General features: G+C 42.9%; 1 protein-coding gene across 1 annotated transcript; it reads right to left on the bottom strand.

Moving 5' to 3' along the window:
• Positions 1-27461: 27461 nt before the first annotated feature.
• On the bottom strand, positions 27462-122359 carry SMS (spermine synthase). The gene is made up of 11 exons (XM_081947986.1): positions 121969-122359; positions 108550-108670; positions 101808-101898; positions 98405-98469; positions 95229-95404; positions 93957-94111; positions 93067-93156; positions 55536-55650; positions 53210-53289; positions 36409-36524; positions 27462-33630 (listed from the first exon to the last, which is right to left on the bottom strand). Exons 1-11 carry the CDS (start codon positions 122015-122017, stop codon positions 33591-33593), a joined length of 1098 nt encoding a protein of 365 aa, XP_081804112.1. The 5' UTR covers positions 122018-122359; the 3' UTR covers positions 27462-33590.
• Between the last annotated feature and the right edge of the window lie 21820 nt (positions 122360-144179).

The following is a 144179-nucleotide window of genomic DNA, read 5'->3' as shown; positions in this document are numbered from 1 at the left end:
TACACACACTCATGGTAATAATGAGCAGACACTCACTCTCCTCGCCTTTCCTGCTTCCCTCCAAAGAATGACCCAGAAGGAGGGGGGGGAATTTACGCAGGCAATCACGGATCTCTGGATCTCTTCACTTATCACTCCCTGGGGCATTGGGGACACACACTCACATTCATACTGCAATCAGACCTTCATGCTTGCTCATGCCAACCAATCATTATAAGTATTAAAGGGAGCTTTTTTTTTTTTTACAAGCCACCAAAGCTTCATTTTTTTTTATTAGAGGATCTCACCCTCCCTTCAGGTTTGGAAATGATAACACATATGCATACACACACATACCATTAAACAACCTTGCAACTTACTGTTTCTTTGTATGAAAGGGAATCAAAGTACACTCATACCAACTTTTACCATCAACGTACTCACATTTGCACTGCAATCAGACTGCTTGTGTAAATTAATTTCACATACAAAAATCCCATTTCATTCTTTCTTCATGCAAAGCAGTTATTACAATTATTTCAGGGAGCTGTACATAAGCCAATGAGCTCCATTTTCTATTATTAAAGGATCTCAACTTCCCTCCAGATCTGGAAATGATCACACACACACACACACACACACATACATGCACAAATACCATGGAACAACACTTTCAGGCCTGGGGGAGGTCCTGTCCCTTTAAATCTTCAATTTTCTTTCCTTGGGGAACATGTGGCTCATTCTCCAAGCATGGGAAAACTCAGAGAGCAGCTTAAATCCTAACTACCCTCCCCTTCCCCATAGCTTCAAGCCCAAACTGAGAAGCTTACTTATTTTGCCAGCTGGTCAAACATATCACAATCAATTCAATGCCATTCAATTTTACGCGTTATTAGTATAGATGCACACCTAAGAATTTTAACAGACATTACATCAAATTAAGTCCAATTACCTAGGTCTTCCCATTCAGACAGGATTTACTTTTTTATTACCTGCTAAATTTCTTACTTTTGCTTGAAGTTATGCCTGTTGTTCTATCTCCTTAAGCACTAGATTGTTAATATCTGTCTCTGCCCTGGGGTGTTCCATGTCTAATTTGGATCTCGCTGGCTAATTTTTAAAGATCCAAACTCTTCTATCTTGATCTCCCAGCGAGCGCGGGCATATTTTTAAAGATCCAACTGAATGGAGACTTTCATTAACACATCATTTGCATCTGGGTGGGGCTCTTGATTCATCTGCTGGTGGCCAGAAATCAGCAATTTGTTGACAAAATCTAAATCAAAACTGCCTTCTGGAGGCCAGGTTTTTACTTTAGGACCAATAGAGTAGGTTGGCCAGATAGATGTGCAAAGGGTTTTTACTCAGGTTGAAGGCAAACCTCTAGTAGGAATTTCCTTCATCTCATACATGCACACACAAGGCAACACTCTCCTCCTCCCCCCCCAAAAGGAAAAAAAAATCTATATTCACCTGAAGAGTACAATCTTCCAGGGCTGAAAGACATGAGAACAAGGTTCCCTCCCCCACAGAAAAGGCATTGTTGGGGGATTAGAGCAAGGGAGGGGGGGTAAATATCTTGCAGGCAGAGTTTGAAAAATAAAACCATCAGTTAAAGTGGCAACATTATGGGGATATCACAGATGAGAAATGGGGTCTGGATTCACATGCTTCAGGAAAGAAATGAACAGGTAAAATCATTTAAACACACAATAAATGCAAGGATGAAACTCTTCCTGCAAATGAACTTAAAACATTTCCTGGGTTGTTACTCCAAGGTATAGGGAAGGAAGGAAGGACCAAACAGACACAAAGGAAAGACTCCCCCCACCTTCAGTTAGTTTTCTGGGCCCAACAAACTGATCGAAAGCAATTTCTGCCAGTTTACTCTTTTCTTTCATTGAACAATTTAAAATTCTTGTCTTTTGGATTGGAGAAATCTTAGTTACAATTACCTTGAGGGTGCACAAAGACTTAGACACACATTTACACAAGGACAAGGAGGAAATAAGAGGGGGGGGAGAGAACTCTCAGGTTTACACATCCTAGTCATTCCCAACACAAATCTGTTAAATTAGGGAAGGCACAAATCTTAACAAACCACATGGTTGCATAGAAGACAGAGAAAGAGACAAACAGACAAGAGAAAAAAAGAAGAAACCTCAATATTTTCCCTTTTCTTTTAAGTACCTTTATGTAGCCAAATTAGTTTTCCTGTATCATCTTTCAGCAAAGCCCATTTGCCACACAGTTTCCTAGCTCTCCATGCCAACCAGGATAGGCATGTGCCTGGCGTCCCAGGCTTCAAGGAAATCCCCAAGGGAAATTCCTGTCACCCACGAGCTGACGTTTCCCATGACTCTTTACATGTAGGGATCACTTTGGCCTAGCCGGGTGACCCGCCGTAAATTTTCGGAAGAAAAAAAATTCCAGGAGGGACTTCGATTGCCTCAACGAAGTATTCGGCCCCTTTCCTCATAGGGAATTCTGCTAAGGTTTTCCGGATCCAAAAAGGTGATCTGTGGAGGACCTCTGCCCCTCTACAGTTAGTATAAGCCCCTCTTTACGCACAATGAGCCTTTGCTTTTTTGCTTTCACAGGACAAAAGCAACAACAACAACAAAATTTTCATTTACTTTTCCATCCATTTTCACACATACTCTCCTTTCCCTAACAGAAGGTCCTGTGCTCTGGCCTGACCCTAATACTTTCCAGGCTCTCTCGGTAAAACACACAGAGGAACCAGGATCCAGCTGTGATTGGGAGAAAGCATCACTCACACAAATGCAGGCATACACACATTTCCACACTTTGCCATGCTTTAAAATTAAATTTTAGAGAATTAAAATTTAGAGGTACTTCTTTGCAGGCAGCCTTTGACCTCAAACTCAAAACCCCTTTAAAACCTAGGTCCAAATGGCTAAGGCCAAGATAAAGTCCACCCACAGACTCAATGGGGTCTGTGCCGGCATGGGAGGCTTACCTGGGCCATATCCATTGGTTAGGCTAGCTTGGAGTCCCATCTGTGGGTCGCCAATTGATGAAAGAAATATCCTTCTGGGTTCGGCTCCAAGTGGGGAAAATGACACTGGAGACATGGAGGCTGCTTGGAAAGATGGTTTATTGGTGGACAGGACCACATGGCTTGAGTCCTGAACAGAAAAGGTGATCACATGCTTCCATGTTGGTGGAGAAGAAGAGAAGGAAGGTCTGAGATGCTGAGACCCTGATTTTATGCCCTATCTGGCATTTGAACTTGAGCTTGTCTTCTGATTGGTTGTCAGACTTCCATGGGGCCATGCAAGAGCAACTCTCTAGGTTTTGAATCCAGGTTTGGTTAAGTTCTCAGATGGCATATGGCAAGTTGGGTAAAGGGCCAATATTATCATGCCTTAATCCCATCCCCCTGGAGCTGAAGGGGAGACCTCGTTATTATGTAAAGTGGACTAGCTTGGCCTTCTTAATAGCCCATTGACAAAGTGGGGATGGGCAGGAAGCTACAGGGAGCTATTCTCTCTTTATAATATGTTTCTTCCTTTTCACATCCAGAGAAATATTCTGCCTTTTCAATATTTCCTAGGATATTTTATTTTTCTGGGAGAGGTCTGGGTGATAACTTTCCACGAAATGAATAAATATTAGAATGTGCAGGAACGAATAAATTGACAATTAAAATCAAGAAGTCTTCAAATACTTTTTCATGTGGGATTTATTTTATCAATGGCTAACAGAAACAGAAGTTAGAAATCTAAAAGTATGAAACAAAACACTAATTATGTAAGAAAAGCAAATCTTATTAGTAATTGATCATTATTAATGTGTAGATAACTGCTGGACATTACACACACACACACACACACACACACACACAAACTATGACAGCACCAAGAAAACACCAAAAGAATAACAGTTTTCCCCCAAAAGACTGCAGATGAAACCAGGGTTTTCCTCCTGACCCTAAGGACAGGAAAGACAAAGCCACTGGAATAAAAACCATCAAGGCATTGTGGGAAGTTATAAAGGACAGTACCAGAAAGCTCACAGAACCATAAACCACCAGACAAAAACACCAGCTGAAAGGTAAATTTTAAGTATACCCATTAAGACAAAGGCTAAAAAATAGCTTGCCTGGAACTCCCCTTTTCCTGTTTCCCGACAGAACTAACCCTCAGGATAGGAAAGATAAAAGACCTGGGACAAAGATTAACCCAGGAAAACAAGAAAACAAAAGCAGGGCAATCAGAAACCATCAAAACCCATCAAGCTGCAAAAGCTCACAAAGCAGCACACAACTCAACATATGAAAACAGCCACGGAGTCACATAAAGCGCTATTGCTGCAAGAAGCAACGATCTCACAATTACATCAACAGCCAGGTATCACACAGAAACAGACAAAATCTCTCAAACCTGTCTTGGACCAACCTGGCCTGCAGCCAGTTTGAGGCACATAAATTTTATGTGCCTCAAAGTGGCTGCTTTTCTATGGGCAGGCCAGGTTGGTGTAAGGCAACTTTGTGAGATTTTGTGTTTATTTCTGTAGTGAATTCACTACAGAAACACAAAATCTCGCAAACCATGCATGAACCTGCACAAACCATGCATGAACTTAAAAGCAACATATTGCATCACAAATAAAAAATTTCCAAAAAGCAATAACATTTCTTGTAATAAACATTTTCTGAAAACAATAAATAAAAAACCATTCTCTAAAAACCATTAAAAAAACATATTCTACAAACAATAAATAAAAAATCATTCTCTAAAAAACATTTAAAAAAACATATTTTACAAACAATAATAAAATATCCTTTTAAAAAAACATTAAAAGCATAAACAACCCCCCCCCCCCCAGTCACATACCAGCAGGCAAAATCAGCAGCTCCTCGATGCGATAAATGCAGGCAGCAGGCAGGCAACCAGGCAGCAGGACACAGGGACAATCCAGTCATCTAGGCCCACCTGGCATGGAGCCAAGGTGGCTTAGCCAGTCAGGCGAGGCTGGGGACTGGGTGGGGGAGCAGCAAGAAAGGCCTCAGCCAAGCGCTATCCCCGGACTTGCCTAGAGCCCAGAGCCACAGGCCGCTCCAGCTACCTTTTCCTACCACTGACCACACAGCCCTGCACTCTAAGCGAGCCCAAGGATCACACGAAGGCCACAATGATCCCTGGACTTGCCTAGAGCACAAAGCCACAGGCCATTCCAGTCCCCCCTGTGCTTAGTTGCGGCCATGCAGCCCTGTGCTCTAAGTGAGCTCGAGGATCATGTGAAGGCTGCAATAATCCCCAGTCTTGCCCAGAGCCTCAGGCCACTCCATCTACCTTCCTGCTACTGCCCCCCGCGCTTAGTTGCAGCCATGAGGCCATGCAGCCATGTGCTTTAAGCGAGCCCGAGGATCGCACGAAGGCCACAATGATCCCCAGACTTGCCCAGAGTGCAGGCCACTCCAGCTACCTTCCTGCCGCTGCCCCCCGCACTTAGTTGCAGCCATGAGGCCATGCACCCCCCCTGTGCTTAGTTGCGTCCACACAGGCCTGTGCTCAAAGCAAGCCCGAGGATCGTGCAAAGGCTGCAATGATCCCCAGTCTTGCGAAAGCCGCAGGCCGCTCCAGCTACCTTCCTGCCACTGCCCCCCCACACTTAGTTGCAGCTTTGAGGCCATGCAGCCATGTGCTCTAAGCGAGGTCGAGGATTTCCTGAAGGCTGCAATGATCCCCGGACTTGCCCAGAGCCACAGGACATTCCAGCTACCTTTCCGCTGCCACTGCTGTCCCCCCTGCAATTAGTCATTGCCACGTGGCCCTGCGCTCTAAGCGAGCCCGAGGATTGTGCGAAGGCTGCAATGATCCCCAGTTTTGCCCAGAGCCGCAGGCCGCTCTATCTACCTTCCTGCTGCTGATCCCCCGCACTTAGTTGCAGCCATGAGGCCATGCGCTCTAAGCGAGCCCGAGGATCGCACGAAGGCCACAATGATTCCCACACATGCCCAGAGCTGCAGGCCACTCCATCTACCTTCCTGCCGCTGCCCCCCACACTTAGTTGCAGCCACGAGGCCATGCAGCCATGTGCTGTAAACGAGCCCGAGGATCGCACGAAGACCACAATGACCCCCAGACTTGCCTAGAGCACAGAGCCGCAGGCTGTTCCAGCCTCCCATGCTTAGTTGCGGCCACACAGCCCTGCCCTCTAAGCAAGCTCGAGGATCGTGCAAACGCCGCAATGATCCCCAGACTTGCACAGAGATACAGGCCACTCCAGCCCCCCTTGTGCTTAGTTGCGACCTTGTGCTCTAAGCAAGCTTGAGGATCACATAAAGGCTGCAATGATCCCCAGAGTAGCCCAGAGCCACAGGACATTCCAGCTACCTTTCTGCTGCCACTGCCGCCCGCCCCCCTGTGCTTAGTCATGGCCACACGGCCCTGCGTTCTAAGCGAGCCCGAAGATTGTGCAAAGGCCGCAATGATCCCCAGACTTGCACAGAGATGCAGGCCGCTTCAGCCCCCCATGCGCTTAGTCAAGGCCACACGGCCCTGCACTGTAAGCGAGACTGAGGATCAAAGTTCTCAATGATCCCCAGACTTGCACAGAGATGCAGGCCACTCCAGTTACCTTCCCGCCACCCCTGCCACCCTCCCCCCGTGATTAGTCGTGGCCACATGGCCCTGCACTCTAAGCGAACCCGAGGATCGTGCAAAGGCCACAATGATCCCCAGTCTTGCCATTGCTGCAGGCCACTCCAGCTACCTTCCTGCTGCCGCCACCCACACTTAGTTGCAGCCATGAGGCCCTGCCGCCATGTGCTCTAAGCGAGCCCGAGGATCGCACGAAGGCCACAATGATCCCCAGACTTGCCTAGAGCACAGAGCCACAGGCCGTTCCAGCCCCCCCATGCTTAGTTGCAGCAACATGGCCCTGCACTCTAAGTGAGCCCAAGGATCATGCAAAGGCCGCAATGATCCCCAGACTTGCACAGAGATACAGGCCGCTCCAGCCACTCCTGTGCTTAGTTGTGGCCACGCGGCCTTGTGCTCTAAGCGAGTTCGAGGATCACGTGAAGGCTGCAATGATCCCCGGAGTAGCCCAGAGCCACAGGACATTCCATCTACCTTTCCGCTGCTGCCCCCCTGCACTTAGTCATAGCCAAGCAGCCCTGCGCTCTAAGCGAGCCCAAGGATCACGCAAAGGCCGCAATGATTCCCGGACTTGCCTAGAGCGCTGAGCGCTGAGCCACAGGGCACTCCTTCCCGCCACCCACCCCCCGCATGAAGTAGCAGCTTACTTACCTGAGGGAGGCAGCAATAATAGCAGGGAAGGCGAGGATCCAATTAGCTAGCGAGTGATGATGCAAGAGTCAAACAGGAAAAGAGGTAAGTGGGCTGTCTGCACCACGGTATATATAAGGCTCTCAGAGGCGGGGCGATCGGCGAGCCAGCGAATCAGTGAGCGGCGGGCAAGTAGGCAGGTGGGGCAAGCATGGTATGGACAAATGGGGCGAGCGAATGGCGACCGGAGGGTCAGGGTGAGCAAGCAGGGGGGCATGCCAAGGGAGAGAGTATTCCAGTACGGGGTCTCTGGAAGAACAAGTATGGGAAGGCGAGCTAAATTTCACCAACCGGTACGTCCGTACGTCACATGCTTCAAGGTTGGGTGAAGAAGAAAGAGAGGGAAGGGCTGAAAGTTCCTGCCTTTATATTCTCTGTTGCCCCCCCCTCTCTGTTTCCTGTTCCTGTGTAAGAAATGTATTCTGATTGGTTGTCAGACTCCCATGGGGCCAAGTTTGAGTTTCCACATGCCATGTGGTGAGTTTCTGTGGAAGGCTAATACTATCATGCCTTAATCCCATCACCCTGGAGCTGAAGGGGGAAACTCATTGTTATGTAGAATAGACTGGCTGGAGCATTTTAATGGCCCATTAAGAAATTGTGGGCTATTAAGAGTGAGTCTGTTTCCTGCCTAAAAACATGTTTCTCCATTTGTGATCCAGGGAAATGTAATATTCTGCCTTTTCAATATTTCCCAGGATATTTCATTTTTCTAGGAGAGGGGTGGGTTTTAACTTCCTACAGTATAAAGCTTACTTAATCCTTTGTTTTTGGCCTTTTGACCAGGAACCCTTTTCTGTGGAATATCCAATAAAAAGCAATCAGAAAACATGAACCTCGTGTCTGGCATCCATCACTGACAATCCAACAATAGGATTACCCCCCTCCCCCCTTTCTTCTCACTTGGAACTGAACCCAGACAGACGTTTCTTCCAACAGTTCTATTGCAAACATTGTGCAAGAATAAAGCTGCAATAAAGTCCTTTTATGAAGACAGGAGAGACAAAATGTATTAAATAATTATGTTGCACCTGGTTGAAGATTGATATGCTACAAATGTAGACTTTGCACTTTCAAAAGTTAAAGCTGGGAACAATTCATTCAGAAGAGATTCAAAGAAACTTGATTAAAACTTTAAAATGACAAACCAAAACAAGAAAGTCATTTTATTTTATTAATTGTCATGCTTAAAATATAGATTGGATTCAAAGCAATACCTAATTTTATTTGTCTGCTTTAGCAACTTATAATTGTATATCTGAGATCATTTGGAGTTATTCCTATGCTGTATTGTTGTTGATTCCTTGTATCAGCTTCTGTATTGTAGGGCAAAGTATGGTTTATTCTTAATTGGCTTGAGTGCTTCAGAGGAAATACATGGATTTAAATTTAAAAAAACAACCAAGTACACAAATCTTTTCTATTCCAAAGCTGAAGCTTGGCATTGAAATATGGTTGCAGAATTCAACATGAATTCAGAATAAAAACCTGCTTATGCCAAAATCCAGTGCTACCATCCTCTGGTCCTAGAGCTTTTAGCAACATATTGTTGATAAGAAAAAAAATAGGCAAAGGAAGAGGAGGTTCATTATAAAACATTTATTGCTGTCAAGCAAAATGCTTTATTGTGTCTCCTCTGCTAAATGAACTTGGATTTCATATCAGTTTTATTCTATTTGCAGAAATTACTATCATTTTGCCTTTCTGCTCTTTTTCTTTCTTGTTTTTACTGAAAATTTACTTTTTTACATTTATTGTAAATCTGCCAGCAGCTCATGATAAAATTGCTTCCTTCACCCCTCCATCTTCTGAAAATTCAAGTGCTGGAGCTAAAAAGTATAAAAGTGAAATATGACCCTTCTCTGAGGGTAAGGCACAGCCATTGTCTACTGTTATTTGTTTGGACCAATAATCTGCCGCACTGCACATTATGGTATATATTGTGTTTCCTAATCTTTTTACCTGTAGTTATTGCTCAAAATTGATCTCTTCTGCTTGCCACTGCCGCCACTGCCAGTTGCCCAGCGCACCCTCCCCTGTGAATGCTTCTGCATGCTGCCACAAACTGCTGCCAGTTGCCAGGTGCACGCCCCACCCATGATTGTTTCTGCATGCCATCGCTGTGAGTTATGGTTTGGATTGCCAGTTGTCTGGTGCACCCACAACAGCCCCCATGATGGCATGATGGCCCAACAGCTTGCTGCAGATTGTTCACTGCAGCTACTCCCATTGCCTGGTGGCTTCTTGTCCCGTGCAGCCAAAGGCCTGAGTCAAATGGTGTCTGGGTGAATGGGCAGGGATGAAGGGTGAGAGGCAGAGGGCTAGGGGCCCATTGGTCATGGATAATGGTTGTGGGAGGACCAGTGGAGGAGGAAAGCTGTCTGTAAATCAGCTGAGGTGGGTGGCTGGGGGCAAAGGGAGGTGGTGGCTCACTGGCTAAGACGCTGAGCTTGTTGATCAGAAAGGTCAGCAGTTCGGCAGGTCAAATCCCTCATGCCACGTAACCGAATGAGCTCCTGTTACTTGTTACTTATACACACACACACACACACACACACACACACACACACACACAGGTCTTGGCGTATTTGGGTCTTTTCCTGTGTAAGATTGAGAGTATCTTGGTGACATTTCGACAAGATCCCACTCGCCATCTTCAGGCTGGTGCCTTCGGCTTCGTGCTTGTGTGAGCAAAGCATGATCGGAGCTGCCGTCTTTCTATAAATATGTTATGAAACAGCCGACTAATCTGCATACATCAACTCCATCAACTAATAAAGATGTAACAACACAGCCAACAAACCCGCTTACAGCAACAAAGTCAGCACTCCACACACACAGACCAATATTTATAGAAAGACAGCAGCTCCGATCACGCTTTGCTCGCAGAAGCACAAAGCCAAAGGCACCAGCCTGAATACGCCAAGACCTGCATACCTGTACCCATGAAAATCTACAAAAACATATATATGTTTTCGTAGATTTTCACGGGTGTAGGTATGCTGGTCTTGTTGTTGGAAAACACACACACACACACACACACACACACACACACGCAGTATATATATATTCAATTTTAGACAGCACATTTTTTCCCAAACCAACTTGTATAATTCAGAAACAAAATATACCACTATGTATAACTGGAATATTCAAAGTACTTGTATTAAACTTTTTAGTAACACTGCAACATACTAAAAAAACCTAAATTTGTTTTTCATGTAACAAATACTATCTGTAATATTCTATCAATTAGTTATCCATATGAACCTTGGGAGTAAGTTCTCTATTGTGGTTGACTACCCTGAATTATTAGTGAAGATATTTATTTCAGTTATTCAGATCCAAGCTGGTCAAGGATAAATGGCTTATAGAATTAAACAGTAAACCAATTAGTTCTCAAAATGGTTGTACTTTAAATAAAAGACAAAAATATATTGCTCTATGTAATATTACAGAATGGATTATTTTGCATAAAATACAAAAAAATGTTTATTTCTGTTTGCTGAAAAGCTCTTTTGTTTGGCACACAGCTTGATAGTGTAACCTCCAGAATGTCAACTAGGAGGACATAGTAATCTGTGATTATCTGTTAATGGAAAAATCTGAATTTACTGAAGTGCTTCAGTCAACTGAATGATCATTAGAGCTTCTTCAGCTCTGACTGGATGGTGGGGAATGTAAGAATTTATATTCCTTGTAGACAGCTGGTCATTTGCATTCTTTTAGCAGATGTTAAGATCACCTGGAGGTTATCTGTGTCATCAGGGGTCACCTGAGTGGTGCAAATTGGTGTGGAGCCTTCTTGGAACTGTTGAAAGGACCACAAATTGGAGGTAGATGATGTCATATCCCTCCCCTTCTGCTGAGAGAGGGCTGTTCAGTTTTGATATAAATGGACTCTTTAACCCCTTTCTTTTTCTTAAAAAAGAATTTTATTGGTTTTTAAACATTTATAGGGAAAGGTAAAAAAGGTACTTAAAATTTTTTGGCAGCTCCCGTGCTAGTGGTAGAAATCCCCCCAAATCTCACAATTTTTACAATGTTAAAAACAACGTATAAAAGATAAGCATAAACAGAATCTTGTTTTCCATTATATCAACCATGTGTTCAATCATCTCTTTCTTTGTCACTTTCTAGTATATTACAACAATTACCATAGTATTTCAAATACATTTATTTTTGTGACCTGAGCCTTTTCGATATTGCTCCCTCCTCCCTGTTCCCAGATGGAGCCACACATCCCCCTCCTTCATATCTTGCACATTACTACCTTTTTCACCACCTCCCCTATTTTCGTCCTCTAGGAGAGAACTATGTTTTTTAATGAAGGCTTCTGCCTCCTCCACTGTATTAATTCTTATTCTATTTCCCTCCCAAAAAATCAACATTCCCTCTGGCAATAACCATCTAAACCAAACTCCTTTATTGTATAATTTCTTTGATAAGGAGGAATACTTCCTCCTTTTTTCCCTTATTTTTTTCGGAATTTGCTTAAGAATGGTAATTTCTTTATCTTTATATTTTAATGGTCCCTCCCTTTGGGCCCCTAGGACATCATCCCTTGTGGTCCTCATCCCTTGTGGTCCTCCTAAGAAACTTAACATGTACCTCTCTTGGAACATTGTGTGTTCTAGCATATGCTGAATTAATCCTGTAAACCAGATCCATATCCCACCACAACTGTTCTTTATTTCTCTTAAAATATTCTGCTAAAATTGTACTCATAATATCCTTAAGATCTTCATTTTCTGTCTCTGGTAGGTTCTGGAATCTGAGAAAAAAGGACATTCTTTCAAGTTCATTCATTCTTTTTTAACATTTGGGATGTGTGTTTTTTAATGTTGTATGCCGCCCTGAGTCCTTTTGGAGAAGGGCGGCATATAAATCCAAATAAACCAAACCAAACCAAACCAAGTTCTATTTTTGCCATAAAATTTTCCAATTCTAAATTTCCCTTCCGGACTGCCTTAACCTCCTTCCCCAATCCAGCTGCCCCCTCCTCCAACACCCCAATTCTTTGTTTTCTGTTATATGATGTTGTACACCTCTGAGTTCATCTTTGAGATCTGTCACCTCTTTTTTCAACTCATTTTGACCCCTCATAATTTCCTGAAACATTTGGTTAACAGATAGTTCTTTTGAGCTCTCTCCAGTCCCTTCTTGTTGTAACAATGAAGTAATTTTCGTCTGCTGCATACTTGGACTGGAGGTGGCAGAAGCAGGAGCCGAGAATGACTTGCCCGTTGGTGGTTTTTTGGGCCCCATTTATCTGCGTTCAGGGATGATAAGTCTTTTACAAAGAGAATGGCGTCAGTGGAGCGCACAGCTGTGCCGGTCCAAGGTGGCAGGCAAACCCAAAAGTGAAAAGTTAGTTCTCCTTCACAGTTCCAAGGCACAGAGGTACACCAGAAAGAGGAAAAGTCAAATAATCAAAATTAATCAGGAAGACCACATAACAGAAGAGGTCCAGAGCACTTTCAGAGGGGGTATTAAAACAATACCAGATTTTTTTTTCAAAGGTAGTTTCAAAAGGCAGGCTTCATTTATAAGTACAAAAATGAAGACGGAGGGGTACCATTTTGGCTCCTCCTTTTGCAGGGAGAAGAACAAGGAGTTCCATAAAGTTTTTTCCTTTTAAGAAAACAGCTCAGCAGTCACCTCTTGCAGCTGTGATATCAATTTTTCTCACATAGTTAGTACAAGTGGCAACTCAGCTTTTATTCTCTCTCCATTCCAATATAGAGAGAGATAGTTCAAATGCCGCTTCGTCCGAGGGGGGGAGGTAAAGAGAAAGAAACACCCCCCTCTAATCTTCCAGTTTCAAATGGATTGAACAAAAACTTACAATAGTCTGCTGCTTATCTGTTAACGATGATTAAGGAGATTAGGGCAGATCTCTCCCCATCGGCACTTCAGCCACTCTTCTTTCGCTTAACTCTTTCCTCCCGGAGCCCATTTGGCGAAAGGGCAGACAGCCAGCAGCTGTTTCATGCCCCCCCTCCGCTCCCCGGCTCCTGGGGTGAGGCTGGAAACACCCCTGCCAGCTGCCGAGTCTGGGGGATTCCAGCAAGCCGCCCTGCGGCAGAAGACCCCTCTAGGGCCCCCTGTGCTCCTGAAAGGAGCCCACCAGGGAGACGAGCAGCGGACAACACATCAGTCACCTACAGGAACCGGAAGTGATCTCCCCTCTTTAACCCCTTTCAAACCAGCAATTCTCTTTGTCTAAATATGGACTTTGTTGTCTTCAAAAGAGTGGCCTGTGTCTTTTAAATGCAGATGGACTGCTGAATCTGATGGGTTTGTTCTGATGGGTTTGTTCTCTTATGTTGTGCCATGTGTTTATCAAGTGGTTGTTTTGTTTCCCCCAACCACTTCATCCACTAACAGAATGCAAATGACTAGCTGTCTGCAAGGAGTATAAATCTTTCCATTCCCCACTATCCAGTCAGAGCTGAAGAAGCTTCTTGGATGAGAAGTGAAACATCTTCAAGAAAAAACAGAAAGTCCAGTTGCCTCTTGAAAAAAAAGCACCTTTGGGATATTGCTATTGAACTATTTTCTTCCTTAAAGATTTATTCTCATAGTATCAATAAATTAGAAATGCTAATTTCAATTTAATGTGAAAAACCTTTAAAAATTGGTTTCACTTCTAGGCAATCCAAATCAGAGTACAATGCCTAATTCATCTTAAATCTAATTTACTCTGATGTTATTTACTTCTTTATTTAACAAAAAGAAAAGGATATTGCAGTCTTCTGCTAAATGGAACTTGGCATCTTTTCTTTCCACAACACATTTCAAAGGAGAAATCAGATACTGATTTTGAGCCAACTTTCAAAATACAGATTATCAAATTGAAATAGAGGAACAGCCTTCGACAGTAGGATCCGACTAGAGAATTTTCTTGTGCCACTGACACAAGAATGGTGATTGCTATATGAAGCCTTTTGTCCGACCTGAAAATATAGACTCATAGGAAACTTTGAGTGCTATGCTGAATGCCATGTATGTGCTATATTTTTTGACTGATAGTTCCTTATTCATTTTTAAAAACATTTAAATAAATCTCTGATTTTTTCCAGTGGTGCCTGCCTATTGAAAGATATGTTTCCCTTTAAATTTGGATTTAAAAGAGACCCAGGGCGGAAATTGGCAGCTATTTGGCAGACAGAGGAAAAAAGAAAGGGCAGAGACTAAAACGGAAAGCTTTAGAAGACTTTTATTCCCAAATTTGGACTTGGAAATTTCAAGTTCAAGAAAAAGAAAAAAGCTAGGTAAATGGGTGGAGAGGAAAGAGTATAAGAGAAGTGAAGTTTCTGAGAAACTAAGAGAAAATGGTTGAAAGGAGGAAAGAAAGAAAAGATTTACTAGTAGAATAGAATTAAATTTGGTAAATATAGCCAATGGTATATATTCAATATGATGTGAGGGAAATAGATTAATATTATTACTTGTGGATAACTAATTAAATGAAATGTTTATTATATAAGATTAAATTTGGGGATATATGTTATTAATAGTAAAACAGAACAATAGATGGAAATATGTTAAATTTGATTAATTTGGAGAGGCAAATAATAATATTGTTTATATATTAAGAAGAAATTAAAATTAAGTGGGAAAATATGGAACGAAAATAAGATGACTGAAATGTAAAATAAAAATATGATGTAAAATGAACTATGCATAATAGAAGATGTAAAGGGAAGAAACCCGGACAACACTTTGTTTATAAAAAAAGTTAAAACATGTAACAATTTTTTTTAAAAAACCCTTTGTTTAAAAAAAGAAAGATATGTTTCCAATGACTGACATGGTTGAGATTAAGCAGGATTCTTTTTTCTCCACCAGAGACAACAAACTTTTTCAGGAAAGAATGCTAACTACCAAAAATCAGGATGTTTTTTAAGCTTTGTTTTTCGTATGACATTTTGTGTGAGGCTATTTCTAGACTAAAAGGTTGCATTAAAGCAGTGGTTCCCAAACTTTTTCAGTCCACCGCCCCCTTGGTGCTACAAACTGATCCTCAGTGCCCCCCATCCAGTGGTGGAATTCAATTTTTTTACTACCAGTTCTGTGGGTGTGGCTTGGTGGGTGTGGCTTGGTGGGCGTGGCTGGGGGGGTCATGTGACTGGGTGGTTTGCACGACGGAAGGAAGATAGTAACAGTAAAATTCAAAACTGCAACAATTGCAGATTTATTCAAAATCCAATTTAAAAACCTTTTTAGTTAATGTTAATTCAACAAAATTGTTGAACATGATCCAGTGATACCAGGTTTTCAAAGTCTGATAGTCATTTATCAAGAACCTTAGTAACTAGTAACTTAGTAAACTCAGTCAAATTTAGTAACTACTTCACTGTTCAGTAAATTCTTAATGTGATGGATGGGCTTGATGAAGTGATACCAGTTTCCCAATGTCTGGTTTTAAGTCACTTAGCAGGGGTCTTAAATCACCACGTTCAGTAATCTGGAGTCGATTTCTTTGCTTCGAGAGAAGTTGGATGACCACACTGAAGCCAAGTTCCACCAAATATGATATTGGAAATGCAACAAGGAGCTTCTTAACCACTGTCCATAGTGCAGGATAGCAATCAGAAATTTATTTCTGTAACCAAAACTCTTGGTACGATTTCTTAAACTTTGGCTTCAGCTCAATGTCATTTTGCAGCTCTATGAGTTGTTCCTCCACTACCCCATCTTCCTCAGTATCTGAAAATGGATTTATCACCCAATCTGGAATTTCCATCAAAAGAAGATCCTGATATCACTCAGACATCTAAGTCTTAGAATATCAGAGAAACAACTTTAGCTGGATAGTCACATCCCTGCAATAACATCATTGTAATTTTCAGTTTCATTAATTTCCACAATATCAACACAAGCTTTGCTACTAACCCCTTCCAAACCACCTGCATAGTCTTTAAGATTTGGTGGTCTAAATATCAAAAATGGTTGACTCACATCACACATATAAGCAAAACTGAAGTATAATCTATTTTTCCTTTTTAAAAAAAAAAATCTCAATTTTAAGATTTGTATTACTGTTTTCGTCCAGTCCCTATCCAAAAATGACAAGAAACTCTGGTGTCATTTTTTTAAGCAACCATGTACAGATAATTGCTCATACTTGCCTTAATATTATTGGCCAAGTTTCTTATTGGCTATGCTAACCAAGAGGTGCTCTGGTCATTGTTAACCCTGCTGCAAAATTTATGTGTGCACATATCCACACATACAAAGGTATATAATATAATCTTATCTCCTTCAGATTGCTAATTATTTTGCACGACACAAACATTCTGCCTTTAAATGCTTCCGTGGTTTCAATGGCTAAACTTCTGCTCACCAAACCAACTATTCAAAACCAATAATTCCACAAGTGGAGAGGATGGGTTTCAAAAACTAAACACATATCCTAAAAGAATATCCACCTGTGACCAGCATTGAGTGGAGCTTTTATAAACTTAGAATAAATGAGCTGGAAGGGACCTCAGAGGACTTCTGTTTCAGCCCCCTGCTCAAGCAGGAGAACCTATACCAGAGGTCTTCAAACTTGGCAACTTTAAGACTTGTGGACTTCAACTTCTACATTTAGGCAAGAAAAACAAAATGCACAGGTACAGTATAGGTGGTATCTTGCTCAACAGTAGTAATTGTGAAAGGGATCTTGGGAGTCCTAGTGGACAACCATTTAAATATGAGCTAGCAGTGTGCAGCAGCTGCCAAAAAAGCTAACACAGTTCTTGGCTGCATCAACAGAGGGATAGAATCAAGATCACGTGAAGTGTTAATACCACTTTATAATGCTTTGGTAAGGCCACACTTGGAATACTGCATTCAGTTTTGGTCACCATGATGTAGAAAAGATGTGGAGACTCTAGAAAGAGTGCAGAGAAGAGCAACAAAGATGATTAGGGGACTGGAGACTAAAACATATGAAGAACGGTTGCAGGAACTGGGTATGTCTAGTTTAATAGAAAGAAGGACTAGGGGAGACATGATAGCAGTGTTCCAATATCTCAGGGGTTGCCACAAAGAAGAGGGAATCAAACTATTTTCCAAGGCACCTGAGGGTAGAACAAGAAGCAATGGGTGGAAACTAATCAAGGAGAGAAGCAACTTAGAACTGAGGAGAAACTTCCTGACAGTTAGAACAATTAATCAGTGGAACAGCTTGTCTCCAGAAGTTGTGAATGCCCCAACACTGGAAGTCTTTAAGAAGATGTTGGATAGCCATTTGTCTGAAATGGTATAGGGTTTCCTGCCTAGGCAGGGGGTTGGACTAGAAGACCTCCAAGGTCCCTTCCAACTCTGCTATTGTATTGTATTGTATTGTATAACTCCCAGAATTCTCCAGACAGCTATGGAGTTCAACTCCCAGCTATGCTGGCTATAGAATTGTGGGAGTTGAAGTCCACAAGTCTTAAAGTTGCCAAGTTTGGGGACTCCTGACCTATACTATAGTAGTATATACATATAGTATACTATACCTATATCAAAGAAAGCTCCTGTGAGTTTAACAACACCCGTATTTCCAAGGCTAGAAATGGAAGATTGCAATGCGAGCTCCCTCCTGCTGGTAATCCAAATCTCCCTAACCAAAATCCACACCACCAAATGGGAGCGACCGCACTTCTGCTCATCACCCCCTCCACCCAGTTACTTTTTCCCAGCAGTGTGTCCATGCAAAGGAAAAGGATGACCGTTTTTTATACCAGTGGCAAAGAGCTCTCTCACAAGCTCAACTAGAATTCAGTTGGTGGGGGTTTTCCTCCCCTAACAACACTGTGCATGATCTCCCCACCCACCGACCGTTTTTTTAAAAAAAACTTTTCACAAGCCAAGCCGGTCGGTTAAGACACTGATGGTGTTGGGGGACGGGCGATTGAAGCAGCGCACACCCCTCTCCTTGAAGGCAGGCAGTGATTGGAGGGGAGGGTGGTGACGTTGCTTAGAGGGAAACCCGAAGCTATTTCCAGGTTTGTTTGGGTAATTTCGTCCTTCTGCCCGCACCGATGGGCTTTAAACAGTACATCTTCTGCTCGGCAAGTTTCTCCTTTCCATCTGAGAATTAGCTAAGGGGAAGCTACCAATCTAGGGGCGACGCCCTCTGCAGCCAACACAATACATGATCTTTTTTTCCTCACCCTCTTAGTGCTCCCCTGCAGCCCCCCTTGCCTCTTAGCGCCCCCCTAAGTCATCCCACTGCCCCCCAGGGGGCAGTACTGCCCACTTTGGGAACCACTGCATTAAACAAAGAAAAGATCCTTGCTAGTAATATATGTTTTTTTTTCAGATTAGTCATTGCATTTTATTCTCCTCCTTTACAAAAATTATAACCATTGCATTAAATCAAAACAATCTATATTTTCAGGGATTATGATATCACTATCTCTTAGGACTACTGTCTTCAAGGCAGGTTGATCAGATTAAATGTCCCAATTCTTATACATTTAATCTACTCAGTCTTCCACTATTACTGTATCACAAGGTTCTTCACAAGCACATACTGGTCCACAATCACAACAATGGTAACAACAACAACATTCAGTCATACAATTACAATCACAGAACCAACACGTCTTGTAGGGTGCAAAGTTCCACAGCTTCTTTTGGGATCTTCAGATGGAATAACAGAAGCCACCACTCAGGCAGGAAAAATCAAAAAGTTGGTACTCCTACGAGAAAAATCATAAACAAAACCCATTCATACCACAATGAGTTTATTCTCAGTGGATCTTCTCCAGGAACCACTTTCCACTCTTTAGGTTTGTCAACTGATCCTTTTACACATGTGTGGTGGATCCACCCTTTGTCATTTGTTCAGACTACTGTTTCAGTGGTCAACAGGAGTTGGTAGGACCTGCCCTGGCCTTGATTAAGTTTATCCTCATGTCAGTTTTTAATCAGGACCTAATCATCAGGCTGGAACTTATGGACAGCAAATTTGTGAGGTAGAGATTGAGATAGAAGTAATCTTTTGATTCTGAGGGAAAATAAAGAAGGGGATAGGCCAAGTATACAGTTCTTTACAAACATATATTTAGTTCATATTGTGGAATTTCCAAGTGTGGTAATACAAACATTATTTCATAAGATAAAATATCAATTTTTGGCAGACTGAATTCTGAGCAAGGCCAAGAATAAACATTCAGTCCATGGCATAGATGAATTTGCATTCCACGGAAGATGACAGCACTTTTGCAGTAAAATGAGTCCCTTCGTTGGTGTTTATAACTTCTACTCTTCCATATATCTAGGTATTATCTGTTCCAATATAGGTTTTGGTGACTACTGCTGCAGTGGCTCTCATGGCTGGATAAGCCTCAACCCATCCGGTCAAGTGATCCACTGCACCAATAAATATTTAAGTTTCCCCAGTTGAGGTAGCTTAATAAATCAATTTGAATGCATTGGAATGGTCTCACACTAAATGCTGCTCTCCCTTTTCTGTATGTGTAGGACTTGTTTATTAAATCTTTTTTCATACTATACAATGGTCACATGTTTGTTTTAGTTACTATATACAATCCTCTAATGGCAGAAAGTGAAGAGGTATTAAAGAGCCTTGATGCGGGGGAAGGAGAGTGCAAAAGTTGGCTTGAAACTCAACATTAAGAAAACTAAGATCATGGCATCTGGCCCTCTCAATTCCTGGCAAATAGATGGGGAGGAAATGGAGGTAGTGACAGATTTCATTTTCCTGGACTCCAAGATCACCGCAGATGGGGACTGCAGCCAAAAAATTAAGAGGCGCTTGCTCCTGGGGAGGAAAGCTATGGCAAACCTAGACAGCATACTAAAAAGCAGAGACATCACCTTGCCAACAAAAGTGCATATAGTCAAGGCTATGGTTTTCCCAGTTGCAATGTATGACTGTGAAAATTGGACCATAAGAAAACCTGAGCGCCAAAAAATTGAGGCCTTTGAACTATGGTGCTGGAGAAGACTCCTGCGAGTCCCTTGGATTGCAAGGCGATGAAACAGTTCTGTTCTAGAAAAGATCAACCCTGGCTGCTCTTTAGAAGGCCAGATCCTGAAGATGAAATTCAAATACTTGGCCACCTAATGAGCAGGAAGGACTCACTGGAGAAGAGCCTAATGCTGGGAACGATTGAGGGCAAAAGAAGAAGAGGACAACAGAGAATAAAGGGGCTGGATTGGAGTCACCGAAGCAGTAGGCATGAACTTAAATGGACTTCAAAGGATGGTAGAGGACAAGAAGGCCTGAAGAAACGTTGTCCATGGGGTTGCGATGGGTTGGACACGACTTTGCAACTAACAACAAAAACAAATACAATCCACAGCATCTGAAAACTTCAAAAAACAAATCTTATTATACTTTAGTACCCCAATGACTGTCCTGATGTAATACTTCCAAAATCAACATTTGCCTTCCATCAGGCAATACAGTATACAATAATATAAGCAAAAGCCAATAAAAAAGCTTAAATCCTAATAAATGATTTCTAGCACTGTCAAATATTGGTTTAATCTGTAACAATTATATAGTAGCATAAGCAATTCATAATAAGAGCAAAGCCAATATTGATTCATATACTCCTTCAGTATAATAGCTAAGTTCATGTATGGTGCTAAACCATCATATAACTTGCCAGAGTTTGTTGCAGAAAAATCAAATACAGAAAGCACACACAGATAATTGATTCAGTTGGATTCATTAACTTCTTTATATACATAATAACAGATGAATAGATATACAATACCAATAGTAGATTCTTTCAATGTGCTAGAAGTTATAAGCAGAACACTAGCAGGAGAAAACAGTTAGTTTTGGAGTTCAGAGCAGAGAGAGTAGTTTTAGTTTCGATTCTCAGCAGACTCAGATCTGTTTAAGCTCCCATTGGCTGACTAAGTTGCTATGCCTATTCATTGGCTGACCTTGTTACCATGTCTCTCCTAGTCATGAATATTCTAACACTCCTCCTTTCATGACTGGAAGAGACATAAATCCAATTAATTTAATATTCTTCCCATGATGCACTCCTTCCAATGGCTTGGTCATTATGTCTGCCAAATTGTCCTCTGAAGGACAGTGAAGCAAGCTAATCAATTTACATTTTATGGCTTCCCTGACATTACAATATTTAATGTCTACATGCTTGCTTCTATTCTATTCTATTTACTCTGTCACCTGTTGCCATTTTAATGCAGGAGGCATTATCATCATACACCGTTACAGCTTCATTTACCTTTACATTTAAATCCTGTAACAGCTGTACATATCTGGTTACCTCTGAACAGAGTTCAGCCAAAGCAATAAATTCTATCTCCACAATAGAAATGGCGACAGTTGTTTGCTTCCTGGACTTTAACCAATAAAGCCCCTCCAAATAATACCACAATCTCAGAATTGGACTTTCTGGCTTTTACATCATTTGCATAATCACTACCAACATAGCATTTCAATTTTAATTCTTCAGAGACCTGCATTTGAAGACCCAAATTCACAGTTCCCTTCAAATACCTCAGAATCCTTTGTATTCCCATCCAATGCAATTGCGTTAGTGCAGCAGTAAAGCGACTTAAGATGCTTACTGCACAATCTATGTCTGATCTGGACCACTGTGACAGACAGGCTCCCTATTGCTGTATATATCTGTTGATCACAGGCTTCACTTTCATCCTTAGCCAAACTGTTATGAAAACCTGAACTCTGAGATCACTTCCGGTTTCCGAAGGCGACGGACGTTGGTCCGCTGTTTGCTTCTCCGGTAGGCTCCTTTTAGGAGCACAGGTGGTCTTGGAGGGACCATCTGCCGTAGGGCGGCTTGCTGGAACCCTCCGGATAGGCGGCAGCCATGGGAGGGTCTCCAGTTTTGCCTTAGGAGCCGGGGAGCATAGGGGGTGCATAACAGCACCTTCGGTGAATGGATTCCAGAAGGAAAGAGTTAACTACATACAGCAGCTGAAGTGCTGGAGGTGAGAAATTCGCTCCAATCTCCTTAATTGCTTTTAACTGACGAGTAGCGGCTTTTTACAAGTTGTGGATTCAATCTGTTTGAAGTAGGAAGATTGGAGGGGGGTTGCTTTTTTTCTTCTACCCCTCTCAGGCGAAGCAGCATTTAGACTGTCTCTCAATCTCGGAATGGAGATAGAGAGCAAAAAATTGAATTAGCCACTTGAACTAACTATGTGAAAAGATTTATATCATAACTGCAAGAGCTGATTGCTGAGTTGTTTTGAAAGTTTTATGGAAGTTTTTAATGTTCTGTTCCTGATCCCGAGGAGGAGCCAAGATGGCCTGCTTCCTTCTTCTTCTTCTTCACACTTATAAATGAAGTCTGCCTTTTGAAACTACCTTTGAAGAAAGTCTGGCTTTATATTATACCCCCTGAAGGACTCTTGGAGCCTCTCCTATTACGTGGTCTTTCTGGATGTGGACTATTTGATTTCCTTTTTTTTTTTTTGAGCGACTTCTTGGCTTGGAACTGTGACAGAGGGTTAATTTTCTTTTGGATTTGCCTGTCTTCTCGGACTCGCTCGGCTGCACGCTTCACAGACGCCATTTCTTTTGCAAAAGATTTTTACTCTTTCTGAACTTAGACAATGGGGCCCAGAAACCCACCTACAGGCAAAGCAGCCTTGGCACCAACTTCTACTGCATCCAGTCCAATGATTCAACAGACAAAAATTTCATCATTTTTACAAGAAAAGACTGGAGAGTTCAAAAGATTTATCCATTACTCAAATGTTTCAAGCTATTATGCAGGGACAAAATGAGTTGAAAAAGGAGGTAGCAGATTTTAGAGATGAGCTTAAAAGTGTGCAGCAACAAATAACAGAAAATAAATGGAGAATTGGTGTGCTAGAGGAGGGCACGGCTGGGCTGGGGGAGGAGGTTAAGGCAGTCCAGAAGGGGAATATAGAATTGGAAAATTTTATGGCAAAGATAGAACTTGAAAGAATGTTCTTCTTTCTCAGATTCCAGAACCTACTGGAGACAGAAGTTGAAGATCTTAAGGATATTATGAGTACAATTTTAGCAGAATATATTAAAAGAGATAAAGAACAGTTGTGGTGGGATATGGATCTGGTTTACAGGATTAATTCAACATATGTTAGAACACACAATGTTCCAAGGGAAGTACATGTTAAATTTCTTAGGAAGACCACAAGGGATGAGATTCTAGGGGCTCAGAGGGGGGGGAACCCCTAAAATATAAAGATAAAGAAATTGCCATTCTTAAGCAAATTCCGAAAAAAAATAAGAGATAAGAGGAGGAAGTATTCCTCCTTATCAAAGAAATTATATAATAAGGGAATTTGGTTTAGATGGTTATTGCCAGAAGGAATGCTGATCTTCTGGGAGGGAAACAGAATTAGAATTAACACAGTCGTGGAGGCAGAGGCCTTCATTAAAAAACATAGTGCCCTCGTAGAGGACGGAAATATAAGAAGTAGTGAAAAAGGCGACAAAACACAAGACATGAAGGAGGGAGGGGCTGCGGCTCCGCGTGGGGACAGGGGGGAGGGAACAATAATGGAAAGACTCAGGTCACAAAAATAAATATATCTGGAATATCATTTTAATTGTTGATATATTAGAAAGTGGCAAAAGAGATGATTGAATACATGGTTGATACAATGTATAATAAGATGCTGTTTCTGCTTATCTTTTGTTTTTTTCTGTAAAAAGTTGTGAGAATTGGAGAGATTCCTACCTCTAGCACGATGGAGCTGCCAAAATTTTTTTTGTATATCCACCTACCCTTTCCCCCAAAATTTTTTAAAAACCAATAAAATTCTTTCAGAAAAAAACCTGTACTCCTAGGTGTTAGAGCAGTATCACAATCTTTCATGTTATATCTCTTCTTTGACTGAGAACCACCTTTCTCAGTCTTTTGTATCTCTACACCAAGATAATTTGTATTTCTCCCAAATCCTTTAGTTCAAATTTTTTTCTAACTTATTAGCAAATTATTTTATCTGTGATACATCCTTTGCAATGAAGCAAAGAACATCCACAAATGACTGCTTCAGCCCATAAATGACCTTGTTCAATTTATACACTGTGTTAGCCTTTTTACTTTCATACCCTGGTGCTTGAACCATGTAAATTTCTTCCTCTAACTCAGCATTGAGGAATTCAGTGGTTGTGTCAAAATGCCCAATTTTGTTTATATCTTTATCCAGCTGCTGGGGGAGGGGAAATGACATCCTCCCCAGGCCTCCATCCATTTCTATCTCTCTCTCTATCACACACACACACAGCTGGATAAAGCTATGTAAAAATCCAGCCCAGCTTCACTGACTACTGGTTTGAAAAGGCACTGTGGCTCTACCTGCAATCAAACTACACTTGGGGAGGGAGAGCACGAGTGAGCACTGGGGAGACCACAGGAGGAGGCAGGAAGTTAGGCAAAGGGCTATCATGTAGCATACACACTTTTCCCCACCCCTGGTCTTTCGGAAGGCTCCAATTGGCTCCCCTCCAGCTTCTCTGCCTCTCCTCTCATCCCAGCCTGCCAGCAGGTGAGTGGGTGGGCTTTATTGTGTTCCAGGCATTTCCCATCCGGACAGCACGCTGCATTTGCAATGGGGGAGGTGTTTGGGGAAGGCAGCGGGGGAATGGGGGTGGTGGCAGAAGATCTGTTTTCAAGCCATTGGGAGAGATGTCCAATCCAACTTCTGTGTGTGTGCACGCTCAGCATCACTGACTGCAGGCTGCATCAAACTACACAAGGGAGGGAGCGAGGGAGAGAATGTGAGTGAGCCAGGGCCCTTCCCTCCAGCCTTTGCCCAAAGCCCCGCACCATACCAGGAGGATGAAGTTTGAATTCTTCCCCCTCTGATCCACGCGTACCTTTTCCAGCTGCTTCAGAGAGGGCTTCAACACTGCTCTTACCTCAGGTCCTCTGAAGAAGCCCTGCCCTCACTTCCTTCTCTTTGAGAAGCACCTTGCAAATGGGGGCAGGGCAGGGGAGCGTACTGGTACAGGGGTGTGGCCACACCCCCGTGGAACGGGTATGCAAAAGTACGGCAAATTTCTGGCACCGGTATGGCCATAGTGGTGCGTATGGGACGGAACCCACCTCTGATATGGAGTATCATTAATGGAGGAACTCCACAGCCTATTAATTAAATAATTAGCAGTCAACATGGCTTCACCCCAATATGACCTGAATCCTCCAACAGTGAGTCCTTCATGGTTTGTAAGACTCCATTCCGTCTCTCAGCATCACCATTCTCAGCTTCTGTGTATGGAGTTGTGCGTCTGTTTTATACCTGTCCCAAACATTGTTGAAAACTTGCTGACATGAATTCTGATCCTGTCAGTTTGCAGCTGACATATTTGTTGCTTATATCTCCTTTCCACAAAGCTTATCCATTGCTTAAATTTCTGTAGCACCTCTATTTTACTCTTCAGTAAATAGAAGAACCCAAACATGCTGTAATCATCTACAATAATCAGCGCATACTTTGCTCCTCCCAAACTGGCTTGCATTGGTCCAACCAAATCTGCATGTGTGAGTTCTAGAGCTCTTGTCTGCCTTCTACTACTTTTGCTTACTGGGAATGCCTTGGACTTTCATGATTTGCATACTGCACAGTCCAAATATGCCTTACATCCCCTTAAATTTAACCCTTCTGCAAACTGTTGCATTTTTTACAAAACTGTGAAGCTGGCATGGCCAAGCTTCCTGTGCAAGAGATGAACACATGAAGCATGAGGTGCCTCATTCCCAAATGTTTGGGTATATTGAAACTTTTGTCCCTGCAACACATAAAGATTACCCTCTTTTATGCCCTGTGCACATACATTCCCATTTCTCTTTATGAGACACCTCCCATTTGCAAATGTAGTCTCAAATTCTTGCTTGTCTAAACTAGAGACACTTAGCTCCATTTCAGGCACACATCATATATCATTAAACCTCATTTCCAGATATGGAATTTGCACACTCCCTCTTCCAATGATTTTAGCCTTCTGGCCATTTGCCAAGGCTACTGCATCTCCAGCAGCTGGATCCTCTCTGTAAAACAATTTAGAATTATTAACAATTGTTTGACTTGCACCACTATCTATCAACCATTTGTCTCTGCTATTGCAATAGCTGACTTTTGCCACAGCAGTCTGCCCACCTGTAGCCTTTCTTCCTTGTAAACAGCCTTTTCTTTGCAAACAGTCCTTCTTTAAATGTGTAGTTTCACCAATAGAAACAACTCCATTGTTCCTGTTGTTTCTGCTTAGAAAGTCTTTGCTGGGCTGTAATCTGATCTCTACTACTGCTTTTTTCTTCTCTGGAGACAGCCAGTCTGTGGAATTTTCTGCTGTTCTTATCTCTGCTCCTTGGACCCCCACCTCAGGAATTTCTCCAGGTGGCTTTTTCTATAATGGCGTTTCTGCTCCTTAGCAATCAAACAAGCCTTTAATGCCTTCAAATAAAACTCCTGCTCTGGTTTGCATTCAAACACTAAAGAAAAAATGTCCATGCTTCATTAAGACTGTTTAACACCAACAGCACTTTCTGAGCTTCAGGGAGCTGCAATCCACACTGTTCCAACTCCACAATTAAAATTTGCATTTTTTAAAAATGCTGTTCCAGATTCCCCTGGTTGCAAACAGGCTCTGTATAACTGTCTTGATAATTGCACAATATTGCCTGCTGACACACTCACCTGTACACTTCTCAACTTCAGCCAGACCTCTTTTGCAGTCTTTAAACCAGCTACTTTGATAAACTGTTCATCTTCTAAACTCAAGATGATATAAGCCATTGCTTTATCATGCTGCTTCTGCTCAGCAGCTGCAAAAGCTTCCTGAGGTGGATCAATAAGAATATCCCACAGCCTTCAGGAAATATTCCATCTTTGCAACCCAAATAATATAATTCTTCTATCCCAAATGAGGCAGAGAGTTTCCTTAAATGCAAGAGCAGCCATCCTGCAATCTTTCTCTGCCTAGTTTCTCTTTTAACACAGGCAGTCTTCACAGCTTAATTACAGTTCAGTCTTTCTGTGTGCTCTGGGTCCATAACCTGTCAGTGTTTATTGCAGAAAAATCAAGTCCAGAAAGCATACACGGATAACTGATTCAGCTGGATTCATTAACTTTTTGATATACATAACAGATGAATAGGTGTACAATACCGATAGTAGATTCTTTCAATGTGCTAGAAGTTACAAGCAGAACACAAGCAGGAGAGAACAGTTAGTTCAGAGCAGACACAGCAGATTCAGTTTCAATTCTCAGCACAGTCTCAGTACTGTTTAAGCTCCCATTGGCTGACTTAGTTGCTATGCCTATTCATTGACTGACCTTGTTACCATGTCTCTCCCAGTCATGAATATTCTAATAATTTGACTTTGAATTATTTAATCAACCATTGTGGCTTGTAAACTATGTATGATTTACTGCAGTATTCAATTGATTTTTACATTGGCATTTTTTTTCACATGTCAAATTTATCTATACATATTTCAGAAAAAAACTGAGAAAAGGAATATAATTTCTACACATTTAAATAATATGGGAGTGCTTTTATTAATGGTATACATCGCATGCATGTGTTCTGAGAAATACAATATACTCCTTTTCAGCATCTATGGAATTTTAGCACGTGCACTATAATGAGAATATATATAGCAGAGTTTGGTGATGAACCATGAGTATTAGCAAAATAAAATAGTTTCATATATTGAAGCAGATCCCAATTCACAACAATAAAGAGATCCACAATGTTCATATGATCATAACATAGAAAGGCATCTACTGGAGAAGCAGAAGTTAGAGTACATGGATTGGATTCATAATTTATCTCAGGATATATTTATAACATAAATAATAAAGAAATAAAATAATTTAAGGGCTGCGATCCGCTAAATAAATAAATAAATAAATAAATACCTTAAGGGCCAAATGTGGCTATATGGCAATGTACCACAACATTTGTATCAGTAGTGAGTTTCAATTTATTTTATACCGGTTTGCTTGTGCACGGTCACACGACGCTTCTGCATCCAGGCGGGTGGGTGGAGCCTCCCGCCACCGCCGGTTCACCCAATCCAGGGCAAACCGGCAGAAACTCACCTCTGATTTGTAAGTGCAATTAAATGCCAGGTTTGGGCTGAGAGTATTAGATTTTTTTTTAGATATCAATGTTAAAATGAATGTAATTTCTTATAATTATACATATTGCGGCTGCATGTCAGACATGTAACACTTATTATTGGACAACAGATAGTTAATATGTGTTTATATACCTTTGCCTTAAAAGCAAAAAAATCAAATGGAAAAGGTACCATTTCCTTTTTTCAGCATCACTCAAAATACTGAACAACAAAGTAATGAAATTTGGAGACAAATAGCCAGTACCAATATCATCTTATAGTACAGAAGGAAAATATTTTAGGATTTCTTGTAAAATATTTTCTATATAGCAAATTATTAAACAAATAGAAAAGATTATTTGGTAAACAACTACGTATTATGGGTGGCCTCCAGACTAGTTAAGACTTGCACAAAACATTATTTGAACTATGAATATATTATTTCTCCCAACATATCTAGTACATTCTACTCCGATATAAGAAGAATTAAAAATTAGGGCAAGAAGGGAATACTTTAGAATGTGAACTCATGTTGATTTCAGTTTTGAAATAAAATCGTGAAACATTATGTGTGAGTAAAACTGCTGGAAACATTCCACAACCTATGTACATATGAATGAATCAAAATTGTTTCCTCTCTTTTTAGGAAAGTGGAAAAAATTAGTTCAATGTATTTTTAAAAGGTAGCTCTAGGTTCATTATAAGCCTTGAATGACTTCTGCCTACAGTAGTCCTGGCAAGATAGGTGGCAAATACATTTAACAAATAAATGAATAAATTTCAAATCAAGACATGAGGGTATTTCAAAAAATGCCATAATTAAACATATTTAAACATATGTATCTTACAATTCAATGCAAACCTAAAATTTTTTGTTTGCTTGCTACAGATCTCCCAACTGACAAGGCCCATCTCCACGGTGACCCAGACTGGCCAAAGTGAGGGACTTCTACAACCCACGAAATTGCTTTGTTGGGGAATGTGACTGATGACACACCTTGGGGGAGGGGGGAACAGAGTCAGAGCCGGGGTGTGAATTAAGTGAGGCCAGAATTGGCTTCACTTGAAGCTCCTAATATATAACTGGATTTCTTTTGAAGATTTGCTCAAGGCTCATTATTTAATTCGGGCATCGGTGGAAACCCTGACACCAGCTACATTTTATCACCAATTTAAAAAAGAAACAAAGAATGCCAACTGATCTTCAGAAAAATGATTTTGTGTAAACCCATGTTTTAAAGCCACTATTAAATGTTGATTCATGCTTTCCATTCATGTTTGCCTACAAACCTCTAGTAGATTTACATAAAAGTATAGCTTTTCATTCATCAAAATGATTAATTGAAAGTTTGCTCATTATCACAGTTTATTAAGTGGCTTCATTCAACAAATACTGGTAATTCAGGAATTGTAATGCAACTTGCTTTATATGTCTAGTTTGTTAGTATATGAGAACTTCAAGGTGGTAAATTCCAGTGTTTACAAAATTCAGTGCCTATTAGGATTATAATAGACTATCCTCTCTTAACTACATCAGGAAATTATCTCTGAGTTTCTCCATGTAGTGTATTGGCCTTTCATTAGAAATGGAGGGAAGAGTGTCTTCACACTTATTTTGGGAGCCAGTCTACAAACAGTCTTCTTTAATTAACAAGAAAATAATTTTATTGAATGATTTTTAAGATTGAAAAAAAAGAATGGTACATTTTAATTCTTTTTTGCTTTCTTATTGCATCAACATTACAAGAAGAACTATATCTCAACTGCTTATAGCAACAAATGAGCAAACAAAAAATCAGTACATACAGAGTCTTGGTTGGATTTAAGAGTTGCTTTCCTGAAAGACCAGCTGGAGCAAGTCCTTACAGAGAGTTTCTAGCATATTGTCTATTTGTAATGTTTAATGCTTTCTTATTGCATCAACATAATAAGAACTATATCTCAACTATTATCAGGATCTGCTTAAAGCAACAAATGAGCAAACAAAAAATCAGTACATACAGATTTTACAAAAATATAATTTCACACCATGTGCAGAAGCATACCAGGAGACATCGATCCAATAATCTAATAGGCTTCCACATGCATATTCAAATAGCATATGTGCTAATAGATGGCTTAAGATCAATAAGATTTATACCATCCATACGGCTGGGCTCAACTGGCATAAAATATAAATACAAGATTCCTAAATATCTCAAATCAACATGGTACACCAGAAATGTTTTAGGTCCAGACCACACTGAATAATATGGGATGTGCTCCTGTCCTGTCATTCTGTTGGAAGGGGGGAGGTGAAAGGCGGCTTGCTGGCATTTTCGCATACTTTTGCTGTACTGCTTGGGAATTAGGGAGGGTCATTATCTTTGGAGAAGGAGCAGACTCTCTCCCAGCAGGTTCCAGCCTGGTTTCAAGGCTGCAATGCCCTGAGGGTGAACTGTTATCTGCCTAGTATCTCAGCTGGTATCACTTTGGCTACAGGTGGACTGGTTAAGAGGGTTGGGCTTGGGTAAACCAAAGAATTGCGTTGTGCTTTGCGTGGGACTTTTCAGATTCTACCTTGCTTTCTTGCAATCACTTTCTCTAAGTAAAAGTTCTTTCAATTCAACTTAAGAGTCTTGCTTTCCTGAAAGACCAGCTGGGGCAGGTCCTTATATAGAGAGTTTCTAGCATATTGTCTATTTTTAATGTATATTTCTCCCTCTAGGAATATTAGTATCAAAGCTAAAAGAGCATGTAAGCACTAAAAACTCTTACATATATTTCAACTGTTCATATTTAATTTGGAAAAATAGTCCATCCCATAGTTTTAAGTTGTACTCTACTTACAATAAATACACAGATGGATTTTGATTGACATTTCACTACATACTAGTTAATTCAGTAACTATATTCATTTATTTATTCAATCATATTTATGTGGTCACCCATCTCACAAGTGACTCTGGGTGGTGTACAATAATGGTGTACCAATAATGGTACAACACTATACCATTATTAACTAGCTCGTAAATCTCTTTGCAGGTGGAAAGATAACAATTTATATCTATGTTGAAAAACAGATGATGAGAAAAGAAACTAAATACCATGTTTCCCCAAAAATAAGACAGGTCTTATTTTCTTTTGACCGCCAAAATATGGCTTGGGCCTTATTATGGGGGGAGGGCTTATTGTTTTGGAGTTGCCGGATGGCTGCTCTCTTGCGAGCGGGCTCCCGAAGAGCTGGGCACAGCTTCAGGAGTGAACGGGTGTGTTGCACTGTCGCAGCAGCGCAACAAAGCAGCCATGAGGTGACTACGCTCATGAGCAGCCGCCTGGCAAACCCCCTTTCCAGCCAGGCCCAGTGCCATTCACTGACCTTGGGGTATCCTGAAGGCACCAAGCTGCGTGAGTGCCTGTTCCCCACCCCCACCCCTGGCTCCTATGGCTTGGCGCCTTCAGAATACCCCTAGGTCAGTAAATGTCACTTTGCACGGCTGGAGAGGGGGGTTTCATGAGCGGCTGTTCCACTCCACACTCGTGTGCCTCCCAGCCTCACCATGCTTTGGCCCAGCTCTCCCTGCAGGGCCAGGGCACTGCCGCTGTCATCCCAGCATGACTTCTTCTGCGGATTCCAAACCCCGGAGATCGGCTGCCGAGTCTTCCAGCAGTGGCTGCTCTATGGTTTCGGCAGCGGCAGTAGCGTTAGGTGGCGGTGATCACCGCCACCTAGAACAGCTGATCAGCAGTGTTCTGGGAGGCTGATCCAACCGCCAATCCGCTACTCGGCAGCTAAGGCTTCAGTGTTCCCCAGCAGTGGCAGCAGCTCAGCTCAATTGACCAGTGGTGGGCGCAACTGAGCAGAACCCTGACAAGCCACATACTGGGACGGCAATAACATGCTGAAACTGACCAGGCTGTTTGCTACAATGACGCTAGCCAGATGAATACTGGATGGATGTTGGGGCAGAGGCAGATTTTTTTTTCTTGTTTTCCTCCTCTAAAGCTAATGTGCTGTTGTGGCCTGCCAGTGGCCAGCGGAGCTAGAAGCAGATTCGGACAGTGAGGAGGTTGGGGAGGAACATGGGCCAGTCCTGGAGTCTGTGGTAGACTCTGACGAGTGCTCATTGTTGGAGGCAGAGATGGGGCCAGGGCCATCTGAGAGTTATCAGCTGCCTTCGGAATCAGACATCAGTGAGACAGACAAACAGCTAGAGCCTGTTCCCAGTGTGCGCACGCACAGAGTTACCAGGGAACAGCTAAGGAACAAGGGTCGACTTGGGAGTAAAGCCACATGTGGACGGTGAATGGCTCCTCCCATAGGAAATAAGAGGAATGAAAAGGGAGGAGTGTTTGCAGGAGACAATTAGTTCATTCCGCATTCTTGCCAAGTATTACAGCGTCTGAAAGATATGGGACTGGCCACTCTTCAAGCCTGATAAAGATCAGTAATTATGAACTATCTTGAAATATTGTGGGAGGGGACTTTGCTAGAGAGAAATTCACTGTAAATTAAATAAAAAGGGTTTATCAGGACGAGGACTTGCTTTGTGCTGCTGGGGAAGCCTAGGTCATAACACGTGCGTCTTATGGTCCGACATGTCATAGCGCAAAAAATATGGTAGATTTTAACACTACCATGCTGTTAAATTATGATAGTACTTTTGTGTCACTTTTTTATGGTGAAATTTTATTCACCATGAAAAAGTTGTAAAAATTCCAGTGAGTTAGAAGGTATTATTAAAAAAATAACATCTACTCTTAATTTCTTTCAGGAAAGCACAGTGATCATTTGACAACAAATGCACAAGTCACACCATGATTATTGTACAGATGAATGTTGAAGAAAAAAAATCTACAGTAAATTCACACTAAATCACACTAAATTCTAATATTGACTTTTAAAACCGGTGTTCAAAGTTCTAAAATAAACATAATAAAATGATCACATTCTAAAGGTTCAGTGCATTCAGCAGCTATAATTTTGCTGCTAATTCAGCTAAGTTAACTTTAAGAAATAACATACTAGTTCATCAAAATATACATTGTGCATTTGCTTTTAAATTAAAGTAATTTAATGGTTTTAAAACCATTTGAAGAATTATCAATTGACAGTGTGATTAAGTTTCAAAATAATCTACAGCATATAATTTAAAGTCAAGACGCTAAGACAAAGCATGTGGCAAGCCTACACATTTCATGCAGCATGTGTAGAGGAGTCTTTCAGCTTCAAATATCAGTCTTCTTCCAAATAGTATAAAATACCCATCTAAAAAATAGTCAAGGAATCCAATATTTTGTTTTCTCATAAGTTTAGTTTCCCAACATGTATAAGAAAATATCATTTCAAAATAAATCTTAATTACTTCCAAAATAAAACAAGAAACTCATTTTAGCATGCTTCATCCTTTACATCTCATTTTTTTAAAAAAATAAATGATTATACTGCTTCCATTAAAAAGTTGTAACAGAATGTTAGTGTGTGCAAATCAGGGGTGGATTCAGCGGGTTCAGGCAAACTGGTTGTTAAATTTTTGCACAGCTTGGAGAACTGGCAAACCATGCCACTCGCTGGCCTCTCTCCCTCCCCCTCCCTCCTTATCATGCCTTGCCTTACTTGGGCGATGCTTAGAGTCATGCCGGGGCATAGCTGCTGCTGCTGCTCTCTGGTTCCCTCGCCGGCCTTGACCATGTGGCCTAACTGATCTCTACCTGGTAAGTCTCCCTTCACTTCTTGCCCAGCTACCTCCCATGCAGGGCCCCACCCATTTGCCTGCCTTTCCCATTTGCCTGCATTCCCCGTTGCCTTCCCCGTGGCCCCACCCACTTGTCTGCCTTCCCTATGGCCCTGCCACTTGCCTGCCATCCCCATTGCCTTCCCCTCTTGCCTGCCTTCCCCAAGACCCCACCCACTTTCCTTCCCCATTGCCGTGCAGCTTGCCTGCCTTCCCCATGGCCCCGCCTGCTTGTCTGCCTTCCCCGTGGCCCCACCTGCTTGCCTTCCCTGTGGCCCCGCCTGCTTACCTTCCCTGTGGCCCCACCCACTTGCCTGCCTTCCCCTTGGCCCTGCCTGCTTGCCTGCCACTGCCATGGCCGCTTCCTCATTTCCTGCCCGATGGCAAACAATGGATGCTGCAGACAGGGCAATTTCCTACGTACCATTCCAAGCTCCTTCCCCCCCACCCCTTTAGGCTGACAAAATAAAAACCCATCTAACGTGCACATGCTGGCAAAAAGTGGCTAGGGGGGGAAAGGGGGGGGCTGATGGAAATGTCCCGTTTTCCACCTCCATTGGACTGTCTGCGCCACGTTGAATCGGGATGGGGAGATGGGGGGGGGAAGCAAAAAGCCCACTCAATCTGTACATTCCAGCATGATGGCGAATCTCTGTTTCAGCTCATCGGTTGGGGCATTGGGATCTTGAGGGGTAGATTGTGCCCCCTTAAGTCCATCTGCTGCTCCTCCAAGCCCGGCTCTGACTGCAGAGGGAACTAGCGGGCTCGTTAAGGCATGCAATATGCTGCGGGAAGCTACTGGGTTCAGGTGACAGCAAGGAACCCAGGAGCTTAGCAGCAACATACTGCATGCTTTTCACTCCAAGCAGGCCAGGCTGGAAAATGCATGGCTAGGGCAGAACAGTCCTCCTTAACAAGCTCCAAAAGGGGTAGATTGTGCCCCCTTAAGTCCATCTGCTGCTCCTCCAAGCCCGGATCTGGCTGCAGAGGCAACCAGCAGGCTTGTTAAGGCATGCAATATGCTGCCGCTACACTCCTGGGTTCCAGGCACGAGCACTGAAAGAAAGGGAGTATGATTGTGAGGGTTTTGGGGGGGTTGCACGCATGGGAGAATCGGTGCCTGGAGCAAGAAGGGAGCGCAGGATGACTGAGCAAGGAATCCAGGTTTGGAGGAGCAGCAACAGTTTGGAGCTTGCTAAGGAGGATCGCTCTGCCTCAGCCATTCCTTTACCTGCCCAGGCTGCTTGGAGTGAAAAGCATGCAATATGCTGCCAAGTTCACCGCATGAGCGCTAGAAGAAAATTGGCCGGTGGTCAGTTGCAACCAGAGCTGGGCTTGGAGAAACAGCAGACGACTTCAGGGCACTTAATCTACCCCTCAAGCTCCCAATGCCCGAATCAACAAGCTTGAAGAGAGATTTGCCGGTGTGCTGGTGTGTACGGACTGAGTAGGCTTTTTGCTTCCCCCCCACCTCCCCATTCCATCAAGCGCGGCGCAGACAGCCCAGTGGAAGCGGAAAACAAGGATGTTTCCATCAGCCCTTCTCTTTTTTTCTCCTAGTCTCCTTTTGCCAGCATGTACTTGGCAGGGAGCCGTGATCTTTAGATGGGATTTTATTTTGTCAGCCAGAGGGAGGGGCTCGGAATGGTATATAGAAAATCACCCTGTCTCTGCAGCATCGGCCTGCCTGTGCCACACCACCTTGCCGTGAGTGATGTCGAGTTGGTCATGCCCACTCAGTTATGACCCACCCCCCAGCTAAGCCCACCCAACCTGTTACTAGGACTAACCGGTTTTTAAATTACTTGAATCCCACCACTGGTACAAATATTTGTATATTTGCAGGATTATGAATTCTTGCCCAAGAATTTCTTATATTAAGACAGTACACTGTTAAGTAATAATATACTTTAGGCTTAATGTGTCATTCCGTTTAAGCCAGCTATGATTTAGCACTAGTGGTGGGTTTCCCTTCCAACCGGTACGGTTGGAATGGGCCCGGCAGCATCCTCATGGATGCGCACAGCGCACGCATGTATCTTAGCGCCTCTGCGATGCTCCAGCTGCTCCACGGAGCATCGTGCAGGCACTGTATGCACCATGCATGTGCGCGGAAGCGCATAAGCCTTAAAACACAGGTAAGGGGCACGGGCGGGCGGGTGGGCCCTTCAGAGCACCGTACCGGAACAGTATCCGGTGCTTCAGACTGGCTCCAGTATGCTCATATCGGGGCGTACCGCCTGCAACCCAACACTGTTTGGCACTAACTGAAATAGGATTGTTAATAAACATGGTTTCTTATTGAAGGATACAGCTCCATGTATGAGGGGACACATACAACTTCTTTTGAGAATTCAACAGGACAATATAATCTGCCAAGCTGTTCTTCATAGAGAGATAAGGCTTCCGTGAGGTTGACACAATTTCCCTGCAAAAGAGCAGGACAGAAAAAACAGTGTGTCAAACAATCTAGTGGAAGGGCAGAGGCAATTATATAAAAAGAAACATTTCATGAATTGGTTCTTTATTATTAGAAGACTTTATATTGTGAGTGTGCATAACTATAAATATATATTATAATGATTATTGCAACAAGGTGAAGCATAAAAAGGAAAAAATAAGACATCATTTTTAGAATAGAGACAAGACAATGTATCAAATGCAACAAAGGCAATTAAATATTGCCAAAGGATAATCTTATACAGCATACAGCAATTAGAATAATGGAATATGAAGGTTCCAAGAGCAGATAATTAAGGATATATTTTCTTATTTTACTGCTATTAAAAAGTCTTTTAATTAAAAAATATTTCACATTTTTGTTAATATTTAAACAGTGGAAACTATCAAAAATATTACAGAATAATAGCAAAATATTATTTAAACAAGATCAAAATGTTACATTAAGTTTGGATAGTAATCTAAAATTAACCACCATTAGCAATGGTTATTTGGTTCTGCTGTCTTTTCCAAAGTATATAATTTTCCCCACATCAAATTAAGTAGAATAGTACATAAATAACGTGCATATAATTTAAAAATCACAAATAGAAAAAAGGCACTAGATAATTTATCGGACAACATGCTGAAGTTGTTTAATGGCATGACCAAATCTATACAATGTGAGTAATCTAAAGTCTTGTTTAATAGACCATCATTCTTGTTAACAAATTCTAATCATCTTCAAAAATAAGCAAACCAGAAGAGACAGCGGGCAAAACAAATTAGATGAATGAAAAATGTAATTATTTAAGATAGTCAATATACAACACGGCATTTAGCAAAGTTCATAAATTTCTTTTCTCTAACAGTATTTATATCAAGAACAAGTAATATTCCACTACATTTGATCTGTATAAATTCATGCTTTAGGATGATTTGTTTGTAATTTATGCTCTTATATATTCATCAAAACATCTGTAAAATTATGTATACTGTGCTTTAAGGGAAAATGAATGTGAGATGGAAGAAAGATTCAACCCTGAAAAGCTTCTTACAGTTGGCAGCTAAAGTGGGGTGCATGCAAGATCTGTCCTGAAAGTCTACACAAAGCATGCTGTGTGCAATGCCTGAAAGAGATTTAAATGCTTCTGTTAACACACTTATACATTTCTCTACCTTACATTGGTGAATGTTTTCTAAATAAAAGTATCATGTCATTTCAAATCTTTCCACTAATGAAACAAAATCTCTAATACAATCAAGTATGTGGATATGATAGGGTGCTTTGTTAATTCAGGTCAATATTACAATGTAAAACTATTGGTGTTGCAAATCAACAAGAATATAGGACTTCAAAATGGGCAATGTGGCTCACATATGGACAATTAACATCTGGAACTGATTGCAGCTGTAATTTAAAAGGAAAATGAGTGCATTTCACTAACATAATTTAGACGGGAGGAATTTTTTTAAGGAAAACCTTCTGAAGCATTTATTTACCTCTAAATCTTTTGTAAGGCTCACTAAATATTGGCCACACCTTCTCCTGTAACAATACTATATTTCTAGCTGGTCTTATGTGGCTTTTTAAAGATGAGGAGGTTGAATAGTCCACGTCTCTTTAAACATTGATGCTCCTCCTTTAGAATTTAATGCACAAAGGTATTAGGATGGAAAATACCTCTGTAAAAATCATGTACCCCGGCTGAATTCCTTATCTTGCCATTCTAGATAGGGATAATAATGAGATTTTTATTCTCAATAACCCCAGAAAACGCTAAGTTAGGAAGTCTAAATTTCAACTATCTAATTGTAATGACATTAAGAACTTGAGTACACCTCATGAAGCAAACCTTGAATAGTAACTTCCAGAACTTTTAATTATCTACTTGAATTCCTATATATACAAGAGTAGATTTTCATGTCATACTTTGGCATATGAATCTCAGCAGCCATTATGGAACTATAGGGCTTGATGAACAAAACAGTTAAGTCAGGTTCTCTCCAATATTTTTTTTCTAGGAAAACAAAAATGTCCAAAAATCTTGTAATTTTTACTATAGCAATTGTTCTGAAAGGTGGCCTTCTCTTTCTTTCTTTCTTTCTTTCTTTCTTTCTTTCTTTCTTTCTTTCTTTCCTTTCTTTCCTTTCTTTCTTTTTTCGCTCTCTATCTCTTTCTTTCTTTCCTTCCCTCGCTTTAATGTATAAAATAAAATGAAAACAACTTATAACAAATTATAAAATTGAAGTACAATATTTTTCAGAGTATAAGATGCACCAAGGTTTTGAAGAGGCAATTTTTTTAAAAAAGTAGGTAGGTAGATAGAGGGATAGACAGGGAGAGAAAGAGAGAGAAATACAGTAGGTAGGTAGGAAGAGAGAGAGTAGTTAGGTAGGTAAAGGGATAGTGAGACACAGAGAGAAATAGAGATAGATAGATAGATAGATAGATAGATAGATAGATAGATAGATAGATAGTGTGTAGGTAGGTAGGTAGGTGGATAGAGAGAGAGAAATAGAAAGAAAGAGAGAGAGAGAGAGAGAGAGAAATACAGTAGATGGGTAGGGAGAGAGAGTAGTTAGGTAGGTAGGTAGATAAAGGGAGAGGGAGGGAGAGAGAGGGAGGGAGAGGGAGAGAGAAATACAGTAGGTAGTTAGGGAGAGAGAGAGTAATTAGGTAGGTAAGTAAAGGGACAGTGAGATAGAGAGAGAGATAGAGAGTGTGTCAAGGGGGGGTTTCCACCCTGAATTAAGGAGGCGAGGATATTGGCATTCCTTATAGCATACTTCCGAACAAGCAGAAATAAAACCCGAAGCATATTCTAATAAAAACACTTTAATACAAAATAAAATAAAAATACAAAACTTTGCTAATTCAATTAACTACATTTTGACAGAGTTATGTGCCTGCGTCCTTCTTGGCAGGCGAACAGAAGATCAGAAAAGAAAGTAAAGAATGTGTGACGTATTATGTCTGACATGCGCATTAATCATTGTCAGATAAGAAATAGTTCAGTCTGCTGTATAACTCAGAATATAAGCACAAGTTGGCAAACCAATTAACGCAGTGACAGAGTGTGTAGGTAGGCAGGTAGAGGGATAGAGAGAGAAAAATAGAGAGAAATACAGTAGATAGGTAGGGAGAGAGAGAGTAGTTAGGTAGGTAGATAGATAAAGGGATAGAGAGAGAGAGAAATAGAGAGAGAGAAATATAGTAGGTAGGTAGGTGTTTCTGCTGGCACAGCACTTGAACAATGTAATTCTCATCATTAAAAAGCTTTCCAAAAGGAAAAAAAAGTTTTTGCACTCTGCAAACCTCCCCCAAATGACCCGTTTTTCATGAAAGCGGGCCCATTTCGCCCCCCCCCCAAAAGGCATGAATAGCCTGTGGGGGGGCTTGCAGAGTGCTCCGGGGGGGGCAAAAACGAGCAAAAAACAGCCTGTTTTTCATTTAAAAAATGCATGCATAGCCTTATGGAGGCTTATAGAGTGCTGCTGGGGCGGGGGGGGGGGGCAAAAAGGCCCGTTTTTTGCTCATTTCTGCCCTCCCCAGCCCTCAGGAGCTCTCTGAAAGCCTCCATAAGGGTATGCACGGCCATTTTGGTGAAGGGGCGGGGCTTCGGGAGGCAAACAAATGCTGTATTCGGTGTATAAGATGCACCCAGATTTTCAGCCTCTTTTTTGAGGAAAAAAGGTGCGTCTTATACTCTGGAAAATACGGTAAACCACTTTAATTTAAGTTCAGGCACCAGAAACCAGGAGACTGAATTCCAGGCCTCCCTTATTGTTAGGGATGTAACCCTAGGCTTGGCTTGCCAATGTATATAAGCTATGATTTACTTTACTGTTACTTTAAATGATTAGGAGATGTAATTGGCTTGTTACCTCAGGCAGCCATAAGAGGGAGCCAGAATGGTTGTCAGCTCTCTCTGTTTGTTAGAAGCTGGTCGGTGTATAGTGAGGTATTGTAGTTTGTTACTGTTAGCTATTTTGTGTGCTAAGGATGATTCTGCCTTGGTCTCCGATTGATTTCATGCATGGTATTTGGAACGCTGACAACTATTTTGATAACTGAATTACTGAACCGTGTATGACTTGGACTGTTAACTGGACTCTGAATACTCTGAGCTTAATTACTTAACACTGGTTATGGGCCCAGGATGTACCAGACATAGCTAAAAAGAGAGTTGGTGTTGATACGCAATAGAGTATACAGATAGCTGTTTAGTTTGTAAGTGTTTACTATTATGGAGAAGATGGCACATGCACCATCAGCAAATTTATCACTGATAACCCGGTTGGATGGAACAAACTACCGGTATGTTTCCTGGTCAATGAAGTGCAGCTTACTTCTGCATACTGAAGGATTGTGGGATGCTGTACAGAATCCACCGGACGTGACTTCTTGGGATCCAAATAACGAGGATGATGCCAAGAAGATAGCAGAGTTTCAACGATGCAACGAATGAGCATTGTGTATAATTGGTCTTAATGTTGACTGACCAACATATTCATGGGGAGAATTCTGCAGCAAGATGTTGGGAGAATTTGAAGAAGATACCGTGTTTCCCCGAAAATACAACCTGTCCCGAAACTAAACCCATGCCACATTTTTTGCGTGGGCAAAAATATAAGCCCACCCCCAAAAATAACCCCCCCCTCCGGCCAGGCAGAGCACCGCTCACTGACCTAGCGTTATTCCGAAAGCGCCAAGTCGCAGGAGCCGGGGGGGGGGAGCACTCACGTTGCTTGCTGCCTTCGGGATACCGCTAGGTTGGGGAGTGGCGTTCTGCCTGGCCGAAGGGGAGAGTTGCCGGGCGGCTGCTCCCTTGTGAACTGGCTCCCGAAGAGCCAGGCACAGTCTCAGGGGCGAAGCAGCCATGAGGTAATCATGCCCAAGAGCAGCCGCCCGGCAAATCCCCTCTCCAGCCGGGAAGAGCGCCATTCACTGACCTAGGGGGTAATCCCTAAAGTGCCAAGCCATGTGGCGCTCTGCCCGCTCCCCAGCTCCTGCGGCTTTGCACATTCGGGATACCCCCTAGGTCAGTGCATGGAGCTCTGCCCGGCTGGAGAAGGGGGTTGCGCGAGCGCCTGTTCCGCTCGCAGCTTCACCAAGCCCTTGCCAGGCTCTCCCAGGCCACCGCCGCTGGCTGCTGCTGCCCGCCGCCGCCGCCGCCCCGCTCCGCGCAACTTCAAAACTCGGGGCCGAGTCTTTCAGCATCGGCCGCTCTAGGAGTGCTCTCTATGGTGGGCTGGCTGCTGGACAGGGAGTCTTCCAGCAGCCGGCCCACCATAGAGAGCACTCCTAGAGCGGCCGATGCTGAAAGACTCGGCCCCGAGTTTTGAAGTTGCGCGGAGCGGAGCGGGGCGGCGGCGGCGGGCAGCAGCAGCCAGCGGCGGTGGCCTGGGAGAGCCTGGCAAGGGCTTGGTGAAGCTGCGAGCGGAACAGGCGCTCGCGCAACCCCCTTCTCCAGCCGGGCAGAGCTCCATGCACTGACCTAGGGGGTATCCCGAATGTGCAAAGCCGCAGGAGCTGGGGAGCGGGCAGAGCGCCACATGGCTTGGCACCTTAGGGATTACCTCCTAGGTCAGTGAATGGCGCTCTTCCCGGCTGGAGAGGGGATTTGCAGGGCGGCAGCTCGTGAGCATGGTTACCTCATGGCTGCTTTGCCCCTGAGGCTGTGCCCGGCACTTCGGGAGCCAGTTCACAAGGGAGCAGCCACCCGGCAGCCCCAAAACAATAAGCCCTCCCTGATAATAAACCCAAGGGCATATTTCGTGGGGCAAAAGAAAATAAGCCCCTGGCGTATTTTCGGGGAAACACGGTATATGTATGTGACACTGTAGGTGTACATATACATCTTACCCGAAAACTGTTTAGGGCACGTCTTCTGAAGGGTGGAGATATGTTAGCTCATTTAAACTTTATAAAATGAGTTTTCCAAGAGCTACATGAAAAAGACCTTATTTTCTCAGAGTTACATCAAATTTACATCATTCTGTCATCACTGGATGAGAGTTATGATGATTTTGTATCGTCCCTCGAGGTCCTAATCCGAAATGAACTAACATTGACTGACGTAACTGCATGCCTGTTGGAAGAGTCCAGAAGAAGGTTGGAAAGAGAGCAACTGAGAGAGAAACCACCACAACATGAAGAGTCACCTTCAACTGCCTATACTGTTAGAAGATGTTTTTCTTGTGGGGCTAAGGGACATATAGCTAAATTCTGTAATCATGCTAAACAACAGAATACTAGAAAGACTAAGAAAACTGCCAATGTCAACTTAAGTATGTCTACTTTAACTATCTCTAGAAATGCACCAATAAGCCATGATTCATGGGTTGTTGATAGTGGAGCATCACAGTGCATTACTAGAAATAAGAATTGTTTTATAAAAATGTCTGCCAGCAAGCAACATGTATCTTTGGCAAATGGATGGAGGGTGAATGCATCTAGTGAAGGCATGGTAAGGTGTTCATTTGTAAATGAGCATTTATCCATGTTGTATATACCTAAACTGAAATTTAATTTGTTATCAGTAAGAACTCTAGTTAAGATTGGCTATGTAGTAACCTTTAGGGGAGATAAATGTATCATAGAAAAGGAAGGTAATAGGATTACTGCAAAATTAACAAATGGTTTATATATTATAACTGATGACCATACTGCCAATTCAGTGTATGACAATGTGAAGCCACATGATGAATGCATACATCTGCTACATAGGCGTATGGGGCATATTAATTTCAAGACGCTGCAACAAACTGTAAAGTTGTCAGAGGGAGTAAAATTAAAACCTTGCAGTAAGCATTTAAATTGTAATGTATGTAGTAAGGAAAAGAGCAGGGTTACTCCAGCAAACAGATATAATGGGTTTAAAATGAAGGAACCTTTAGAAGTTATTTTTGCTGATCTAATTGGACCTATAAAACCCAGTTTGGGAGGTGCCTGATATGTTTTGAGTATCATGGATCATTACTCAAGATATGGTTTCTGCTATTTAATGAAAGATAAGACGGAAACATTTCAACAATTTTTTTATTGGCTGAGATTTGCGGAAAGAAAGATAAAAGCCAAGGTTATTACTAAAGTTACTAATAATGGGATGGAGTTTACAAATTATAAGTTCCAAACTATGTTAAAAACAGCTGGTATTGAGCATAAACATTCTGCTCCTTATAGACCTCAATATAATTCATTTGTAGAATGAAGAGGGCAAACATTACAAGCCATGACTAGAACCATGTTAGCCGATTCAGGATTGCCTGAAACATTATGGGGTGAAGCCATGATGTGTGCTAATCATTTACTGAACAACGTTGTAAATGCTTCTACTGGAGAGGTACCATTTACTCGTTGGCATAGTAAGAAACCTGATTTGAGCTACTTGCATACATTTGGAGTTCCTGCATGGGTTCATATTCCAGCACAGATTAGGTTAAAGGGACAAACTCGTGCAAGGTAGTTAATATTTGTTGGTTATGAATCAAACCATAAATCTTATAGGTTCTGGGAACGTGGGACAATTAAGATCTATCACAGTGCAAATGTGAAGTTTTTAGAACATGTTGGTTGGGATAAAGTGGAAATAAACAACGATGTAATAATTGAAACCCGAGTAGATCAAAATAATGTATCAGGAATACCAGAAACGAGTGATGAAGGGAAGGAGTCTACTCAGGAGGAGGAAGTGATAAAGCAGGACGACGTTCAGGATAGTCCACCTATCAGCCCTGAGTTACCCAGAAGGTCAACCCGTGTAACGCGGCCACCTGATAGGTATCAGGCATCTGTTGCATGTAAGGTGGAAAAGGTACCTGCTGAATACAATGAACTGACTACGTATCCAACTGAGGATAAAAAAGTAGGGCAAGCCGCAATGAACAGTGAGTTTAGGTCATTGCAGGATCTGGGAGTGCTTGACAAGACTGATTTACCTTCAAATAAATATGCAAGGGGATGCAAACGGGTATATAAGCGTAAAACTGGAGTGAATGGGAATTATGTAAACCATTATGGATGGAAATTATGCAAACCCCGATGAGTTAGGAGTTTTGGCGATGTTGATATAAAAGGTTCTATGTATGATAAGGGATGCATTATGCAATTGTATCTTGAACCTACATTATGTACTGTATTGTGTGTTATAAATCATTATTGTGATGATTATAGACTGAGAATGTGAAGTTGTGTGTAAATACATTGATAACCCAAGAGGAGAGAATGTTAGGGATGTAACCCTAGGCTTGGCTTGCCAATGTATATAAGCTATGATTACTTTACTGTTACTTTAAATGATTAGGAGATGTAATTGGTTTGTTACCTCAAGCAGCCATAAGAGGGAGCCAGAATGGTTGTTAGCTCTTTCTGTTTGTTAGAAGCTGGTCGGTGTATAGTGAGGTATTATAGTTTGTTGCTGTTAGCTATTTTGTGTGCTAGACTGACTATTTTGATAACTGAATTACTGAACCGTGTATGACTTGGACTGTTAACCGGACTCTGAATACTTCTATATTTCTACATAGTAAACTACTATATTTTTATACTATTCAGTGTCCCTGTATGCTGGTTTGTGTGTGTTATTCCATACCACTCTCATTACGCTTCTCTGCATACTCGCTCTCCTAATGGGGAGCTTAATTACTTGACACTTATGCATAAAAAATGGCTAAGTAACTTTGCACCAGACGCTTCTTCTCAGCCCAATCCACCTCATAGGGGTAACTGTTGTGGGAAAGCAGGAAGCAAGGGTTCTAGGTATGTTCATTCCCTTGATTTTATCTAATATAACAAGGTGGGATAATGACATAAATATGTGGTATAAAACATTAAACTATACTTTTATAATTATAGTCCTATGCATTTTCAGATTTTTTTTTAAAAAATGGATATTTTGGCAACACTGAAAATTAAAAACTTTGAGAACCACAGAGCATATTTAATTCGTAATAATGCTAATATAAATAATAGCCTGACAAGGTTGTGTATTTTTATTACATCAAGTGTATTTGTGATCTAATAAATATTTAAGATTTTAAAGACTATCATTCTATGAAAAAGCTAATACTGCCACAGTCTTATCAGATTACACCACTCACAACTTAATTTAAATGTACCATATAGTTCCAGTCACTGAATTTGTTAGTTGACATTTTTAGTAATAAAACTCCATCTAGTGGTCACATTCAATAATGGAGTGAAATGGTATTCAGGCACCAGTAAATAAGCTATCAAATTTTATACACTAAGCCAGAGTTGTGGTATGTTATTATAGTTAAGCACAATAAAAAAAAAAAATAAGCCACAGCACAATATAAGCCACAGCACATCAGAACAATGCAATGCTTAATTTTAAATTTTTAGTTAAACTCAGCACAACCATAATTTAATCAGTATATAATTAATTTTAAAAATGACTCAATTACATTTTAGCAATAATTATGAATTTTTATGTCTCCTAGTGCTGTTACTTATCCTAGTGCTTTTTAAACTAAAAGATATTATTTTCAATGATTAATAAAAATGGAGAACTTTTTGCATTATTTGAGACCAATGGTAGTTCTGCACACCATAGTTTTTTTTAAAAAAAAATCTAATAAATGCCATCAGTTAAAGAAGTGCACTAGGCAACAGAAGACCAGAGTCTCAATAAGTGACATTAGGTCAGTCACTCCCTCTTAGCCCAGGGTTGTTTAGTGGGGAAAAAAGGAGGAACTCTTAAGCTGCTGAAATAAAGGCAGAATATAAATCAAATAGATTATATATATAATAAAACTTTTCTTCTTAACTGGGGTTCTTGACACTTATGAGTAACTTAAAATTATAGTAAAACTAGTCATGAACAATTTGTCTCCACATTTCAGAGGCATGAGAGAGTGTAACTTGAAACATAATTAATCAAAAGTTTTGGAAAGATTGGGCAAAGATTGATTGGGTCAAAGGATATGTCAAGCTGGGACTTGAATGGCAGCAATGAGAGGAGGAGGGTAGATGACGCAAATAGTTGGAAAAATCAATGATTTGGAATTTGGTTGACAAAATGTAGCTGGCTCAAAACAGTTTAGCAAAATTTCTGGAATGCAAATGATTTTCTCCTAGGTTGGAGGTAGTTTGGTATAGTGGTTAAGACATAAGGCTAAAAATTGGAAGATGTGAGTTCTAGTTCTGCCTTAGTCATGAAGCCAACTGGCTGACATTGGGCCAGTCACTCTTTCTCAGTTCCTCGGAAAAAAGTAACAGCAAGCCACTTCTGAAATTTTGCCAAGAAAACTGCAAGGACCTCTCTAGGTAGTCACCAGGAGTCAACACTGTCTCAAACAAACAAACAAATCATGCAGGATATATATCTCATACATTTAAAGTAGGATACCTCTGTCTAACTTTACTTTAACCAAAGAAAAAAAAATTATCCCTGTGGAAGAAATGCAATTAAGTAATTCTGGCAAATATTCCATTAAAAGTGGGGCTCCCAGGATTTTTCCATTTCAAGAGAAAGGGCGTTGGTACTTACCTGAGACGCCTCTTCTCCTAGGGTGGAGGCAGCATCCAGACTGGGTTAACCTTCATCCAATCATATTGAGGACTGGGTCTTGTAACAAATTTCAAACTCCGCCCCTTGTTGCTAGGTAGACCCAGCTTTTGACGAAGAAATGTAATAGACCCAGTGCGTTATCGCCTTTAAATAGCACATACCTGTACCCTTTCCACCATGACTTGCCGACTCCATAGGGCACACCCATTCCTTGACAGAACCAACACGACATTCTTTTTTTTTTTTTAATTCAACATGTAACAACCAGAACAACATGGAATAACCAGAAAGAAACCATGACACGTATTAAAAAGTAAGGAACCACACATTCCTACCAGGGAGGGGCTGGATGCTGCCTCCACCCTAGGAGAAGAGGCGTCTCAGGTAAGTACCAATGCCCTTTCTCCCTAGTGGTGGAGGCAGCATCCAGACTGGGACGTACCAAAGCCTAGGTGTCCCAGGGTGGGTCTAGGACTGTGATAAGGAAGCATCAGCCCCGACCACCGATTGCAGCACCCTGCGACCAAATGCCGCCTCCGCTGATGCAAACGAATCCATTTTGTAATGTTTAATAAATGCATTGGGTGTAGCCCAAGTGGCTGCTCTGCAGATTTCCTGCAGGGACGCCTGAGCCGCCCATGCAGCTGATGTTGAAGCGCTTCTGGTAGAATGCGCTGTGACCCTGGCAGGCGCTGGAAGAGATTGAGACTGGTCGGCCGTTGAGATGCAGGCCTTTAACCACCTGCCTATGGTAGGGGCCGAGACCTTGTTGCCCAGCGAAGTGGGCTGAAATGAGACAAACAGAGCATCGGATTTCCGAGTTGCAGCTGTACGTTGTAAGTAGATCTCGAGGGCCCTCCTGACGTCCAAAGTGTGCCACTTGTGCTCCAGAGGGTGGGTCGGATGGGGACAGAAGTTGGGGAGAACAACCTCCTGAGTCCTATGGAAGCAGGAGCACACCTTTGGGACGAAGGAGGGGTCCAGGCGCAAGACCACCCGGTCTGTATGGAAAACGCACAGTTCTTTCCTGGACGAAAGAGCCTGCAACTCCGAAATGCGACGAGCTGAAGTTATGGCCACCAGAAAGGATACCTTTAGAGATAGAAACCTGAGTGACACCTCCTGCAGGGGTTCAAAGGGATCCTTGGTCAAGGCTTCAAGGACCTTGGTCAAATCCCAGGAAGGGTATCTATGGACTGCAGGGGGCTTAAGATTGGATGCCCCCCTGAGAAAACTACGTACCATGGGCAGCTGAGCCAGGGAAGGGGACCCCTTGCAAGCGAAAACTGATGAAATGGCTGCCACTTGTCTTCGGATGGTGTTTGGTGCCAGCCCCTTATCCAACCCTTCCTGTAGGAACTCTAATAGCTGTGGTATCGTGACCTTGATTGGGTCCAAGGCCTTACCCGCACACCAAGAACAGAAAATTCTCCAGGTAGCATTGTATATTCTATCTGTGGACGGGCGCCTGGCGGCCTGAATAGTTGCAATAACCTTGGGAGAGAAACTGTCACTCCTCAGGATGCCCCGCTCAAACGCCAGGCGGTCAACTGGAACCACTGCGGGTCTGGATGTTCCAGTGACCCCTGACGGAGCGATATCCTGTCCCAAGGTATTCTCCAGGGCCTGTCCACTGAAAGAGTTCGCAGATCGGCGAACCAAGTCCTGCGAGGCCAGTATGGAGCTACCAACACCACCTCGGCCTTCTCCCTCAGGACCTTCTGAATGACCCTGGGCAAAAGGGGTAGAGGCGGGAAGGCATATAGGAGGCCCGTAGGCCATGAGCACCTCAGGGCATCCACCCCCTCTGACCGATACGCCGTGTACCGGGAGAAAAACCTGGGAAGGTGGCTGTTCTGTGGGGTGGCAAAGAGGTCTATCACAGGCACGCCAAACCTGTCCACAATGTCCTGGAAAATTGAGGGGTGGAGTTGCCACTCGGCATTGTCCAGAGTCTCGCGACTGAGCCAGTCTGCCTGTACATTGTCCACCCCAGAGATGTGTTCCGCGGTGAGGGACAACAAGTGTTTTTCCGCCCAGAGGCCCAGTCTCATGGCTTCGTCCATGAGGGCTCGAGATTTGGTGCCCCCCTGACGGTTTATGTGAGCCTTTGCTGATACGTTGTCCGTGAGCACCAACACATGTTTTCCCGTCACCCCTGGGAGGAACTGACGGAGTGCCAGATGGACCGCCCTCAACTCTAGCCAGTTGATATTGTGTGTTCTGGCTTCCTGGTCCCACTGGCCCTGCGCTACCTGCGTTTGGAAGGTCGCACCCCAGCCGAAGAGGCTGGCATCCGTGGTAACAGTTAGGAAGTCCTGATCCTTGAAAAGAAGACCTTTTGAAAGTGCTGGAGACGTCCACCAACCGAGTGAACGCTTGACCTCCGCCGGGACCAGGACCTTGGCCAGGGAGCAGCTCACGAGTTTCCTCTGAAACGGCAAGAGGAACCATTGTAGGCGTCGTGAGTGTAACCGAGCCCACGGGACAATTCCAATGGCTGACACCATGGTACCCAGCAATTTAGATAGAGAAGCCAAGGAGCACCTGTGTGCTATGGCCGCCTGGCCTGCTAAGGCTCTAATATTGTCCTGCCTCTCACGAGACAAGTACACCTGGCATACCTCTGTATCAATCAACGCTCCCAAGTGCACCAACCTGGTGGACGGATGTAGATTACTCTTGGGTACATTGATGGAAAAACCGTGTTCCTGAAGTGCCTGCATAGTGGACGCAAGGTCCCTTCGTGCCTGACGTGGGGATGAAGACTGGATAAGTATATCATCCAGGTAGGCCTGGAGGCGAATAGGAACTTCCCTGAGAGCCGCAATCAAGGCAGCCAGGATCTTTGTAAAGACCCGAGGAGCTGAGGATAGACCAAAGGGGAGGGCAGTGTATTGAAAATGATGACCTGAATACTCAAAACGAAGGAACTGCCTATGCTGTGGTAAAATAGGGACATGGAGGTAGGCCTCCGTTAAGTCAATGGAACACAACCAGTCTCCCTGTCTGATGGAGTTCAGAATAGTATGTAAGGAATGCATTTTAAAACGCTTGTAACAAATAAACCGGTTTAATCTTTTAAGATCCAAAATAGCTCTCCAGCCCCCCGAGGCCTTTGGAATGACAAAGAGGATGGAATAAAACCCCAGCCCGCGTTCATCGGTTGGAACCGGTTGTATGGCCGAAATGTCAAGTAGATGTTGGATGGCCTCCAACATGAGACGCCTGCGAGCTGGGTTGGAGGAAACTGGGCAGGCCCTGTAGGAACTAGGGGGGTTGGAGATAAACTCAAGGGCAAGCCCTTGCCTAACTGTGGTTCTGACCCATTCGTCAGAGGTAGTAGCCTCCCAAACGTGGGCAAACCTGGCTAACCTACCTCCGATGGGGCAACTGGATGCGGGGGGTCTAGGTTCTACGATAGTAGCGACCCCCCCCTCCTCGAAAGGGCCGCCTGGCAGATTTTCCCCGTTGGAAACGGTCAGGTTGAGACCTCTGCCTGGGGGCATAGCCTCCCCTATACCCTTGGGTCCCATAGTCCGCCCCCCGAAAGAAGGAACCATATTCCTGGTTCCGAAATGACGAACCGGGTTCCTGGCTCCGAAAGGAGGAGCGCCTGTTATAAGGTGACTGGCGGTTGAAGCCCTTCTTTGGGGCAGAGGGAAGGACCTTCCTTTTTTCTTTATTTTCGATCAGGAAGGGCTCCAAGGCGTCCCCGAAAAGAGACCCCCCCTTGAAGGGGGCAGAAGCCAGCTTCCACTTGTGGCGAGCATCGGCCTGCCACTGACGAAGCCACAGCAATCTCCTGGAAGCCACAGATGAGGCCATGGCCCTGGCCACGAACCTGGCGGAGGTTAGGGTAGCATCAGACGCAAATTGAATTGCAGCCACCAGCTTGGCAACGTCCTGGTGGGCCCTGACATCAGAGACAGAGATGTGCTGCTGCAGTTCTTGGAGCCACAGTAGACAAGGGCGGATAAAGAAGGAAGCTGTAGTGGCAGCTTTTACCGCCCAGGCAGCCGCCTGATGACCCCTTTGTAGGGTCAGGTCTGCTTTCTTCTCCTCTGGTTTGAGGACGTCTTCCGGAGCCCCTGGCATGTGTGCCGGTGTGTATAGGACGATCACCGGAGCGTCAATAGGAGGAACCGCAAGGAACTGGGCTAGCTCGTTGGCAACATTAAAGAATTTCCTATCAGTGGCCAATGGGTTAGGCCCTGAGGTAGGGGTAGCCCACTGTTTCTGGATTGTGTCCACGAAAACTTTAGGCATTGGAATGGTGTCAGTCGGGGGCGCTTGTTCTGCATACAAGGACTCTGCAGACACGGTCGTAAGTCGAGGCACGGTCACTGTGGGTTGAGGACCTATCTTGGAGGCCGCCTTGGTCTTGTAGAGTAGAGAAGGGAACAAGGCAGGAGGGAAAAGGCCAGAGAAGGATTTCTGATCAGATTCCCTGCCCTCATCTTCAGATAACTCTGCCTCCCGTAGTTCACCATCCTCAGACTCTGAGGATTGGTTCATGTCCTCCAAATCAGACGCCACAGCCTCAGTAGAGAGAGGAGCCTGGGCTGGAACAGGTGGAATAGTGGAGGAGGTAGGCATTTGCCTGAGCGCAAAGTTCTGTTGCTGCTGGAAGCTGGCCGAGATGCCTTGAGAAATAGCAGAGGCAATAATCTCTTGAAAGTTTGGCAAGAGCATGGGAGCATAGCCTCCTTGTGGCTGGTTTAAAGGATTGGAGGTGGAGGGTAAAGAATCCATCCTCTGTACCATTGGTGGTAATTCAACCCCACTGCCAGCCATGGGAGTTAGTGGTGTTTGAGCTGATCCCCAAATATTAGAAATGTCTATGGGGAATATAGGGTTAACAGGGTTGTCCCTATACAGTCTGTCCCCAGGGGAGAGCAGGAGAGATAATTGACCCTGATTCTGGATTGGCTTGTCAAAGGCCTTGGGAGAAGAATTCTTTTTATGGGCTTTCTTTTCTTTTTGTTTCTCATTGCTGGCTGGCTTTTTTGATTTTTTAACATTGTCTGCCTTAACAGACTTCTTTTTGTTGCCAGTGCTGGAACCCTTGTCTCCAACAGTGACTGGCTGAGGAGGAGAATTTGGTTTAGAAGCTGTCTCTCCTGTCAGTGAAGCCTGAGGTTCAGCTGCAGCTTCTGCTGTCAAATTGAGCGGTTGCGAACTGACGGTAGCCATTTTGAAGTCACTGACAGCTGTTCAAAAATGGCGCTTCGCGCTCTTTTTAAACTGCCACTATCCCCCTTGTCTTCTGCCTGGTAACAGGCTTACAAGCAGCTTTCTCTGGCTCTTTAAGCACCGTTTAAGCTGTTCTTTAATCTCTTTAGTCCCCCGGGTCGCTCCGCGGTTGATTTAAAGGCTTCAAAGTCAATTAGGAAGCTAAAAATAGCCGCAGTTCACCGCTCAACTGTTAAAGGAGCAGCGGAGCGTTTCCCGGCTTTTACAAGGGCTGGCTTTAAAGTTACAGTCTCAGTTTGACGTGCAGCCTTTGAGGTGAAAGGGAAGGGCTTCCACAAACCTTGCAGGTTCCACGGTGTTACAGGGGAGCCAGGATCTTGTCAGCAATTCAGTCCCCTTTGACAGCTGTCAGCCTACACGCCCTGACAGGGCTTAGAGGCTCTGACCATACAGCCCGGTCGCAAGGACCTTTAGCCCGGTCGTTCTGCTCAGCCAAGCAGGTGCTAGTAGGCCAATTTTCACCAATTTAGATTCTGACAGGTGTAGATGTTGATTTTAACACGGATCAAAGCGATAACGCAGCTGTCCTCTTGATTAGACTGAGTCAAAAGCTGGGTCTACCTAGCAACAAGGGGCAGAGTTTGAAATTTGTTACAAGACCCAGTCCTCAATATGATTGGATGAAGGTTAACCCAGTCTGGATGCTGCCTCCACCACTAGGGAGAATGAACAATCTTAGCTTCTGATGGAACTCACCCTCAAAAAAAAAATCCCTATTCCTGATTCACTCCTTTCTGAAGCATACAACTTAATGCTAGGCTTTGGTATTACCCTTCACTCCAAATACTCTCTAACATGCCTATCTACAAAGCCATCTAAACAAGGTTCTTTATAAAATTCCCTAAAGTTGCATTATCTACAACAATTCCACCTGTCATACCTGGGTGAAATATTTTCCATCAGGTTTCAAGACTCTCATTGAAAGGTCCAGAATCATTCGTAGAAACTCCCATGTAGAATCTAAATTTAAACGTACTAATTATTTAATTAGAAATTAAATAATTCATAAATGTTAAGTGATGAGTACAACTACAATTTGCAACATCAGTGGATTCATGTTTGATTTTTAGGATACTCAGTAAATATAAAGGCATGGAACTTCCTTTAAACATTTTAATAAATATAGAACAATTATTTTAAAAAGTTTCCAGCATTGCAGAAAAATCTATCAATAATTTGTAGGTGTGAGGGCCAATAATGCTTTTTTCTCCATACCCCTAATATGCATACTTATATAACTATATTTCACATATACACTTACCTGTTCTATCTCTCTAGTTGAGTAAGTTACTCAACTACAAAAAAGATTTTCAGAAGATATGATTGACAATAAATCTTGCAAGGGAATGCATAACAAAAATATTGCAAAGGAATGCAATCATATCCCACCAAAGATTTGGATGTTCCCAATCGTACCAGCTTTTTGTAAGGTATTAAGGACCTGGCTGTTCCCCAGATGTTTGGATCAGATGATTAGTCACGTTCTTCTGGTTAAAGCTGCCTGTTTTTGCTTGGCCTTTATTTTTTATTTCGGGCATTATATTTGGATTGCTATATTATTGTTTTTAATCCTTGCAGGGTTGACGTTTAGACACAGACCCTTGGCCGCCCCCCTTCGCCCCCAGCCACCCACATCAGCCTATTTACAGCCAATTTTCCTCCTCCGCTGGCCCTCCCATGGCTATTCTACACAGCCAATGGGCCCCTTGCCCTCCGTCCCTGCCCATTCGCCCAGACACTCTTTGATCCGGGCCTTTGGCTGCATGGGACAAATAGCCCCAAGCCAAACAGGTGGCTGGCAGAAGCAAAGGTGCTGCAGGGGCAGCGTGCAGATTGCTAGGGCTGGGGCACGTGCGATGCAAGATTTTATTTAAAAAGTACTGTGGCTGTTCCTCAAGTTTTAGGACCTTGCACATTTGTCATTAGGACTGGAGGGAGGGGGAATGGTGGTGGGAGTAGCAGAACCAGCGCAGCTTCAGGCATTGTGGGAGGGGGTGGTGGCTGAGGATGCAGCAGGTGAACAGCAAGGCAGGTACAGTTTCTGTGATTGCAGGAGGCATGGGGGGTGCAGGAGAATGGCAAGGCTGGCATGGCTTGTGCAATTGCAGTGGGCATGGGGGAGGGCAGCAGGTGAATGGCAAGGTCAGTGTGGCTTATGCAATTGTAGGAAAGAGGGGGGGTGTGGCAAGTGATTGGAGGTGGCACACGGCTTGGGGGAGCCGTGCCATTGCCACTCCAGCCTGATGCCTATCAGGCAGTTCAGCTGCACCCAAGCCATGCACCATGTCCGTTCATCTGCCGCAACCACCCAGCCTCCTGCAGTTGCATAAGCCATGCCAGTCTTGTTGTTCGCCTGTGCCCCTCCCCCCATGCCCAATTGTAGAAGCCGCGCCAGCATTGCTGTTCATCTGCCACAGTCCGCCCCCCCCCCCAGCTTTCCCCAACATTGCCAAAAGCCACACAGGCCTTGTTCCTTTGCCCCTCTTTTGTTGGAGCTGAGCTGCAAGCCAAGCTGCTTTTGGGAAGGCCCCTTGAGACACCCTTCCCTCCCTCCCTCCCTGGTCCCCCCAACATACTCTTGCCTGTCTTCCCCCTCCCCAGTGACCCTTGGGGGGCTACTCCCACCACCCCTCCTCCTTCTAGTCCTGGTGACAGATCTGCAAGGCCCCAAAACCTGTGGAGCAGTCACAGTACTTTTAAAAATAATCTTGCATTGCATGCTGCCTCTCCTAGCGCCTGTGACTGCCCATCACATGCAGATTGCTTCTGCCTGCCACTCGATTGGCTGGGGGCTATTTGTCCCATGAGCCAAAGGCCCAGTTCAAATGGTGTCTGGGAGAATGGGCAGGGACAAAGGGCAGGGGCCCATTGGCCATGAAAGGGCCAGCGGAGAAGGAAAACTGGCTGTAAATGGACTGAAGTGGGTGGTTGGGGGCAAAGGTGGTGCGACCAAGGTCCATGCCTAAACATTCCATTCCTATCCTTGCACACTGCACACTAACCACTGTTGTGAGATGTCTGGTCCTCCCTTCAGATTTTCCACTAGAACCTATGGAGGCTGGAGTAAGTCTGTTGAAAGCAGATCTGCATGAATAGACAATTCTCTTCCCCAATTTGAGCTTTCTACTTATTCAGAAAAATGCCCCCAAAGTATTATTTTTAATAGGAAAACAAAGAAGAAATACAATATAAGTTTAAAAAACAACCTTCTTCTGGAGATGTGGAGATTGGAATAGCTGTCAAGTCGTTAATTACATAATCAAACATTCTTTCTTCTTTGGCATATCTCTTCAGGACTGGGATACAATCTTCTATTAGTACCTAAAAAAGTAGTAACATTTTGTCTACTTAACATAATAATGATGTCCATAAGGTGACTAACTAGCACTTTCTGTAGTAGTCATGATGAATGAAGTAACCCAACTCTTCATCAATTCAACTGTTCTGTCACCCACGAAATCATGAACTAGCATCCACGTAAGGCCTCTTATAGATCTACATTGTTCAGAGATTGCCATTTGTTCTTTATATTCAAGACAGCTTAAGTCTTGATTATAGTCTTGATTGAAGTTGGTGGCAACGGAGGAAGCATAGTCATAGTCACATCACAGGCATAAAAGTTGCTACTAAAATTAAAAAAACAGTAGGAGAGGTGGAGAGGGAAAGATAAGTCTTAGAAAAAGAAAAAAAGACTGGAGAAAGGAAAATGAGAGGAAGATTGGAGAAATTAAAAAGAGAAGTCCATCTGCACCCAAGAGGTCTACCCAAGAGACCAAGGCCCATCAAAGTGAGGCAAGCGAAGAGACAAACCAACTGCAGGTAGCAAAGCCAACCAGTGAAGAATAAAGAGGCGAGCCAGTGAGTGAGTGGGGCCAGCTATGAAGCAGGGAGGAAAAACAGCTGTGGAGCGGAGAGGGCAGGTGACCGAGGGCAGCGCAACAATCGGCAGAAAAGAAAGAGGCAAGCTGGTGAGAGAGCAGACCAGAGCAGAGAAGGAGGAGAACTTGCTGTGGATCATCAAGCCAGTGAGAGAACAGAGCAGGGAGGAAGGAAGAGAAGAGAGACAAGTTTGCTGGGGAACATCAGGCAGCCCTGTTTGCTGGTGGAAGCAGCATCCCCGGCGCAATGGACAGGAAATGGAAGCCATGTTGCTCCAGAGCAAAAAACCAACGGCAGAGCAACAGGGTGGAGAGAAAGCCAGCAGCAGTACGAGGCAGCAGAGTGAGCTAGAGCCTGAGAGCAGCGGGAGCAATGGGGAAAGTGATGGAGCTCAGTGGAGGGCTGAATGGAGAAGACACGCAGCAGAGCTGAGCTGACTGGAAGGCTGCATGGCAGGCCGACAGAGCTGAGCAGAGAAGGGACAAGGCTAAAAAGACCAGAGCAGAGAAGGACAGAAGGGAGCTGTCAGAGAAAACAACAAGTGGCCAGAGCAGCAAAGGAGGGAAGCAAAAGTAGCAAATTAAGCCTGAGGTTCCAACAGGCATGGAGGGAAGACCCTGGTAAAGAATTTTAAAAAACTTACAGGACAGAAAATAAATGATAAATAAATAGGCAAACAATAAGGACAAGAGTGGAAAATTAGAAATCAAGGAAGAATAGGATTAATAAGATCGACTTCCAGTTGATGTTGCAGCAAGAACAGCTTGGAAAATAGTGGGCCCTGTGAAATCTAGTCGGCAACTGATATTTGGGGTCAAAGCAGCCTTGTAGAGGCGGCGAAGAAAGAAGAGGTGCTACATGGACCACTAGGAACTCGTAATATCCTCGTTAGGTCCAAAGTAAGCTCTCCTGAGCGGCAGCAGGGACGACAAACATTTTTGGCAAGTCACAAGCTGGGACAACCAGGACCATAAGATTTGTACTTGAGTGGTCCGTGGACAGAGCATTGAAACTGGGTGAGATAACTTACAACACTTACTCTAAACACTTAAGTACAAGAATTTCAAAAAATAATCTCCAAGCGTTAAGGAAGTGGCAATTAGACACACAGAGATTAAAAACTGAAAATTAAGAGGTGAAAGAAAAGCCCAAAGGAAGCTTTAAAATGTGGAAAGCCCGAAAAAAGCTTAAACAATCTGAAAGGTGATTTTTGGGAGAAACTGTCTTTCCTATTTGTATCTTTAAACCTCCTGGACTTATTGGATAGTCAGCAGCTTTTCACATACTGTTTAATGTTGGCGTTTGGAGCAGAAGAGCCATATATTGGAACAAGAGGAGCATTACAGCATGAGAACTTTTAATGAAAGTGAGAAATGCTTAATACACACAACAGAAGAAAGTAAACAACACCAGGAAGGCGGCCTGACCTTAATTCCATTTTAGAAAATGATTTGGATATTTTGAAATATTTAGTGAGTTTATTTTCTTTTTGAAGATTTTTAAGATGAACTAAATTGCAAATAACTAAACTCTATTGAAACTGGTTATTGGGGGGGAGCCGTGGCCAGCGTTGCGGCAAGACGATGTTCTCCTCAGGGGTTCCTGAGATATCATCAATATTGTTAGGAATGTCAGCTAACAGTTGGGTTAGCAATATATAAACCATGATGGTAGTAATGTAGCTTTAAATACTACTGTAATGTGATTGGTTGCTGTTACCTCAAGCAGCCATAAGAGGGAGCCAGATCAGTGTATTGTACTGTGTTTTTGCTACTGTTAGCTGCTTTGTGTGCTAATTTGATTAGTAAATCTTATTTGATACTGGACTGTGTTCGAAGGATCATTCCTTAACTGAGAACATTGATGACTGACTGAACCGTGTATGACTTGGACTGTAAATTGGACTCTGAATACCTCTATATTTCCACATAGTAAACTACTATATTTTATACTATTCGGTGTCCCTGTATGCCGGTTTGTGCGTGTTATTCCATACCACTCTCATTACGCTTCTCTGCACACTCGCTCTCCTAACGGGGAGCTTACTACTTAACACTGGTTATGGGCCCAGAGTGTACCAGACGTAGCTAAAAAGAGAGTTGGTGTTGATACACAATACCATATACAGACAGCGGTTTAGTTTGTAAGTGTTACTATTATGGAGAAGATGGCACACACCCCATCAGCAAGTCTATCACTAATAATCTGGTTGGATGGAACAAACTATGTTTCCTGGTCTATGAAGTGCAGCCTACTCCTGCATAGTGAGGGATTATGGGATGCTGTACAGAATCCACCGGATGTAACTTCTTGGAATCCAAATGTCGAGGATGATGCCAAGAAGATAGCAGAGTTTCAACAATGCAACGAGCGAGCATTGGGTATAATTGGTCTAACACTAACTGACCAACAATTAGTTCATATTCGTGGGGAGAATTCTGCAGCAAGATGTTGGGAGAAGTTGAAGAAGATATATGTACGTGACACTGTAGGTGCACATATACATCTTACCTACAAACTGTTTAGGGCAAGTCTTCTGAAGGGTGGAGATATGTTAGCTCATTTAAACTTTGTGAAAGGAGTTTTACAAGAGCTACATGAAAAGGAACTTATTTTCTCAGAGTTACATCAAGTTTACATCATTCTGTCATCACTGGATGAGAGTTATGATGATTTTGTATCTTCCCTTGAGGTCCTAACTCGAAATGAACTAACATTGACTGACATAACTGCACGCCTGTTGGAAGAGTCCAGAAGAAGTTTGGAAAGCGAGCAACTGAGAGAGAAACCACCACAACATGAAGAGTCTCCTTCAACTGCCTATACCAGTGATGGCGAACCTTTTTTCTACGGTGTGCCAGAATTGCGTGCACGCTCGCTACTGTACCCTCCCTGCGTGCCCTCAATTCCCCACCCAACTGCGCATGCGCACGTGACACACACACACACACACACACACACAGACAGCATGCACCCCTCCCCCATGCTCCGTAGGCTTTCCTGAAGCCTGGGGAAGGAAAAAATGGCCTCCCCCGCCCTTCTAGATGTCCTCTGGAAGCAGAAACAGATTCTTTGGGGCCGTTTATTGTCCTTTCCAGGGGGGCTTTCCTGAAGCCCGGCTCCTCTTCCTTCCTCGGCTGTTGGAAGAGCGCTGCACCCGTTTCATTCTCTTTGAGAGCTGCCTTGCTTGCCCCGGCACGAGACTAGCGCTGCCGGGGAGAAATCAGCAGGAGGGGGGAGAAGAACACAAACTTCTTCTAGGGATGCCTTCTCCCCCCCTCGCCTCCCCCTGATCTCTCCCTGGCAGCGCTCGCCTCACGCGGCAGCAAAGTGTGCGTGTGCGTAATGGGGGTATGGCTGGGACAGATCAGCTGAGAGGCTGGCAAAGAAGCGGTGCTCGGAGGAAGAAGGCAGAGATGCTGGCTGGCATTCGCTTCCCTTACTTTTTGCCGCCGCCGCCCCAGCAGGACGGAGCATTACCACCCCCTCCCTGCTGGTTGCAGCCCAGGCCCCGCCTGCCCTGCTTAGCTGAAAGTGGCGAGGGAGCAAGCCACGATGAGCAGGAAGGGAAATGAGCGCCTGCCACTATCCCTGCCTTTTCGCGGCAGTGGGGAAGACTTCTTTGCCAGCCTCTCAGGTGATCGGTCCCATCCAGCCCCTGTTACACACACACAAACATAGAAACACCGCTTGTTGCCGCGCGAGACCAGCGCTGCTGGGTAGAAATCTGCGAGGGGGAGAAGAAAACAATCTTCTGCTAGAGATGGTGTTCTCCCCCCTCTCCCCGATTTCTCCCCAGCAGCGCTCACCTTGCACGGCAACAAGTGGTGTGTGTGTGTGTGTGTGTGTGTGGCCGGTGCTCATTTCCCTTCCTGCTCATCGCGGCTTGCTCCCTCACCACTTTCAGCTAAGCAGGGCAGGTGGGGCCTGGGCTGCAACCAGCAGGGAGGGGGTGGTAATGCTCCTTCCTGCCGGGGCAGCGGCAGCGAAAAGTAAGGAAAGCGAATGCCAGCCAGCATCTCTGCCTTCTTCCTCTGAGCGCCACTTCTTTGCCAGCCTCTCAGCTGATTGGTCCGAGCCAGACCCCCATTACACACACGCACACACACACTTTGCTGCCGCGCGAGGCGAGCTCTGCCAAGGCGTCCCAGTACCAGGGCTGAAGGGGTGGCGGTGGCGAGGACGTGCGGCCAAGGGCTTCCCTCCCTCCCCACCCAAGTGGACTTCTTGCACGGCTCCAGCCTGCGGGCTCTGATGAGGATCCGCGGTCCGGAGAGCTGCCGCTTCCAGCGGGATATATTCCTCCAGGCCCTTGCCGGCGTCTTTATGCGGTTAGCTCACCTCCCCACCAGCAGCTCCTCCGCCAGCATCCCGGCTGGAAGCAAAAGCGCAACAGCCGCTGTTGGGGAAGGGAGGAAGGGGTGGCGGTCACCTGTTCTCGCCACTGCCACCCCTTCGCCCCTGGTAATGGCGACTGTTGCACTGCTGCTTCCAGCCGGGATGCTTGCGGAGGAGCTGCTGGTGGGGAGGTGAGCTAACCGCATAAAGATGCCGCCAAGGGCCTGGCAGAATATATCCCGCTGGAAGCGGCAGCACTCCGGACCGCGGATCCTCATCAGAGGCGCAGCCTGGAGCCGTGCAAGAAGCCCACTTGGGTGGGAGGGAGGGAAGCCCTGGCGGCTATCACAGTGCCGCTTCTGGCTGGTGTGGGAGTGGCTGCAGGGACCGGCTGGCCGCTCCTGCCCTTCCCCTTGTGGCTGCCGCTGCTTTTCTGAAGTGCCCGAGCCGGCCAAGCCCTTCAGGCTGCAGATGAGCCATGGGCTGGAGGGCGAGGGCCACGCAAGAAGCCCACTCAGGCAGAGAGGGAGGGAAACCCCGACCACAGTTCTGCTCTACTAAGCGATGGCCGGGATCCCCTCTCCACGTCTTTTGGCACGCGCAGCCCTTGCTCTTCCTGTTGGTGTTTTTTGCGTGCACATGTGCGCCAGGAACCAGATCACCAAACGGCCAACGCGCATGTGCACATTGAAAACAAGGTCATTTTCCTGGCGTGCGCATGCGCACTGGGCGGCTCCTCTTCTGTTTTCTGGCATGCCAATGCACGTAAAGACCAGCTGGCTGCTGCGCCCGAACCCGGAAGAGCAACTGGTGATGGCTCCGCGTGCCAGGAGAAATGGCTCTGCGTGCCACTTCCGGCACACATGCCATAGGTTCGCCATCACGGGCCTATACTGTTAGAAGATGTTTTTCTTGTGGGGCTAAGGAGAATGTAGCTAAATTCTGTAAAAATGCTAAACAACAGAATACTAGAAAGACTAAGAAAAATGCCAATGTCAACTTAAGTATGTCTACTTTAACTATCTCTAGAAATGCACCAATAAGCCATGATTCATGGGTTGTTGATAGTGGAGCATTACTAGATAGTGCATTACTAGAAATAAGAATTGTTTTGTAAAATTGTCCGCCAGCAAGCAACATGTATCTTTGGCAAATGGATGGAAGGTGAAAGCATCTGGTGAAGGTATGGCAAATTGTTCATTTGTCAATGAGCATGTATCCATGTTGTATATACCTAAACTGAAATTTAATTTATTATCAGTAAGGGCTCTAGTTAATATTGGCTATGTAGTAACCTTTAGGGAAGATAATTGTATCATAGAAAAAGAAGGTAATAGGGTTACTGCCAAATTAACAAATGGTTTATATGTTATATCTGATGCCCATACTGCTAACTCAGTGTATGATAATGTGAAACCTCATGATGAATGCATACATTTACTACATAGGCGTATGGGGCACATTAATTTCAAGATGCTACAATAAACTGTTAAATTATCAGGAGTAAAGTTAAAACCTTGCAGTAAATATTTAAATTGTAATGTGTGTAGTCAGAAAAAAAGCAAAGTTACTCCAGCAAACAGAAGTAATGGTTTTAAAACGAAGAAACCTCTGGAAGTTGTTTTTGCTGATCTAATTGGACCTATGAAACCCAATTTGGGAGGTGCCTGTTACGTTTTGAGTATCATGGACCATTATTCATGATACAGTTTCTGCTATTTACTGAAGGACAAGACAGAAACGTTTCAACATTTCTTTAATTGGTTAAGATTTGCTGAAAGAAACCAATAACGGAACTGAGTTTACAAACTTTAAATTTAAAACAATGTTGAAATCAGCTGGTATTGAGCATAAACATTCTGCTCCTTATAGGCCACAACATAACTCGTTTATAGAACGAAGGAGGCAAACATTACAAGACATGGCTCGAACCATGTTAGTTGATTCAGGATTAGCTGAAACACTGTGGGATGAAGCTATGATGTGTAGTAACCATGTGTTAAATAATGTAGTAAATACAACAACTGGTGAATTACCATTCACTCGTTGGCATGGTAGAAAACCCGATTTAAGCTATCTTCACACATTTGGAGCTCCGGCATGGGTACATATTCCTTCACAAGTAAGACTGAAGGGACAACATAGAGCTAGGCAATTATTTTTCGTAGGTTACGAAGCAAACCATAGATCGTTTAGATTTTGGGAAAAAGGCATTAACAAAGTACAGTGTAGCGCTACAGCTCTATTTATTGAATCCTTTGGGTGGGATAAACTGGAATATAACAATGACGTAGTTATTAACACCCAGGTATTTCCTAGTGGTGAAATAGAAAAACCAGCTATAAAAATTAAAGAGGAAGTGCAAAGTCAGGAGGAGTTAGAAGAAGGGGAGCAGACGCAACAGGAGAGTCCACTGGTGAGCCCTGAGTTGCCTTGGCGTTCTACCCATGTAACACGACCACCTGACAGATATCAAGTTAGTATAGCATGTCAAGTAGATAAAGTTCCTGCTACGTATCATGAACTATCAACGTATCCTAAAGAGGAGCTAATAGTTTGGAAAACAGCAATGAACAGGGAACTAAAATCTTTACAAGATCTGGAGGTATATGAGAATGTGAGGTTACCACCAGGTAAAAATGCAATAGGATGTAAATGGATTTACAAGATTAAAACAAGTGTAGATGGGACTGTTACCCATAAAGCCAGATTAGTAGCACAAGGTTTCAATCTATGATGAGGTATTTGCACCTAGTTTGAGAGCTACAACTTTACGTGCATCATTAGTTTGGGCAGCTAAGCATGGATATGTAGTAAATCATTTAGATGTTGAGACAGCATATCTCCATGCCCTGTTGCAACACACTATATATTTAAAGAAACCTGAGGGGTTAAACACTGATAGCAACACTGATTGTTGGATGTTAAAAAAGAGTCTGTATGGTTTAAAACAGTCAGGCTATGAATGGAATCAATGCATAGTGAAGGAATTAGCAAGGATAGGTTTTAAAGCTGAAATGGCTGATCCTTGTTTATTTAAGCAAAAAAGGGATGGTATGATTTCATTATTGCTATTGTTTACAGATGATATAGCAATTGATTACTAAAACAGAGCAAAAGGCTATTGAGATTATTACACTATTAAAAACACGGTTTAAAATAAAATACTTTGGTGAAATTAAGAAATATCTTGGTTTAAAGATAGATAAGACTAGGGGAGGATATAAAATATCACAAACTGAGAAGATCAATCAGTTACTCAGGACTTTCAAAATGGAACTGTGTAAACCAGCTAAAACACCAATGAGTCAAGAATTTAGCCATGATGCTATCAAAAGCCCAGTTTTTGATAAAGGTATTTATCAATCCCTAATTGGTAGTTTATCTCATTTTAGCAATTAGTCTAGGCCAGATATTGCATATAGTGTTAATCAATTGGCCAGGTTTAATGATGAACCTACTGAACGGCACTGGCAAACTGCTAAACGTGTATTGAGATATCTTAAATAGACAATACACTATGCCTTATATTTAGAGCCTAAGGATGAACTGAGATTAACTGCATACGCTGATGCAAGTTTTGAAACTGACGTGTCTACACGTAAATCCACATCAGATATTGCAATATTCTTAGGAAAAGCGTTAATTGGATGACGGTCTATTCGTCAAAAACATTTAAGTTTATCAACAATGGAGGCTGAATTTTCATGATTATCTTTGTTATGTACTGATGTGATTTGTTACAAGCAACTCCTAATGGATATGGGAATTAATGTACGGGAGCCTATTGTTGTATACGAGGACAACAAAGCAGCAATCCAGATGGCATCAAATCTTGCTGTAAAGAAAAGGATAAAGCATACTGACTTAAGATATTTGAATGTACAGCAAAGTGTTAGTAGTAAAATGATTACACTAGAATATTGTATGTCTGAAGAAAACATTGCTGATCATTTTACCAAAGCTCAAGGTACTGTAAAACACAAACATTGTTGTGAAGAATATGGGATAAGATTGTAAGGTTATATATATTGCTTACCAAAAGGGGAGAATGTTAGGAATGTAAGCTAACAGTTGGGTTAGCAATATATAAACCATGATGGTAGTACTGTAGCTTTAAGTACTACTGTAATGTGATTGGTTGCTGTTACCTCAAGCAGCCATAAGAGGGAGCCGGAATGACTGTTAGCTCTCTGTTTGTTAGACGCTGATCGGTGTATTGTGAGGTACTGTGTTTTTGCTACTGTTAGTTGCTTTGTGTGCTAAACTGCTTATTTGATACTGGACTGTGTTTGAAGGATCATTCCTTAACTGAGAACATTGATAACTGACTGAACCGTGTATGACTTGGACTGTAAATTGGACTCTGAATACCTCTATATTTCCACATAGTAAAGTACTATATTTTATACTATTTGGTGTCCCTGTATGCTGGTTTGTGCGTGTTATTCCATACCACTCTCATTACGCTTCTCTGCACACTCGCTCTCCTAACGGGGAGCTTACTACTTAACAAATATCGCAGCCATCAGGGGGTCTTTTTTGACTGAAACCGCCCTGTAGAGGTGAATGAGAGAAGTGCAGACCGGCGAGTGCAGGGAAATCGCAAATTGCCTGGTTTGGCTGGAAGAAGCCTCTCAACCAGATGATTGGGAGAACGGCCATTGCGAGCTGTTAAGAAGGCGTGGCCACAATAGAAGAGCTTAAGCAAATTAAGTGCGAGCCCTCTGAGTGGGATCCTTGCTTTACTTTTTAAATGTTGTTTCTTTTCTAATCTCCTTGGATTTAGTAAAAGAGGAGAAAACAGCAAAAAGAGAGGAGGTGGGAGTGGGTGGGTGTTTGCCACTCCACCTCCAGTACTATAGCGGCAAAAAAAATGGGCAGGCCCAGCGGAAGAATGAATTGAAAGAAAAATTGATTTGGAAATAAAAAGACAAGAATTGAAAGCCTGATTAAGTACTTTTAAATTACTATTTTTGCTATTTTGAAATCAAATTAAATTAAGACAATAAAGATGATTAAATGAACTATTTCTACAACATTGCTTATTTTTCCTGTTTGAGAGCCAATCATAGTGCCATCTAGAGGCACAAGTGGGACTGACAATGAATTTAATGAACTAAATGAATTAAATAAATAATAATAATAATAAATAATAAATTTGGATTTATTAGCCGCTCCCTTTCCGGGCAGGACTCGGGGCGGCGTACACTAAGACATATATAAACATACATATATACAAAGACATACATGCACGGAGGAGGTAATAGATTAAAACATTAAGACAAATTAAAACCATTAACATGCCCCGTCTAATAAAAAACCCAATATACAATAAAAATTTAAAATTTAAAAAAGACAGTCAGGAGGAATATGAAAAGATTACGGTTGAGCCAGGCCAGATGATTGAAAGAGGTGGGTCTTCAACTGTACACGGAAGGAGCGGAGATCGGAAATAATCCTGATGTCACGGGGGAGGTCATTCCACAGGGCTGGGCCCATCACAGAGAAGGCTCTGCTCCTGGATGCCGCCCCCCGACACTGTTTGGCGGACGGCACCCGGAGAAGTCCCTCTCTGTGTGAGCGAATTGGTCGTAGGGATGTGTGGGGCAGGATGCGATCCTGCATGTAACTAGGTCCTATGCCATGAAGCGCTTTAAAGATCATAATCAAAACCTTGAAACGCACTCGGTAGACCACAGGAAGCCAGTGCAGCTCGCGCAGGAGAGGTGTTACAGGGGAGTATCTAGACCTCCCCATAATCACCCGCGCGGCCGCGTTCTGGACCAACTGTAGTCTCCGAGTGCATCTCAAGGGAAGCCCCATGTAGAGAGCATTGCAGTAGTCCAGGCGAGACGTCACTAGCGCATGGGTGACTGTGCGTAGGGCATCCCGGTCCAATAAGGGGCGCAATTGGCGCATCAGGCGGACCTGATGGAACGCCCCCCTAGCCACAGCTGTTACATGGTCATCCATGGACAGCCGGGCATCTAGGAGGACGCCCAAATTGCGCACCTGTTCCATGGGGGCTAGTTGCACGCCCCCAATGGCCAGAGATGGAAGCACCTGGTTGAACCGGGGGGCCGGAAGCCACAGCCACTCCGTCTTGGAAGGGTTGAGTTTTAGTCGGTTGCCATCCATCCATAAGAGCAAATGACCTTGACAATGCAATGCTGACTGAACTGATAAGGTGTTTGATCTAACAGAATGAACACTGAGAGCTTTGTTTTTAATACTCGCTGGAGCAGTGAACTCTTTGAAGTTTTACAAAGAAGAAATAACAAGAAAGTCTAGAGACATCTTTTATTTTTTAGGCAATGGGGATATTTCCCCCCTCCTCTTATTTGTTCTCTTTTTTTGGTTGTCCTTTTTCGTTGTTATTGAATTCCGACTGGGATAGAGCCTGATTGGTAAAGTGGGAACTGATTGATGATTGGATTTATACTATAAATATGATTTCTAGACTTTTATATTTTTTCCCCTCTCTTTTGAGATAGAAACCCTTTTTTTGTGTTACTTTTCTGTTCCTTTTTGGATTACTTTTGGGTATGCTCTCTTTTTCTGCATATTTTTGTTACAAAATTATTAATGGATTAAGGTGAGAAGAACCTGAAGATTATTATATTTGGATTACGGTTTTTTGGTTATTAAACTTGTCACGATGTTAAAAAGTTTGCTAGGCCTGAACTGCCTAAACTGACACTCAAGAGTTAAACTAAGAAAGCTTTATTGCGCAGGTCATAAAACAAAAAAAGGTTCTTATCTGAAAGTGATTTATTGCGCACGCGTTTCACATTTCCAAATTCCTCTCTTTTTTGTTCGGCAGCCAACTTTGGCTAACGAAGCTTTTCATTATCAAAATGTAACCAATTAGTTATTTTCTGTTTTATTTTATTATTAAAGTTTGTTTATTAATTAGAATACTTTTAAAGACTTATTTTTCTCAATATCTCAAAAGATATGCAGAAGGAAATCAGCCACGGTTCATCGGTCTCTAACAGGGTGTTTTTTTCCCCTGACAACTTGGTAGCAGAGGTTTGGCTGACAACTTAGTAGCAGAGTTTTTGGCTTTTTGATGATACCAGCTGAGATGGTTACAATTTATGGCTGTATTTTCCCTTCATGCTATCTAAAGATAACCGACTAAGCCTAATTAGCAATGTCGGAGAAAAAGAAAAAAAAGAAAAAGAAAGATGGGGCGAGCACAGATGGATCAGCTTCCTCTGACAAGGAGGCTCCCTCGGACACAGAGAAGCAAGATCAAAACGTGCTTCAGGAACAACAAATTCCTTCAGGTGCCGAGCCAAATATGGGAGAAGGAGCTACAGGACGCGACATCCACGAAACGAGGTCAGTGGTTCCTCCTTCTAAAATATCTCCAGGAGATTATGAATTTTTGGGGGCCAAGCCAAAACTTCCCACTCTGCCAGAGCCACTCCATTCCCAGACCCTCGCAGATTATCAAACGATTGATGAATGGCAACTGCCGGCACAGAAAAATTCCTCCCACGCAGAAAGCAAAGTTTATGAAATTCCCCCAGATGGTGAGCAAGAAATGCAAAGCTATCTAGATCAAATAGAACTGTTTGAAAAATATGCTAGGGAGGCGAGAGTGTGTTTTGAAGAGATAAGGCGAAGTAGAAGAAGCTCCCCCACTCCCAAAATGTCTGAGGACGCCATCTTGTCTTCTTCAAAACAACAGCCTAAGACACACCCCACAGAGTTCATTGGTCAATTAGAACAAAGAGACATGTACACGTCACCGAGGTCACGTGGTCCCTTTGAGTCAACCGAGCTTCCGCATACGTATAGAAAGGAGAGGCAGCCAAAAAGTGAAGCTGCACTGCCATCTGCTGGCGGAGAAAAATTATTACAGCAAAAGATTAAGCAATTGGACCAGATTTTCAGAGATATGTCTATGAGTCCTTTAGAAGCCAAAACTTTGTCTCCAAAGGTTAAGTCTTCAATACCCCCTGGCGGTGTGGAATTCTCCCTAGATGGAAAAAGGCAAAGCCAGAGGCAAATTCGAGGAAGCCAATTTGATGTTGCCACGCAAAGGCCAATGATGCAACCCCAGCATCCCCTGGTTCAACAACCAGCTTTGCAACCAGAGCAACAAATTGTTCCTCAGCAGGTATTCACAGTCACCCCCTTGACTGGTGAGTCCAAATTAAAGGAGTCAGGAGAGAATTATAAAGCCTGGGTCAGTGAAATTGCGCTCTTGCTTCGAAGAGAAGGCACATATTCCATGGTTTTTGATCCTCCCCGTCCACCCTGGACGCCTGCAATAAGAAACCTTGAAAACAGAGCTATCACGACTTTACTCATGTCAATGGAAATTGAGATCCAAGGTATCTTTCCACCTGATGCAACTGCCCAAGAAATATGGGCTATTTTGGAAGATTGCTACAGGCCCGTTTCAATTGAATCCTCATGTTTGCTCATGTCTGAGTTCCATGGTTCGAAGTTGAAACCTGGTGAACGAATTGGTGGACATTTGACCAAACTGAAAAGAATGAGAAGTGAATTGAGACAAAATGGCCATGTAATCGATGATATCCAAATGATTAGCATCATCATTAACTCATTGAATTATGAATGGAAAGATGCTGTTGCAAAGATTAACTACGTGCCTATTGCTCAACGCACAGTTAACCACGTTTGCAGACTTTTAGTGGAAGACGAAGCTATCAGGTTAGCTACCCCACATCTGCAACGGCCTCCAGCACCAAAGGCTCCAGCCAGACGTCCCTTCCGAGGAAGAGGCTACGCTCCAAGGATGCCAAAATGCTACACCTGCAACCGTGTGGGACATGACACCCGGGATTGTCCCCAACGAGTTCCAGCTCCCGCCACGTACCAGCCCAGAGGAACAGATTCCAGAGGCAGAGGTAGAGGCGGAAGACAAGGTCGTCGTGGTCCAAGGCATGATTCACAAGCTCCACTTGCAACACTGGCCATAACCAACGTTCCACAACCTGATCCAAAGTTCGACAGACGTCTTTTGTGGACTTTAGATAGTGGAGCAGCTGTGCACGTTACCCACAGAAGGGAACTTTTCACAGAGATGGGCGAACCAGAGCCCGAGTATCGAGAACTGTATTCCTTCACCAACCACACTTGCAAGGTTATGGGAAAAGGAACTGTTTACATTGAAGAGCTCGATACACACATCCCTGATGTTTATTACATACCTTCAGCAACCAGTAATTTGCTTAGTCAAAGTCACTTGTCTAGAGAGTTAAAGTTCCAGGTTCACCACCTCGAAAAAGCAAGTTACTTAGTTAAAGATGGTGATATTGTTGCTGAAACCATGCTGATTGGTGGTGTTTATTACTTAAAGCCAAAGCCTAAAGGGCAAGCACAGGCAAGTATGCAAACTCCAAAAAGGCACAACGCAAACCCAGAGAGAGTTGTCCCAGAGAGAGAAAGCGTTACTGTGCCAAAGGCTCCTAAAGCCAACAAACAAAGAAAACAGAAACAGATTGCTCAAAGCAAGCCTGAGGGTCCTCATGAAACTGTTAATGTTGAGAATTCACTAACTGGTAAACCTTTGCATTCCAGGTGTATTCACAAGTGGCACAGAAGATTGGGGCATGCCAGTTTCCGTGTTCTTAGAAAGATGCCGGAGTTCGCAAAAGGTTTGGATCTAAAGGGGTGTAAGGTGTTTTTGGATTGTGCCGTTTGCAAAAAGGCTAAATCCAAGGCGGCTGCAATTCCCAAACACGCTACACGCCGGTCAACACGCATTTTTGATTTGGTACACACTGACATAGTGGGTCCTTTCCCACCAACACTTGGTGGCAGAAAGTATTTTTTAACAATTGTAGATAATCATTCTAGATATGGATTTGTATATCCTATGAGAGAGAAATCTGAGACCTTTCAGATCTTTAAAGACTTTGCAGCGTTTGTTTCTACACAATACCAAGTTCGCATCGCCAGAATCCAGAGTGACCGTGGTGCAGAATTCATGTCTCAGCGTTTCCAGGACTGGATGCGTAAGAATGGAATTCTTCATCAGACATCTGCTCCATATACACCGGCTCATAACGGAGTCGTAGAAAGAAGACAAGGGGTTCTACAAACCATGATGCGTTGTCTTCTAGAAGATGCCAATCTCAGTATCGCATACTGGGGTGAAGCAATCAAATATGCAAATTACATTGTCAACCGTACTTGGAGCAGTGTAATCAATCAAACTCCTTTCTACATGCTGTATGGCTACAAGCCTAATCTCAAGAACCTCCATATTTTTGGTTCATATGCTATGGTAAACACTCCTATAACTCAAGGACCAAAGAGACTAAGATTTATGGGTATTGATGATAATTCAAAATGGTACAAATTCATTGATACTAAACATGTGATTGTCATTTCACAATCTGCTAATTTTGAGGAAGACATTGACTGGTCCAGGATTCATTCCAATGATCCTGAAGTTTATTTTCCTAGAGATGGTGTTCCAGATGCCACGCAGCCTGATGACAATTCGCAGGCAGATATTCCTTCTACCAGTTCTTCACAACCTGATGTTCCGTCTTCTCAAGCCGCGGATGCTGATGCTAGCGACGAACGTGAGGATGAGGATGATGATGAAGAAGAAGAAGAAGACTGGTCTGTTGTTCCTAGACGCTCCAAGAGGGCCACAAAAGGAATCCCTCCACAACGTTATTCATGGCAACTGACAAAATCACCAGTACCTTTGATTTGCAACGTTACTCTTCCTCCAGAGACATTCACACAAATCAAACAGCTTCCTGATTCAGAACAAGACAAGTGGTATGATGCAATGCAGGATGAAATGGACAGTTTAAAGAAACTTAATGTATTCACACCTGCAAAACCTCCAGCAAACAAGAAAGTCATTGGCACCCGATGGGTCTACAGAATCAAGAAGAAACCGAATGGTGAGTCCTTATACAAAGCCAGACTGGTAGCTCAGGGTTTCGCTCAACGTTATCCTGAGGACTACACAAACACTTACTCACCAACAGTCAGAACTGAAAGTGTAAAAATTGCTTTAACCACTGCAACTATTCTTGGTTTAGAAGTTTTCCAATTTGATGTGGACACAGCTTATCTACATGCAGACCTAGATGAAGAGATCTACGTGAGAAGCCCTCCAGGATTCCGAAAGCAAGAAGGGGATACCTGGTTCCTGAACAAAAGTCTTTATGGTCTGAAACAGTCAGGTTTAATGTGGTATTTATGTCTTACTGACAAACTAAATTCAATGGGCTTTATTAAGTCCGAAACTGATGAATGCGTGTTCACAAAAAGATCTAACAATGCATATGAGATAATTCTTGTTTATGTTGATGATATTGTTTATATTGGTCCAAATAAGAAAATGAGTGAGATTTTTGCTAAAAGTTTGCAGAGATACTTCACACTAAAATCTTTAGGACACATTAGCACTTATTTAGGTGTTCAAATTGAAAAGACACAGAAGGGGTTTAGTCTTTCACAAGAGGAGAAAATTGACCACATTCTACATCATTGCAACATGAAAGATGCTAGCACAACAAAGACACCCATGCAAACAGATTTTCACAACTTAACACATGAACCAAGTCCTGAGTTCGAGGATCAAACACTTTATCGTTCAGTCATTGGTTCACTATTATACATTAGTAGTTGGACCAGACCTGACATCGCACTTAGTGTTAATCTTTTATCACGACAAGTAGGTAAGGCAACACAATTTCATTGGTCATGCATTAAGAAGTTGTTGAAATACCTAAAACACACTAAACACATGAAGTTATTGCTAGAACCAACACACACTGATCAACCAAAGCTGATTTGTTTTGCCGACGCCGACTGGGCGAGCGACAAGAAGTCACGCAAAAGCACTTCTGGTTACATGATGTTCCTAAATGGTTGTCCTGTTTACTGGCAAGTGAGAAAACAGAGTTTTGTTTCATGTTCATCTACTGAAGCTGAATATGCTTGTGTTTCAGATGCTTGTAATTCTCTAACGTGGTTTGATGCTTTGATCACAGATATCTGGACACGTCCGATTCGACCAATCACCGTGATGGAAGATAATGTATCTGTTGTTTATATTTCTGAGTCACATTTCACAGGTTCTAGGTCCAGACACATTGACATTCGTTATCAAAACACAAAGCAATTAGTTAAGCAAGGTTTTGTTAAATTGCAATATGTTTCTACACATGATCAGATTGCAGACATGCTTAACAAACCACTCGCCGCAAATCAACACGAGTATCTGCGAAAGAAGATGTGCCTTAATTGATGATTTGATGACGTCAGCCCAGACTAGCAAAAGAAGGGGTGTCACGATGTTAAAAAGTTTGCTAGGCCTGAACTGCCTAAACTGACACTCAAGAGTTAAACTAAGAAAGCTTTATTGCGCAGGTCATAAAACAAAAAAAGGTTCTTATCTGAAAGTGATTTATTGCGCACGCGTTTCACATTTCCAAATTCCTCTCTTTTTTGTTCGGCAGCCAACTTTGGCTAACGAAGCTTTTCATTATCAAAATGTAACCAATTAGTTATTTTCTGTTTTATTTTATTATTAAAGTTTGTTTATTAATTAGAATACTTTTAAAGACTTATTTTTCTCAATATCTCAAAAGATATGCAGAAGGAAATCAGCCACGGTTCATCGGTCTCTAACAGGGTGTTTTTTTCCCCTGACAAAACTATTATTACGATATTATCTTTTTTATTTCTTTTTTCTCCTGTTTTTTTCTTTTTTGAAGAGTAGTTCTCTTTTCTTCCTTCTTTTTCGGTTTTTCTTTTTTACCTTTTGATATTGTCCTCCCAACAGGGTGGATTAAATATCGGGATTACAATTATATTGGAATATAAATCGGGTGGATTATAAATCGTAAGATAACTTCAAGATAACACAAGATGAAGAAAACAACAGCACATGCATCTTCAACACCTACTTCAACTGCTAGCCCAGTGGCACAGAGAACATTGGATAGCATGGCATTATAAGAGAAAACCAATACTATGCAACAGGAGCTAAATTCAGGGTTAAATTCAGTCTATTCGCCCAAGGACTGAGTTAATTTTCTTAGCCACGCCTCCTCTCCTCATTGAGGACCAGTTCAAAAACGAAGGCGTTGGTCTGTGATGGACGTGTGCATAGTGTCTCTTCCAGTCTTGCTAAAAGTTATTTTGCTCCACACAGCCGGATTCAATCTAGTAAAGAGGAAGCAGACCCCAGGGCGGGGTTGGACTCTCCTGCAGTGCTCAGAGAACGACCGTTCAGGTAAGCCAACGGTCATTCTCCTGTGCGCTGCTTGGAGAGTCCAAGCATGGGACATACCCAAGCTATGTGGTCCCAGGGAGGGAAACTGGAGCATCCAAGGAGCATGGAGTCGCTACAACATGTTGCAAAACCCTCCTTCCGAAGGAAGCCTCGGCTGCGGCATAGGAGTCAATACGATAGTGTTTGATGAATAAGGTTGGAGAAGTCCATGTGGCTGCCCGACATATTTCCTCCACGGGAGCCTGAGTTGCCCACGCGGCCATGGTGGCAGCGCTTCTTGTAGAATGTGCCGTGACCCTAGGTGGCACTGCCTTTCCCTGTTGCAGGGAGGCCAACTTAATGCAAGCCCTCAGCCAGCGACCTATTGTAGAAGGAGAAACCTTCTGTCCCATTGAGTCCGGCTGAAAGGAGACGAAAAGTGCCTCAGATCGACGAAACGCCTCTGTCCTCTTGATGTAGCTGCGGACCGTCCGCCAGACATATAGTTTATGCCAGGTGTGTTCTTTGGGATGCTGAGGATGAGGGCAGAAGTTAGGTAGTATTACTTCCTGAGTCCTGTGAAACAAGTTCACCTTTGGTAGAAAAGCCAAATCTAACCTGAGGATGACCCGGTCAGCATGAATAATACACGTCCTCACGAACCGAGAGTGCTGCCAACTCCGACACTCTCCTAGCTGATGTGATGGCTATGAGGAAGACAGTTTTCAAGATGAGTTGCCTGAGACCGATGGTCCTGAACAGTTCAAATGGAGTCTTAGTCAGAGCTCTGAGAACAAGCGGAAGGTCCCATGTGGGAAACCTGTGAATAGCAGGGGCATGCAAGTTGGAAGCTCCTTTTAGGAAGCTTTTCACCTGAGGATGCTGCCCCAAGGAGACTGAAGAATGTCTAGTTAAGATGGTGGATAAGGCAGCAACTTGGCGGCGAAGGGTGTTGGGGGCCAACCCCTTGTCCAACCCCTCCTGCAGAAACTCAAGCAGCTGCGGTACTGTAGCTGAAGCTGCAACAACATCGTGGGACCTGCACCAGGAGTCAAAGGCCGTCCAAGTGGCGTCATAAATGTGAGTTGTAGAAGGACGTACGGATGACTTTGTCAGACAGGTTGTCTCTCCTCAGGAGCTCCCCTTCAAGGACCAGACGGCCAACTGAAGCCAATTGGGTTCCGGGTGTACTATGACCCCCTGGCTGAGAGACAGCTGCTCCTGAGGTAACCTCCAAGGTCTGTGTATGGAGAGACTGACCAGGTCCGCGTACCAGGACCTCCTGGGCCAATGCAGTGTGATGAGAAGAACCTCTGCTCCTGCCAGAATCTTCTGGATCACTTGTGGGAAGAGCGGGAGTGGAGGGAAGGCATAAGAGGCCCTTCGGCCAACGGCAGCGCAGGGCATCAGTCCCCTCCGCTTGCAGAGTGGCGTACCTTGAGAAGAACCTCGGGAGTTGAGAGTTGGCAGGACAGGCAAAGAGGTCGATCACTGGAAGGCTGAACCTGAGTGTGATCTGGTGAAAAGAGTCCAGAAGACGCCATTCCGTGTTGTCGATGGTCGTCCAGCTCAGCCAGTCCGCTCTCACATTGTCCACTCCCAATATGTGGTCCGCTCTTAAGGAGGCCAGATGGCGTTCTGCCCACCTCCCTAGAGTCTCTGCTTCCGCCATGAGGGTCTTGGACTTGGTGCCCCCTTGGCGGTTTATGTGGGCCTTCATTGCTATGTTGTCTGTAAGAAGCAACATATGGTGGCCCACAATGTCTCTCTGAAAGTGGCGCAGGGCTAGCCTGGCCACTCATAGTTCTAAGAGGTTGATGCTCTGTGTCGACTCTCTCTGCGACCACTTGCCCTGCGTCACTTGTTCTTGGAAGTGAACCCCCCATCCTTGGAGGCTTGCGTCGGTCGTGACCACCAGACGTTCTGGTTCTCTGAAGAAGCACCCCTTCATCACTGCCCGCAACTCCCACCACCGAAGAGACTGCTTTACCTTCAGGGGGAGCTTGACACATCTGAGAGAGTTGCTGGCCTTCGCCCTCTGGATGGGGAGGAGGAACCATTGCAGTTCGCAGGCATGTAATTGTGCCCATGGAACAATGTTTATACAAGAGATCATGCAGGAGCTGAGACAATGACACAATGGATGCCAGCTGCTTTACTCTCGCCTCGCGAGCACAGGTTGTGATACTGCATCTGTGATCTAGAGACAGGAACACTCTGCAACAATCCGAGTCTATGAGCGCACCGAGATGCAAGATGCAGGTGGTTGCTGGCTCTTTTCCCGGTTCACTAAGAACCCGTGATGTTGTAGAGCAGAGATGGTGTGCTGGACATCTCTGATGGCTTGGTTGATGGACGTTGATTGAATCAAGATTTCATCAAGGTAGCAGAGTAGTCGTATTGGTCGGGAACGTAGGTGTGCAGCTATCATCGCCAATATCTACGTGAAAGTCCTCGGTGCTGACGACAGGCTGAATGGCAGAGCCCTGTATTGGTAGTGCCTGCCGTTGTAGTGGAACCTGAGGAACATCCTGTGTGACCTGCGGATGGGAATGTGCAGGTACGCCTCTTTTAGTCTATCATTCTGTCCCCTCGTCTGATGCAACCCAGGATGGCCTGTAGGGATTGCATCTTGAAACGCTTGTAGGCCAGATGCTGGTTTAGAGCTTTGAGGTCCAGAATGGCCCTCCAGCCCCCGGAGCTTTTGGGAACCAGGAAGAGAATTGAGTAGAACCCTCTCTTTTCCTGCTCTACGGGGACTGGCTCTATAGCGTTTATCTGTAGGAGATGTTGAATCTCCGCCTGCATGTGTTCCCTCTTGGGAAGGGAAGTGGGGATGGGGCCCCGGACAAAGGTCCTCGGGGTAAGGGACAAGAATTCCAGGGTGAGGCCCCGCCTAACCGTGTTGAGAACCCACGCGTCCGTGGAGATCAACTCCCAACGGGCGGCGTAAAGTTGAAGATGGCCGCCTATGGGAGGATCCCATTGGTGGTCACTTGGACCTGCGGTAGGAGCAGTTGTTGGAACCACCGTGAAAGGGGCGACGAAAAGGCTGCTGTTGTTGGCGGCCCTTGTCCTTGAATTTGGGTCTGTCCTGTCTCCGGTCATTTCCTTGGGGATATGACCTCTGATAAGAGGCACTTGGGTTTGAGGAATCAGACCCCCGAAAGGGCTGCCTCCAAAAACAGGAACCCCCCTTCTTGTCAGGTTTCTTAGTGGTGGCAGGAAGAACCTTCCTCTTATCCTTGGTTTCAATTAAGAAATTCTCCAAGGGGCTTCCGGTGGCGCTGCTGGCCTTGGAAGACGCTCCCTCGGGAACGCCAGCCCGTGTTTGAGTAACAAGCTGCTAGGATAGCATAAATCAGCTGTCCAGCAGTTTGAAAACCTCCCCCTCGGGAAAAGGGGGGGAGGTGAGCTGCCTGGCATACGGTAGAGGTGCCCAGCGGCCCCAGAAACAATTCTGTGGCGTGAAGGGTGTGAGCTCCCCAGAAAGCCCGACAATCTCATCACAGGACGCTTCTGCCTTTGCAGAAACAAAAGGCAGCGTCCACACCTGCAACTTCAAAGTTTATTCTACATCTGAACAAGAAGCAGGCAGAGCAAACCAGGAGGTCAACAAATTGCAAGTACAAGCCTTAACTCCGTAGATTATATTTCTTTCTGTAAACTTAAAGGGAACTTTTTTTTAAAAAAATGGTGCCGGAATAATAAAGGGTGTGTTGGAAACGAAAGTGAAGTGGAAAGCTGATTAGCACTTGTTAAGTGCCTGTTAGTGCTGCTGGAAGACTTCAAAGAATAGGTGGACTTTCTGGACTGAACAAATTGGTTGTTTAAAAGCTTGATTTGAATATTTTGAAATGGCCTCTAAGCAGGCAAAATTCAATGTTTCAAAAAGTGCTGGCAGTTCGCCAGCGCAATCGCAAAAGTTGCAATCTTTACTACCTCCGGTGGAAACACAATCACAAACCCTGACACTGGGGGCTCTACAAAATAACGTACAAAATGCATTAAAAGAACAGGCAGTTATCTTGGAGGGGAAAATTACAAGTGCCTTTAAAGATGTCTCTGATGAAATATCTGGAATTAAGGATTTAATCCAAACACGTAACCAAGAGATAAGGGAGGATATAGTTAAGGCACTTAAAGGATTATTTGGCTATGCAGCATCTCTCAATGAGAAGGTGGAAGAAATTAATGAGGCTAATACAAAGTTGGACAACAAACTTATGGAGGCACAAATTAAAATTAATAAGTCAGAGGCGGAGCTTACAATGATGCAATATAGAACAATGGAATTTGCCCTGAGGATAAAGGGGTTGAAGATTTAAGAGAGATTTTTGCAGACGCTCTTGCTCAATTAACTGGGGAGCCAAAGGCCAAATGCGTCTGGCAAATTGACAAAATTTACCACGTTAATTCATGGATTGCCAGACAAAGACAACTGCCAAGAGATATTGTAATCTATTTTGTCACCAGGAAAATTAGGAATGAAATATTGCAAGCAACCTATAAAAACAAACTGCAAGTGGCAGGTCAAGATGTGATAGTATTGAAGGAAATCCCCCCCCAAAATGTTGAGATCTAGAAAGGACTATGCATTTCTAGTGGACGAACTTAGAAAGCGCCAGATTCAATACAGATGGGAGACCCCAGCCGGATTGGTGGTGAACTACCTGGGAGAAAGACATCGCCTCAACTCTGTCTGGAAGGCAAAAGATTTCTACAGCATAGTACTAAAGGCAGGACACCCTCCGTCTACAGATCCCAAAGAAAGAAAAGAGACAGAGGACCCCAGGCAGCAAGATAATCAGGCACAAACTGGGGTTGTGAGTTTGCTGCAGGAAACAGAAGAAATTATGGAACACAGACAAACCCGTGCGGCTACTAAACGTAAAGAACAAGAATTAAAGTCTCAACAAGCCCAGATGACAATCCAAGATAATATAAACACAAGCACAGAAGCAGTGGGAGGAGCTAGACCGAAGGTGAAATCCCAGCAAGATTTCCAGGCAGCTCTTAAAATGCTTCAGTAAAGATGACAATTAAATTTCTAACATGGAATGTCAATGGCTTAAACTCACCACAAAAAAGGAAAAAAATATTTCACTACTTGAAACAATTTAAAAATGATGTAATTTGCTTACAAGAAACATACATTAGAACACAGGATCAGAAATACTTGATGAACGCAAGACTGGGATTGCATTTCGTAGCATCTGCTCCGGAGAAGAAAAACGGTATAGTCATATATTTAAGAAAAAACTTAAAGGCTGAATTAATTGAAGCAGATCCTCAAGGTAGATATATTGCAATTGAACTATTAATAGAAGGAAAGAAAATACTCTTAACAGGAATATATGCTCCCAATCAACAAGAAGAAAAATTTTATAAGTTGCTTCACACCAAATTAACACAATGGGGTTACAGATCCTGTGTTTTACTGGGTGATTGGAATGGAGTACTGGATCCTGTTCAAGACAAGAAGAGGCTTTTGCAAAATACCCAAACACGAACAAGATTACCTAAATCCTTTTTTGATATGATGGATGACTTTGAATTGAGAGATATCTGGAGAGAACAGAATGTTAAAGAACGGGATTTCACTTTCTTTTCTGATAGGCACCAATCCCTTTCCAGAATTGATTTTTTACTAATTACAAATGATTTTTTTTCCAGGGTAAAGAAGACTAAGATATGCCAGAGAATTTTAACAGATCACAACTCGGTCTGGATGGAACTTGAATATGGAGACCGACCCAGGTGGTCTTGGAGATTAAATGAAAATCTATTTAGATATGAGAAAAATGTTACGGAATGTAAAAAACTATTGAAAGAATATTTTGCTTTTAATATGCATAAGGCGATATCTATGGAAATGGTTTGGGACGCAAGTAAAGCATACATGAGCATACATTAATAAATCTGTTTAATGTTCATAGGCGCAGACAAAGGGAGAAACAAAGGAAATTAGAGGAAGAAATTTAAAAAAAAGAACAGGATTGAATGTCTAAACCAGATGATAAGAAGACAAGAGATAATTACTTTATTGCGAGGGCAGTTCAATATGTTAATGTCGGATCAGATAGCCACTAATTTTCTATATGCTAAACATAACACTTTTTGCAATGCCAATAAACCAGGTCGATGGTTAGCATATATGTTAAGGAAAAAACAAAGATCCCGTAATACAGAGAAAGTAGAATATAAAGGGAAAGAGGTTTTTCAACAGGATATGATTAAAAAGACTTTTTTAGAATTTTACACCAGATTGTATGCTGGTGACAAAATACAAGGGTCAGACATAGACCGATATTTGGAGAAAGAGAAAATTCCTATACTTACAGATGAGCAAAGGGGAAGATTGAATCAACTTGTAAATACAGAGGAAATCTTCCTGGCAATTAAGCAGTTAAAAATTGGCAAAGCTCCTAGCACAGATGGCTTGACAGCAGTTTATTATAAAAAGTTACAACTAGAAATGATGGAACCTCTTAGGGAACTATTTAATAAAATCCAAATGGAAGGCAGGGTCCCACCATCTTGCAAAACCGCTTTTATTTCATTGATTCCAAAAGAAGATCCTACCCAGCCAAAAAACTACAGGCCTATTTCATTATTTAATACAGACTATAAAATCTTTGCTAAAATATTGGTAAACATGTTAATGCCAATTGCGCAACAAACGATTCACAATGATCAGTCTGGTTTGATACAGGGAAGGCAAATGAAAAGTAATGTAAGACAAATCATTAATATAATGGAATATTTGGGAAAGTATAACCAAGTCCCGGCAGTGCTTTTATTCTTAGATGCAGAGAAAGCATTTGACCAAGTCAATTGGCAATTTTTAATAAAAATATTACAAAAGATGCAGTTCGGAGAGCATTTCATGCAATCTATCAAAGCAATATACCAGAAACAGACAGCACAAATTATAGTTAATGGAGGCTTAACAGAATCTTTTAAAATTGAAAAAGGAAGAAGACAGGGGTGTCCCTTGTCTCCATTATTGTTTATTTTAACCCTGGAATTGTTTTTGAACAGAATACGTGGGTCTGACGAACTACAAGGAATTAAGATTAGGCACTACGAATATAGAGTAAGAGCATTTGCGGACGACTTGGTTGTAACTTTAACCCAGCCGGGGGAATAAGTTATAGGTCTAATGAATATAATTAATCAATATGGTCAAGTATCTGGGTTCAAAGTAAATTTAGGGAAGACAAAGATGATAGCTAAAAATATGACTACAAACCAAAAAAAAAAAAAAAGAATTAGAAAGAGTAACAGGATGTGAGATAGTAAAAAAGGTTAAATATTTAAGAATTTATATTACAACTTCAAATGGGAAATTATATAAGTACAATTATGAACCATTATGGCATAAAATACAGATAGAAATGAATAAATGGAAAAAATTACAATAGTCTTTGTTAGGAAGGATAGCTGCAGTTAAAATGAATGTTTTGCCCAAGTTTCTATTCTTCTTTCAAATGATACCAATACTTTAAAAAGACGCAAATTTGGAAGAATGGCAGAAAGGTATTAACAATTTTGTTTGGGCAGGAAAGAAACCGAGAATAAAACTTAAAATAATGCAAGACATATGTGAAAGAGGAGGCTTAAAAATGCCCAACTTAAAATTATACTATGAAGCAGCAGTTTTAACAACAATCAGCGATTGGATTAACCTAACAGAGGATAGAATATTGAATATTGAGAGTTATGATTTGGTATATGGCTGGCATGCTTATTTAATATATGACAAGAAGGCCGACAAGATCTTTAAAAGTCATATTTTAAGGAATGCCTTACTGCGTGTCTGGAACAAAAATATCAATATAGGCTAAACGACAAGATACCCATGTGGGGGGTGCCTAGACACCCTATAGAGAACATAAGTATAGAACAAAAACAAGATGTAACTACATATGCAGAACTCCTTAGTATGGATAGAGGTGCACTACAGTTAAAATCTTTGAATGCATTAAGAGACGAAAGGGTAATTCAAACCTGGTTTCAGTATGGTCAGTTACAGGCTAGATGGAAAAAAGACCAGAAATCCGGTACTATCCAAAATGAGGATAATTTGATAAAAGAAATCAGGGACCAGGGTCAAATGCACATAAAAAGGTTGTATAATGTATTGATAGAAATAGACTCAGAAACAGAATTAGTTAAAGATTGTATGATAAAATGGGCACAAAATTTTGAAGAGCCAATAGTGATGGAAACATGGGAAGAGATTTGGGTAAGCAATGTAAAGTTTACACAAGCTCAGAACTTGAGAGAGAATTTCTACAAGATGCTGTACAGATGGCATTTAGATCCAAAAAGGCTAGCCTGTATGTATCCGAATCTACAATCTAAATGTTGGAGATGTGACTGTGTTGGTGCCACGTACTACCATATTTGGTGGACTTGTAAAAAAGTTAAAGCATTCTGCATAAAAATATGGTGGGTTACTCAAAATATTTTGAAAAAGAGGATAAAGTTCACACCCCAGTTGTTTTTGTTAGGTATAGTTTCAGATTGTACTGTTATAGAGACTAACTTGATTTTAAACCTAACGACGGCAGCAAGATTGTTGGTGGCGCAATACTAGAAGAAGGAAGAGTTGCCCACTATCCAAGAATGGACGTTAAAAGTAGTAAACTTAGCAGAGATGGCCAAAATTTCAGCGTATCTGAAGGACCACTCAGATGAGAAGTACAAGCTGGACTGGAGAAGATGGATTGACTATATTCAAAACAAATACCGGACTAAAAAAATTCAGTTAGCTTATGAATGAAGGCACAAGGAATGTTACAATTTATTCAAAGCTAGTTTAATAAAGGGGGAGTTAAACCACAAGAATAGTAACATGTTAAAATTAGTTAGCTTATGTTAGCATATGGTTGTTAAATGTTTACACCCTGTATTTTGCTGTGGGAGGTCGGGGGGAGGGAGGGTGGGAAGAGGGAAGGGTAAGAGGGGGTGTTAATTGTAAAATTTATTTAAATTTTTTAATAAAAAACAAAGAAATTCTCCAAGGGTTCACCAAAGAGCTGTCCGTCCTTGAAGGGAGCAGAAGCTAACTTCCATTTTGATTTCATGTCCGCCTGCCAGTGACTGAGCCATAGCAGGCGGCGTGAGGTTACATTAGATGCTAAGTCCCGGGAGGCAAATTTGGCTGTATTGAGAGAGGCATCAGCCAAATATTCAACAGCTGCAATTATTTTATTAAGATCATGCCTCCACCTGGACCCTGTTGATAGGGGTTGAGCCCTCAACTGCCACAGCCACAGTAGCGAAGCTCTAGTAAAGAACGACGCTGAGGAAGAAGCTCTTATAGACCAAGCAGTCGCTTGGTGGATTTTGTGGCAAGCTTTCTCTGCCTTTTTATCTTCGGCTTTGAGCCCCTCAAGGTTAGCCAGAAGGACCGAATTGGAGGTAAGGGAAATAACGGGGGTGTCCACTTGTGGCAGTTGCCATAATTCGTCTAATTTGCTCTCCACTGAGTAAAGATTTTTGTCTACCCCCGTCAGGCCTGTAGTTATGTTCTTTTTAGGATCTTTGGCCTGCCACACTTTCTTATAATTTTCTATGCTGTTCATTAGTGTAGTAGTTGGGAGGGGGGGGAATAGAAAGGAGTAGGATTGTGGAATGTATTGTTGACATTCCTTTATAGAAGCCAAGGTCATCTTTTGTCTCCGCACCTCGACACCTGACCGGAAACAGAGGGGTGTAGATGCCAGCGTGGAAGATGATGATTGGAACATGTGATGGATTATGGGGTGTGGGGATAAATCATGAACTTTCAACTGGGTGGAATTCCAAGAAGAAAATCAGTGTTGGAATTCCATAGACGTGCTAACTTGCCTGTACAAATAAATTGGGCCTTTAAGGATAACTGCCTTGGACAATGATTTAATTCTGCATGGTATTTAGAACGCTAACACCCGCTGGGATTGGTCAGGGAGCCCGGTTGGGCCCACTGGCGCTGAATTACATTGACAAACATGTCAGGCGCTGGAACCAGTTCCTGTGCCAGGGTGGTCTCATCAAAAAGACCCTCCTTTGGGCCCTGAGATTCAGAGGTGGTAGTGGACCCCTGGGAGGTAACACCCGATTGGGTTGAAGCCTTGGCCTTATGTAGTATTGACTTAAATATGGAAGGGCGGCTTTTTCAGGAGGATTCTCATCCTCTGAAAATTCCTGCTCCTCTGCATTGTCCTCCTCCAGCACTGATCCCTCTGTGGCAATAGAGGTGCCTGGAGAAGGAGGGCCTACTCCCTGCTCCCTTGGAACAGGCTTCTGGGTAGTCTTGGCACGAGTGGCTTTTGAGGCCTGGAGTTTCTTTCGGATGCCTGCCTCTATGCCCCCCTCAATTGCCTGCTCAATGGCCCTTTGCATCTGAGATGACAGATTGGGCCCTTGATCCTCAGGGGATCCAGATGGGCCCGGCCCCTCCCTGCCAGCTTGCCTAGAAGGAGTTGGATCTTCCTCAAGGGCAGAACAGCCAAAGGGACATATTTCCTCTTGAATAGAGGAAGACTCGGGGTACCCCATGGAGGCTGCAGGTGAAGAGGCCTGAAACTCCTCCTCCATAGCCGGTGGGGAATGACACTGCCCTGGAGAGCCCTGTGGAAAAACCTCATGGGGCTGTGGCAAGGAGCTAGGATCCCTGGATGGCTGCCCAGAAGAAATGGACAGTCACCTGGCCCTTTCAAAGGGTTTTTCTAGGCCTTATGTCTGCGGGTCTCAGCCTTGGATAAGGCCTTGCCACCTCTGGGGTTAGGGGTCCCCTTCCCTTTAGTGCCCTTTATTCCTTGTTCCATCTCAGGTGGATCTGGCCTACTGTGTTTCACTGAGGGGTCTGGATTGTCCTCTGGCGTCCTCTTGCTTTTTTCAGCCATGATGTCTGCGTTCTTCAAGGCTGGAGAGCAGTAGGCCTGGCACTGGTGCAAATGTATAGTGACTGCGCGCCTCACAGATCTGTCCTTGGGACGGGAATATGACCCTAGGGCCAAAACTCTCCCAGGCTGCACTTATAGGTCTTCTTTGGGGGAGAAAGCCTTGCTGGCGCCCCGAACTAAGGCTAAATTCCCCCGCGGCTATCTGTGTGCTGAGGGAAAAGGCGCGGTTGCTGCAAACGGCCGAGTGGAAAAGCACGCCAAAAGAACAAGTCCAAAATGGCCACCGCACCTCTTTCGGACGAAAAGGGAGCTGCCTGGCGAAAAACAGTTAAATGACAGCTGGGGGGGAAAGGAAGCCTCCTGCCGCCCCTGCGCTCGCCAGCAGCCGCCGGAGAAGCGCCCCCACGAACCGCAGCTGCGTTGGCTAACAGAAAGCCGGGAATCGCCAAATTCCTCTCAGCCTCATAACATAAACCTCTCTTTAAAAGGCAATTTCTTTTCTCTGCCTAACTAAGAAGTTGACAAAAATAACAAAATATCTAACTAATATTGGTGAGTTCCAATCTATTTGTTCAAGAACTGAGAAACTCCCCAAAACGCATCCGAACTGGGCTGGACTGAGTTTTTTAACTGGTCCTCAATAAGGAGAAGAGGCGTGGCTAAGAAAATTAACTCAGTCCTTGGGCGAATAGACTGAATTTAACTCATGCTTGGACTCTCCAAGTAGCGCCCAGGAGAATGGTGGTTTAAATCATTAAGCCCCAAAAGAACTCTTTGTTTGAAACAATTTGGAGACAGAAAGGAGGAAACAGAGAAGTGACTAACCCATTCAAAGACAAACTTTGAATCTGGGTGTGAAAAGATTGTGTCTTTAAAAGAGATTAATTGACAATTGGGAATTCTACAAAGGAAAGGAAGAAGGGGTGAAAAAAACATACTAAGGAGACTTGCTTTGCTCGAATTTCTTCTAACTAATATATCTCAAGCAACTCTAATTAATGAGAGGTGGAATGTAACAAGGGAAAAAAAATCAAGAAAAAAACACTATTTTCTCACTTATAACCTAATCTTGTCTGAGCAATGAATGGAATGTGGAAACTTGGTAAGAAGATTTAATTAACCAACTGACATAAATCAGAACTTGGAAAAAAAATGGGAGGTGAGGAGAAACAAAAGTTAAAAACATACCAAGGAGACTTGCTTTGTTCGAGTTCGTTCCAATTAATATATTTTAAGCAACTTTAACCAATGAGAGGTGGAAGGTAACAAGGGGGGGAAAAATCAAGAGCGGAAAAAAATATAGTTATTTGCCGGAGGGAAGAACAAAGAAAGTGAAGAGATCAAAATGTCTCCCCCTTCTCTTCCTCTTCACTTTAGCTGAATCACAATTTAAGGTGGAACAGAACTCTGAAATAAGAAAAACCTTGGAAAACTTGGGATTTAAACAATAATTAACTGTACAACTAACTATAATTTTGGAACTGGACAATATGGAAAGCTAAATCAGAATTTAAGATGGACCAGAACTCTGAAATAAGAACCTTAAAACGTGGGATTTAAACTATAATTAACTGTACAAGTAACTGTAATTTTGGAACTGGAAACTATGGAAAGGTGGAAAGGTGAAGAATTAAGTGAAATCATAAAAAATGTGCATAAATCATTAAAACTAAATTTAAATAGAATTTTGAAGTCAGAATCTGAGGAGAAGCAGGAAGTGAAGGAAGAAGAGGGGGAGGATAATAAAGTGGTAGAAATGGTGGAAAATAAAAAGCAGACAAAAGATCTCACTGAGTTTGATAGTAGCATAGGGAAAACTGAAGAGGGGGGATATGTTCCAATAAAGGGAAATAAAAAGCAGATAAAAGATTACAGTGGGTTTGACAGTGGTTTGGGGAAAATTGAAGAGGGTGGACATGTCACAACAAAGAAAAGGGAGAAGACAGGAATAGAGAATTGGGACAAAAGACTTACTAGGACATTAGATACCTAGAAATTGTTTATGTGGAGAATATAAAGTTGAGGTATGTGATTTACTCCTTTACATGATAATTGAACTGAGTTGCTAACTGATTGAATATGATAATGAAAAGACAACTAAGTATAGGTTAAAATATATGAACTATGGATGCATATAGAATTTTTAAGAAGAGGAACAAGTGAGGTGTGTACTGCTTGTTATTCTACATAGTAGATTAAGGGAATTGTAATGAACATTGAACAGTAAAGATTGTTATTTAAAGACAATTAAAGGTAAGCTAAATCAAGATATGGAAAAATGGAGGGGGAATATGAAACATACTTACAATGGAAAAAATTGAGATTATAAAGACAGAACTAAACATTTGGGGAGTTAATGATATATAACTATATGATGTTATGATGAGAATAGCTGGGAATTGTAACCAGGTCCACATTCCAGGCAAAAATAGGTGAGGGGGGGGGGTTAAAAATATAATTGCTATATATGTATACTTTTTTTCTTTTAAAAAAGGATATATGTTAAAACTAAACATGTTTATTGAAGTGGAATTATAAATACCATCAACATAAAATGGAGCTTGCTCAGAAGCTGAAATACACCAAGTAAATGAGATGAAGAATGTGGAGTAGAGGAGAGAGATAAGGGAAGAAGAGAGGGATAGGAGAGAGGGCGGTGGGGGAAAGGAGAGAAAGGAGTGGAAAGGGGAGAGGAGAAGGAGAGGGGAAGGGGAAGTAAAGAAGAGAAGGATGACAGAGGGAAGAAAGGAGGTAGGGAGGAGGAGGAGAGAGGGAGAAGAAAGTGATGGATAGGGTACAAATATGGTGTATGGAGAGCAGAAGAGCTAATAATTATTTTTGGGGTTGATGGTAAGACAAATTGATGTAAATATTTAATAATATTTTTAAAATGTTGATTATGTAACAGTATACATGTGGTTATTTGTTATGAAAATGAAAAAATAAAAAACTTTTTTTAAAAAAGATGTACTCCATGACCCATAGGGAGCTGGTCGAGCTATGGAGTATATTGAGACCAACCTGGCGAGGGGTTTCATCCAGCCAGCCAAGTCCTGGATTGCAGCCCCAGTGCTATTTAAGGAAAAAAAGATGGCTCAAGGAGGCTCTGTGTGGATTTCCGTGGAATTAACGCCTTGTATGTGGAAAATATCCTGCCCTAAATGAAGGACATGCTAGCCCACCTAACAAAGAGTAAGGTGTTCACCAAACTTGATCTACGGGAAGCATACTACAGAGTCTGCATTAAAGAAGGCGATGACTGGAAGACAGTCTTTAACTGCCTGTTATGCAGCTTCCAAATTAAAGTAATGCGGTTCAGATTACAAGAAGCCCCCAGTCTTCATGCAGCTAATCAACAAGGTACTGCATGATCACGTCTACAAAGGAGACCTAGTCTACTTGGACGACAGTCTCATTTTCAGTGAGACCCTAGAGGAACATGTCAAACTAGTGTGTCAAGTCTTTAAGAAACTCCTTGCGGCTAAGCTCTATGCGAAGCTATCTAAATACGAATTCCACAAGACCTCCCTAGACTACCTGCGCTACCGAGTGTCGAACGATGAGATCGAGATGGACCTGGGGAAAATAAAAACCGTGTTAGACTAGCAACCCCCATGCACCCCCAAGCAGCTTCAGAGCTTCCTCAGGTTTGCCAACTTTTACAGACAGTTCATTGTCGCTTTTGCTGAGGTGGTACTCCCACTCAGGAAATTTTAAAATGAGAGGGGGGATCCCAATCCGAAGCCAAGTAAGCAATTGGCCCGTAGACTGCCAGAGAGCCTTTGAGGCTCTTAAAAAACTATTTGCCAATCCTTAGGCATCCCTGAACCAGAGCAACTGTTCATGATCCAAGCAGATGCCAGCGATGTGCCCATAGTGGAGGTGCTGTTGCAAGCGAACCCCCAGAGACAGCTAAAACACTGTGCTTATACCTCCAAAAAGCTCACCGAAAGGCACTGGGTGATGTGGGAAAAGGAAGCCTATGCCATCCACTGGGCTCTCCTCACCTGGCGACATTTTCTAGAAGGGAGTAAAAGTGCTATTTGAGGTATGGATTGATCGCAAAAACCTAGAGGCACTAAAAATGCCCTGAAAGCTCTTTCCTAAGCAAGTCAGTTGAGCCCAATATTTTAAGAGATTCAACTTCGACTTAAAGTACATCCCAGGGGGGGAAGAACCTATTCACTGACGCTCTATCAAGAAAACCTCAATTCAACAGTCGCCAAGAGGAAGTCATCCATGCCGTCATCCTCACCTCCCAGCCGGCGGCCCAAGTCACCACCTGAGGCCAAGCCTGGTGATAACCACCTACCAGAGGAGACCAGATGACGGCGGCACTAAAGACTGCCCTCTCCATGGACCCTTAGTTCAACGATAACCGGGACATCCTGATCCTTAAAGATGGACTGACATGGAAGGAGACCAAATTATATTTCCCCAAATGAGACTCCAAATTCTGAGACTCCAAATTCTGCAGCGCAGCCATGATGCCAAACTGGTGGGACATTTCTGCTATCTAAAAACTCTGCACCTAGCTAAATAGCAGTTTTGGTGGCTGAAGATGAAAAATGACGTCGAGGAATATACTTGGCGCAAAAAGTTGTGCCACCTGTGCAGCCATGAAAAAGAGGCCAGGGAAACCCCCTGGTCTCCTTCAACAGAAACGACCCATCTGTGGGAAGAAATTGCCATGGATTTTATAGTCAAGCTCCCAGAGAGTGGTAGGAACACAGTCATTTGGACCGTGATTGACTTATTCTCCAAGCAAGCCCATTTCACCACCTGCAAAGGGCTGCTCTCTGCCAAGAAATTGGCTTGGATGTTTATAAAACAAATCTATTGGCTTCATGGGGTAACCTGAAGGATTATCTCAGATAGGGGGATCTAGTTCACAGCAAAATTCTGGAGGGAGTTCCCAAGAGCCAAAGGGTCCACTCAGGGTCTTAGCTGAGCTTTTCATCTGAGCACCACTGGGGCAGCGGAATGAGCGAACGCCATGGTGGAACAGTATTTGAGGTCCTATGTGGATTATCAGCACTCTAACTGGGCAAACCTACTGCCATTCTCAGGCGTGGCTTACAATAATGTGGTGTATAGCAGCACCGTCCTGACCCCATTCCAGATTACAAGTAGCATGGAATTTACCCCCATGCCAGAGCTGCCAGCGGAACCACCATCATCCATGTCTCTGAGTGACTGGATGGAGTCCTTGAAGCAGGGGTGAGAAAACACCAAGCGAGCCCTGGTTCAGGGGGCAAGAAACTATAAAGCACAAGCTGACAAGTGCCACTCCCCCCCATAGCCCCCTTTCCGAGTTGATGACAAGATGTACCTATCAACAAAGTACTTGAGGTTGAGGCTGCCAAGTAGGAAGCTAGGACCCAAGTTTTGGGATCCATTCCCAATAGTGAAAGTGATAAACCCTGTAACTGTGCAGCTTAGCCTCTCACGCTTGCTAGGGAAAGAGCATCTGGTTTTTCATAGCAGTTTGTTAAAGCTTCTATCTGTGCCTCTTTCCCAAACTGTACACTTGTCTCAGACAGACAGACAGACAGACAGACAGACACACACACACACACACGCCCATGGAAAAATTGTATTCTATAGGCTCCCAGCTAAGGCCAGTCGATCAGGCAGCCCAAAGCTGATGGTAGTTCAAGGGGAGATCCACTATGAAGTGAAGAAAATTTTGTATTCACGTCTGCTTCGGAGTTAGTTCACTGGAAAGGCTACCCCATCTGAGGCTACCTGAGTTAAGAGTTGGGATGTAAAAGTGGACAGATTAGTCAAACAGTTTCACAATAAGATCCCAGAGAAACCTTGGAGCCGCCTGAAGGTGGCCGGGGAGGCTGAAAGGGATCAGTTTAATTCTCTATGTTCTTTTTTCCCTTTTTTTCAGGGCATTCTCTTTGCATAAGAAGGGGCATCCTGTCAACCTAGGAGCCGTCTTTGAGCATCTTCAGGGTTGCCACAGCGAGGCTGGCTGGAGCTGTGGGAAGAACTTTAGACTTTGAACTGGGTGGGGAAAATGTGGGGGACTTCAGATTCGGGTTTTCACCAGTTGTGCCAATAGGACAGGCCTAATAAATCTATACTTTAAGGACTTTCAATTTCCTATGGGCTGTTACTTGGCACTCTGACACCCATATTTATTTCAATCAGTGCATAGCCCACCATTTAATTTACAACTTCTGTCTATGCCTCTTTCCCAAACTGTACACTTGTCTCAGTCACACACACACACACACACACACACACACACACACGCCCATGGAAAAATTGTATTCCATAAAGCCAGTGTTTTGGTGCCAAAAAGGTTGGGGACCTCTGAATTAGATAATGTAGGGTCTCTACAGGAGAGTCCTTTTAAGGATTATGTATTAATAGAAAAGCAACTAACTTACCTCTGTTCCTAAATGCTAAAGCTGTTGTACATAAAAAACAGAGGAACTCTGATCAACTATCACAGCCACCATTTTGAGAGTTTTGCTGTACTGTTATCTGTGGACTAAATGCAAGCATGGGATAAACTGAGCCTGGTTTGTTCTTAGTTTTTTAAGTGGCCACAAACTATTAGCAAAAGTAGCATTTGATCACAAGGCAAGGATGCATTGACAAATGCTTCCCCTTTTGCATTTGAGCATCAAGAAGTGACAGGAAAGGAGAAAGGAAAAGAAGAAAGACAAAGAACAAAGAAGGAAAGAGGGGAAGACAACAAGGAATGAAAAAGGAGAGGGAAAGGAGAATGAAGAGGAAAAGAAAAAGAAGAAAAGGAAGGGAGGGACGGACGGAGGGAAGGAGGAAAGAAAGAAATTATAATGAGAGGGGAAAGTCCTTAGCACTTGGTCATCAGCAGTCCTGCTGCCCTGGTGGCCTCCCATCCTATCGCTGAGGATGCTTTGGTTACAAAGCCAGGTCTCCTCTGACCCACACACTTTGCCCACCCACCCACACCATGAGCAACCTGGCCAAGGACAGGAAGCACAGCAGCAGCAGCAGCCTTGAGGAGGAGGTAAACTCAGCCAGGCAGCCATTGGGGAAGGCTGGGCAGGGTTGGGCACTTGCTCTCAACTGCCCAGGGCTCTAGGCAGCCTGCACCGCCATCCAGGGGTTGTGTGTGTGGCCTGAGAGGGATGGCAAGGCTCCTCTGGTGAACAAGGGTTTGGTGCTCACCCTGGTCTCACCTTCCTCTGCTGTACACAATGGATCCCCCCAGCTCCCCCAGGGCCACCACTCAATGAAATAGAGTTTGACACCCCTGCACTATGAGGTTAAATGGATTCTGGTTTCCAGACTATTCAAGGGGAAACTCCAATACCTAGTCTAGTCAAAGGGGTACCCAATATCAGAAGCTAGATGGGTAAAAGCTCAAAACATGAGGGAAGATAGATTAATAGAGAAATTCCATAAGAAATATCCCCAGAGGCCAAGGAAATCCTGAAGTAACTAACGTGTGTACTATTTATTTTCCACTTTTTAGAAAGGGGGGGGGGTGTTCCTGACTGTTAAACTTTGAAACTGGAAGCAGGAAACTTGTCCTCTTGTCACAGCCATTTTTTTGTTTCTCAGCTTACCACAGACTATTGAGGGTTACGGGAAAGAGGTTTGGAATGCCAGCCTAGACAGTAAGAAATCATTCTGTGGGAATCAAGTCATCTCAATAGATGTTTGGCAAGAGCCTGAAGGAGTTGCCGTAGTGACACCAGAACATCTAATTGGACAATGTGAAATGGTCAAAGGAGGGAAAGAAAGAATTCATTTTTTAATTAGGCGAAAACAGCAGGAACGGGTTTTGCTCCATGCATGCCGAAATGATGTATTCAATAAAGTTATGCTTAAAGAGATCTGATTGTGTTGAATTGCTGGCTTGATTGGGTTCGTCAGTAGGAACCTTGACACATACAGCCATAAATAATGACAGATAAGAATAAATATACTCTATTACTATTAGTAACAAGACATCAATGTTTCAATCAAGACATTATCCCCTATTCCAAAAATATTTCACATTTATCATTCACTCATTTACAAGATTTAAAAGCCACCGATGTAGAACAGCGTACAATTCCCTTTGCTCCCCCAAAACAAAATGGCAATTGAAACCAAACCAAAAAACCCAGTGGTTCAAAAATGTTAAACTCCTGCATATTTAAAATAGTATTAGCTGTATTAAAATAGTGTTAACTCTATTTTAAGGACATCCTGCATTTATATACAATTCATACCATTAGCTCACATCACCAGTATTGATAATAGATCAACAGACAAAATTGGCTTTAGATATTAAAAGCAAAGAGTATAACAAATAATTGAACTTATTTCTATGTACTTTCCAGAAACAAATACTTTTATGAGAAAACCATACAATGCTATAGATAAAATATATACCTGATAGCATTCTCCTTTTATATTGTCCAAGACATCTCCACATGTTTTACGCATGTATTTTCGACACCCATCAATCACCATTTGGTCAATGTTTTTGATACCAATAAGAATGAAATAACTCATTTTGTTGTTATTATAACATTCTTCATAATGTTCTTTATTTCTGCCTTGAAAAGCCTAAATTTTATAATGAACATAGCACTAAAACATTAATAAGTTGACAGTTTTTCTGGAGCCAAATAGATTAATTGAAAATATTGTTAGAAACGCACATATATTTATTATAATTCTTTGACATATGACCTAGTTTTAATCGGAGTATTTTATCCAATTGTATCATCCATCCTTAGAACTGAGCCACTGGCAGATATGATGGTCATTCCTGTAGATTCTCTCTCCTTGCCAGATAGAGTAAAACAGGAGTCCCCAACCCCGGGCTTGGTAGCAGGTTGCAGAAGTGGCGGGTCACTCACTCACATGGAACCATCCCCTCTCCCCACCACCACCACCACCATGCTGCTAGTGTGCAAAGCAAGAAAGGTTGGGGACTACTGGAATAAAGCAACCCTTAGTTGCCTGAGCAAAACTCTATTATAGTATATTTGTTACATAATATTTAGTCCAGATTAAATGTTATTTTACACACAAAAAATGTATGATTATCAGATCAATATAAGTACAATAATTTTAAAAGTAGCAAGAAATCTTCAATTGAATTATAAAATGTTATACAATTTGAACCAGATTTAAGATAATAGCCAAAGTTTTAAAGCGTGCTCTAAGCTAAGGAATCAAAATAAATAATAAACCAATAATATTTGTTCCAAACAGAATGGGATGAAAACTTTTGTTTTTATATTAATGATCATAGGCTCATATCAAAAGGATATCTCTACCATGGTGACCATCTTTGGTTTCAATTTGACAATTTCATACAATATTCCTCCATCACCACCTCCAAGAATGAGCACTTCTTTGTTGGTGTAATCTTCCTTTCCACTCCCCATTATAGCTTTTGTATATGCTAGGTCACTTTCTGCCAGATCTTAAAAAGCAGAAAAACAAACATATGAATATACACAAACATAAAACAATCTTTTCATAATAATAACCATTTTGATACTTATAACTAATAAGCCAACTGACAATTTATATTATACAACGGATATTATATATATTTATAGTTGGTTAGTCTTACATTCATCCTTTAGAAATTAACAAATTTGTAAGGGTAACTTTATAACTATAGTCCTCAATTTATGACCTCAATTGAGCTCATAATTTCTGTTGCTAAGTAAGACATTTGTTAAGTGAATTTTTCCTCCATTTTATGACCTTTCTTGCCACAGTTAAGTGAATCACTGTAATTATTTAGTAGCATGGTTGTTAAGTGAATCTGACTTTCTCATTGACTTTGCTTGTCAGACATTTGCAAAAACTACAACCATCATAAATATGAACCAGCTGCCAAGCACCTGAATTTTGATCACAGACCATGGAAATGCTGCAATGGTCGCAAGTGTGAAAAACAGTTGTAAGTTCAAATGGTCATTAAATGAACTGTTGTAAGTCAAGGACTACCTGTAACAAGTAGAAATTTGAAAGAGGGGTAGATATTTTGCAACTCTCAAGACCTAATGCTTTGCTCTGACTAGTAGGCAAAAAGGTATTGATTTATGTCAGCTGGTAGGTACCTGAACTGCATGAATTCAAAGCTATATGTTTACTGCAACCTCGTATTACACTGGTTAGAACTCTTTTCTGTCACCCAAGATAAATTTGTTCACATAATTCAGTCAGCTATCACAACTCAGTTAAGAATGTTACATTATTTTCCAATTAACCTTAAGATAGTAAGATCAATAAAGAGTAATCGTATATCACTGCAATTATATTTATATTTTATTTCAAATCATCAAAAATGCGACAAGGATCTAATAATCCTTTCTTTCATGACATATGAATAAAATATCAATTAATTCTTACACAGAATAAATGTTTAGCAATTTAAGAAAAATAATCCTAGAAATAGACAATTCCAAGTCCTTAATAAGCCACGGGTTATGGCTTGTATTTAGTCTAGTTGTATTTAGTTTAGAAACTTTGGCTGGACTGATTCAATAGCAAATGCATGTATTATATTTTAGACTGATAATACTCACTAACATCCCCACTGAGGATAAGAATATTTCCAAATTGTTTTGAATGTAAAATTTTAATATTCTGATAAACTGATTCTTCGTCGTATACAACTTCATCTATGTCATATTCCACCAATCGCCCATCTGCTGTAGGCCAGTATCTATCAATTGCATCCCCTCTCATAATGACTGGCAAGCTGAAAGGGGGGGGGGAGGAAAAAAGGGAGGGAGGGAGGAGGGAGGGAGGGAGGGAGGGAGGGAAGGAAGGAAGGAAGGAAGGAAGGAAGGAAGGAAGGAAGGAAGGAAGGAAGGAAGGAAGGAAGGAAGGAAGAACGGACACATTTTATTATTGTCAGACAATCTTAAATAGCAGATTCCTAAAGGGACTATTATGTATGAATAGACGATCCAATGCTAGAAGCAAAATACGCATTTTAAACCAATAAATTAAATAAATTCATACACTTAGTACATTTTCTTTACTATTTTCTAATTTCCAGTACTAAAGCCTTTTACATTCTAAATTTACATTTAATTCTAAAATATCTAAACATATATTAAATTCTCTTCAGAAATCTATTTTTTAATTTCCAGCATATTTCTACCGTGTTTCCCTGGGTCTTATTTTCTTTTGCCCCACAAAATATGGTCTTGGGCTTATTATAGGGGGAGGGCTTATTGTTTTGGGGTTGCCAGGCAACTGCTCCCTTGCGAGCGGGCTCCCGAAGAGCCGGGCACAGCCTCAGGGGCGAAGCAGCCATGAGGTGACCATGCTCACGAGCAACCCCCCCCGAAAAACCCCTCTCCAGCCGGGCAGAGCGCCATTCACTGACCTAGGGAGTATCCCTAAGGCGCCAAGGCATGTGGTGCTCTGCCCGCTCCCCAGCTCCCACGGCTTGGCACATTAGGGATACCCCCTAGGTCAGTGTATGGAGCTCTGCCCGGCTGGAGAAGGGGGTTGCCCGAGTGCCTGTTCCGCTCCCAGCAAGCATGCCTCCCAGCCTCACCATACCCTGGCCCAGCTCTCCCTGCAGAACCAGGGCACTGCCACCGCCTCCGCCACACTCTGAGCATAACTTCTTCTCCGGCTTCCAAACTCCAAAACTCAGCTGCTGAGTCTTCCAGCAGCGGCCGCTCTAGGAGCGCGCTATATGGTTGTGGGCTGGCTGCTGGAAGACTCTTTGTCCAGAAGACTCTCTGTCCGGCAGTTGGCCCACAACCATGAAGCGCACTCCTAGAGCAGCCGCTGCTGGAAGACTTGGCAGCCGAGTTTTGGAGTTTGGAAGCCGGAAAAGAAGTTATGCTTGGAGCGCCGGCACCCTGGCTCTGCAGGAAGAGCTGGGCCAGGGCATGGTGAGGCTGGGAGGCATGCTTTCTGGGGGCGGAACAGGCGCTCACGCAACCCCCTTCTCCAGCCGGGCAGAGCTCCACATGCCTTGGTGCCTTAGGGATACCCCCTAGGTCAGTAAATGGCGCTCTGCCCGGCTGGAGAGGGAGTTTGCCGGGTGGCTGCTCATGAGCGTGGTCACCTCATGGCTGCTTCCCTCCTGAGGCTGTTGCCGCCCGGCAACTCCCCCCTCCGACCAGGCAGAACGCCACTCCCCAACCTAGCGGTATCCCAAAGGCAGCAAGCAATGTGAGCGCCTTTTTTCCCCCTGGCTCCCTTGGCGCCTTCGGGATACCGCTAGGTCGGTGAACGGTGCTCTGCCTGGCTGGAGAGGGGGATTGTCCAGGGGGCTTATTTTTGGGAGTGGGCTTATATTTTTGCCCACGTAAAAAAATGTGGTAAGGCGTTAGTTTCAGGACAGGTCATATTTTTGGGGAAACACGATAGTTATACAATAATACAATAATACAAGGCGAAGGCGCCAAGGGAGCCAGGGGGAAAAAAGGCGCTCACGTTGCTTGCTGCCTTTGGGATACTGCTAGGTTGGGGAGTGGCGTTCTGCCTGGTCGGAGGGGGGAGTTGCCGGGCGGCAACAGCCTCAGGAGGGAAGCAGCCATGAGGTGACCACGCTCATGAGCAGCCACCCGGCAAACTCCCTCTCCAGCCGGGCAGAGCGCCATTTACTGACCTAGGGGGTATCCCTAAGTTTTTTGCATGTATTTAAACATATATTAACTACTAATGAGAGGTTTGTGTACAATATGACTTCACCGACTATATGTGTCCATATACACTACTATTTCTTAAGACGGGATATAAAGTATTAAATAAGATTGCCAAGGAATTCTATTTCTGTTTGTTCTGAGTGCTATTAATACTCCAATGTAAAAAAGATAGGAAATTAAAAATTATGTATCGTATTTTCTTGATCACGATAATAGAAAAAAATCTTATTTTTACTCATTCTAATTAAAATTGTCGTATATATTCATAATATATTCAGTAAAAAATTAAGGCACTGAAAAGAAGTTTCTGGCAGAATTTCCTTATGTTCTTGATTATTTTACTAGACAAAATAGAGGCTGAGGCTGATTTGAAAATGAATCTGAAAGTGGATTTAAAAATGCCAGACTACAAAATTAATATGGAAAATGATGTCACACTGCATTTACAAATGAAACTGCCTGTTGCCTTAAAAATTAAGGGGGACATACAAATAAAAACCTTGTGAAGGAGTTTCTGAGAGGAGACAAAGAAAAAATTATAAGAAATCAACTTGTGGGACATTATTTGATGGGATTAAAGATCAATTAAAGAATAAAATTAAGTATAAGAAACACAGAGTGGACTTATTTGATCTAGGTTAATATATAGTATATACAGTATATTCATACATAAGAAATATTTTATTGACATATCACAGGTGATAACTTACTGAAGTTGTATTTGTTATGTGGGGGTGAGTTATTTTTATATACATTAATTTTCTTTGCACTTTTAATTTTTAAAGTTTTACTTTTTATATTCTTCTTAGTTTGTATTAGTTTTTTATTTGTACACTTTTAACAAAAATATTATAACAATTTTGATTGCTTTCTCTTAATTTATATACATGGAAATAACAATCATCTTAGAAATCTATCCTTCAATTTTTGCTAACTAAATAATGTTAGCACTGTATAAAAGCTCTATACTGTATATAATATAGGAGATAGTTTAACTATTGCTTTGATTTCAGAGTAATTTATTCAGTCATGTCCTTCACTGTTATTCATATTTAAGAGATGTATGAAAGCACAAACTTCCTTACCGCTTTATCCTTTTGATACTTTTATGAAATAATTCTTTCATTTTTTCTTCTACTTTATTTAGAAGCTGCAGGAAAACATATGTGTATAAACCATAGTAAAAACACATTATACTTAAGAATTTGATACCACTCTTATTATAAATATATGCATCATTTTTATTATTCAATCGACTTTTTATAGATTATGTTCAAGTACCAAAACATCTTCTTGAACATTACTTCAAGTACAGATTTTTATATGCATCCTGAAGCAAAGCTGAAATTTTGCCCACTTTTCTTTATGTGATTCACTGAAACAGTTTTCAGTAAACAAATAAAAATGTTAAGAATAGTTTGCATTATTTATTTGATTTATATTCCAATTTCCCCCCACAAAATTCTTAATGAAATGGTGATGCGTTGCCTTAGTTTTGAACTTTTACACTAGTATTTATTTTCCCTTTTTCTGGTCATTCAGATGACTTTTTATATTTATTTATTTACTGTTGACAAGTTCTTTTATATAATTTGCAATATAATAGTATCAAGGCTTGTTATCGAACTTCAATATTATGGAAGGAGACTAACAGTGAAAAATATAATACGCCTGATTATTGCATCTGCTTATGTTTACCTGTTTTTATGTTTTACATATGCTAGGTATTGGCTGTAATGAACTGAAATTGAACTAAACTGATGCTAAATGCAAATCCTTAAAACTCATCTTTTTTTATAACTCATCTAATTAGATTCCATTATTTATATCATTTTCAACTTCTCTCTCAAAAAACTGTGAAATAGATTTAAAAATCCTCTCTGAAAGAATGGCTAAACTGGAAGAGTATGTAAAAATAAATCTGACAAAGAATTTACCATATTTTTCAGAGTATAAATGCCCTGAAGTATAAGACACACTTAGCTTTTGGGGAGGGAAACGGGGGGGGGGGGGGATCTACCTCTGCCTCTACCTCCTTGCAGCAAACAGCCTGTTTCAGTTTCAGTTTAGCCTGATTAGCACAAGGGGGGGGGGGGAAATCTGACTCCCATTAATTTGCCTCCTTGCAGCAAGCAGCATGTTTCAGTTTCAATTTCAGCACAGCCTAATTAGCACAAGCAGCTGATTGTCGGTTGGATCAGCCTCCCCACAATCAGCTTCAAGTTCATTGATCAACTATAAGTAACTATTACATCACTTTTAAAATACTAAAATCAGTATTGATCTCTAAACAGAATGTAAATATCAGAAACGCTAGTTTAAGATTTAAGTTATCCTATACAATTGAAATGTTAAGACTTATATAAAGAGGATCTCACACTGTTGTTCTCTATATAAAATTATAGTCTGGATATAGTCTCCAAATGGAGTTACCATATTTTTCAGAGTATAAGATGCATCTTTTCCCCCCCTAAAAAATGAAAATTTGGGTGCGTGTTATACACCGAATGTAGTCCTGCCCACACGCTGGCCTCCACCCTTTGGCCTCTGCCTCCCAGCAATTTGTCTCCTTGCAGCAAACAGCCTATTTCAGTTTCAGCTTCAATCAGCCTGATTAGCACAAAAAGCTGATCGTCGGTTGGACAATCAGCTGTTTCAGGTTGCAGATTGCCATAGTTTATTGCCACCTCCGTGTGCCACATTTTCAGCCTCCACATGCCCATTTTTGGCCTCTACGCATGCCATTTTCTGCCTGTTCCAGAAATCTTAAATCATAAACTAGAGTTTCTGATATTTACATTCTGTTTAGAGAGCAATACTGATTTTAGTATTTTAAAAATGATATAATACTTAATTACTTACAGTTAATCAATCAGCTTCTGAAAAAGTTTGATTTCTATATCTGTAAATTCCATTCATTCATTTGTATGTTTTTAAACCTTTTCCTTTTTGATTTCCTTATTGTTAATTTTTTTCAATAATATGTTTTAAAATTAAAATAAAAAGTTAAAAAACATGTTGCACAATAGCAAAATACTATTTTGCTTAGCATTTTTTTCACATAGTAGCCACCCAAATGACCAAGAAAATTCAAGCTTAATAGCTCTTTCTTGCTGATCTCTTTTAGGAACAAATATTCAGAAATATGCACCATCTAATATTAAAGAAAATGATAACCACTGCAGTGGTGGGTTGCAGGCGGTACGCCCCGGTAGGGGTGTACCGGAACCTGCCCAGAGCACCGGTTACCGTTCTGGTACGGTGCTCCAGAGGGCCCACCCGCTCGCCTGAGCTCCTTACCTGTGCTTTAAGCCTTTGGCGCTTCCACACACGCGCATGGCACATACAGCACCTGTGCAACGCTCCGTGAGAAGCTGGAGTGTCACAGAGGCTTGTGGAAGCGTCGCAGGCAAATACGACGCACGCATGCACCGCATGCGTGTGCGCGCACCCCAAAGTGTACATGTGGGTGACGCCGGGGCCATTCCAACTGTACCGGTTGGAATGAAATCCGGAACCCACTACTGAACCACTGTTACATGCTATATACCTATTATCCTCCTAAGTACCTACCTACTTACTCACCCATCATTCTATTATTCTCTTTAGGTATAAACAATCTTATAAAGAACACAGAAAACAATGAACAGTAAGCCAAAAATATTAAAGGCAGGAAAGAAGAAAAAGAAATGCTGTCAAAACTAACTTGACCAACAACCAATAAATAGATACTTTTAAATTTTTATATGATGACCCTTTGCATGAAAACCAAGTCAGATAGGTTTTGTGGCTAGAAGGATTTACATTTAATAATTAATATCTAAACCAGGGGTGTCAAACTTGATTACATTGAGGGCCGCATCAGGGTTGTGTTTGACCTCAGGGGGCCAGGGTGGGCATGGCCAGGTTGACGTCACTCATGTCAGGGGCGCCTTTGGTGGCCCAAGCGCTCTACCAGCGAAAACAGCCTGTGGCCCTCATGAACTCCATTTTCGTTGGCAGAGGCATCACAGGCCGGTCCTTCAGAGTTTCCAGTGCAGCCATGCATGCCAGATCCGGCCCCCGGACCTTGAGTTTGATACCCCAAATCTAAACTCTCACTTTTGTTTCCTGGAGAGGGGGGATTTTTTGGCTGGCTTTAAATCAGCAATGACTGCTAGCAACTGCTTAGAAAAGTTCCTGTTTTGCAAGGTTTTTCAGAAATGGTTTGCCATTGCTTGCTGCAGCTGAGAAAGAATGGCCCAAAGCTACCCAGATAGCTAAGGTGGAACTAGAACTCATGGTCCGATGCATTAGCCAAGCCTGATGCTTAAAAACTACTCCAAACTGCCTCTCCTAAAAGACTTCACCTGCTTCAATTTACAATTTATCACTGTAAACATGATACATGTATGACAAATGAGGGGGGAAGCTCAGCTAAAAATGTATTAAAATATTTTTATTTCCTCTTTATTAAAATTATTTATTACTAAAATTAAGTTTACCCACCTGTTCTGTTTCTTCTCTCTCATTCAAATCATTGCAACTCTGTACATCAATCAAAACCAAACCATGAAGATAAATTCTCAGATTCGCAAAGCTGGACAATAAAAAGAAAAGAAAGTATAAAGCGAGAATTTAATTTACTAAATAAAATCCTAATTTAAGAAGAATTAGTTTTAGTTCATAAAACCGTATGTATATGCTAAAGAATATGGATAAAGAATGGGTATTTTATTGCCTTGTTTTGTCTGCTAGTTTAATATTTTGTCATAATATTGATGAACTTTCAAAACATAGTTTTAATAAATATGTTAAAAAAATCTATACATCACATATTAGGATTAAATAGTTAGTGATCCAAAAAGAACTAGCTTTCTCTATATGTTAAGCAGGGAGCAATAGGGGTCTTTGAAAATAAAATATCACTTTTCCTCCGTTATTTGATTATACTTCAACGGATTGTTTTGATTAATTACTGTATTCAATCACCCTTTTATATAGTGGGTGATTTTTTAAAATGTGTTATTATATATTTGATTTATTATTTTTGTTGTACAGTGTGAGAACACAGGTTTTTTTTAGTGGTCCTTTAAATTCAAATAGCCAATCAATCAGTCAATCCTTCAAGCTAAAACAGAACATACACTGATCTTTGAAAACATCTGGGTCACAATACCCATGGTTCCAAAAATATACAACTTCGTTAATGAAATACGATTTGTTTCTGAGCCCATGATGTTCTTAAAGTCATTCACAACTTTAGATCAGAGGTCACCAACTGGTGGTCCGTGATAAAATTTTGATGGTCCGCAGTACACCCAGGTGGAGGAGCTGCTCCCGGATGACCAATGGGCCAGTCCTGTGATTAGAGCTTTGAAATATGGGACCGGCCAGGCAGCTCGTGGTAGGGATGGAAATCTCCACCGTAGAGGGAGGTACATGCAACTTGCAACTTTGTAGGAGGTGCAACGTGCAAGAGTAATGCAGCCCTCGCCGGATGGAACGAGGTAATGGTGCTGTTGCAGGGGGGGGCACAGGTGGGCTGAAGCAACAGGAGAGAGAGAGAGGGAGGGAGGGAGGGAGGGAGGGAGGGAGGGAGGGAGGGAGAGATATGAGATGAGATGAGATCCCAGGATTTTGTTCCAAATAGCTCTTTTGAGTTTTTAAGGTTGCAGAAACAGGCAGCCAAGCTAAGTGCCTGAAGGATCCCATCCCATCACTGGGAGTCCAGGCGCTACAGAGAGCAGCACGCTGGATTCATATTAATGGTCTGCAGGATTTAAAATTATGAATTTAGTGGTACCTGAGGTCCGAAAGTTTGGTGACCCCTGCTTAGATCATTCCTGAACAACTTTCTATTGCTGATAAGAACAAAGGATATAGTATGCATTCGGTGTCTCCAGAAACATACTTAACATAGAACACAGAGATTGATCTGGAACTCCCAAGAGGGAGCTTATTATCTGTTTTTCTGTCAGATGGCTAAAATCAATATAGTAGGGCTCTGGAGATATAAACAAAATGGTGTTCAATTTAAAATGCTCAGCACTGATTTCATTATTGGTGATGTAACTGATTTAACTGCTGACTTATTTTTGTATTTTGCACTTTCATTTTTATTTTACCTTACTTTTTTTTTAAGTTTTATTGGTTTTTTCAAGTATTTTGGGGAAAAGGGTACATAAATGTGGATAAAATTTTTGACAGCTACATTACTTCAAATTCTTTAACATCTTCAACCATACTTTATATCACTTCTAACCATTTCATTGTATTAACAATTGCAATGTGTTTTTAAATCATTTCTGTGACCTAAGTCTCATTGCTGTCTCTTCTCCCCTGCCTTTGGCTGAGCTATGGCTCCTCCCCCCTTCATGTCTTGTGCACTGTCTCTTGTTTCATCTAGGACAGTGGTGGGCAACCTTTTTTTTCAACTGAGCCAAATCTCGCCAAAACTACGATTGAAATTTATTTTGAGAGCCACATTTTTAAAACCGAAAATACATAGGATGGTACACTGTTTTTAGTTTCAATAAACTCTGGCATTTGAAGCACGCAAGTCTTAAAGCTGTCAAGTTACAAGATCCTTGCATCCCTAACCCTTTAGGGAAAAAAACCCAAGGGGTCTTCAAACCTCCTCCAGTCATGTTGGCTCAGAAACTCTGGCATTGAAGCATGCAAGTCTTAAAGCTGTCAAGTTGCAAGACCCTTGCACCCCTAACCCTTTAGAAAAAAAAAACCCAGGGGTCTTCAAACCTGACAGCTTTAAGACTTGTGGACTTCAACTTCCAGAATTCCTCCTCCAGTCATGTTGGCTCAAGAACTCTGGCATTGAAGCATGCAAGTCTTAAAGCTGTCAAGTTGCAAGACCCTTGCACCCCTAACCCTTTAGAAAAAAAAACCCAGGGTCTTCAAACCTGACAGAATTCTGAGAATTGAAGTCCACCAAGGGCATCAATCATATTAGCCCAGGGATCTGCAAAATTGGCTCTTAAGACTGGTGGACTTCAACTCCCAGAATTCTGAGAGTTGAAGTCGACCAAGGGCATCAATCATATTAGCCCAGGCAGGGATCTGCAAAATTGGCTCTTAAGACTGGTGGACTTCAACTCCCAGAATTCTGAGAATTGAAGTCCACCAGTCTTAAAACAGCCACCTTTGCAGACCTCTATGTTAGCCCAAAGCCTGGCGCTGGGCGGGCCTTGCTCCCCCATTGGTGGAGCTCCAAGAAGTGAGGAGGGAGAAAAAGAGACAGAGGCAAGGAGCTTCTCCCCCCCCCCCCGCAAAAATCTTATCAGGGAGCCGGCGGGCAGTAGCAAATTAGCTGATCAAGCGGCGTGATCGGCTAATTTGCTACTGCCCGCCCGGCTCCCCAGTTAGATTTTTGCTGGGAGGGGGCGGGGGGAAGCTCCTTAGCCTCCGTTTCTTTTTCTGCCTCCTCGCTTCTCGTCCCCGCCCGACTTCAGGATCCTCCCTAATCATTGTGGGTCGAAAAGAAAAAAGGGAAAGGGGCGCTTGTTTTGAAGTGCCCGAGAGGAGGGAGGGGAGCGGGCGCCCGGCACACAGAAGAGCCACATTAAAGTGTGTAAAGAGCCGCATGTGGCTCGCGAGCCGCGGCTTGCCGACCACTGATCTAGGAGGTTCTTGTGTTTTTCCATGAAGGCTTCTGCCTCCACTACTGTATTAATTCTCACTCTACCCCCCTCCCAGAAAATCAACAAGCCTTCTGGAATTAACCACCTGAACCAGATATTTTTTTCATATAATTTTTTAGTTAGAAAGAAGAATTTCTTCCTCTTATCTCTTATTCTTTTTGGTATCTGTTTCAGAATGGTTATTTCTTTGTCCTTATATCTTAAAGGTTCCCCCCTTTGAACTCCTAGAATCTCATCTCTTGTAGTCTTTCTAAAAAATTTAACATGAACTTCCCTTGGAACATTGTGTGTTCTAGCATATGCTGAGTTAATTCTATATATCAAATCCATATCCCACCCTAGCTGTTGTTTATCTCTTTTAATATAATCTGCTAGCATTGTTATCATGATCTCCCTTAAGTCTTCACCCTCCATTTCAGGTATGTTTTTTTTTATTTTACCTTACTGTTGTTAGTCTCCTTGTACTCTAATTTATTTATAACCCTAATTAAAATCATTTTAATTATATAAATATATGTGCCTTTATCAATTAAATTAATTTATCAAATTAAAAATGCAAGGATTTAAAACATTACAATTTTTTCACAAAACTTCCATTTTGTTAAGCTTTAAATATCCAAATGCAGGTAACCCTCGACTTATGACAATTGAGCCCAACCTTTCTGTTGTTAAGTGAGACATTTAAATGAGTTTTGCCTCTTTTTACGAATTTTCTTTCCACAGTTGTTAAGTGAATCACTGCAGTTGATAAGTTAGTAACTCAGTTGTTAAGGGAATCTGGCATCTCTTCTCAGATGATCATAAAAGGTGATCACATGACCATGGGGATGCTACAAAGGTTATATGAAAAATGGTCATGTTGCTTTTTTCAGTGTCATTGTAACTTAGGTCACTAAATGAATTGTTGTAAGTTGAGGACTACATATATTGTTTTAAATTGTTAAAATCTGGGCAATCAACAACATACATCAATGCAATATAATTCATTAAAAAAGAATTGCAATTTCAGACTTTATTTATTTATGAAACTTATTGACCACCCATCTTACCTTAGGTAAATCTGGGTGGCTTACAATCATAAAAAATAAAAACTGTACAATTTAATTTTATGTTAAATGTAACATGTTAAGTGTAATATAAAATTTGGATATGATACAAACCAACGTATCATATTTTTCATTGTATAAGACGCAATCTCCCCCCCTCAAAAAAGTGGGTGTAAATGTCTGTGCGTCTTATAGAGCGAATGTTGCCGAAGCCCCGCCTACCTGCCAGCCCTCACCCTTAGGCCTGTCTTCCAGCAATTTGCCTCCTTGCAGCAAACAGCCTGGTCAGCTTTAGCACACCCTGATTTAGCATGAGCAGCTGATTGGGGGTTGGATCTGCCTCCCGGAATACAGCCTATCAGCTATTCCAGGCTTCAGGGATCAGCACCGCCCATCGCTACCATCGCTGCTACCTATCACCTCCATGTGCTCCATTTTCGGCTTCCGTGCATCCCCCTTTTTGTCCATTCCAGTCAGGGATAGGCGGCGGCGGCAATCCCCACCGCCTGGAATGGGACAAAAATGGGACATTCAGAGGCAAAAAATGGGGAACGCAGAGGCAAAAAATGGGACACGCAGAGGCCGAAAATGGGGTGGTAGAGGCGACAGCGATAGGGGGTGATGGCGGCGATGAGCAGTGGCAATCCCTGTAACCTGGAACAGCTGATAGGTGGTGCTCCGGGAGGCAGAGACAACCGCCAATCAACTGCTTGTGCTAAATCAAGCAATGCTGAAGCTGACCAGGCTGTTTGCTGCAAGGAGGCAAATTGCTGTGAGTAAAAGGCAGAGGCAGGATTTTTTTTCTTGTTTTCCTCCCCAAAAGTTAGGTGCGTCTTATGGTGCGTCCGAAAAATATGGTATATTGCTATAATCAAAAAATAGTTAACCCACTTCTTTCCCCTTCTTTCCCTCAAGCTTGCCCCACAGAAGCCTCCCCTATCCTATCCCCTTCTCATCCTCAGCCTTGCACCACAGAATTCTCCTCTATCCTATCCCCTTCTCTCCCTCAGCCTTGTCCCACAGAATCCTCCCCTATCCTATCCCCTTCTCTCCCTCAGCCTTGCCCCACAGAATCCTCCCCTATCCTATCCCCTTCTCTCCCTCAGGCTTGCCCCACAGAAGCCTCCCCTATCTTATCCTCTTCTCTCCCTCAGCCTTGCACCACAGAAGCCTCCCCTATCCTATCCTCTTCTCTCCCTCAGCCTTGCACCACAGAATTCTCCTCTATCATATCCCCTTCTCTCCCTCAGCCTTGCCCCACAGAATCCTCCCCATCCTATCCCCTTCTCTCCCTCAGCCTTGCCCCACAGAGGCTTCTCTGATTCTATCCCCTTCTCTCCCTCAGCTTTGTCCCACAGAAACCTTCCCTATATTATCCATCTCCCTCCCTCAGCCTTGCCCCACAGAATCTTCCCACCTATCCTATCCCCTTCTCTCCCCCAGCCTTGCCCCACAGAAACCTCTCCTCTCCTATCCCCTTCTCTCCCTGAGGCTCCTCTCCAAACTCCCAGCCAGCACGTCAGATGAGTCACGTGCTGGCCATGCCCATATCCAAGTGGCAATTGGAGCAGTTATTTTCAGGTTGGGAGGGTGGAAGTAGAACGTCTAACTCCTTAGCATCAGAGCGTCCTAATTACTGTATAGGAAATACTAATACTCTGAGGGCCATTTCAAAAAATCCTTTCTAAGTGAGCACCTAGAACCCAAGAGGAACATACGTGCCACATTTCAAGTTTCTAGGCTTTACGGTTCTGGAGATTTTGTGGCATGAGTGGTTTTTGCTTTTATATATATAGATAAGACATTTTTGAAGACCCTGCCAGAATTCCTTTTAGATACAGATTTGTTTACATCTGGAGAAAAAAAATCAGATCTCCAAAAATCAGAATACCTCCCTGTACAATATGAAAAAGTAATTGAAAAAGATATTTTGTCAAGCTTTGTGTTGCCATTTCAGCATAAATAAAATGTTGTTTACCCAAATTTCAAATTTTGTTGTTTTTGTTGAATTAATTTGATAACATTCTCCATTATGCTACTCACCTGCGAGAAGGTTGATAATTTGTGATAAATAGAGGATTAGTTGATTGTTATGAATAAGGGGCTTCCTTTGATTTTGTTGTCTCTTCCTAGAGATATATGATGAAACCATAAAAAAATCTATCAACTAAATTAGCTACTTACCAAAATATTCTCTAGGCCGATATCCCTCAGTTTGGTAATAAAGTATATAAAATCTGTAACATTCTACCCTTCTCCAAAGAATAATTATTTTCATCCATTAGTTTCATTAAGACTTAGAACATCAAGAAATTAGAGCTTGGCTAACAATAAGCTTCAGCAGTATGTGTTAATTTTATTAATATAAATGCCATTTTCTCTATTTTTCATAACAGAGTTAATTAAAAATTGACTCTTAATTTTTTTTAAAATATAAAAATTAAGTATACTCTTCACTTAGCTTCTTAAAGGAAACCTTGACAAACTGTTAAATAATTGATAATTATAACATACTTCAAAAATCATGTATATTAAAATTCAGCTTACCAGCCATTTTTATTGACGTATGTTGCTAGGTAACCATGATTTTCCCAGTTATGAATAGTTTCTGTCATTCCCTCCTTTTGGAAGATGGATTGTAGACCTTTAAAAATGGCACTACAGTCAACTAGACAAAGAAAAAAATGGGTTAATAAATACATAGAAATATTTAGTACATTTTATCATGATATTCTTATCAGATTTATGAGCATAAAATGGTCACTGTCCAATTTCTATATCATTTATCAAGTATTGGAAACCCAGTTGTTAAAATTCCTTATGTATCTTCTTTTAATAAATCTTAAGACATTTTGTTTTCTGTGAAGGTTGCATACCTAACAACTTAACAGCATTTTTAGTAAAGATTTGTTTCCCAATTGTTTTAAAAACAGAACAGAACAGAATAGAATTCCTTATTGGCCAAGTGTGATTGGACACACAAGGAATTTGTCTCCGGTGCATAAGCTCTCAAGGTATACACAAGCAACAAGTAAAAAATTATGATCACAAAAAATACAATCATCAAAAATCATAAGATACAACCCTCAGTGATAGTCATAGGATACTAAATAAAAGCAATTAACATAAATCATGACATACAAACAGCAAAGTTATAGTCATAAGAAGCTAAGGAAATAAGTATTAGGAAAGATGAGAAGGAGCTGCATATATTGGGTAATTCAGACGCACATTAATTAAATGCATTTTGAAAAATAAATCAAATGATTTGATTAACTGATTTTAGCAGTGTGGATGTTTCTCAAAGTGGAAAACATGTCAAATGAACTTTATGTTCATAGTCTACATCAGAGGTGTCAAACTTGCGGCCTGCGGACCAGATGCATCACACAAAGGCCATGTCCACCCAGCTCCAGAAAGGCAAAAAACATCATGATATATCACGTGACATCACACGACACGATCAAGTTTGACACCCTTAGTCTATCTACATAAAGCTATCATCTGAAGTAAAAAAATATATTTCCTATTGCCCATTTCTTACTACATTTTTTTAAAAATACTTCTGTTTACAGTGACGTGCGCTGAGGTTTATGACTGGTGAGGCCGGTGATGTCATCAAACCACGTGGTTGCTCCGATCGCACGGGCGCAGCCCAAACGGAGAAGTTTCTTTTCTCAGAAATGTCAGAAAGAGGCAGGCAGGCTGCCGCAGTCCACTGAGAAGACATTTCTGAGAAGAGAAACTTCTCCTTTCTCCTCCTTCCCCCCCCCCTTCTAGCACTGATGATGTTACCGTGTTTCCCCGAAATTTTGGGGCTGCCGGGTGGCTGCTCCCTTGTGAACTGGCTCCCGAAGAGCCGGGCACAGCCTCAGGGGCGAAGCAGCCATGAGGTAACCATGCTCACGAGCAGCCACCCGGCAAATCCCCTCTCCAGCCGGGAAAAGCGCCATTCACTGACCTAGGGGGTATCCCTAAGGTGCCAAGCCATGTGGCGCTCTGCCCGACCCCCAGCTCCTGCGGCTTGGCACATTCGGGATATCCCCTAGGTCAGTGCATGGAGCTCTGCCCGGCTGGAGAAGGGGGTTGCGCGAGCGCCTGTTTCGCCCGCAGCTTCACCAAGCCCTTGCGCAGCTCTCCCAGGCCACCGCCGCCGGCCGCCGACCACTGCTGACCGCCGCTGACCGCCGCCGCCCCGCGCATAACTTTCAAACTCCAAAACTCGGGGCCGAGTCTTCCAGCATCGGCCGCTCTAGGAGTGCTCTCTATGGTGGGCCAGCTGCCGGACAGAGAGTTTTCCGGACAGAGTCTTCCAGGAAGACTTCTGGAGCCTGGAGAGGGTGAAAAAGTGACAGAGCCATAAAAGTTGGTGAGATGTTACGTTGGACACCAAGGCCCTGGACGCAAATTTAGCCATGTTCAGGGTGGCGTCTGCTGAATATTCAGTGGCTGCCGCCAGTTTGTTGATATCTTGGTGTAATCTGGTGCTCTCGGGGGGAACTCTGGCCTGCAGCTGGTGAAGCCAGAGGAGAGAGGTCCTATTAAAGAAGGATGCAGCCATTGCTGCCTTAATAGCCCAAGCGGCTGCTAAATGGGTCTTGCAGAAGGAAGCTTCCGCCTTCTTATCCTCCACCTTTAGGCCCTCCAATAATTCAGATGGAAGGATGGCTGAAGAGGCCAGAGAGGCTACTGGAGTGTCTACCTTGGGTCACTGTAGCAGCTCCTTTAGCTTTGGAGCAGTGGTGTAAAGCCTTCTATCACTGCCACTGGGAGCTGAAACCGAACCTGGTTGGTTCCATTGGCATTGTATAACGTCAATGAACAACTGCAGGGATGGGATAATGACCTGCTCTACAGCTGGCTCCATGAACAGCCGCTCACTAGGATCCTGAGGGGCTAGGGAACTGTCTGCAGGCTTGTCTGGCACTCCCACACGGGCCATTGACTTGGCCTTGAAGAGGAGTGATTTCAACAAGGCTGGTCTAAATAGGCCCATGAAGACGGGCTTCTCTGGAGCCAGGTGCTCATCTTCAAACAACTCCTGATCTCCCTGGTCCCCCTCCCCAATCAACAAGTCCTCGCTATGCAGGGATGGGGGAGAAAGCGGTGGTCTCTGAGGGAAAACAGGTCCGCATCTATTTGGGCCTGCAGGTTGGGTGGGAGAGCCTGGTCTGGTTGAGAGATCTGCGGCAAGGCGCGGCCAAATTAGAGGCTCCCAGGTGATTTTGGGGCTGCAGGGCAACGCTGCCAGTCCACCTGCTTGATCCACACCGCGGATCCTAGGAAATAATTGGAGACAGCCCTGACACTAATGATTAAAAAGACAAGATTACAGGTCATTTTTTCTTACTCAGATTACTATTAACACATTATTGATAACAAAGCCATATAGCCGTGATGGCGAACCTATGACACGCGTCCCACAAGTGGCACGCGGAGCCATTTGTCAGGGCACGCAAGGCGCTGCCCTGTCAGCTGGCCAGCACGCATGCGCGCGCTGGCCAGCTGAGTTCACCTTTTTAAAAGCTATTTTTCGCCTTCCCCAGGCTCCAGAGGCTTTATAGGAGCCTGGGGAGGGCGAAAAGAGCCTCCCCCGCCCCCCCGGAGGCTTCAGGGACCGTCCCTGAAGCCTTCAGAACGCTTAAAACCACCCTCCGAGCAAACCGGAAGTGACCAGAGGAGCAGGGTGCTGTTTTCGCCTTCCCCAGGCTCCTTTAAAGCCTCTGGAGCCTGGAGAGGGTGAAAAATGGCCTTAAAAAAGGCTGAAGTCAGCTGGCCAGCGTGTGTATGCGCGCTGGCCAGCTGACAAGGCAACGCCTCACGTGCCCTGACAAATGGCTCTGTGTGCCACCTGTGGCACACATGTCATAGGTTCTCCATCCCGGACATAGTTGTTCCCCAAGATGTGAAAACAAAGAAAGCTATCAGGAACTCAGAACATTGGCATTCTAACATGAGCTCTGGATCTACAGATCACTCTAATCTTCCAAAATTTGGCTGAACCTAGAAATTATTTGATGTAACAAAATCTGGGGGAAAGATCTTGGCAAACCTGAATACTACATAAGAACTAAACATATATTTGGTTATAGAACAGGAATAATTGAAATCCAATGCAGTCATTCCCAAAGCATACATACGTGTAAAAGAATAAAGGGCTCCTTTTTGCCAGGATTTTGTAGAAGGTGATCTCTACCAGAATCTGCCAACTTTTGTAAAATCTACTCTCCCTACATTGTCAGTTTCTGTTCATAATACATGTTATCATTGCTTGCAACTCATGACTAGAAATCAGTTTACCGTTCTTTCTAGATTACTTACAATATTACTTTCTAGATAAACTTCAAAACAATTATTCAATGTTGTAACAGTTTTTTTTTATTTAGAAGTTAATGGACAGTGGGAAGGAGGAGCCAACGTCGTGATGATACAACGTGTGGTCTCGACACTCCGAGACCGCCATTGACACTTTTGCCACTGGACGGTCCATTTGGACCTAAACCATCCCGTAGAGATGGTGATCAGGAAGACGAAGCCTTGCTGGTCTCAAGGACACCGCAAAGCCCCTGATTGACCCAAGGGAAGCTCTTCCAGCTAGCGGTAAACAGGCAGCCCCAGGCTGATGAAGTCGGGACAGCTCCGGAAGGAAGTGAAAAGAGAAAGTGAGTCCATCTGGTGAGGTTTTTTTTCCCCCTATTTTGGAAAGACTGCCCAAAGAAACTTTTTTTTAAAAAGCCAAATTAGATCTAAGCAAAAGAATTAAGCGGCTGAATTAACTTATACTGGATTGCTTTGGAAAGCTTTTTTTTTCTTTGTAACTATACTTTGTGGATTGAAGAGCTCACAACGTTTTTTGTTTCTCCTCTTAAAGTGAACGGATTAATTTTTTTTTCTTCTGCTTTTTGTTACTTTATTTTTTGACTTCTGGACTAAAACCTTCCTTTTTATTTTAACAATTCTTCCTATTACTTGCTCTTAAATTTCATTAAAGAACTTTGTTTCCTATGAACCAGAGATAAATATTAGAAAGTGAAAAGTAGCAACACTGCTACTCGGAGGTCAGAGGCTGGAGTTTTTGAAACATGTATCTCTTCTTTTTTCCTCTTTGATCTTACTGACTTTGTATTTGAAGGGTTTGCAATTTGTTTACAGAAACTGATAAAGAGCCAAGGGCATGAAGTGTTTTTGCAGGTGCTTTTGAGAACTATTTTGGCAGGGGAGAGAAAGGAGGGAAAAAACAGAACCCTTCTTTTTTGAAGAGCATAAAAGAACTTGTCTTTAAGTCAACCTAAAATTCAAAAAATAAAAGAGGCCTGGAAGGCTAGAGTGGCAGTGGCTACTAGTTTTTTTTTCTTTTCCTTCTTCTTTTTTGGAAACATGGATCAATATTCAGATGAGGAAACCTTAAAATCCCAAAATATCCTGGCTGGAATTCAAAATCTATTGGAAGGATATGGGAGAATTGAGAAGTTGGAAAAACTAGTGTTCCTCACAGCAAAAGATGAAGGGGTGAGAGCCCCCAAAATTAAAGGGGAGAATAAAGACATAGAAGATAAAGACAACAGATGAATTTATTACCGTGTTTCCCCGAAAATACGCCAGGGGCTTATTTTCTTTTGCCCCACGAAATATGCCCTTGGGTTTATTATCAGGGAGGGCTTATTGTTTTGGGGCTGCCGGGCGGCTGCTCCCTTGTGAACTGGCTCCTGAAGAGCCGGGCACAGCCTCAGCGGCGAAGCAGCCATGAGGTAACCATGCTCACGAGCAGCCGCCCGGCAAATCCCCTCTCCAGCCGGGAAGAGCGCCATTCACTGACCTAGGGGGTAATCCCTAAGGTGCCAAGCCATGTGGCGCTCTGCCCGCCCCCAAGCTCCTGCGGCTTGGCACATTCGGGATACCCCCTAGGTCAGTGCATGGAGCTCTGCCCGGCTGGAGAAGTGGGTTGCACGAGCGCCTGTTCCGCCCGCAGCCTCACCAAGCCCTTGCGCAGCTCTCCCAGGCCACCGCCGCTGGCTGCTGCTGCCCACCGCCGCCCGCCGCCGCCCCGCTCTGCGCAACTTCAAAACTCGGGGCCGAGTCTTTCAGCATCGGCCGCTCTAGGTGTGCTCTCTATGGTGGGCTGGCTGCCGGACAGAGAGTCTTCCAAAATCTCATTAGTTCAACTCGCGAGGTTTTTTTAACAAGGGGATTCAATGAGCGAAAGGGCGAGGTACACAACAGAGCTGTCAGTCTCTGGTAGCGCTAGGACATGCGTCTCGCTTCTCCCCCCCACCTCTCCCCCCTCACTAAAGGGACGGCAGGAGAGGGAACCAGCCAGGCTGCCTTTATCATTGGGGCGAGGTGGGCGGTGTTGGGCTGTGAGGTACACCTCTTATCTTTCCAGCTTCGTCACGTTCCTTGCCCTTTCGCCCATTGAATCCCCTTGTAGGAAAACCTCGCGAGTTGAACTAATGAGATTTTTTTTACAAGGGGATTCAATGGGCGAAAGGGCGAGGAATGCGATGAAGCTGGAAAGAGGTGCGCATCGCAGCCCAACACTGCCCACCTCGCCCCAATGATAAAGGCAGCCTGGCTGGTTCCCTCTCCTGCCGTCCCTTTAGTGAGGGGGGAGAGGTGGGGGGGGAGAAGCGAGACGCGTGTCCTAGCGCTACCAGAGACTGACAGCTCTGTTGCATTCCTCGCCCTTTCGCTCATTGAATCCCCTTGTAAAAGAAGATCTCGCGAGTTGAACTAATGAGATTTTTTTACAAGGGGATTCAATCGGCGAAAGGGCGAGGAACACGACGGAGCTGGAAAGGTAGGAGGCGTGCCTCGCTTCTCCCCCCCCACCCCACCTGCCGCCCCTCGTTAAAGGGACGGCGGGGAAAGGAACCAGGCAGGCTGCCTTTACCATTGGGGCAAAGTGGGCGGTGTTGGGCCGCGGGGCGTGCCTCCTACCTTTCTAGCTTTGTTGCATTCCTCGACATTATATTCAGGGAAGCCCCTGGTAAAAAAAAAAAAACCTTCTCGCGATTTCAAGATGTTTGATTGAACTCGTGAGAAGTTTTTTTTTTCACCAGCCGCTTCCCTGAGCACAATGGCGAGGAATGCGAGGAAGGGAACCAGGCAGGCTGCCTTTGCCATTGGGGTTAGCGGTGTTTTTTTGCACGAGTAGGAACAGGCAGGAGGGGGTGATCACATTGCTGGCCTGCCGCTGTTTTTGCGGCGAGCCCTCTTTTTGCCCCGGAAGCTGTACCGGTAGGTGGTACAGTGTTAATGGCGGGGACTGGGGGCAGGCTTATTTTCAGGGGAGGGCGTATTGTGGTGCATGCTCTGAAAAGCCCGATTGGGCTTATTAGCAGGACGTGGCTTATTTTCGGGGAAACACGGTAATGGAGCAAATGTGGGTGAAAGTGGAACGAAGGGAATATGAAAGAGGGAATTCGATGAACTGGAGCTCTACTCCAGGTTCCAAGATACAAAAGAAGAAAAATGGATAATGATGATGGATTTAAGAAAAGAATTTTTTTCAGAAGCACGGTTTACAACCAAAGACAAGCTAACTTTAATGACAACTGGAGGGCAACGAGATTACCTGAGAGATCCTTCAAGCAACAAAGTGCGGAGAGAAGTCTATAAAAACCTTATAAAGAAGATAAAAAGAAGACTGACACCACAATTGACAAGAGAGATAAGACTGTTTTGTTACTGGAAAAATACAGGTTGACAATGAAAGTTGATAATAAAAAATTAGTTAATTTTGGTTGAGCAATAAGTAGGAATTTAGTAATTCTTAGATTGTTTTATTGTTATTAAATGTTTATTCATCAACAAATAATTAACTATAATAATAATAATGAAATGGTAATGGATACAGCTTAATTTTGTGTGTGTGTGTGTGTGTGTGTGTGTGTACGTACTGGCAAACTAGTAAAAGAAATTTGGATATAAATTGCAAATTGTGATCTGGGAAAAAGACATATAAATTTTATTAACAAACTTTAATTTAGGTTTTGTCATAAAGGTGTAATGTTTTTTGGGTTTGACGAGAGGAGGTGGGATATAAATAGTAAATGATTTTTGGCCAATTGTAATAACAACAAGGAAAGGTCAATGGATACTGTTTAATAATATATACATGCTCTGGTATTGGTAAAAGCAACTTGGATACAAACTCTAAACAGCGAGTGAGGGGGGAAAGGGGGGGGAAAGGTTTAGAAATTTTATTAATTGACTTTTACTTCGAATATGTCATAAAAGTGTAATGTTATTGGAGGATTTTTGAAATAGCTAATGAATGCCATTATGTGGTTGTGTCTTTAAGTATGAATAATTTGAGGTAAAAGCATGTTCAAATAATTGTAGTCAAATGAGAATTGTGGTACATTGATAGTAAGATATACAAAGATTTTTGATTTAAAGTGTACAATCTAATATGAACTATAAGTAATGACTGTGGAAAAAATGCACGAAAGTTATTTGCAACCAATCAACACGCTTTCTACAAGATGTAATGAAGGATGATTCTTTTTTTGTTTTTTTGTTTAATTAAAATAAAAAAAATTCAAAAAAAAAGAAGTTAATGAACAGTGAAGGAATCAGTTTTACTAGCAGTTAGTAGAGCTCTCTCTATTCAGGACAATACTAGTACCCTTTAGAAATAATTTTATTTTTACAATTAGTTTTTGTTGAACAATAAGTAGCAAACATTAACAAGTAATTGGGTAACATAAATCTACAATATAGCTTTTAAAAAGTAAGTAGATCTAAACAGGAACATATTTACATGTACGGCATTGCATAATGCTATGGATAGTTTGTCTCAATTAATACAAAATTTACCTGAGTTTGATAGAATTGTGATTCCTGCTTCTGATGTTTATTTATTATTTTATCTGCAGCCTTTTTATAACATGGCAACTGAGGAGACTTTAGTAATCCATATCTCAATTGTTAGATTATTGAAAGTTTTCCAGTGTTGAGCAATTATTTAGCTATCAAAATTAAGAAAATACCAGGTGCCTTTATTTTAAACATAAGGTTCAATCCCACAAATAAATGCAGTAACACTATCTACATTTAGAGTTAACTAAAAATATAGAAATAAAAGAGTAACTTTTGAATACACGTGTACTGTAGTTTTAGCCAACAAGCAAGTCTGTAAAAATAAGACCTATCTACCATCCTAATTTGCAACAATTCTTACAACATTTTCTAATTTACAACCTATTCAGCCAAGACTATTGAGTTTTGTTTTTTCAAAAAAACTATAAGAAAGACTACGTACTTTCCAGGTTTCTGTAGCATATGTGCCTTATGCAGCAGTTAAATAAAGCACATCAACAATACGTACAGCTGTCACACAACACAGGTATAAAACAAAATGCAGGACTTCCGGTTCCGGCGGCTACGGCGACAGGCAGATCGCTGCCTGCTCCAGCTCTCCCGGTGGGCTTCCCCCGCTTCTGGGGGGGCACAAGACGCCTTGGAGGGGCGCCTTGCCGAAGGAACGGCTCGCGGAGGGTCCTGGCGTCGGCGGCGGCTGGCGGGGGCTCCTCCGCTTCGTTCTAGGCATCGGGGAGCAGTTTTGGAGGACGTGCGTGCGCACGCGTCTCGCCCCATGCCGATCGGAGAACACACTTCCGAACGAAGCAGCGGCAGTATGGTGAGAGGCTTCCTTTCTGCATTCCTTCGCTTTTGAATTGATGAACTTTTCAGCACTTTTAAAAAGTTAAACTTTCGGATCCCTGCTAGAGGTGCGGCTAGAGGGAGGGGGATTTCCCCCCCTCCCTTGGACAAGCGGCTTGAAAAGACTTTCCTTCCATCCCCAGAGAGGAGGAGGGGGGAGAGCCAACTAATGATGCCTCACCCCTATAAAAGTGATTTTCATTCGACCTAGCTCCAGAACTAATGGATGAACTGAGAACTTTTTGAACTTTTAAAAATTTTACTATGCCTCTGAGCCCAAAGCTGGCAGGGCAAGATGGCACACTTCCGTTGTCTTCATGAATTGTGAAACCTGACTCCACCTTTAAAATTCAGGCTTCCGGTCTTTGTCTCCGAGTCACCCAGAGGAATTTCTTGTGGATTGCTACTTTCTGAACTCTTTGGAGAAAAAAACTTTCATCTACTGCTAGAGTGACTAAAGAAATCCCCATCTGTTTGGATCCTCTGCCTTCTGAATTCGCCTGCCTGCTCTACCTCTCCAGCTGCCCAGTCTCTACTTTGACTGATCTCCTTGCTTCATAAACCATGTCTCCAAAAAGACCACCTCCTGGAAAGCCTGGCTTTGCTACTTCTGCTCCAACGTCTGCAACGTCTAGTCCAGCTACACAGTCAAAGATATCAGAACTGATGCAACCCAAGACTACAGAGATAGACTTCCAACAAATGCTTCAACAAATTTTACAAGGCCAGGAGGAAATTAAGAAACAGTTAAGGGAAATGAAAGATGAAATTAAACAGAATCAAGCCCAAATCTTTAAGAACTCACAGAGACTGGACCTTGTGGAGGGTGGGGTGGCGGAGGCGAGGGGGGGGGTAGAGGCCTTACAGAAGGGGAACAAAGAACTTGACATCCAACAAATGAAAGCAGAGTTTGAAAGAATGTCCTTTTATCTTAGATTTCAAAATGTAATAGAAGCAGATGGGGAAAATATAAGGGACATTATGACTAACATTTTAGCTGAATACATACACAAAGATAAACAGCAGATGGAATGGGAGATAGATCTAGCTTATAGAGTGAATTCAGCATATGCCAGAACACATAATGTACCCAGGGAGGTTCATATTAAATTTCTTAGGAAAACCACAAGAGATGAAATTCTGGGTGTACAAAGGGGGCAAACACTGACATACCACGATAGGGAGATAACCATTCTAAAGCAGATTCCCAAAAAAATTAGGGAAAAAAGGAAAAGCTATTCGCAATTGGCGAATAAATTATACCAGAAGGGGGTGTGGTTTAGATGGTTGATGCCTGAAGGTATGCTGATATTCTGGGAGGAGACAAGAATCAGAATCAACACACCCATAGAGGCACAGGCCTTTATGGAAAAAAACAAAGCGAACCTAGAAAAAACAGATGACACTACAACGGTTATGCAGGACACGGGAGGGGCCGGAGCTCTGCCAGCGGGGGGTGAAGGGGCAACACCAAGAAAGCTCAGATCACAAAAATAAATAAGAAAACCACAATGTTATAAACAGACCGAAAGTATTAATGAATTTACAACTAGACTATATATTATAATTATATAAACTGATTGAAAAGTATTTTTTCTAGAATTAATATGCTGATTTTTTTTATGACTATGTAATAAGGTTTGATATTTTGATGTAACCTAGGAGTCTGGAGGGAGGGGGCGTCTGCCATACTTGCAACTGCCAAAATTTGTAACTATTCCACTTACCCTTTTCCGCATAAATGTTTTTAAAAAAACCAATAAAACTTCTTGAAAAAAAAAAAAAAAAAAATAAAACAAAATGCAAATGTGGAAGTGGAAGTGGAAAGGAACTCATTGCTGTTTTGTGGTCAATAGTTGTATGTGTGTTCCAGCAAAAATCATAACAAATGTTTTATCTGTTTCAATATGTTTTAAGGCAATACAATAATTTACTTTATCAGTTCTATAGTATACCATATGTGATAAATAGGTTATTAATAGTGCCATTCACAAAAGATTTAGCAGCATCCAGATACTGCTAAGGAAGTTAATACATCAATTAACGCATATATCATAGCCCGGACTCAGACTCGAGTCTGAAGCTGAAAAAGCTGCTTCAGTCGAGACTGTGCAATGTCTATTCAAGAAGGACAAAGCCAGACATCACATAAGGCTGATCAATCACCAGCCCTACCTAAGTAGCTGGACCTGTTAAGTAAGGACCCTGCACTAGACAAGCAGAAGGAACAGCAGAACAGAGGAAAACTGTTGGGTTACTTGTCAAGCAATGGAGTAAACCACTAATTTGCAACCTTGGTAGCTTGAAGATGTGTGGACTTCAATTCCCAGAATACTCCAGGCAGCATGTTGACTGCTGAATTCTGACAGCTAAAGTCTACACATCTTCAAGCTGCCAAGGTAGAGAAACACTGAAGAAAACATTCTGATTGCTGATAGCTGGCTGCAGTCTTTAAAAAAATATTTTCTTTGCCTATGTTGCTGGAAATAATATCTGGCTCGTGCATGACTTCTCTTGCAGTATAGACCCTTGGACTAGCTGATAACCTTGACAGACCAATTATAGATGACTTATCTGCACTCTTTAAAAACAAAATTCACAGGCAAGTCTTTATCTTAAACAAGACATTCCTTGCTATCCTCCTCTGAAATTAAATTGATAATCTCCTAAGAAATCTTGTGTGTGTGTTTTGTGTGTGTGTGTACACATATATACACAAAATCTGAAGCAGGACAGCATGTTGTGATCTTTAAGTTCTATTGCTTAAAAAGTACCACCAAATGCGTCTCCGTTTAGTTCTTAAATATTGCATTTTTTAATTTGAGATTTGTTTACATAAAGATTGGCCTATTTCTTTTATGCAGAATAATTGCAATCCTACTGATTATTAAAAAAAATGTACAATATTTGAATACATTTCTTAAATGCCACTAAAGATGAAGTGTTCTAAACAGATATGGTTGTATTCCGGCCTTTTGGAAAACATTGGGAAATAGCCCAATTCCAATTTAATACCACTCAAAATAACTAATAATGTATATGTACAAACAAATCCAACTGTCAGATGAAGAAGTTAGAATAATTATCCCAAATATTTCCTTCTCCAACCAAGGAGAGATAAAATATCAAATATCCTTATTTCTTTATTTTCAACTACAATTATTTGAAATTAGACAATTTCAGTTCAATTTATCCTTGTAAGGCGGCTTCCTGTTCTTCTATGTTCTGTACAGTACATCTTGTTTCTATTATTACTCTATTAAACAAGCACACCATTTCCCCTGTACTATACAGCTAACATTTTCTTTCTAGCCCCATTTCCAGTAGAGCCTGGAAATCAGAAAGAGTAGGGGGAAGTAACTGGATCATCTCTTCCATTAGCATCTCTAGAGGAAAAACTTACCACCTGAGGGTCTCTACTTTGGCGGCAAGACTTGCAAAATGAACAGATGCCTATTTCTACTGGACTGAAACAGGCCGCAATTATAAAGTAACACACACATACACACACACACACATACAAAGGCACGGGCTCACATTTGCAACAGTAGCGAATGTTTTTTGATAGAATATTCGCCCACCCCCACCCCACATTTTTAAATTTATAAAGGGAATATGTCCGGAAGGGAGAGGAAAGATCTTTGCCAGTCTATTGACGAGAGTAAATCATATTCGGGTGAGAGGGGGTCTGTTCAGGGAAATGAATAAGACAGACACATGGCAAGATTTAGCCGAGGGGAGGCCATAAAGCACATGCGGCACGGAAACGTGCATGGTTGGAAATGGAGCAAGAGGGGGCTGAGCTTTTAGGCAATCTGCATTTACGAAAGGGAGGAGCTGCTGGCACGAATGTTAGAAAATAATTGAATATCGGAAAATAATTGTAAACAGAAAGGTGGGGAAGGGGAAAAAAAACCCGGAATATGCCGGGGTAATCGAAGATTCGGAAGAACAGAAGGTTCAAGAGTTGGCGGTGAAGGAGACCCGGGGAGGGAAGGGTGTATGTCGTGTGTTTGGGGAAGGGGGAAGCGAGAGTAAACAGCAAAGAAACACGCTGGGGCAAAGCTGGCAATCTGCCCCACTCTTCCCATGCCGACCTACACAAGGCAAGTCGCTCGTTCGCTTGCCTCATTTGGTGCAGAGGCCTGCGGAGAGCCATGGCTCTTGCTGCAAGCCGTTTGGACCTCTCCTCTCCCCCGTTGCTGAGGAAGGGAAGGAACAACAATTATGGGCCCGTCGGGCAGCTATAATTGGGTTGGTAGGCCAGAAAGGGCGAGTCGCCGGAATGAGGTGGCTCACCTGTGGCGCTGAGCATGAAGTCGAGTGTGCTGTGTCGCGCTGCTGCCATAATGAAGTAGAGCCCTGTGCCATGCCTGGTGGAACGGCCGTGGCTATGTTGCGAGTGCCACTGCCTGCCTGCGCGGTATGCGTGAGCGTGCCGTGTGTTAGCACGCGAGGTGGAGGCCGGGGTTGCCGCCGCCGTGTGAGAACCCGAAGGGGAGGGGCAAATGACTGGAAGCGATAAATCGACGCCTAGGTGGAGGGACTTAAAGCGACTCCACTGGGGATTCGTGCAAGACGCCTGCGTCACTTCTCCATTTGCTGTTTTAGGGAGTCTGAAGGAGAGCGCTGATGGCTTTTGTTTATAATCGGAGATAGATTCACTACTCCAGTAGTAGCTACTACTTTGCCTTCGAGGCCTTCCTGCAAAATAAAGGCGCTTCAAATAACACATTTTTTGTGATGTCTCGAATGTTCCTATTCTAGGTTCTTCAGATTTCTTATACACGTTACACTTCGTTTTATTCTATGATGGGTAAAGCTGCTTCACCAAATTGAGGCTGGGATATTGCAGACTAGGCCTAGTGTCCTCCTGCATCGCAGTTTTATTTTTCAGTTCCAGAAGAAATTCTGAATCGTAGTGTATAAGAACAATGTCTTTTTAGGCATTGTTGGAAGAATTATCCATCTGGTTCAGTTCCAAGTGGTGAGAAACATACTTGAAACATGGGTGCTGATTGGAAAGATGGTTTAATGAAGCAGAACCATCCAGTACATGGTACTGGTGCAGCTCACCACATGGAGTTGAGAGAGTGGGTTACTTATACCGTTTGGGGATTTGAACTTGAGCTCCTGTTCCTGTGCAAGCTATTAGCTGCTGTAGGGGTCATAGCTAACCCTGTAGGTTTTCTGAGTCAAGCTTGGTTGAAGCTTGCTGGGTGATGCAATGTCCCCAGGTGATTTTGTAATGCAGTGAGGCCTACTGCTAGGTAAGCCTATAATGTCCTGGAGGATCATGTCTTAATCCCACTATCTTGGAGCTGATCTACTATCTACTATCTTTTGTAGATAGGCTGGCCCAGTCCTTCTCAATGGGCACCAAATATCTGCTGGGAGCAGGGAGCTGAAGCTCAGAGTTTCTGTCTCGCTTAAGATTTCTATTTCTCTTTTAGGGGAAATATATTCTGTCTTTTTAAATATTTCCTAAAATAATTCATTCTTCTGGGAGAGGGGTGGGTGCCAACTTTCTACAGCATGTAATATAAAATGCTGCAAAGAGCGAGACTGCAGTCTGTATGCTTTATGCAGAGAATGAAAGAAACTGCTTACTTGATAAAGACCGCACAGAAAGGGTGAATCGACTAACTTCTGCATCAGTCAAGGAGGAATTTCTTCCATGCTTTTAGATGCCCTGAAATCTCTAATGAATTACTTTAACCAGTTCTCATTTACATGGAATTGCAGCAGATGCCAATTTGTCCCTGAGAAATCACATTGCGTATAATTAAAATTACTGAAGAATTATCTCTTTAATTGCTTTAAATATATTCTAACTAGGTGGTGCCTTAAAAACACAAACTGCAATTATAACACCGGAAGACTAAGCATACAAATGAAAGAGCAAATCATCGCGGAATTATTTGCATCTTTCCAAAGTCAAACTAGCTGATAAACATCTTCCAGAAATGAGGCAATGCTACAACTAAGTTAATAAGTTCAACATGTTACATTATTTTCTCTTACACTTTAAGGGATTTTCTTTCCAATAACTATGTTAGCTTTTTGGGAGGGAAGGTATTTTAACTGGCCCTGCAAACGTGTGATTCTTATAAGCATATTTAAGTTGTGTTGAAGACATTTTGTTTCCCAAGATTTATTTTAAAAATGTGTCTCGTTTCCAGCCAACCAGACATTTAATAAACCTTTACTGAATTTCCATTGTAACTGACAGGAATAGCTAACTTAGGAACAAAGGAACAATTGTTTTTTTTTTTTACTCATTTTTGTGACCTGAGTCTTCTCAGTGTTGGATCCTCCCCCCTGTCTTCTGGCAGAGCCTCGGCCCCGCCCTCCTTCATATCTTGTGTACTGTTCCCTGTTTCGTCTAGGAGGACATTGTGTTTTTTAATGAAAGCCTCCGCCTCCACAACTGTATTAATTCTAATTCTGCTGCCCTCCCAGAAAATCAGCATACCTTCTGGCAATAACCATCTAAACCAGACTCCTTTATTATATAATTTCTTTGCTAAAGAGGAATATTTCTTCCTCTTATCTCTTACTTTCTTTGGAATCTGTTTAAGAATGGTTTAAGAATGGTTATTTCTTTGTCTTTATATTTTAGTGGTCCCACCCTTTGAGCTCCTAAGACCTCATCTCTTGTGGTCTTTCTAAGAAATTTAACATGGACTTCCCTTGGAACATTGTGTGTTCTAGCGTATGCTGAGTTGATCCTGTAAATCAGGTCAATATCCCACCACAGCTGCTGTTTATCTCTTTTAATATATTCTGCTAAGATTGTAGTCATAATCTCTTTAAGATCTTCATTCTCCGTTTCTGGCAAATTTTGAAATCTAAGGAAAAAAGACATCCTTTCAAATTCCATCTTTATCATATGGTTTTCAAATTCTATATTCCCCTTCTGAATTGTCTTAACCTCCTGCCTCATCCCAACCGCGCCCTCCTCCAGTACACCTATTCTCTGTTTATTTTGTGTAGCTTGTTGTTGCGTTTCTCTGAGCTGGTCATTTAGATCTGTCAGTTGTTTTTTCAATTCGTCCTGTCCCTTTAAAAGAGTTTGAAGCATTTGGTGAACAGATAAATCCTTTGGACTCTCTTCGGGAGCTTTAGGTTGTAAAAATGACACCAATTGTGTCTGTTGAGTGATCGGGCTGGACGTAGAGGATGTCGGGGCCGAGGATGCCTTACCAGGCGGTAATTTTTTAGGGCCCATTATGAAACTCAGAGATAGTTATAAGTCTGTGCAAAGAAATCGCGTCTGTGGAAAAGCACAACTGGGAGAGATTGCAAGGCAGGCAAGCCCAGAAGAGAATGTTAATCTTCCTGTGCAACTCCAAGCCAAATAATTGAATCAAATATTCCAAATCCAAGGGAAATACGTGGTAGAAGAGGCTCCTGGAGGTCTCTGGGGTGCAAAGTAGTTCAAAGCCAGAAAATCTTTCAAGAGAGGAATCTCATTCGTAAAGGCAAGGAAGAAAGAGGAAGTTGGCCATCTTGGTTCAGCCTTCACAGGAGGTCAGAAAACAACAAGTCAAAAGTTCCCATAAATAGTTTAAAGAAAATCAACTCAGCCATCCTTTCTCTCGCAATTGTAGTAAAAAGTCATTCTCCCATTGCTTAAGGGAAGTGAAAGTAAGTTTTTAACTCTCCTCCGAGAGAGAGAGATATTACGAATGCCGCTTTTCTGAGGGGGGTGGAAACCCCCCCTCTAATCTTAACTCTTCCAGAGATTGAAACAAAGCTTTAAAAAGACTGCTGTTCATCAATTGGATAGATTAGCAAGAGATTTGGGGAGACTTCCCACATCACCGCATTTCAGCTGTAGCCTTCAATTAATTGTTTCCTTCCAGGCTCCTGGGGTGAAGCTGGAGACACCCCCCCCGTGGCCGCGGCCGATCCGGGGGGTCCCAACAAGCTGCCCTGCGGCAGGGAGCCCCTCCAAGGCCCCCTGTGCTCCCAAGGGGAGCCTACCGAAAAGACGAGCAGCGGACGCGCACGTCCGTCGCCTTCGGGGACCGGAAGTCGTCTCCAAAGGAACAATTGTTGAGTTGCTATTGTTGGAAGAAATGTCCTTCTGGGTTCTAAAGTAGAATAAAATATGGATTAAAATATAAGAATGAAGACATGGCATAAAAGAGACAGTTAGAAGCTTGCTTAAAGGTACAGGGAAATGTCATCAGCCTTCAACCACAACATGTTCCAGCAAATGTCCCTATGTCAAAAGTCCAAAACCACAAGGTTCAAATAAAGTTTATTAATGCCACATAGTCCATACCTGTAACAAAATGAGAAGTAAGACCCCCATGTCCTTATAAGGTTTTTTCCTCAAGGTAACCAATAAGAAATGAGTTAAGTGTTTCCGTGTTACACTGTCTTTGAGAATGTATAAGAATGTGTGCTTCAATAATGAAGGTTGTCAGAATTTGCAACGTTAGCCATGTGCTAACTTTCTGAACCTGGCTGCCAAATAAACTCCTCCTGTATCCTGAGAAGTCTAAAGCCTGTCATTTTCTGCAACAATTCTGGCGACCGCAGCAGGACTTAGAGCGATATTTCACTGAGGACGGAACAGACTGACCGGTGCCCCATCGAGGCCATCTTGCCCCTCTTCAGGCACCACGGAGATCTTTCTCTGGAAGGGGGCCGATGACCTCTCTTGGGCATCCGGAGAACACCACGGATCCAAGAATCTGACCAGGATCAGGACAAGTTAATAAAAATTACGCTGGCTGAGAAAGAAGACGCCTGCAGGCAAGTATCAAAAGAATTGTAGACCCACTCAGTTAGGAGTGGAAGAGGGGGCCCAATCACCCCCCTGAGCCCGGGATAGCATCCCTTCCAAACGGAACCGGTGTATCCTAATGAGGCTCTAGATTTGTGTGGGTGGTAAAGTCACTGCAGTTCCTGAAGGCGACCATGATACTCTGGCACCCCAGGTCGGTGACATTGTGTTAGAAATAGAACATGGGAAGGTGGGGAGCATTCCTCGAATGCCCCTCCAATGCATGTTGAAAAAAACTTTAAGAAGTAAAGTTTTAGTAAAGTATCTGGCAGAGAAATTATCCTCACCCCCGTTGTACAAGCCTCAAGGAAGAAAGAAAAAGAGAGTCTCAATGAAACATTTAGTTCCTGTCTGTTTTAACTTGCATGGTTGTCCTTGATGATGTGTTTAAGTGGTTTTTTTTTTTTTTTTTTTTGTTAAAAAGAAAGAACAAACGGTCCCATTAGGTGGGGCCTGGAGTAAGAAAACCAAAAAGGTTATCGAAGGGACAGATCAAGTGGACCACAAACCTGGTCCAAGGGAGCAGTTGAGATAAGAACTCAAATTGCCCCTAAGGGAATTTTATTGCCAGAAGCTGAGGGAGAGCTACGTAAGGTGTGGATATATGCTCCATTCTCAATGGCTGATTTATATAATTGGAAAAATCAAATTCCTGCTTATAGAGAAAATCCAGATGAGATGCATGTCCTTTTTGCATCCATTTTTCTGAACTCACCAGTCTACTTGGGCTGATATACAAAGTCTGATGGAAATTTTATTAACCCCAGAGAAAAGAAGGCTGGTAAAGGTAACCATGAATAAGCCTTTACAGAAGGATCATGCAAAGGATCCAGACTGGACATGGTTACTGAAGGAACCAGATTGGGAACCTAGTACATTCAGCTGCAAAACTATTGGACCTTAGTTTTGTTATGATTCAAACAAAAGTTAAGCATTTAGGGAAGATCTATTAAATTCAAGAGAAACAGGATGAAAATCCAGGGGAATTCCTAGAATGCATTATCAAACCTTTAGGCAATATACCACATTAGATCCTGAGGTTGAAGAAAATAAGAAAATGGTCAATATGATCTTCATTGGTAACTCTGCAGATGACATTAGGGGAAAAACGGGGGCCAGGAAAGGCATCTCTGAACTTGTGGAATGAGCATACAAAATGTATCTTAAGTGGGCTCAAAATCTCAGAAAAGAAGGAACTTCAAAGAGCAAGAGGAAATGTAATTTTTCTCACCGAGGCCCTTAGACAGGAAAAACAGGAGGCCAGGGGAACTGCCGGAAGGATTGCTGAGGAGGGGCCAATAGTTAGAATCCCATGCCCAGTCAGAGAAAGAGCCCTCCAGTTAGCAAAAAAGAAGCCATAAAGGTCTGTGTGGCTTGAATAAAAGGAAATGGCAAATGTGAGGTAAAAAAGAGTCACCCCGAAAAAAAGCCTCTTCTAAAGACCGCACCCTATGAAGAGGAAGGTCTCCCCCAATATGCTCCTTCTTATCATACAAGGCAGCTACAGAATACTAGCAGTAGGACAAAGTGACAGAGGGAATAGCAAAAAGTGGAAAGTCCTTTTTGAGGACTCCCCTCTCCTGCAGCCCAACAGACTTCTCCCATTGCTTCCCGAACCAGGTCAGTTCCTAGCTCCACTTCGCCAAGTGGATCAAAAAAGTTATAGATGGACAGAGATAGGCAGAAATTTAGCCTCTATTTCAATACGTCCCGTTCACCACTACAAATTGGAAATAACAGGGTTATTATCAAAACCCATAATCCAACCTGGCAGGATTGGAACAGTTAATTATTACTCTCCTTAATGGAGAAGAGAGAGAAAGATTAAGTAGTGCCATTGGAAAAATCTTAAAGCCCGTGGATGGAGGAAGCCTTCAGGCTGCAAAACCTCCAGTGACAAAGTCCAAACCTTTTCTTGTAAACCAAAAGCCGGACGAAAGTCCTGAAGCCTTCTTCCAAAGGCTGGTTGAAGCATATAAAACCTACACCCCAATCAATCCCCTGGATCCCGAAAATGCCCACATGCTAGCTATGGCTTTCATATCTCAGAGTGGCCTGGACAATTGATGGAAATTGCATGAAAGGTCTTTGTGAAAAGTAGAAGAAAGAAAGATGACAGGATGCAACGTAAAGCTGAATTGCTGGCTGTTACATTGTCAAATAAATCCCATATCCAGAGCAGAGGTCGATTTATTTATTTATTTATTTATTTCTTAGATTTTTAGACCGCCCCTCTCCCAAAAAGGGACTCGGGGCGGTGTACAGTCAATACAATAAAACCAGTCATAATAAAAAATACATTTAAAATACATTTGGAGGGGGAGATAGGCTGTACTAAGAAATAAATATATTCTAATCCTAAAAACATCACTATTAAAAACCCCAAACCCAATTAAAATGAATAAATCCCCGGGAGGTAAAACTAAGAAAGTGCCAGGCCAGCTGATTGAAATAGGTGAGTCTTTAACTTTTGCCGGAAGGAACGGAGGTCGGTGGTAGTTCGAATGTCTGGGGGGAGGTCATTCCAGAGGGTTGGGCCCATCACAGAGAAGGATCTACTCCTAGGTGTCGCCCGCTGGCATTGCCTAGCAGACGGCACCAGGAGGAGCCCCTCCCTGTGTGAGCGGATAGGTCGCAGGGACGTATGTGGTAGGATGCGATCCTGCAGATACCTAGGTCTTATGCCATGGAGCGCTTTAAAGATGGTAATCAATACCTTGAAACGCACCCGAAAGGCCACAGGTAGCCAGTGCAGCTCGCGCAGGAGAGGTGTTACGTGGGAGTAACGAGTACTTCCCATAATAACCCACGCGGCTGCGTTCTGAACTAGCTGCAGTCTCCGGATGCGTCCCAAGGGAAGCCCCATGTAGAGGGCATTGCAGTAGTCCAGGCGAGACGTCACCAGCGCATGAGTGACCATGCGCAGGGCACTCCGGTCCAGTAGGGGGCGCAATTGGCGCACCAGGCGAACCTGGTGGAACGCCCCCCTTGCCACGGCTGCCACATGGTCCTCCATTGACAGCCGGGCATCGAGGAGGACGCCCAAATTGCGCGCCCGCTCCACGGGGGACAGCTGTTCGCCCCCTATGGCCAGCGATGGAGTCAGCTGGCTGAACCGAGGTGCCGGTACCCACAGCCACTCGGTCTTGGAGGGGTTGAGTTTGAGTCTGTTGTCCCCCATCCAGACCCCGACGGCTTCCAAACACCGGGACATCACTTCAACAGCCTCGTTGGGGTGGTTTGGGGTTGAAATATACAGCTGAGTATCATCAGCGTAAATTGTAATGTAATTGGTGTAAGGAAGAAGGCCACTGGATGTTAGAGTGTCCCAAAAGGCTAGAAGCTGGGATAAGGGGACAGGGAAGGGGACCAGGGTTTAGTCAAGCCCCACTCCCTGAACTCTTAGTCTGAATAAAGATAGGGGGTAATAATGTAACCTTTTTGGTAGACACCGGGGCATCTAGATCAGTAATTACAAAACCCTTGGCTCCCTTTTCCAATAATGCATTAAATATCCAAGGGATTGATGGTCTGACAAACAGCCGCCTGTGTTGAAGCTCTTGAAATGTTCCCTAAATGGAAGAAAATAATCCACCAGGCCATGCGTATCATCATGCACCTATAATTATACAAGTAAAGCCTCTAGCCATGCCTGTTCGCCTACGCATTCTTCACCATCTCAAATACATAGAGACAGCCAAAAACTGCTTTTGAGTAGGAAAAACCCAGTAACAGATCAAAAGAGGCAGTTTGTTTGGACTAGGTTTCTCCAAGGATTTAAAAATTTACCTACCTTTTTGGCGAAGCCTTGGCCTCAGACCTAGAAAATTTCCAGCCTTGCGAAGATGGAGATGTGCTACTCCAATATGTAGATAATATCTCAGTAACCAAACAGACGAAGGAGATTTGTTGAAAAAAAATACCAATCAATCAATTGCTTCATCTGTTAATGGACAAGGGACATCGTGCCCCAAGGCAAAAAGCTCAGCTGGAAAAGCCCCAAGTTAAATACTTAAGGTACACCATAAGTCAGGGACAAAGAGCAATAGGACACGAGCGAAAGGAAGCTGTGTGCCAAATTAGGTGCAGCAGGATATTGCAGAATCTCGATTCCAAATTTCGCTCTTTTGGCCAAACCTTTGTATATCTCCATGAAGGGGGGTGAAAAGGAACCCCATTTTGGGGCTAGAACAAAAATGGGCATTTGAAACCCTAAAAACAGAATTATCTCAAGCTCTGGTAATGTGGCTCCCCAACTTAGAAAAGCCTTTTTAATATCTTTGTGGATTCAAAAGGCAACGCTGCTCTGGGAATCCTGATGCAGGAAAAGGGAAGTTGACAACAACTTGTGGCTTATCTATCCGAACAGTTGATGCAAAAGGCTGGCTGCTACTACTCTCCTAATGGAGGAAGCTAATAAATTAACTTTCGGACAGCCTACCACTATCTACATCAGCCACGCAATTCAAGGAATATTAGAAACGAAGGGACATTTATGGTTAACAATCCCTAGAATTTACAAATATTAGGCACTCCTGACTCAAAATCTACAAGTGACCTTGAAGCAAACAAATGCCCTAAACCCTGCCACCCTTTTGCCAATACTGGGACCCGAAATTGAGCATAATAGTATGTGAACCATTGAGAGTCAGTTCTCATGCAGACTGTCACTGCGTTTTTTGTTTGCCAGCTGTGTTTCAACTCTGAGACATATGGTAGACTGATCTGACTCTTATCACTTACTACGCATGTCTACACATTCTTCCACATCCTTCATCATTATTATTTCACTTCTTTGTCTTTTGTTCGCCTGCCAAGGTGGTAGGCAGGAACTCTGCCAAAATGTAATCGTTAGCTACTAAGTTTGTATTTTTATTTTCTTTATAATAAAATGTGTTTCTTAGAATATATCTTAGGTTTATTTTGCTTAATTATCAGGTATACTTCAAGGAAAGGCCACAGTTCATTCCTCATTAAATACAGGGCAAATTTACACCCTGACAAGTGGTAGCAGAGGATGGTTGAATTATGGCTATTTTGGATTGATTTATGGTTTTTCCTTGCTTGTTACTTTGATGATAAGTGTCTAGGCTAATTAGGTAGATGATTAATTTTGCGACTGCGGAACGCTGATTTTAATCACTTTTAAAATGCCGAGAAAGAAGAAAAAACTAAGAAAACGTTCTGCACAAGATATAGATGTCTCTGATCTCTCTGATGAAGAAGCGAAAAGCATTTTACACAGGTTTTCAACCCTTCAAATGCCGCTTGCTTCGGCAACCAGACTGGATGAAAAATCTGCCGTGGGAGAACAAAAGGAGAAAATGCTCTTACACAGGTCTCAAGAAGAAGAAGAATACAGAAAAGCTGCTTTTGAAGGCGACGTGCTAAGACCGAGGTCAGTGATGCCCCCTTCTAATTATGCATGCTCCTAAACAATTCTCCGAGAATCTTTAGATTTTGAAACGCTTGGTGCAAGGCCAAAGGTTTCACAACCGGAAAAGCATTTGTACTCCCACACATAGAGAGAAACTTATCATTCTCCTCGAAGCTCTAAGCAAGCTATAAAAGGCTATCGTGATCAAATAGAATTTTTGAACGTAAGCTATCCCAGGCAAAAATGGCCTTATCTATGCTCGAGCCAGATAAGAGGGACTCTTCAAATTTCTGAAAATGCCATCTTGCCTCCTTCTCCAAAGCCTAAGACGCACCCCCTGGAGGATATTGTGTCAGGCAAATCAGAACCCAGAGCTGTGTACACGTCATAATTGCCACAAGACATTCTTTCTTCTCAAGTTACACATACCACGCAGGCAAAAAGATTAACTGAGAAGCCTAAAGCTGAAATTGCAGCTCCATCTATTGGCAGAAGTAATTTACTAGAGAAAGCAGACATGCATTGTAAATTCCAGGAGCAATTACAGATATTGCAACAGGCTTTAACAAACATGTCCTTAACTCACTCAGATATTCAGGCTGCAATACAACAAGTGTCTCCACAGGCCCAATCTTCAGCACCCCCTGGTGGTGCTGGTGTCTTCTTAGATGGAGCACAACAATACTTAATGCAGCAAAGGCAAATGGCTGTGTCTCCAGCAGGCCATGTTAATATTGCAGCTCAAACACCGGCCGCAGCTGTAGCACAATAACCACAAGGTCAACAACAAGTATATTTACCTGCACAGCCAGCATTTCAAATGCACATTCCTCAACATGCATCTTCTGTTGCTCTATTGACTGGTGAGTCAAAACTAAAAATGTTAGGACAGAATTATAAGGCCTGGGTCAGTGAGGTTGTACTTTTGCTTCGCAGAGAAGGTACCCATTGTATGGTGTTTAATCCTCCTGTCCAGCCATGGACTCCTGCAATAAGAGACTTAGAGACTAAGGCTTGCACAACATTATTGATGTCCATGGATACTGAATTGCAGGTTACTTTTCCGCCTGATGCAACAGCCCAACAAATTTGGGTCCAATTGGAAAATTGCTACAGGCCCGTTTCAATCGAATCTTCATGTTTGCCCATGTCTGAGTTCCATGGTTCGAGATTGAAACCTGGTGAACAAATTGGAGGACATTTAACCAAACTGAAAGGAATGAGAAAAGAATTGAGAGAAAGAGGCTATTTTATTGATGATATTCAAATGATCAGCATTATCATTAACTCATTGAATTATGAATGGAAAGATGTCATTGCAAAGATTAACCAAGTGCTTATTGCTCAACGGACAGTGGGCAATGTTTGCAGACTTGTAATTGAAGATGAGGCACTTATGTTAGCCACACCACATTTGCAACGACCGCCTGCATCAAGAGCTCCAGCTAGGCATCCCTTCCGAGGAAGAGCCTACGTTCCAAGGATGCCAAGATGCTACATCTGTAACCGTGTGGGACATGCCACCCGGGATTGTCTCCAACGAGTTCCAGCTCCCGTCACATACCAGCCCAGAGGAACAGATTCCGGAGGCAGAGGCGGAAGACAAGGTCGTCGTGGTCCAAGGCGTGATTCACAAGCTCCACTTGTCACATTGGACTTAACCAACAATCCACAACCTCATGCAGAGTATGACAGACAGCTTTTGTGGACTTTGGACAGTGGTGCAGCATTGCATGTTACCTACAGAAAGGAAAGTTTCACAGGGATGCACGAGCCTGAACCTGAACTACGTGTACTTTATTCTTTCTCCAATCATCCTTGTAAGGTCATGGGAAAAGGAACAGTTTATGTTGAAGAGCTCGATGCATTCATCCCTGATGTTTATTACATACCTACAGCAACTAGTAATTTGCTTAGAGTCACTTGTCTAGAGTGTTAAAGTTCCAGGTTCACCACCTCGAAAAAGCAAGTTACATAGTTAAAAATGGAGATATTGTTGCTGAAACTATGCTAATTGGTGGTGTTTATTACATAAAACCAAAGCCTAAACCGCAAACACAGGCAAGTATACAAACTCCAAAAGAGGAGAGCACAGGCCCAGAGAGAGATGTTCCAGTGAGAGATCCTGTAGCTACTCCAAAGGCTCCTAAAGCCAACAAACAGAAAATAAGAAAACAGGTTGCTCAGAGCAAGCCTGAGGTTCCTCACAACTGTTAATGTTGAAAATTGACTAATTGGTAAACCTTTGCATTTCAGGTGTATCCACAAGCGGCATAGAAGATTGGGGCATGCCAGTTTCCGTGTTCTTAGGAAAATGCCGGAGTTCGCAAAAGGTTTGGCTCTAAAGGGGTGTAAGGTGTTTTTGGATTGTGCTGTTTTCAATAAGGCCAAATCCAAAGCAGCAGCCGTTCCCAAACGCACTACACACCTGTCAACACGCATTTTTGATTTGGTACACACTGACATAGTGGGTCCTTTTCCGCCAACACTTGGTGGTAAAACATATTTTCTAACAATTGTTGATAATTACTCTAGATACGGATATGTATATCCTATGAAAGAGAAATCTGAGACCTTTCAGATCTTTAAAGACTTTGCAGCACAAGGGGTCCTGCAAACCATGATGTTGTCAGGCCTGTAGTTATATTCTTTTTAGGATCTTTGGCATGCCACACTTTCTTATAATTTTCTATGCTGTTTCAATAGTGTAGTAGTTAGGAGGGGGGAATAGAAAGGAGTAGGATTGTAGAATTGATTGTTGACATTCTTTTGTAGAAGCCAAGGTCATCTTTTGTCTCCGCACCTCGACACCTGACCGGAACCAGAGGGGTGTAGATGCCAGCTTGGAAGATGATGATTGGAACATGTGATGGATTTGTGGGTGTGGGGATAGATCATGAACTTTCAACTGGGTGGATTTCCAGGATGTACATCAGAGTTGGAATTTTTCCATAGAGGTGCTAACTTGCCTGTCGAATAAATTGGACCTTTAAGGATGTTTTGCCTTGGACAATGATTTATTTCTGCATGGTATTTAGAACCCTAACAGATGCATTGTCTCCTAGAAGACGCCAACCTCAGTAACCCATACTGGGGTGAAGCTATCAAATATGCAAATTTCATTGTCAACCATACTTGGAGCAATGTAATAAATTAGACTCCTTTCTTCATGATGTATGTGTCAGGCCTGTAGTTATGTTCTCTTTAGGATCTTTGGCCTGCCACACTTTCTTATAATTTTCTATGCTGTTCCAATAGTGTAGTAGTTGGGAGGGGGGAATAGAAAGGAGTAGGATTGTGGAATGTATTGTTATGGATTTTCTTAGAAGCTCAAGGTCGTCTTTTGTCTCCGCACCTCGACACCTGGCCGGAAGAAGAGGGGTGTACATGCCAGCGTGGAAGATGAAGATTGGACCATGTGATGAATTATGGGGTGTGGGGATAGATGATGAACTTTTAACTGGGTGAACTCACAGGATGTACGTTAGAGTTGAAATTTCAACAGCATAATGCCAAAATGTCTGTCTTATTAAATTGGAGTTTTAAGGATAACTTTGCCTTGGACAATGATTTAATTCTGCATGATATTTGGAACGCTGACAGTATGGCTACAAGCCCGACCTCAAGAACCTCCATATTTTTGGTTCATATGCTATGGTGAACATTCCCTTAGTTCAAAGAAGAAAAGGAGGTCCAGCAGCAAAGAGACTGAGATTTATGAGTATTGATGATAATTCAAAATGGAGCAAATTTATTGACTCTAAACATGTAATTGTGATTTCCCAATCTGCTAATTTTGCGGAAGATGTTGATTGGTCCAGGGTTTATTCCAATGATCCTGGAGCTTATATTCCTAGAGATGATGTTGTAGATGCCATGCAGCCTGATGACCAAGATTCACAGGCAGATGTTCCATCCACTAGTTCTTCTCAACCTGATATTCTCTCTTCGCGAGCCATGGATGCTGATGCTAGCGACAAATGTGAGGACGAGGATGAAGCAGAAGAAGAATGGACTGTTGTTCCGAGGCATTTCAAGAGGGTCACAAACGGAAACCCTCCACAGCGATATTTGTGGCAACTGACAAAAACACCCTTGCCTTTGATTTGCAATGCTACACTTCCTCCTGATACGTTCACACAAATCAAGCAGCTTCCTAATTCAGAGCAAGATAAGTGGTATGAGGCAATGCAGGATGAAATGGACAGTTTAAAGAAAATGTATTTACACCTGCAAAACCTCCAGCAAACAAAAAAGTTATTGGCACTCGATGGGTCTACAGAATTAAAAAGAAACCAAATGGTGAGTCATTGTACAAAGCCAGACTTGTAGCTCAGGGTTTCGCTCAACGTTATCCTGAGGACTACACAAACACCTACTCACCGACAGTCAGAACTGAGAGTGTAAAAATTGCTTTAACCACTGCAACTATTCTTGGTTTAGAAGTTTTCCAGTTCGATGTGGACATGGCTTATCTACATGCTGACCTAGATGAAGAGATCTATGTGAGAGGCCCTCCAGGATTCCGACAGCAGGAAGGGGATACCTGGTTTCTCAACAAAAGTCTTTATGGTCTGAAACAGTCAGGTGGTACTTATCTCTTACTGACAAACTAAATTCAATGGGCTTTATTAAGTCCAAAACTGATGAGTGCATGTTCACAAAAAGATCTAACAATGCATATGAGATAATTCTTGTTTATGTTGATGATATTGTTTATATTGGTCCAAATAAGAAAATGAGTGAGATTTTTGCTAAATGTTTGCAGAGATAGTTCACATTGAAATCTTTAGGTCATATTAGCACTTACTTAGGTGTTCAGATTGACAAAACACAGAAGGGGTTTAGTCTTTCACAAGAGGAGAAAATTGACCACATTTTGCATCATTGCAATATGAAGGATGCTAACACAACAAAGACACCCATGCAAACAGATTTTCACAACTTGACACATGAATCAAGTCCTGAGTTCGAGGATCAAACACTTTATCATTCAGTCATTGGGTCACTGTTGTACATTAGTAGTTGGACCAGACCCGACATTGCACTTAGTGTTAATCTCTTATCACGACACGTAGGTAAGGCAAAACAGTTTCATTGGACATGCATTAAGAAGTTATTGAAATACCTGAAACACACTAAACACATGAAGTTATTGTTAGAACCAACACATACCGATTATGCAGAATTATGTTGTTATGCAGATTCTGATTGGGCAAGTGATAAGAAATCACGCAAAAGTACTTCAGGTTATATGATGTTCCTAAATGGTTGTCCTGTTTACTGGCAAGTGAGAAAACAAAATTTTGTTTCTGTTCATCTACTGAAGCTGAATATGCTTGTGTTTCAGATGCATGTAATTCTCTAACATGGTTTGATGCTTTGATCACAGATATCTGGACACGTCCGATTCGACCGATCTCCGTGATGGAAGACAATGAATCGGTGGTTTCTGAGTCATATTTCACAGGTTCTAGGTCCAGACACATTGACATTCGTTATCAAAACATAAAGCAATTAGTTAAACAATTTTTTGTAAAATTGCAATATGTATCTACACATGATCAAATTGCTGACATGCTCAACAAACCGCTTCCAGCAGCTCAACATGAGTATCTGCGGAAGAAGATGTGCCTTATTTGATGATATCTACTCAACTGGCAAAAGAAGGGGTGTCACTGCGTTTATTTGGTTTGCCAGCTGTGCCCACATTCTGAGTTATATTGCAGAATGAACTGTTTCTTATCAGCAATGATTTACTGCGCAAGTCATACATTCCATATACCTTCACTTTACCTTTTTTTCCTTTGTCTGTATGCTAAGGCAGACAGGAACTCTGTCAAGATGTAATCAATTAGCTTAATAAGTTTATATTTTTACTTTCTTTACAATAAAATGTTTTTCTTAGATTATGCCTTGGGTTTATTTTTCTTATTTCAAAAGTATACTTCAAGGATATGCCAAGATCCATACTCATTAATTTCCAGGGCAGAATTCACACCCTGACAATAATGGTACAGTTTCCAAGCATGAGTGAGTTCTGGCTGCTGCTATTGCCGGTTTGCTCAGGGATTGCCTGCGGGCGCGCACAGGCTTGATGCGCACAAAGTGCACATGCACAGTAATATAAAATTTATTCTGTAAAACAAGATGGCAGCACCTATGGTGGCGCCGATAGAACCAGTCCGGGGGCATGGCCAGTTGAGTTAGTATCTACTTGGCCGAACTGGTCCAAAACGGTAGGAACCCACCTCCCAAGGAACCTTTATTTATAATAGCCTTAAGGATATTAAAATTGCTGAGAAGTATTTTTACAATCAGCAAGTTTCTAAAATGAAGCAGTTGTTTTATAATAGGTAGGTAACAAAGCTTTGTTTTATATTCCCAATATAATTCACTTATAGGTATTACTAGCTGCAAATAATACATATTGGATAAATGATTTCATGAAATTAATGTAATATTCGGAAACAGTATCAGCATCTGGAGTCCTTGAGCAATTGATAGATTCCCAGAGCTCTAGCAACATACTCTTGTGTTACCCACTCTCCTGGGGCTCCCTTAAATATTATTTAAGAGCCGTGGTGGCACAGTGGTTAGAATGCAGTACTGCAGGGTACTTCTGCTGACTGCCAGCTGCCAGCGTTTGGACAGTTCAAGTCTCACTGGCTCAAGGTTGACTCAGATTTCCATCCTTCCGAGGTCAGTAAAAAGAGGAGCCAGATTGTTGGGCCAATATGCTGACACTGTAAACTGCTTAGAGAGGGCTGTAAAGCACTAGGAAGCAGTATATAAGTAAGTTTTTTTTTTGTTTAAGATGGCAACAGTGGCTGTATGTGTTTGTAGATGGTGCTCCGAAGTGCTGTGCAGAGAGGGTTTTGGAAAGTTTGGACTGTAGGAATTGATATGTGGAAGTGGAGGAGTGTGAAGAGAAAGGCAAGAGGGAGAAAAGCTTGATAAGCTAACTGAGAGGCTGGAGATTTGTTGAAGAAATAGAGAGGTGAAGAAACAGAAAGGCCGAGAGCTAGAAGAGTGGAGAAGTCGGAAAGAGGCAGTTGGAAGGTGAGACGGAGAGACAGAGCAGGATAGCTGGATGATTTACAATTGTGTGGCTTCCCTGGTCTCCCCCTAGACTTCCCCTGGATTCCCCTGAATCTCTTTGAACTGTCTTTAATATGAGTAATCAGTTGAAGCTAAACTCTGGTTTGAGAGCCCAAGAACCAGCAGTTTCAGCTCTGAATGATGGCATGGATCATCTGATGGAGGAAGAGCTGACAGAAGAAACAAGCTTCACTGGTGTTTGCCAGCAGCTGAGCCTACTCATGTGGTTAATAACACTGTGGAGAGTGGCAGTCTGCCATTGGGATTTTCTGAGGTGTAACTCAGCAGTGGGATTCACTTACCTTCCATACCGATTTGCGAATGTGAGCACACACATGCACTCACACGCTTTGCTCTCACACACCACATTTGTGCATGCTCACTGCCTTCTGCACATGTGCAGTGCTCATGCATTACATTGGGGCACATGGGCAGAGTCTCTCATAGCAGCCACTACTGGTTTGCCCTAACCAGAAAGAACCAGCTGAATACCACCTCTGGTTTAACTGGTGTGTGGGAGCTTGGAACTGTGAATTTCAGGAGACATTGTATGACTACACAGCTGCTACAATTTCCAGTGCAGCATAGCAGGCCTTCTGGATATTTTTCTAGCTACTTTCTGAAATCTTGCTTCTGCAATCTTCTGACTGTAATCAGGCCTGGGAAGGCTGCTTGGGGAATCCTGGGTCTGGAAGGGAAAGCTGGGTGAGAGGCAAGTGTGTTGGTTCCTTTCCCCTGAGTGAGAGTGGGCGGGGGGGAATGGCTTCCTGCTTGGTGAGTGAGAGCAGGGGTGCCATTTGTGCATTGAGCAGATGTATTCTGAGTGTGTTGGGAGATAAGGGGGTGCTGGATGTGACCACTCTGCGGCAATAAGGAAGGTGTGGTGTGAGTTTGAGGGTGCTGAGAACAAGTGCTATAGTGCCAGAAAGGCTCACCTTGCCCCGACAGTTTGTCAGTGGGAGGAGGTTTTTTAAGAAGTGTGTTGGGGATGGGGGATGGAATGGTTCTCAGGGAAGGCAGAGGAGGGTGACCTATTTCAGTGGTGTGGGTAGCAGGAGATACGGGAGGCAGGAGGGATGGCACAGGGAACATGGCCTTGGTGTTTAATACCAGTCTCGTGTTTTTCCCCCTTGCACTCACCTCATTTACCTGGTCAGCAGATCTGTGGAAGCCCTGGTCTTAGTCTGCTGCTTTTACATGTCAGATCAGCCTACAATAAGGCTGCCTTATTGCTTATTTGATCCTTGAAGAGAAGGCTGATCTGGCTTGTATAACCGCGACCTGGCTGGGCCCAGAGGGAAGTGTTCCCCTCATAGAAATGTGCCCAGTGTGTTATTGAACATGGTACCAGTCTAGACCTCAAGGCTAGGGAGAGGGTGTGGCTGTTGTTATCAGAAAAACTCCAGTAGCCTCCAGAGGCACTGTTCTACAAGTGCCCGGCTGTGAGACCCTTTTTCTTAGGTTGGGCTCAAGGGATCAGGTGGGATTGCTGCTGCTATACCATCCTCCCTGCTGCATGGCAGCTTCCCTACCTGGACTCCTGGATCTCACCGTGGGGCTACTGTTGAAATTTCCCAGGCTTATAGTTCTGGGGGATTTCAATCTGCGATTCCTGGGGGCAGGGGCAGAGGTAGCCCAAGATTTCATGGAAACCATGACTTCCATTGGTCTGTCCCAGGTCATCCAGGGCCCAATTAGGAATAGTGGTCATACACCCAATTTGGTGTTCTTGTTGAAGCAGCACCTATGTGATCTGGAATTGGTGGACCTGTCCTTGGTCCCCTTCTTATGGTCAGATCACGGTCTGGTGGCAATGAGTTTCTCAAGAGCTGTACCCCAACCCGCAGGGAGACAGGACGTATTAGTTTGGTTCGCCCCCTTTGACTAATGGATCTGGATGGGTTACAGAAGGAGCTGGAGGTTATAACTGCAGATCTGCTGGACAGTCCAGCCGAGCTCTTAGTCACAGTTTGGAATAGGAAGGTGACTGAGGCTTTGGATAGAATTGCACCCATGCAACCTCTCCTCACCCATAGACCTCTCTGCCCTCTGTGATATACAGAGGAACTGAGAGGGATGAAATGCATGAGGAGATGTCTGGAGCGCTGCTGGCGGAAGACAAGGAATGCATTTGATTGAACATGGGTAAGAGCTGCTATTAAGGCCTACCTCATGGTGATTCATGCAGTGAAGTATAAATACTTCTCCATACTAATTGTGTCTGCAGATAATTGCCCAGCGACCCTCTTTAATGTGAGCCACCTCCTCTAGGGGAAGGAGGAGATTGAGTTTCATCTGAAGAGGCACACTGAGGAATTTTGGATTTTCTGGAAGACAAAATCACTTGACTACGTTCCCAGTTAGATGCTGGTGTGATTGCTGGTCTGGTGGAAGCCCATGAGGCAGGTTCTTGCCATTATCTGGGAACAGTTTCACCCTGCTGCTCCTAAGGAAGTGGACAGAATCCTAGGGAGTATACACTTAAGCACTTGTGTTTTAGACCCATGTCCCTCCTAGCTTGTAACAGCTTCCAGGGATGTGACAGGCAGGAGGACTCTGGCAGTGATTAACACTTCCCTACAGGAGGGGGTAGTGCCCAGTACTTTAAGGAGGCTGTGGTCCACCCTCTTCTTAAGAAGCCATTGCTGGATTCCACTCTGTTGGATAATTTCTGACCTGTCTCCAATGTTCCCTTTTTGGGGAAGGTGGTTGAGAAGGTGGTCACAGAGCAGCTCCAGTGGTTTCTGGATGAAATGGATTGTCTCAACCCCTACCAGTCAGGATTCAGGTCTGGATTTGGGACAGAGATGGCATTGGTCGTGCTTTTGGATGGTCCCTGGGGGCAGTGGGATGGGGGAATGCATCCATCCTTGCTCTACTTGACCTCTCAGTGGCTTTTGATACCATCAACCATGGTATTCTCCTGGAGCGGCTTTGGGGGATGGGAGTGGGAGGCCTTGTGCTGTCTTTGTTCACTTCCTTCCTCTGCAGCTGCTCTCAGTCAGTGTTGATAGGAGGGGAGAGATCCAGCCCTTGCCCACTGCTTCGCTGGGTTCCACAGGGCTCGGTACTCTTGTAAGGTCTTGTCTCTCCAAATCTTCGCAAGAAAGCAGAACTCTTGAAATTGAAGTTGTTCCAAAAGGAGTTTTTATTGAAAGGCTTATGGATGCAAGGGATTTAGGCAGGAACTAAATCTTCCCACTTAAAAAACAGCAATTTAAAGGTGTGCAAACAAACCTCCTCCCATAGTACAGCAATGCAGGAAACAGAAACTCACAGCACAGCAATGCAGGAAATAGAAACAGAAACTTAATATAGAGATCCCTCCAATTCTCCCCCCTCCCACCAGAATGCCCAATAGAAATATATGGGACCTGACATGCTGCCCCCCTAGAAAAATGGGAAGCCCACCTGAAAGAAAAGAAAAAGGAAGGAAGGGGAGACAAAGAAAACATAAAATCAGTGAGGTTTGTCAGGGTACAATTGATATATAATATACGTATTAATTTAGGGCCATGCACATGTTTTTTGTGAACTCATTCATTGTGTGAGAAGGGGAGGTATTTCCAAGCCACCAGGTACTGAGTCGCTCTGCAGAATTTTCTAGTCTAGAATTTCTTGAACTTCAAAATGTTGTTTGCCCTCTACCATAATAGGGGATGGAACAGGGGTAGTAGCCAGATGAAGGTCAGAGGTGACTTCAGGCTTCATTCAACAAGCTACAATGGAAAATGGGGTGGACTTGCTGTAATGACTTAAGGAGTTGCAATTCCACTGTGACGGGGTTAATAATACAAACAATGAGGAAAGGCCCAATGTATTTAGGGTCCAGCTCTTTAGACTATTACAAAGATTTTAGAAACTTGGTGGAAAGATAAACTTTGTCCACCACTTTGTAAGGTCTAGGTTCTATTTATTTTTTGTCTGCTGGTGCTTTATAGGCAGCCTTGGCTTCATCCAAGGCTTTGCAGACCACCAGCCAAATGGTTTGCAAATGACTGATTCAGTGTTTCAATATGGGGATTTTTGGTTCATGAGAGAGTAACTCAAGCATAGCATTAAATTCTTGCCCTGTGGTCACTCTGAAAGGGGTAAAACCTGTGCTAGTGTGAACTGCATTATTATAGGCCACTTCTATAAAAGGCAATTGTTCGGTCCAATTGTCCTGCTGATAGTTAATAAAATAACGCAGGTATTGTTCCAGAACAGAGTTCGTTCATTCCATGGCCCCGTTTGTTTGCAGATGATGACTATAACTAAGTCCCTATTTGGTTCCAAATAGGTCCAAAAAGGCTTTCCAAAACTTGGATGTGAATTGGACCTTTCTGTCCGAAATAAAACATCATGGGGCCCCATGAAAGTGGTACATGTGGACCAAAAACAGGCAAGAGATCCTTTGGCATGGGATGAAGTGAACTTACTTTGAGAAAAGGTCTGTGACAACCCAGATCACTATGTTTCCAGAACTCTCCGGCAATTATACAATTAAATCCATGAAGATCTCTCTCCATGGTGCTGAAGGGTTGGCCACCAGCTATAATAGACCAGGGGTTTTCTCCTGCCTGCATTTAGCAGCAGCACAAATGCGGCAGCTTGCTACATGGGCTCTAAACCACTCATCTGTTTCCAAGGCCTTATTGAAGTCTGTGGTGGTGGCATTGTCTAAGGTGGAGGAGTCGTTCTTTGTCTGAAAGCATGTGACAACTTTATCTGCTAATTGGGAGGCTGGAAGCATGGGCTTAATCACTTCCGCTTGAACACTGTTGTATTGTGGTAGTCTAGACAAGGCATCTGCCAAAAGGTTTTTTCCTCCCGGTAAATACTTCAAAGTGAAATTAAAGTGTTGGGAAAACTGTGCCCATTGGACCTGTTTTGGGGACATTTTCCTTGGGGTTTTGAGTGCTTCCAGGTTCTTGTGGTCGGTCCATACTGGGAAAGGTATTTTGCTTCCTTCTAAGAAATATCTCCAAGTTAGAAGTTCACACCTGACTGCAAAAACCTCTTTTTCCCATATTGCCCATCTCTGTTTAGTTTCAGTTAACTTCCTAAAGGTGTATGCACATGGTTGTAATTTGCCTTCATCATTCTCTTGGAGTAAAACAGCACTGACTGCTAGATCACTGGCATCGGCCTCCATTACACATTGTTTTATTTTCAATTATAAATTGCTTTATTTTCTATGGTCTACAAACACAGTGAGACAGACAAATATTCACTTAACTATTTAAATCT

The sequence above is a fragment of the Natrix helvetica genome (assembly GCF_964273705.1).
Source record: "Natrix helvetica genome assembly, chromosome: 3".
NCBI classification, from domain to species: domain Eukaryota; kingdom Metazoa; phylum Chordata; class Lepidosauria; order Squamata; family Natricidae; genus Natrix; species Natrix helvetica.
The sequence above is the reverse complement of the archived record's forward strand: the minus strand, read 5'-3'. Positions and strand labels throughout refer to the sequence as shown.

Coding starts and splice junctions, on each gene's coding strand:
- SMS (XM_081947986.1), bottom strand. CDS start 122,017: ATGGCAGCAGCGCGACACAGCACACTCGACTTCATGCTCAGCGCCACA. Junction 108,671..121,968: donor CTTCATGCTCAGCGCCACAG/GTGAGCCACCTC, acceptor TTCTTTGTCTAG/TTGACTGTAGTGCCATTTTT. Junction 95,405..98,404: donor AGTATCAAAAGGATAAAGCG/GTAAGGAAGTTT, acceptor CCCCCCTTTCAG/CTTGCCAGTCATTATGAGAG.